Here is a 106458-nt window from a genome sequence, read left to right as displayed (position 1 = left end):
GGACTCTGCAGTTTTATGTGGTTAGACTCCAGCAGCATCTCAATGCACACTCTGGGGTCCCTTGCCCGGCTGCGTCTAATACTCTCTGGAATTAGGTAAATAGGATGCATCCCTCCATGGAGAGAGTTTGCATTCCATTCCAACAATCTATCTCTGGAACTTCCATGTATGACTGGGATGCATGGAACTCGGTTTGGTTTGGATACTCTTAAGCACGGTAATGGGTTTCCGCAACCTCCTGACAAAAAAGTATATCACACAAATGTTTTATGCCATACCAATCCCAAATTATAATGCTAGAGCCCTTTGTAAGTATTACTAGCTACTTTCCACATTAATCTGAAACATTTCTGTTGGTGCTTCACTGTCAGTAACTATGTGAAATCTTGTGGTACAGTGGCAACTAAATTTTAGTAAATGCCAAATCTTCCCACAGATGTAACAAGCTTGTATTTATGGTTTTCAGATACACTGTATATAATATATATATATAAAATAACACAATATAATGTTTGGATTTTATAATAATTGAATCCAGAGAAGGGTAAAATGCTGGGAGAGTTAGTGTGAGGGTTATTCTGGGAACTGCTTATTTCTCTTGCTTCTTGTTTGCGCTCCAGCCTGAGTCTTTTGAGAACAGTTCCACATTGCTCTTCTCTTCCTACTTGCATTTCTGTATGTGCTATCAGCGCCACTAAATTTAATACATTTTCTATTCAGTACCAGTGTTAAATCGCCAGCCAGAGATTCAATGCTTGTCAGATGAAGGGAACAGCTCCCTCTACACTGACCACATGATCCGTATGGCATTTCCAGCAAAACTGCAGAGTTAGTGCCAATTAATGCTAAATTATGGGTAGTTGCATTAATGTACTCATGCACACAAGGAAAGGATTAATAATGCATTTATATTTTATTAAGGATCCTTGCAACAACCTGGTTTATCCTAAACAAAATAATATTCTGTTACCATAATCTGGGCTGCAATTGAACCCAGCTCACAGAGGTTAAATGAGAGACTAGTAGCTCACTGTATCATCTTTCTCCCTTCTATTGCCTGCCATTCTAAATGGCCAATTTATTATTTCAAGAAACAAAGAACTTGCAATTTCATTGCATCCATCACATCTCAAAACACTGCATGATAATTATTGTCACGTTTAATGGCTGTTTAGTTTTTTGAAGGCAAGCGGGACAGGCATTTTGTATTAAGCAGAGTTAGCAATTAAGTAAAATAGAAATAAATCCTGAATTCATAATTCCTACAATTATATTTAGAGCTTGTGTCATATTAGGCCAATCTCATTCCTTCTTCCCCCAACCAAATAATAATAATCCTTGCATTTGATATAGCGCTATTCATGTCTTCTCGATGTCTTAAAGCGCTTCACAGAATAGACTGTAAAGTGAATTGACTGTATATTTGTGGGCGAAACGCGGCAGCCAATCGCGCACAGCAATGTCCCACAAACAGTCATGGATTGAAGTGACAAATTTATTATTGTTTTCGTTTTTGGAGGGATTATTATTATTATAGTTCTCCTTTCCAAGCATATTTGGAACATTCATGCACTGTCTCCAGTGCAGTGTATTCATGATAGTCTCACATAGCTCATATGTTTCCAGTCCGTTATTGGCTCTCTTCATTGGTTACATTCTTTGAACCATGACATTGTTTTGGATAGGAACCAGGCTTTCTTAACTTTATCATACTCAATGTGCTTATTAAAGCATTCATAAGCCCACAAACCTCCGTAGTGCAATTTCTTTTTCTTCATCAACATCTTCTACAAATCACTGACTCAACTTACGTATCAAAGTGAAGCAAGGATGAACTGAAGCTACATGTTCTCAAAGTTCAAGCAAATATGGTAAATTCCAGTTACATAATACATTTCTAAAAAAAAATTGCTTATTTCCTTAAGGCTTTTATTGCTCAAGATTCTACAGGAAATATTACTCAAAACAATTAGTGGGTTCTACAACTTCTACAAATCAGCCATTTACTCATGGAAAATCTGCATCACATTGAGTTTGGCTGGATGCATTTCCATACAACAATAAAGAACAAATTGCTTTGTATAGTGCCTTTCACGACATCCCAAAGCGCTGGACAGTCAAGGGTTTGCATCCAAGCTGCGGGATGGAATCATGGGAGGTGAGAGGGGAAGGGAAGACCAAAGGCATGTTCGAAGAGAAAGGTCTTGAAACCCATCTTGAAGGAGGCAAGGGAGGCAGCAAGGCAGAGGGGCTCCAGCATGGAGTTCCAGAGGGTGGGTGCAAAAGGATTGCAGGCACGACCTCTGAATGTAGAGCGGGTAGGGTAGGGGAAATGGAATGAGCCAGTACCTACCGAACACAGTGTAAGTTTCCCTGAGTTTACTATCCAGGTAAGCTCAGCCCAGAACTTTTCTTACCTGATGGTTTATTCAGGCATTAAGATGTAACATTAAAATATTTTTCTCGTACAGTTTTGCTTTGTTTTTATTGGACTGAAAAAGTCAACCATTAATTATAAGTGTGCCTTGGGGGTGCCAGGTCTATCTCATTTGTTGGAAGGGTGGTGATCATTTAGCTACAGCTGAGACAACCATTCCGTAGCTGAACAAACTTTTCTTTGAAAAGAGAAAAAATACAACATTTCTTGTAAGGAGATAGCTGATGTTCTCCTGAAATAATTTTTAACCCTTTTACTTTCAAAGTTCAGGCTTCGATCACCCAAACCATTAATTTAGTGCCTTTTTGGACTAGTTTATTAAATAGATTGTACGTGGGATTAATAGTCGGTTATGATCTTTTGCTGGACCAGTTCCGTATATGTCCATATAGTCTGGCTGACACTCCAATACAGTGCTGCACTATTGGAGGTGCCATTCTTTGGATGAGACATTAAACCGTGGTCCTGTCTGTCTGTGCTGATGAATGTTAAGCAATGAGATTCCCCCTCCCGTGTTCAGAATCTCTCAAAATCACTGTCCTATAATTGTCTTTAACAGAGCAATTACACTTCTGTTTGAAGCAGGTTTTAATCATTCAGATTACTAAGAAAAGTTAGCTAACTGATGAACCATCATAGATATTTGGCATTAACTTCAGAATACATTTACCAACAGTGCAGAAGTGACCAGTCAGACCTTAAAATCCCCCACAAATAACAGCTCTAAACTTAAGACTGCACCAAATAAGTAAGTTAAATCTACACCCACTCCTGAATTTTATCACAAAAATCTTTAAAAAAGCACTAGGATAAGCTCACGTGATAATGTAACAATACCGTATAGACTGTATCTTGGGCTGGATCTTGTGGATGCCAATTGTGCTGGATAAAAAAANCCTTGTCACACATCTGTGGAGTGCCTTGGGGCTGTGGCAGTTACCCGCTATTGGGTTAACAATGTGGTAAAAGATGTGATAAACTTGATATACTGCAGGTATTCTCCATGTGTGATAATGCCTCATTTGTGACGTTTATTTCTAAAATGAAAGAGCTGTATTGTATACAGTGGTGGTCTGGCTCACCGAAAGGGCTTGGATTGTAATTTAGCATGGGGCTGATTTGTGGGGGGGGGGGGGGGGAAGTATAAAAGATCTGTGCATTTAAAAACTTTGTTGGGGCTTAAATGGAACTTCTGAACTAGGCTGCACAGGGAGGGAGCCTTAAACAATCTTGTTATAGTGAAGTTTCTGGTATATCAGAAGCTATTATAGGATACAAGTCCTGCTTCATGCTGATAGACTTATCAAAGTCTTGTAACTTGGTATCAGACACTGGGAAAAACTATTGTGTCTTCTCTTGCCAAATACTGTTGTGCCATGGGAATATCCACCTAAACACAGAGAAGAGCTTGGTTTAATATCTCATCTGAAAGATAGCACCTCCAACAATGCAGCATTCCCCCAACATTGCAATGTCAGCCGAGACCATGAGCTCTTAGTCCTGACGTGATTTGAACCTACAAACCATGACCCAGAGGCAAGAGTGCCTTTCACCTGAGCCTGGTTGCCACCTTGTTGATCTGATCAAACCTTCAGCTTGCAATTAAGCTTTTGGTAACGTCAGCATGCTGGAGCAGGGAGAACGAGCAGCTTGACTCTTGATCTGCTCAATTCCTGATCTATGTCACTTCAGAAGGGAGGTTGTGATATCACTCAATCACAGGGAAGGGGTGGGTAGTTACACCTAGACAATGTCTGACAGGGATCACTAGGAGGAGGGCAAGGCTAAATAAAGGAGATTAAACAAGTCAAAAACTTTCTCAATATTAAAATGGGGAGAAAAACTCACATGGGATTTTAGCGATGGACAAGATCAATGACGCTTTTCTTTAGTGACGTCAGGAGATTATTCCATTTGTTCTCATGGTACAACTGGAATAATTAGTTTGTCATTCACCAATGTCTGTTTAATTCTTTCAACTGTGATGCGAGGCCCTCAGAATTTTAATCCTCTTTGCTAACCCCAATCTGAACAGGTGACCTTTTGATCCTATTCAACTAATTCCTCTGATTTTTGTCAAACTAACCTCCTGATTGTGATTAATTTCTCCCCGAACAAAATGATTAAAATCCACTTCCTGAATGACTGCTCACGCCAGCCCTGGCTCACTCACCAATGATTTACAGAAGCCTCCCGGGAGGAGCTGTGAGGCTGTTACTCAATTCAAAGGTTTTGATGATGTCAACAGAACCCAAGATTGAATTACTATTATTAACTGCCTCTCCAGTAGTCGGTAGTTTTCAGTGACCCCTGAAAGAGCTCACAACTAACTGAACCATTCAATAACAGTAATTATCACTGTGTCAAAAATAATGTCAAATATCTTACTTATTAAATTGGATTAGCATCGGTCTTGCTTCAGTGTAGCTATCGGAGTGGTTGTTGGACATTTGAACAGAAAAAGCACAGTAAAATGCTAACAACATATAGTGTGGTTCATCGTGATTCGATGTGTCCTTGCAACAATTGGCCGGACTAAAGCTTATCACTGACTGTGGAACTCTCAGTTAGAGTGCCCACAAAGGCCGGTGTTTCACCACAGAGACAAAGGGAGCATTCTCGACTCTTGCTGCTGAGGCTGCATTCTCCCTCAAAATTCACACGTGAATCCACGCCTTCATTATGTCCAGGCTTGACTACGCTAACTCCTTCCTCGCCAGACTTGCCAACTCTTCCCTCCACAAGCTGCATATTATTCAGAACTCTGCAGCTCATGTCCGCTTCCGCACTAAGCTCCGTGACCTGATGACCCCTATCTTCGCCCAGCTTCACTGGCTCCCTATTCCACAGAGGATCAGGTTCAAGATCCTCGGTCTCACCTTGGTCTTGCTCTTTGCTACCTCTGCAACCTATTAAACCTTTACCAACCTGTCTGCTCCCCCACTCTGCCTGTTCCATCATCAGTGGTCGGGCCTTCAGCCTTTCTGTCCCCACACTCTGCAACTCCATCCGAAATCCCCTCTGCCTCGCCCCTCTCTTTCCTCCTTCAAGGCCCGTCTCAAGATCTTCCTATTCGTCCATGCCTTCAGTCACCTCTAACCCCCCACCCCCTGCACTACACCCATCTTGATTCCAACCCCCAGCTTGGATGCAAACCCTTCACTCTCCAACGCTTTGGAATGTCCTCCCGATGTGAAAGGCTCTCTGTGAATGCTATTTGTTGTTGTTGAAAGTCAGCTCAAGAGATAGGAGAGCAGAAACCTAGAGCAACAGGAATGCGGAGCAGAGTGAGCTAGTGTCATTTTTTCTGAGACCTGAGCTTGAACACAGCCCAAATTGATGGGGTCACCGTTATCAGTTGCTGCTGTTGTGTGTGAAATGAACTTGGACAAGTCTCAGTCCACTTCCTGCTGGACTATGGGCACGAGTGGGAGTCAAGGCATAACAAGGTTGGTCTCAGCTGTGATCCAGTCAAAATACCTATCCAGCATCACCTCTCAAAGTTCACACATGAAGACTGACCACTTGAGTGAGGTACCAGAAGGTGCTTATGTAATCAGTGCCTTCCACAGAGGACAAGAGGAAAGAGAAGAGAATTGATGGCGAAAACATTGCAAACAAAAACGGAGCAAAATGTTATGATTGTATACAAATAGCACTATAGTGACAACAGTAATTCAGCTGTAATTACTGATGTGATGTTGGGAATGGTGAGTAAACATTCTACACATCTGGTGACCTGATGATACATAAGATGGACATTTATTTATGATTCTTAGCACAACAGTATTATGGCAGAAGGGGATGACTGAGCTAATGTATACAGGAAGCAGAGAGTGTTGGACTGCAATCATATCAACTAAAGAAAGTAATGTAAATGAAACTCACAGAGGGAGGCCTCATTATCAATTGGCACAAGTCCAGCCTGCTGCAATATATACTCAAGTTGTTGTTACCATAATATTTTTCAGTTGTTGAATCACCAATAATTTAAAGAGCCGTGGAATGCCTGGCCTTATATTATAGAGCTGGAAGGCACTCACACTCGCAAAGGGTCTGAATAAAATATTTTACAGCCTTGAGAGATTTATATTTCTGATGGTTTATTGTTTTTTGGGGGTGGGAGACAACTTCTTAAATTTTGATTCTACTTCTTGGGGGGGGGGGGGGGGCGGGGAGAGAGGGCTGTTACTGGTTGTCAGCTTTCTTTAGTATCAGTTTCTGTTGTTTATCACTGTTTGTGGATTCAGAAGTATGCCAAATATCAGAAAGGTATAATCATAACCCATTACTGCACATTTTATATCACCACACGATTCATGAAAGGACATTATTTATGTTATATTTTGCAAATCATCAATTTATCCACTTTGGGTATATATTAGAACACAGCAGATGGTATAGTGTGCACTACAGTGAGGCTAATGCAGGATTCTCAGTAAATTTCAGGGCTCTTGTCCAACAGAGGAGTTTGGGTGATGCCAAATCTCCGGAATCCGGAGATATCATGGACAATGTAATTATAACCATTTCTGACAGTAAACTTGCCTGAACTATCTGCTTTTAAAGTCTCTTGGATCATTCATTCAGCACATGAATATATTAAGACATAAAATTAAGGGTTTAATTTCAAACGTATTAAGATTGGGATCTCTGAATAAGTAGGGAACAGCAAATGCTGTTGGATGAGCTATAATCATGGTATCAATAATAATACGGTCACTCAATCCATGACTATTTGTGGAACACAACTGTGAACAATTGGCTGCCGCGTTTCGCACACAAAATATACCGTCAACTTCAACAACAATTTGCATTTATATAGCGCTCTTCACGGCGGGGCAGTGTACCGGAGCACCAGCACATATATAGGGATCAAATCATCCCCTTTTGCTATTTACAACAAGATTTGAATCTTGGAGCATTTTATTGAAACCGTACCAGACACCAAATAGGAGGTGAGGGAGGGGAGGAATTATCATGGTCACTCACTTTACAGTATATTCTGTGAAGTGCTTTGAGATGTCTGAACGACATGATAAGTTGCTATATAAAATCCAAGGATCATTATTATTAATAAAATGGGAGGTGACCATAGGCACGTTTGAAGAGGTAGGTTTTTAGCAGTGTTTTGTAGACAAATAAAGGAAGGTCAAGATGGGAATCTAAACCTAATCTCCTGCTCTTTCTCCATATCTCTTAATTCTCTTTTTCCCGATGTAATTATTCAGTCGCCTTTTAATTGATGTTATGGACTTGGCTTCATCAGCCATTTGTGGTAAAGCATTCCACAATTAATAATCTTCTAATCTTCTAACCTCCCCCCCACCCCACTCCTGCCTCTGTTTAGGTACTTTCTACGATACTAATGAGAGGAAATAGTTATGAGCAGTAATAAAAGGATATTGCCATAGAACACCACGTGCTTTTCCTGAAAGTTTTGCAAATATTTACATATTTTATAGATGTATATACATATATAGAAGGAAAACTATTAAGAGCTACTAGTGGTTTGTTGCAGAATTCCTAACAAAAACATAGTAGAACATCACAATATTTATTGTGTAGCTTAAATCATACATTTTACTGAAATTATACAATGTTAACAGCACAGCAATAGGCTGTTTGACTCATCAAGCCCGCACTGGGATTTTTCTGTACATTAGATTACCTAATCTAATCCCAGTCTATTGATTGGCCCCCACACCTTTTTCTATTCCTTCTCTTCAAGTACCTGTGTAATTCAAGTATCTATCTCCTTCGAGGCATGTCTCAAGACTTTCCTTTTCGACTATGCCTTTGGTCATCTTCCCTCTACCCCCCTTGCCCTTTGCCTCTCTCTGATCTCAACCCACAGCTCGGATGTAAACCCCTCATTGTCCAGTGCAGTGGGATGTCCTCCCAACCTGAAATGCGCTATATAAATGCTGTTGTTAATTCTGTTTTGAAAGAATTGTTGCTTCATCTGTGGTTCCACATTCCAGCCACTCTCTGGGCAAAATAAACATGGAGTCCTGTATCTTAATGGTTAGAGCACTCGCCTCCCAAGCAAGAGGACCTGGGTTCAATTCTCAGGCAGGATGAAATGTTGGGCAAATCTCCTGACTCCACATGTTTCTGTTTACCTAGTAGTAAGCAGTAAGGAACCCAGTTCATAGAATCATAGAATCATACAGCACAAAAAGAGGCCATTCGGCCTATCGAGCCTGTGCGGCTCTTAGAAAAGAGCAATATAATGTCAATCCCACTCCCCAGCCCTTTCCCCATAACCCTGCAAACCCGTCCTCCTCAAATACCCGTCCACCGCGTTTTTAAAAGTAGTTATCGAATCAGCCTCAACCGCCCTTTCAGGCAATGCGTTCCAGATTTGAACAACTCATTGCATGAAAAAATTTCTTCTCACCTCCCCTCTGATTCTTTTAGAGACTATTTTAAATCTGTGATCTCAAGTCACCAACACACCCACCAGTGAAAACAGTTTTTCCCTTTCTAACCTATCAAATCCCCTCAAGATTTTGAAGACCTCTATTAGGTCCTCGTAACCTTCTCTGCTCCAATGAGAATAATCCCGGCCTCTCCAGCCTTTCCTCATCATCAAGGTCCCTCATTCCTGGTACCATCCTCCTAAATCTCCTCTGCACCCTTTCCAATGTTAGCCAATTGGTGGATGGGTTTTTGAGGGTAATAACCCCTCAAATAAAAATTGGTAGCTCAATCCATTACTGTTTGTGGGACACTGCTGTGTGCAATTGGCTTAAACAGCAGGTCTGGATCTGGGCAATTTGCTATTGTAGCTGTCACTCATCAGGGAGGGCAGACTCTGGCTGATGATTGGCTGGTCCAAGCTGTCACTCATCCAGATGTGGGGCTTTGGGGGTGGTAAGTATTGGGAGCCAATTATTGAGGGGGTGGGGGGCTCAGGAAATATCCTGATTTTCCCACATAGTCAGTCCATCCTGCAGAGAATTCTACTTTCCCAACACTTGTTTATATTAATATGTATTGCTTATATTTAATGTAGTTAGTTGATAGAGCAATCAACGCAGCATGTTTGCGTTATTTGTATTTTCTCCTGTACATAGATATGGGTACCAATGCAAGTGGGTGTGAAAACATTATTACATCTACAGTTGATATGTAAAGCCAGGTGACAATATAACTAAATATTGACAATACAACTAATATACAATTCACTTTACAGTATATCCTGTGAAGCACTTTGAGATGCCTTGATGACATGAAAAGGCGCAACATCAAATGCAGGGATTATTATTATTATAAATAGGTGTTGCTGTAACTAAATAGGTGTTGGTGACATTGACAAAACATGTTCTGCTCTTTCAGGACTCTGCTTTGCAAAAGGCAATCTGTCTTATCCTTCAGCTGTACATGTGGTATGGATGTTTCCCAAATTAATAGAGTTTCATGTCATATTATTTTACCAGAAAATCTTAATTGCCCCCTTAACCCACTTACTTTAGCAAATAATAATAATTATTATAATAACAACCTTTGCATTTGGTGTAGCGCCTTATCACGTCTTCAAGATGCCTCAAAGTGCTTCACAGAATATACTGTAAAGTGAACTTGCTGAATACTTTGCGGGCAAAAGTAATACATACTGCACACTTTCCTTACCTCAAACAGGTGGATGTTTCGCCAGTGACTTTGGAACACTGGTATTCCACGGTGACAATATGGTTCTCCGAACACCATTCGCTAAGCCATATCAAATTTAAAAAAATAACAAAAAAAAACAAACACACAAAAATCAGCCACTGCAAATTAAACACAGTTGTGCAATAACCTATTGCACAAAACATTGCAAGTTAACCACTCGAAAGTATGTCATGCTTATGCTTTGCATAAAATGCCAACAATCAGTAATTGTCCTCCTAAGCACAGGGGAAGTGGTGTGGTGGGTTATGCAATAACAGAAACTCGAAAGAAAACTGACATCGTTTTTCATGTGAATTAAAGATTCCAGAGAACTCGCTGCAGCATTGCAACTTCGACCATGTAGGAGAAAGCTGCGCTAACGTGTCCAAAACCATAGGTCAGGATCTAAGGTGTTAATAAAATGCAGATCGTGTCGTGCAATGAGTTTAAGGTTTTCCCCGTTAAGTTAAGACGGGGTTGAAATGACAACCGTGTGTGTGACGGATTGCTGCTGTACAGTCCCATGAACTAACGCCTTACCTTTCCAAGTCTTCTCCACTTGCTTTGAAGATGAAAGCCAAGGAACATGTTGATGAGAGCAGAGTGAACACGAGGATGAGTGGGGCTCTCGCTTGGGGCTGCATTTTCCTCTCTCTCTCTCTCTTTCTCTTCTTCCTTCCTTCCCTTTCTTCCTCTCTCCAAAGGATTTGTCCAGTTGAAAGATAACAGTGGCCAATGCAGATTCCTTCCCAATGTTATCCCCTCTCCTCTCCTCTCCTCTCCCCTCAGCTCTGTGTGCTGCTGGAGTGAGACGTGTGTGAGAGCGACTGACTGAGTCGAGCTCAGTGCTCAGTGCTTTGCAGTCGTGTGTGTTCTTCCTCTCTACTGGGGTTTGCTCTGCAAGATGCTGTGCAAAGCCAGAGACTGACTGTCCTTGTTCACAGCCTCCCAGGAAATCCAGCATCGTCCTCAATCCATCCACACGTTATTTCCCAATCCAGGGCTCCAAGTCACAGAGCCCCGACCCACCACTTGGCCAATAATTCGACTCTATTTCCACCCCCCCACCCCACCCCCACCCCCAGGCACACGAAAAAAATACTTGGATCATTTCAAATAGATGAACAAAATAAAGGCAAAACAGTGAAAGGTTTAAATCTGTAGATTTCGACATACAGGGGTCAAAACCACCACTGCTGGGCAAGTCCTGAGTTGAAATGCTTCCCACAGAGTCACTTTCTTTTTTTCCCCCAAAGCAGTGATAGAGCGCCCCTTTCGCTTCGAAGTCTATCTCTGAGATCAGTGGCCATCCAGTATGAGGTGTGCGAAACCTTCCAAACTTCCAGTCGCTTTACCCTTCCAACATACACGTGTTGGACATAAGATGCGACACTACAGGTCAGTTGGAGAAAGCCTGTAAAACAGAACCAAATTCTGCCTTGAGATCAACTAGAAAACGACTCTTGCAACCACCTGGAACTCAAAGGTTGATGTTTTCATCTTTCTGGAGCAAGGCAAACAGAGGTGAAAGAGAGATGCAACTCAGTAGGTAGCAAAACACTTCTTTTATAGATGATTTTTCTCCCCCTGCTTCAGATTTTCTGTTGAATGATTTCTGTCTTCGGCTTGGATCATGCGATGGAGAGAGCAATCGAGGTTCTCTCACCTCCATCATCGCTCAGAGAAGCACTTAACGAGGAGGTCAGCGATTTGGGGGAAGAGCTGGTGAGATAAGATCAGTCCACTGAACACAGTTAATTCACTGGTTGTTCTGGTTAGAGGGACTTACACGTGTGTTAGCTGTAGGCGTTGTTCTTTGCAGTCTGTCAGGCCAGAGTAACTGCCCATAAAGGCTGAGATTGGGAGATCACAAGAGAGGAATAGAAGAAGAAAACCCTTCTGTGCATCTGACCTTATCCTCCCAAAACACCCACTCAGTCATTCCATTGCAATATCAAGCTGTTTCTTAAAATAATCCAGTATTCTGGCCTTGAATGCCTTGGGATGTCCTCGCAAAGTGAAAGGTGCTGTATAAATGCAATTTGTTTAATAATAATCATTTCATTTGATATAGCACCTTACAGAACATATTGTAAAGTGAATTGACTGTAAATTTTGTGGGTGAATTGCGGCACACAGGAGTGTTTCACAAATAGTCGGAGAATGAGTGACCACCTTTTATTGTGAAGGGGGAGAGATTATCACTCCTGGAAAGCGATGTGCCAATCATGTAACAACCAGATTCCTATTTACTGCTAGTTAAAGAGAGTAGTGTGGCGTAAGGAAATTTATGTAAGGTTTCGCCCGGCCAGCGAATCGAACTGGGGTCCTCTCGCTTCCAAGGCGAGTGCTCTGAACAATATCCTAAAGGACTCCACTTTATTTGTTGATGGTAAACCCTTCAAGCAGATAATTATATGGTGTAAAGAAATACCTGTACTACCTCATGTTTGACCTGAAATTGGTCTTCACAACCCTGAGTCCTTTCGCCTTGATGCCTTGTGGTGTCTGTGTGTAAGTTGTGGCTACATTGCTTGCTAAATAATCACTATACTTGACATAACTACTGTGAAGTGTTATGAGACATTGAAACATTATAGAGCCTATAAAAATGAAATTTTCTTTTTGCTTAGTATTCTGGGATTACTTTCTGCATCCTATTTAGAACCTTATATACCTCCCTGAGGTCTTTTAAATCCCAACAGACTGTTGGCAGTTAAATCTTTAAAAACATAAACTTACATCTCTCTGCATAGAACGTCTCACACACACACACACACTCCCTCTTCCTTAGAGGCTTGCAAGAGGCAGAAGGAACTGTAAAATAATATTGTGGAGTATAGGCTTAGCAGTTAGCAGATACAGTCAATTCACTTTACAGTATATTCTGTGAAGCACTTTGAGACGTCTTGAAGATGTGATAAGGGCTATATCAAATGCAAGGATTATTATTATTATTATTGCCAAGTGAAGTCTGAAGTGCTCTCAAGTTGTCTGTGTTAAGATCTATTCGTGAAAACTTACATTTTGCTAAATCAAACCATTTGGAGTTTAGATGCACTCATCTTCAAAATGATCCCTCTGTTTCCATCTAATTTACCTCCTCCCATTAGTTTCATGTTTGTCATGTCGTGGACAGTTACACTTATGCTGCACCCAGTAGCTAAATGGTTAAAATCAACATGCTAACTTTGTTTCTGCTTATTTGTTTTTCAGTTTGTTGTTGTGGCACGGAAAGATGTATGATCCAACTTTGGCAGTCCAGTGGCCAGTACGTGTCTTATCCTTACTAATGCACAGAGGAATCCTTCCCGCATTACTCTCAGTGGCTGCTTTGGCTACCGGCAAACTAGGCAGCTTGCCTGGGGTAGCAAATTTCTGGGGAGAAGCGATATTTTTTTCAAAGCTCGACTGGCGAAATTGACAAGGGCGGGGCTGCAGTGTGTGCGGTTAATTGAGTGCAGCCTCTTGGGGTTTTAAGATAAATTAATTTCTCTTAAATTAAAGCTAAAGCTATCGTACTTCTAAGGGGGTATTGGTGGGGGTGGGTGGGTGGGTGGGGAGGGGAGGTGTCACACTGAAGTTTTTCCCAGGGCGGCAGATTGTCTTGCGCAGGCTTCTGCATACTCTGATGGTTTTAATAATAAATTGGAAGAAACATAGCAAATGTGTGGAACAGACTGATCTGGAAGTTTACTGAGATTACTGGATCAGGCCAGCATCCTGTGCACTATTAGCAGGATTCTCCATTTTCAGTGTATTTTTAAAATTGTTTCCATGAAAATCTTACAGCCTACAGTATGACATTCGTATAAAGACAAAACATGAGATTAGGAGATAAAGAGCTTCCAATGTCTAATAAAATGGCAAAGTAGGCTTGATGTACTGAATTTCCTATTCATGTTCCTATCATTTTCAGTGTACAGTCGAGGCTAACACTCCAGTCCAGTGTTGGGGGAGCTCTGCATTGTCAGAGTTGCCATCTTTCACAGTAAGTCCGATGAAGTGCTTTGAGATGTCTCAACGACTTGATGAGACGCTATATGAAACATAATGATTATAATCATATTCACTGTAAGCTGTTTTAGTATCAAATGATATCAAACATAATCTAAATAACAACGCTCATTTAAAATAGTTCACAAAACATGAATCAAGTACTGTGAAATTCGGTTAATTGCATATTGGATAATCGAATAGTTAGGTTTGTTGAATAGAATTTAGAGCTCTGGGAGATGACTCTCCTATTATGTTTAATTCAGTTATATAAATAGTTTGGTTTATTGAATAATTTTCGCTGTCAAGTTGAGTTTTCAATTCACAGAATTTCACTTTATACTCATAGGTTCTCTTTGTTATGCTCAGGATGCTTTCAAATGCTTTAGGTTTTAAGGTTATAATTAGCTAATTACAGCATTCCACAACAATAATAATATAATAATAATCCTTGCATTTGATATAGCATCTTATCACTTCATTGAGACATTTCAAATCTCTTCGTAGAATGAATTATAAAGTGAATTGACTGTATTTCATGGAGTCAATGTTTTTTTTAGTAAGAACAGTTATGTAAACTTTCGACAACTTTCTAGCAAACACATTGTTGGCCACATTTTTATGTGGGCCTGAGCTGCTATTCTTCTTTTTTATCTGCAAAAAAATACATGTACCATTGAATGTTTAGATGTATTTAGAAAGAACAGTTTTCAAAAAGAGCTTAAAAGCTGAACCCTCTAAACTGGATTACGGTCGGTTCCTCTGATGGTCTTTGGGAAAGGCACCGCCTAGTGAGCACTAAGATATACAGACAGTAAAGTCACAGGTTCAAATCCCTGCATTTGCTGCATAAGCTGATCTTAACTGTGACGTTCAGTTGACCTCAGCACCTCTGAAGAGGTGGAACAATTAGACAGGGCTCTGCTCCTGTTCAGTAACTAGAGATCCCGGCCGGAAAGTACGCATGTATGGAGAGGAGTAAGGAGAATATTCGCTTAGTCTGCGATGTTCTGTGTGGTCACTCTTGTACTTCTCACAGCCACTTGGGTGCAGTATAGAAACGCAATTGGTGCCTGTGGAATTATAATAATCTGTGGAATTATATATCAGTCGAGGAAAAGAGAGTCATAAATTTGAAGGAGAAAAACAAATTTAGTCTTTTTAACAGTACTTTAGCCTTTCAAGGCAAATATATAATAATTGTCATTGTTTAGAACTTTGTTCAAAGTAAACCAGTGAGTTAAAAGTCCTGGATTTCACTATCCAGTCATTAAACATGTGTGGTTACTTCCTCACAACCACTGTTTGCTTTTAATAAACGGCTCCCGTTGGCTGCATGTTTCCGATTGGCTTTGTCTCTGTTTAATGCTATGGTGTTGGCCATGGATGTATATTAAATTGCATGTGGTTTCAAACTGCGGCCCCCCTTGGTCTGTCACAGGATTCCCATTGTCTTCTACTAAATAGGTTACACTAATCAGTGTAAACCAGCAATAAGACGAATGAATTGTGAATGAGTATCTGTGCAAGGCAGACGTTTTTAATCTTCATCTCCTTCCAGTTAAACCCAGCAAACAATAATGGAAAGTTGCAAGTTACCGCAGGAGGCATGACCTGCGGATATCATCCAGTTAAGATTTCCAAGAAAGACATGGAAATTAAAGCATTAATCTGTGCAAAGCACTGGGCCCTTTTCCCTTTATCTTTCTAAGCAGTCTGTTCACAAGGCAATTTTCCCCAAAGAATGTTGAACACTGGGGTGAAAACAGCTAGGAGCAAATAGACTTAAAATATCACTATCTGTCATCGGAAAGCAGGAATCATGCATTTTTATTGCATATTACCGGTAGTCTATCAAACTTTGAATGTCATCCAACCAACAGTAACTGTGCACGTACTTTATAGACCGGCTGAAGTTGTATCCTGCTAGATTAGAATTCTGTGGGGAAATGTGTGGTATGTGACAATTATCGCATCACATACTGCAAATTAACCCTTTCCTTTGTCTAAAATATTCTTCACGTAAAGAAATACAAAAGATTACAATGGAATAATGGTAGAAAAATCGCATGAGGCACAAGGCCTTATTTCTTTATGGTGGATTTCAATCAAGGTCCATGAGAAATGATTGCTTTGTTTTGGAAATAATAAAAACAATAATAATCCTTGCATTTAATGACATTTAAGTAGCATAGGGCTATCGGAATTACAATAATCCTTGAACTGGTCGATGATACAATGCAAAATGTATTTAAATAGCTCAGAACGGCAGTATTTGTGTTCATGTGATCACCCCTGGTGAATGCAACTGTGCTGAAATGAGTTTCTGTCTTCTCTCCAACTGAGACTTTAATTATTTGTAACAGAATCCCTCTACAGGTTCAGATCAACTCTCAACTTTCCCACCACCGTAAACTGCAGGACACTTTCCTAATGGAATTACTCTGAGGAAATGTTCGTTTGAGGGCCACCTACAAGGTCAACTTTTGTCCCTGTCTGGGCAACAGTGCCAAACGATTCATTAATTTTAGCGAAGATAAAGAAAACATCGGAAAATGCACAGAAAAGAGTGTTGCACCCTTTTGTTATTAAAGTAAAATATTAAAGTCAAGAATTGCTTAAACTTAGTAAATGTGGAAAATTATTAACTGCTTTCCCATAGATCTTAAAAAGAATCCAGCTTCATATTCAAAGATCGAATTTAAGATTTTTCACAAGTTTGCACTACTCTAAATGGCTAAGGCTGGATGGAATTTTGGGCCTTGCATTTGGTCCAAGCGCATAGTGTTCAATTCTAATATGGAGTTCATATCACACGTTCATATCAACGAGTTTGTTTAAATGATGATTTAATTCTTTCAGTAGCTGCTCACTGCTTCCTTGTATAACATTGTCATTCACAAACAGAAAATAAAACTAAAATGAATAGAACTCTCAGAACCAGCCCCACCTACCGGTAACACCTGATTTACGCTACTGTTTTCATAGCTTTTCATCATCAAGCGTTCTGAGACACTACCCCATTTGAAGGGCACTATATAAATTCAACTTGTTGTTGCCCAGCGCCTTGGGATGTCCTCCCGAGGCGAAAGGCACTATACAAATGCAATCTTGTTGTGAATAAAATTTTCAGTATTCACACTCTTTGAATCTCTACACTGTCATTCAGAAGGGAATTCAAGTCTGGAGGGAGTATTTGTTTAAAGTACTGCCACAAGAAATAGAGGACAGAAACATTGAGATCTAATTCGCAGTATTAATAGATTCCTTTATAAGGAATCTTGTTACAATTCCTATTGAGCTGTGGAAATTCTGCTGCAGGGTGTTTGTATGTTTGATTGATTGTCTTTCAATTGTTTTTCGGTATTGTGAAGAAAATGTACCTTTATTTTTGGTCTCTTTACATGAAAGAGCGGCTGAAAAGCGCAGGAAGAGATCATCTATTGTTTAAAGACCAGCACATGTTTGGTAAGTGTGCTCAAGCTCTAGTTTATTCCTGATGCTGTAACATAAAATTCATAAAACCACTTGAGCTTTGCTCAAGCACCTTACAATGCACCCAGAAAATTTCCTCAATTGTAGCGCTTACAAATCTGTAAGCTCAAAAGGTTGAACTCAACATAGGAACATAAGAATTGCTTAGACCAAAGACAAAAGGACCATCCTGGCAGTCGCTGGCACATCCCATGTCCCAAACTATACACTGTACCCCGAGATATTATTTCCTAACAGAAATCTCTCTAATTTGTTCTTGAAAGCACTTTTATTCCAATGGATGTTTCCCTAGTAACAGCATTGCTTTTGCTCCCCATGTTCTCAGTACTTGTGTTTTTATTTCAGATTTCGGATTTTCTTGCTTTTTTCTGTTTACTGCTCTTTACCGTTCACATCCGAAGCCTCTACACCTCTTAGTGTTGCCAAATCTTTCAGGTAACTTCAGTGAACCAAATGCAGTGTGGAATCCTCAAGGACTTAGCGCCACCTGTATTTAAACATGTGTAAAAACAGTCAGGGCCATAATTTTATCCATTGGGTTCTGTGATTGCTTTGACCGCAAAAACAGGGAGTTTTTTTTCATGGAATTATAATTATTATAAAGTAATGAAAAGGATTCTAGGTGAGCTTTAGCAGCAACAACAACAAAATTACGTTTGTATAGTGCCTTTCACATCGGGAGGACGTCCCAAGGGACTGGACAGTCAGTATTTCAGACCCAAGCTGGGGGTTGGGATTGGGGAGAGTTGAGGGCAGGGGGGAAGCAGGGTGATCGAAAGCACAGTCGAAGAGGAGGGTCTTGAGATGGGTCTTGAAGGAGGCAAGGGAGAGGATGAAGCGGAGGGAGGTCCACAGGATAGGTGCAGAGTTGCAGAAGGCCCGCCCGCCAATGGAGGAGCAGGCGAGGCAGGGGATGTGGAGCAGGCCGAAGCCCACTGAGCAGAGGGAATGGACAGGATGGTAGGGGGTTAGGCGATCACATGGTGGGCTTTGAAGGTGAGGACCCGGATCTTGAACTGTATATTCTGTGTGATGGGAAGCCAGTGGAGTCGAGCGAGGATGGGGGTGATAGGGTCACAGAGCCTGGTGTGGGAGAGGACAGAGTTCTGGATGATCTGCAGCCTTTGGAAGGAGGAGTTAGGGAGGCCGACGAGCAAGGAGTTTGCATAGTCAAGCCTTGATATTATGAATACGTGTATGAGGGCTTCGGTGGTCTGTGGTGTGAGACACTGGTGGAGCCGGGTGATATTGCAGAGGTGGAGGAAGGCAGAAACGGTAATGGCACAGATGTGGGGTAGAAAGGATAGTTGAGGGTCAAACAAGTTGCCAAGGTTAAAGACTGCCTTAATAAGGTGGAGTGTGCATTCATGGATGGTGATGCTGTCAGTGTCTGAGGTGTGGAGGCGCTGATGGAAGACAATCAGGAGAGCCTCGGTCTTGTTGATGTTCAACTGAAGAAAGTTAGCTCTCCTCCAGAACTTGATGTCTGACAGACATTCTGTCAGGACCACAGTGATCCTGGAGTCAAGGGTGGAGGCAGAGAGGTACAGTTGGGTGTCCTCCACATACAGAAGTTGGCTCCATGTCTGCAGATGATGTCACCAAGAGGGAGCATATGTTGAAGAGGAGGGGACCAAGGATAGAGCCCTGAGGAACCCTGCATGAGATGGTGCGGGAGCCAGAGGAGAAACTGTTTGTGGAGATGAAGTGGAGGCGGTGTGAGAGATACAATCTGAACTATTCAAGGACAGAACCGTAAAGGTTGAGGTGAGAGGAGAGGCGGTGGATGAGGATAGAGTGGTCAACGGTGTTGAAGGCAGCAGAGAGGTCAAGGAGGACGAGGAGGCAGAGGGAGCGCTGGTCACAGATGGACAAATATCATTTGTCACTTTGACCAGGGCTGTTTCTGTGCTGTGGGCGGCACAGAAACCCGATTGGAGGGGTTCGTGAAGAGAGTGGCGGGAGAGGAAGGAGCGAAGCTGGGAAGCAACAACTCGTTCCAGGACCTTGGAGAGGAAAGGGAGGTTGGAGATGGCATAGTTTGAGAGCAGGGATTTGGAACTAAGCAGAGGGTTGAAATCAGGAGGAGTGGAGGGCAGGGAGAGTAGGGGTAGGAGGGGCACCGAAGGTGCAGTCGAAGAGGAGGGTTTCGAGACGGGGCTTGAAGGAGGCAAGGGAGGGAATAGCAGTCGGCATATAACAGATTCCATTGTATTAGTGGTATTAAGCCAGGTGCTGTTCATTTGTCACACAGTAAATGTCTAAAACAGGCAAGTAAAGTGAATCTGTGCAGCAAGTTAGTGTTGACTGTGCTCCCAAAGAGGTTCGTACTGACAAAAAGGACACAATAATAATAATAATCCTTGCATTTGATATAGCGCTTTTCACATCGGGAGGACGTCCCAAAGCGCTTCACAGAACAAACTGTAAAGTGAATTGACTTTTTATTTGTGGGCGAACGCGGCAGCCAATTGCGCACAGCAATGTCCCACAAACAGTCGTGGATTGAAAATGACCAATTTATTATTATTTTTTGGTTTCGGAGGGATTATTATTAGGCTCTGTGTGGAGTAAGGAAACTTGCCCAAGGTTTCGCCCTCTGCCTGGGATTGAACTCAGGTCTCTCACTTGCAAAGCGAGTGCTCTAACCACTGAGCGACAGGACTCCAATATACTGAGTATCACATTTTGAGAAAAAAAGATGTGAATGATGGTATTAATAATATATTGAATTTATATTATCTCCTTTCATATAAAAATAAATGTCTCAAATATCAACCATAATTGATTTGAAATGAAATCTTACGTAGGCAAACTTGGCAGCTAATTGTCACCAACAACATTCCATAAACAACAATGGGAGGAGCAGCTAATTAATTGTTTGGGGAATACATATGGATTAGGAAGAGAATATAAACCAGGATAACTGGGAATACGACTCCATTTCTTTGCAATGGCAACAGATTTATTATTAATAATAATTCTTGCATTGGGTATAGTTTTTTCACAACACGAGGATGCTTGACGCTTCAAGGATTTATTGTAAAATGAGGTGACTCTGGATTTTGCAGCCTGAAATAGAAAAGATAACAACAATCATTGTGGCTACTGATTTTTAATTAAAATAAATCAGTGGTTGGACAGGTATACTGCATTAGCGTTTATCTTGATAACCGGTGTTTTTTCCCTGACAACCCCTCCAGCTCACAATGCTCTCTGAATCTGTGCCTGATTGGAAGGCTGATGCTCTGATTATGCCTTCAAGCAATCCAACCTGTCTACATCCCTCAAATATCGATTCATAATAAGAGGAGACATACATACTAAAGAACCCTGGGATAATCTGCGTTAGTCCATTTCACTCATGCTGTCAGAACAGGACAGCTAGTTTTCCTGAGTATGTCATCACTGCTCGTTCTTCAAATACATGATTTAAACAGAGGTGTGGAGGGGGTGGGGGAGGAAGAAAGTTTAAATTAATTTATTTCTTTACACTTCAGATTCCCACAGAGGATTCGTTTAAATTGATTTTTGTGGAAATGCCTTTGATATGTGTAATATTATAAAAGAATGTTCTAATATGCCTCCTAATGTGTACAGTATCATTTCTGCCCTGCTGAGATTGCATGCTGAGACTTCAACGAACATCCATTAGAGTGCATAAAATTTAAATCTGCAACTTCGGGCAATTGAAAACAATCAGATGCAATTTGTGTGCAATTGAAGTAAGAAATGAATTCTGACATTGCAATGTGATTGGTGAGCTCGTGGGATTCAGAATGTAAAAAATATAAATGAGAAATAATGATAAAACTAAAGAGATAACAGTTCCTTGAATTATGTATAACAATAAAAGTATTGTATTGTTTGGAAAACAGTGGTTTAAGCAGGGAGTTTCACAAATAAATAGGCTATGCATATGTTTGTGCCTACGTGTGTTTCTGTGGGGGAGGTGGATTATAAGTATTTGCAATTATTAAATTGTTTTTATTGAACGTTTTATTGAATTTTGTTGCTTGCTAGAGCACTTCTGTCTCTTGTGTTTGCTCTGGAAAAGTACTTTTCATTAACAAAAATTGGTTGCCTTTCTTTGATCCTGATATCTCCTGGGGAAATTAGCAGAATTGCTCTCATCAGTGGTGTAGATGGCAATAATAATACTCATTGCACTTGATATAGTGCCTCATTGAATCGTCTCAATGCATTTCACAGAATTTATTGTAAAATAGATTGACTGTATATTTTGTAGCCGAAATGGTGGATGTGAAGTCACCGCAAGAAAGGTTTGGAAAACAGTGGCTTAAGCAGGGTGTTTCACAAATAATGTGCCTCTTAAACGTCAAAGGACAGCTGTGCTTCATTTGAGGGATATGGCAAACCTTTTTGATGTGTGCGTATACCTAAAGATTTTGTAACGAGAGCAGTGGTGAAAAGGATCCAGTAGTTCCCACTGTTAGAAAACGTTATATGAACCAACAGGTGTCGCTGTAGCACTGATATTAGATCACAGTTACCACACTTGTGGAAGTAGCCTGGATTCACTGGAGCAATTTGTATATGTTTAGGGCTAGTTGTGAGAAGTGAGAGCAGTTCTGTGAACTTGTATAAAATGAGAACTAGATTCAAACACCCTACATTGCCCTTCCCCTCTCACCCCTCCCCCCAAGAGATATTAAAAGATTTCATGCCCTCCATCTGGAGTGAACTGAACTGAACCGAAAGAATAGTCCGAATCTTGAGGGATCTGGTTAGTGAGCCCACAATATTCTAATAGCTAATAGTATCTGTTAAAATATATATCACACTGTGACATTTACTGTTTAATTTCAAGTCATAACTCATATTGTGAATACAATGGGCCAAATGGCATTCATATGTGCTGCACATTTCTATGGTTCTATGATTCCAGTTTAATTTTGCTGTTTTCAAAAAAAAGGTACACAAATGTTTTTTGTCAGCAATAGCATACAGCAAGTGCAAGGTTGCACAGTCAATTATTACTCAAACAGCAGTAGAGTTACTACTGACTATATAGTATTTTCTTACATTTCCTTAGTGTTGAGCAGGAAGATATTGACAAATTTATATTTTTCAACTATAGATGAGAAAGTATTTTTTTGGATGCTATTTTCACCACAAGAACCTGTCATAGGGGAACTTAAAGCTACTTCCCCCTAGGATTAAACTACAGGGATATGGGGAAACAGAAGTAGTAAGAACCACACCAGTCCATGATAAGCTTTGTGGAGCCCATGGTGATACTTTGTCAGCAATTTCTCCAACTAAAGCTCAAGACTCAGAATTCTTTCTCAGTAGAGATTTCCATAACCACAACAGAATAGTGATGTAGATGAAGAAAAGTCTAAGGCTTTGTTGCCTTAAGTTCCCTTATGACAGAGGTTCAAGATTTGGTGAAGAGCTGAAAACAGTATAGGTGACTGTTAGGTCATCAAAATGCTCTGTATATATATATAGTGACTTTGCAGCCCTGCCAACAGTGATATCGGGTAAACAGCCAAGAGGCCCAGGGCCAGAACCTTCATTTTTACCGGGTTTATAGTGGATTCGGCGGAAAACCTGCGGCCTCACTTTTCTACTGGTCCCGGCCATGGCATGGGCAATGTCTAACAGTTTGGGCACATTTCAATTCATTAATTTATTAAGTATGTACAGTGTGTAATGGATGTTTTTGATAACACTTTGCCTGTGCGATCTCATGGATATGATGACACATAATTTTTTGTTCCAATGGTGTCCTCCCACCTTCGCCCACCACCACCACAATTTTCTTGGAAAAGCCTCTGTCCAGTATATTCTTTAATTTAGTGGGATTCCAAGGTGACTTTCCTTGGTACTTATACAAAATTACATTTGTATAGCACCGTTCACATCGAGAGGACGTCTCAAGGTTATGGTTGGTTGTGCTTAGTTTGAAGTTATCCCAAACCACATTGTGGTTTATTTATTCTGTGAGTAGCCAGTATAGATAATGTATATCCTTTGAGGTTTTTTTTGCACATGTCCATTTACGTTCACCAGACATCTTTTTCTGTCGTGGTTTTGTATCACCAACATACTCTAAACCACATTCACAACTATCCTCTGTCACTGGATATCCTGTTTTCAAGAATGAATATTTATCAGTGATTCTTCAAAGATTTTTATTCCAATCACCATCCAGATTTATTACACAAACTATGAAGTAAATGACTGAGCAACTCTGAAGGCTCACTTCATAAAGTCAGTGCTTACTTAGCGTGGCTTGTTCCATACTAAGATATTCCCAGTCACTGGTCTATGTGGCCGCGATATTGACAGCATGATGATTTAAGTGGTAGCGACAAGACAGGGTTGAATTTTCAGGAATTTACTGTGATTTCTGTGCTGGGTTTAGAGATGATGGATGTATTACCCTTTCCAATTGTGTTTTCATAGTCTCAAATTCAATTATGCTCATGGCAGTGCCGTTTGTGCTCCTACTGTGGTTAACCAGAACCGAGCAGAAAACACTTGAATTCAGTGAGAACGCTAGGACTATGAAGTTTCAATTGCCAGGGCCAGCTAAATGGGCCATCAGATGAGATGTCAAACCAAGGTCCCGTCTGCCTGTTTGAGTGAACGTTAAAGATCCCATGGGCACTCATAAAGACGTTTCTCCCGATGTCCTGGCCAACAATCCCCCAGATACAAGTGACTGTTCATTTCCTGGCTGCTCGTGGGACAATGGTGGGGGCAAACTGACGAATACAGTCACTTCACTTTACAATAAGATTCTTGCGATGTCCCCCTCCCGATGTGAAAGGTGCTGTCCAGTCAATTAATTTTACAGTGTATTCTGTAATCCTTACCCCTATCCTTACCTCCCAGCTCCTTGCCCCTCTACTCACTGACATCATAAATCTCTCCCTGTCCTCTGGTACTGTTCCCACTCCATTAAAAACCGCAGTCAACACCTATATCCTTAAAGAACCCTCTCTGAACCCATCTCTACTCCCAAATTACCGTCCCATCTCCAACCTCCCTTTCCTCTCCAAGGTCCTGGATCGAGTTGTTGCTTCTCAGTTTTGCTCCTTCCTCTCCCGCCACTTCCTTCACGAACACCTCCAATCAGGTTTCCGTGCCGCCCACAGCACAGAAACAATCCTAGTCAGTGACAAATGACTTTCTATCCCTCTGCCTCCTCATCCTCCTTGACTTCCCTGTTGTCTTCGACACTGTCGACCACTCTATCTCATCCACCGCCTCTCCCCTCACCTCAACCTTCACAGCTCTGTCCTTGACTGGTTCAAATCGTACCTCTCACACCGCCTCCACTTCATCTCCACAAATAGCTTCTCCTCTGGCCCACGGACCGTCTAGTGCGGCATTCCTCAGCGCTCTGTCCTTGGTCACCTCCTCTTCCTCTTGGTGACATCATCTGCAGACATGGGGTCAACTTCCACATGTATGCGGATGACACCCAACTCTACCTCTCTGCCTCCACCATTGACTCCAGGACCACTGCTGTCCTGACAGAATGTCTGTTGGACCTCAAGTCCTGGATGAGAGCTAACTTTCTTCAACTGAATGTCAACAAGACCATGGCCCTCCTAATTGGCTCCCGTCAGCACCTTCTCACCTCAGGCACTGACAATATCACCATCCATGGTTGCACACTCCATCTTGCTAAGCTAGTGCAGAACCTTGGGGTCTTGTTTGAGCCTCAACTATCCTTTCTATCCCACATTTGCATCATGACCCGCTCTGCTCTCCCCCACCTCCGCAACATTGCCCAGCTCTGCCACTGTCTCACACCGCAAGCCATTGAAACCCTCTTAAATGCTCACAGAACGCAACAGCGAAATGGCAGAAATATTAAATACTTACTTTGTCTCAGTATTCACCAGGAAGAAGGATCGGGTGGACATGACAGTAGAAGAAGAGATTGAAAATACTATAAATACATTTAAGATACAAAGGGGAGATATAATCGAAAAACTAACGAAACTCAGAGAGGATAAAACCCCTGGTCCAGATGGGTTGGATCCGTGTATATGAAAAGAATCGAGGGACGAGATAGCGGAGGCACTATTACGCATATATAACAAGGAAGGTAATGCATGACCAACCTCATTGAATTCTTTGAAGGGGTAGAAAGAATAGACAAAGGTAATGTGGTAGATGTAATATATTTAGATTTCCAAAAGGTGTTCGATAAGGTACCACATAATAGACTAATGAATAAGGTCAGAGCATGTGGAGTCAGGGGGAAAATAGCAGAATGGATAGCAAGCTGGCTACAAAACAGAAAACAAGAGAGTTGGGGTAAAGGGTAGGGTGGGCAGTGGTGTTTCACAAGCAACCGTATTGGGACCACTGTTGTTCACAATATACATTAATGATTTGGATTCGGGAATCAGCAGTACAAATTGGGGGAAGTAGTTAATACAGAGGGGGACTGCAACAAATTACAGCAAGACATTAATAAACTTGCTGAGTGGGCATTTAAATGGCAAATGCATTTCAATGCAGAAAAGTGTGACGTGGTACATTTTGGTAGAAGGAATAAGGAAGTCATATGCATCCTGGAAAATAAAAACCTAAATAGGGTAGAGGATCAAGGGGTACACATACACGATTCACTAAAAGTAGCAACGCAAGTTAATAAGGCTATAAAAAAAGGCAAACCAGGCATTGGGGTTCATTTCTAGAGGGATAGAGATGAAAAAAGATGAGAAGTTTTACCATAACTTCCCTATAGAACCTTGGTTAGACTACACTTAGAATACTGTGTGCAGTTCTGGTCCCCACATTATCAAAGGGATGTAGAGGCACTGGAGAGGGTGCAAAGAAGATTCACAAGGATGATCCCAGAACTGAGAGGTTATACCCATCAGGAAAGGCTGAACATGCTTGGACTCTTCTCTCTTGAAGAGAAGGGTAAGGGGTGACCTGATAGAGGTCTTCAATATGATGAAAGGTTTTGAGAGAGTAGACATAGGAAAGATGTTTCCACTTGTGGGGGAGATGAAAACCAGGGGCCATCAATATAAAATAGTCACAAATAGATTAAATAGTGAAGTTAGAAGAAATGTCTTCACAGAGAGTAGTGGGAATGTGGAACATGCTACAAGGAGTTGTTGAGGCAATAGCATAGATGTATTTAAGGAAAAGCTAGATAGTTAATTGAGGAAGAAAGGATTAGAAGGTTATGCTTGAAGGCTTAGTTGAGTAAGGGCAGAAGGAGGCTCATGTGGAGCATAAACACCGGCATAGACCAGATGGGCCAAATGGCCTTTTTCTGTGCTGTATATTCTAATGCATTCCAATGTATGCTTTCATTACATCGAGGCTTGACTATGCAAACTCATTGCTTGTCGACCTCCCCAAATCCTCCCTCCGTTAACTGTAGATCATCCAGAACTCTGTAGCCCGCGTCCCCTCCCGCACCAGGCTCCATGACCCTGTCACCCCCATCCTCGCCCGACCCCACTGGCTTCCCGTCACACAGAGGATTCACACAGTTCAAGATCCTGGACTTCACCTTCAAAGCCCTCCACGGTCTTACTCCCCCCCCCCGACCTCTTCCACCTCCTAACCCCCTCCCATCCTGCTCGTGCCCTGCGCTCAGCGGGCTCCGGGCTGCTTCACGTCCCCCCGCCTCGCTCGCCCCACTATTGGCGGGCGGGCCTTCCGCCACTCTGCCCCCACCCTCTGGGACTCCATCCCGCCTCACCCCCTGCAAGACCCTCCTCGGGGAAACCGTGCTTTCGACCTCCCTGCTTACCCCCCCCCATCCCCTCAGCTCGGGTCCGTGAATCTGTCTGTCCAGTGCCTTGGGACGTCCTCACCAATTACGCTCTACAAGTGTAATTTGGTGGTGGTGGTGGTTGTTGTTGTATTCTGCGAAGCGCTTGGAGACGTCTGGTAGAGCCGATACGGTGTTATATCAGAGGCGAGGCTCACGGTTATTGGGGAGAGCTGAGCCGGGGCCCCGCCCTGCCCGAGCGGCGCGGATACAAACCCAACGTGTCGTTTCGAAGGCCAGGACCGGTGTGTTGTGATGCTTCTCCCCACTCGATTGGCGCTGTCGGCCCGGAGCTGGGAGTCGGTTGGCGGAGCGCGAGCGACGGTTGGTTGGGCCCCGCCCCGATTGATTGACAGGCCCGATGGCGGACCGGAAACGGCCGGCCCCGGCAGGTCGCCGCCCACCTTGGCCCGTCGACGCTGCCGATTGGCCGTTGGTGCCGCCTGTTCGAACAGGCGGACCAATGAGCCGCGAAGGCTGCGTCGGTGGCGGCTGTGATTGGCGCTGGCGGTCAGTCCACACCCACTACACCACCGCCCTCCCCCCCCCCGCCACCCCCACCGCCACCCCCCGCCCGGCCCCGCCCCCTCATAGCAGCGGGAACGGGTGCGGAGCGCGAGCTTCACACCTGACAGTTGGTGGCGAAGAAAGCGCGAGAAAGGCCTCGGCCGCTCGATTCCACTTGACTGGACTGGGACGGTTTAAGCGGTAGGAGTCGGCGGCGGGTGGTTGGTTGGGTGGGTGGCGGAGGGAGGGAGGGAGGAGAAGGAGCCCGGCTTTGCGAGCAGGACCAGGGCAAGGGCGGCGCTGGTGTTACTGCTGCACCGGGGGTGTGGGTGTGGAGAGTAGCTGCGGCCTTGCTGGGCTGTAACTATGGCACTGCAGGAGGAAGTGTCCGGGCACTCGAGCCTCTGGGCGTTAGTACAGACCTGACTCAAGTCGGAGCTTCTCTCTCTCTCTCTCACCCCCCCCCCCCCCCCCCCCCCCCACACACACACCCCACACACCCCCGAAGGAGCGGTCACTGTGCCGGGGGTTGTGCTCTCTCTCTCTCAACGCAGTGCGTTCACAATCCTGTGCTCAAATACAGTATTTGCATTTCCTTTGCATTTGTTCCCGTCCCCGTCCCCCCACACCCTCTCCCTCCCCTCCTTTTCCCTTTGTTTCTCGCCTTTACTACCGTATCCGGAGACCGAGAACGTCACTTGACACCCACACTTTTATTTTGTTTTTTTTGAAAAGTTTTTTTGCTTCCTTTTCCCCCCCCTCTCTCTCCCCCCCCCCCCCCCCCCCCCTCCTTCACCTCCATCTCCTCAAAAAAAATAACGTTGTTCAGCCCTAAAGAGTTGTTTGGAATCAAACTACCGTCTGTCTCTGTCTCTCTGTCTGTTTGTTTGTTTGTTTGTTTCCCTTTTTGTTTCTCGACCAGAACTGAAAGAGTGGTGTGAGGGTGGGGGTGGGGTTGGTTTGTTTGCAATTTTTTGCTCTGGCACTCTCTCTCGTTTGCTGAACCCCCCCCCCCACCCCCAAACACTTTGCATTAGCAGTGAAGGATTTGGTATAGTGGAGTGCCCACATTGGGAGTTAACAGAGGGAGGGATTTGGGCTTTCATACACCATAAAATACACAGTCAATTCTCTTTACAGTATATCCGCGACTGTTTGTGGGATTCTGCTGTGCGCAATTGGCTGCCGTGTTGCGCACACAAAATACACAGTCACTGCACTTCACAGTATGTTCTGTTGAGACGTCTCAACGACATGATAAGGCGCTGTATCAAATGCAAGTATTATCATTTATATATAAATATATAAAAATCTGGCTCGGTCCCGGGATCCGTTACTGTGAAGCGCTCTGAGACGCTGTCTGGTGTGGAGGGCACTATATAAATCAAAGTTGTTGTTGTTATACTCTGAAGCTCTTTAAGATATTTCAGTGACATGATAGGGAGTTATATCAATTGCAAAGGTTATTTACCTCGGCACACACGTATTGGTTGTCTGTCACTGATGTTATAATAATAATAATAATCCTTGCATTTGATATAGCGCTTTTCACGTCTTCTAGATGTCCCAAAGCGCTTCACAGACTATACTGTAAAGTGAATTGACTGGGCAAACGCGGCAGCCAATTGCGCACAGCAACGTCCCACAAACAGTCGTAGATTGAAAATGACCAATTTATTATTGTTTTTTTTGTTTTGGAGGGATTATTATTAGGCTCTGTGTGGAGTAAGGAAACTTGCCCAAGGTTTCGCCCTCTGCCTAGAATTGAACTCGGGTCTCTCACTTGCAAAGCGATTGTTCTAACCACTGAGCTACAGGACTCCATGTTGATTAGCAACAGCAACACATTACATTTGTATAGCCCCTTTCACGTTGGGAGGACATCCCAAGGCGCTGGAGTTATCTTCCCATGACAGTAAAAAAAAATGCATTATATCCCCAGTGGTGGACAACCCATGGCCGTAACATCAAGAAGTAGCCAGTCGAACATTCGCCGCAGTCCAAGTGAGTCCATTCCAAATCAGTGCCTTGTTTCCAGTAGCTACCGAGCGGAGATGCCTACAGCTCGGCCATAAATCAAGAAATATTCAATCAAGAACATTTATTTGGTTGGCTGACCAAAAAGATTGACCCCCATTGCTGTAATCATAACTGACTTCCTATGACAGGTATGTGGAGTCCTATAGTTCAGTGGTTAGAGCACTCGCCTCGCAAGCGAGAGACCTGGGTTCGATTCCCGGCAGGGCGAAATGTTGGACAAGTTTCCTTACTCCATACAGCTCTTATCTAGCAATAAGTAGGAAACCGGTTGTTAGTCGATTGGTGCATCGCTTTTCCATGGGTAATAATTCCTTCAAAAAAATGATAAAAATTCAGTCACTTCAGACCATGACTGTTTGTTGGACACTGCTGTGCACAGTTGTCTGCTGCGTTTCGACCATAAAATATACAGTCAATTCACTTTACAGTACTGTGAAGTGCTTTGAGATGTCTCGAAGACGTGGTAAGAAGCTTTATAAAATGCAAGCATTATTAAGATGGATTAAATATTGTGTCATTGAATTGTATCCCTAATGCTTGTTTCTAAACTGAGCAAATTCAAGTTGTATTCTATGATTCCCTTTTAGCATTTTTTTAAAAACAATCTAATGCTTATAGGATTCAACATTTGATTTCATTAGAAGATGAGTTCCATTTGATTTAATCAATGGAAATTGAACACTTAACTGCCATATAATCAGTAAAGTAGGTTCTGAGGTCAAAATATGGTGAGATCAAAGCTTAAGAGTGTTGGATCAGTGTCATCTGGCAATTATTATAAAATTAACAAGCTGAAAAATACTGCGACCTGTGCTCTTGGAATGTTCTGATTCTCAACTAATATACAGTATCGGTCCAAAAAGGCTAGTAACATTACTGTGATTTTAGGAAATGTCTTCTGATTCCATTTGCAATGTAACTGATATTTCCAGTGGTGGTAAATTTCAGGGTTAAAACTACATTTTTCATGATTTGATTGAGTATTAGCTAACCTAACCTACGGATGTTTCCTCACAAATAAATTGAAACAAAGTTTATCATAATAAATAATAAATTATTATCTTAACAACAACTTGCGTTTACATAGTGCCCTTCACACGGGGTAGCGTCTTGGAGCACTTTAAATCAAAGGCAAAACATTTGGACCACTTTTATCCACTACACTTTTCCTTTAAAAAATCTAATATTGTACATTTACTCTAGAAATTCAGCCTGATAGTGTAATCATACACTCATTAATTATTTGATTTTAAGTTAGATTATGCTCTAATAACTGAGCAATATTTACTGTACTTATTAACAATATTCCTTGTCCCGAAGCAGAGAAATATTATCTGTTCTAGAAATAATTAAATGCATTTACTTTTTTCCCATCTATTTTATGGCAAGGATTTATGAATTAAAAAGGTTTATGAATTAAAAAGTAAATGCTCAAATGAACAGTTCTGTGCGAAAAATGTAAAATGCCGTTTGCATTTAGACGATTGTGCTGCCACGTTTGCTGACAAATATACAGTCACTCCATTTCACAGTAAATCCTACGAAGCGCTTTGAGAGATTTTCCCAACGTGATAAGGTGCAATACCAAATGCAAGGATTATTATTAAGACCATGGTTTTCACATAAAATAAATGGCTCAGTGCACTTTATAGATTTTTGTCCTGCCGACAGCTAGTTATTTATAATAAATTTGTATCTTACTAATGGCTTGCCCGTTTTACTTGTTCACAGTGAAGCCTTGCAGGCAGGAGAATATTCACCTGCATTTCATAGGTGAATGTTTAATTATTCTTGCCCGGAGCATACATTTGCTCACATTGTTTCTCTACTTGATGTCCATTCGGCTCAAGCTCTGGAGTTGTATTGTGTTGTCGTAAACACTGTCCTTCAGATGAGATGATAAACTGAGGTCCCATCTGCCTGTTCAGGTGGGCATTAAAGATCCCATGACGTTATTCGAAAAGAGATGAGAATTTCACCTGATATTCTGGCCAAAATTCTTCCAAATACAATTGGTCATTCACTTCATGGCTATTTGTGGGATATTGTTGTCATAAATTAGCTGCTGAATTTGGCCTACATTTTACAACAATTCCCTGTGTAATCCTTTGAGATGTTTTGACACTTTTGGCTCAAGGTTTATCAGTAGTAGTAATTAATACTAGTTTAAATTCCCTAAATAAGCTTCAGGAAAAATTTGACCAGTTTCCCCAGAGAAAATTGTACAGTTTCTTCCTGTGTGAGAGTACTACAGTTACTTTCCTTCTTAATCTAAGTTGTGTTTAGCAATATTGCTTTGATTGCAAACAGAAAAGCAAGTACTGTACTTTGAAAGATCCTTAAGTAGAGATAGTTTCTTATCTGGGTATCAGAGAAGCTTCGACTTAGCAAACTGCACTGCAAAATTTCGTATTGAGTTCAGAGAACGTTAGGCAAGAAGTGTCAGTTTGCACAAGCTAGATTTTTGATAATTCTGATAATGTCGAGACTGTTGTATCATTCCATCTGCACTTTGCTACTTTTTAAAGAGGCATTTCATTTCATGTCCTCCTGGTGATGTATTGGGTACAAATTATACATTCTAAAGTCTGGACGGCAGTTTTCTAAAGGTAGTTGAATAAGATGGGTGAGGTGATGAAAGGAAAGCAGTAGTGTTATTTAGTGTTGTTCAGGGGTGGGGGGGTGGTGGTTACAGCATTCTGAACATTTTAATGGCATAATTTTACATTTTTATATCTGCTCAACTTTGTTTTCTGTTTCCTGTAACCTTATGTAACAACTAATGGTTATCAAAATGCAACGACTCTTATTCACTGAAGATATATACTCATTCAAACAGAATTCGGGTCTGCACCGGCCTCCTGCTTGTCCTTTGCACCCTCTACTCCACCACTGGAAGTTGCACTTTCAGCCACTATGCCCTGAAACTGTGGAATCCTCTCCGCCTCCTTGCTCCCTCGATCCCCTTTTTCAAATCCTGCCTGAAAACCTTCCTTTTCGACAGTGCTTACGGTCACCCCTCCCCTCCCGGCTCGGAGTCATGCTCTGAGACACTACCCTGTGTGGAGAATGCTATATAAGTGCAAGTTGTTGTCGAATTAAAAGAAATTAATTATTTGATCCCGATCCGCAGCTCGGGTGCAAACCCTTCATAGTCCAGCATTTTGGCCATCTCCCCGACATGAAAGGCTCTATCTGAATGCAATTTGAGAAGGCAAAACTCATGTGAACATTTTTCAACAGTTGTTGATGTTGAAATGTTCACGTGAGATTTGCCTTTTTCATCTTTTGTGTTTTATTCCTTGGTGATATCTTTGTTCTTTAGGAGCGCATTTATTGTTTTGTGCTAGTTTATGACATTCTGTAAACATTTTATTGGGAGTGGGCATTTATTCTTACCTATGGTTAAATTTACAAAATTTGATATCAATAGACCTTAGGGTAAACTCATTTCCGAAGTTGAAAGTATAAAAGAAAGTATCAATGTTGAGAGTCATGGATACATCCAAGCTTTTTGTGTTTGGACAACTGTTACTAAAATTAACACCAGCAACAATTGGCATTTAGATAGCGCACTTCATGCAGGCAGTATTCTATTAAGGTTGAGACCAGACTATCTAACATTTAGGTCCTTTGATTTGAGTGCACATCCTTAGTTAGTGTTCTGTACTCCAGTCTTATGAATTCAAATACGAGGATTATTCTTTTATTCTGCAAATGTGTGTATGAGGGCTACTTGTGAACACTCTGCAATTTGACCTGCAAAATGCTCAGGTGATGTGCAAGTTGAATGCTCATTATATATTGAACAATACATCAAGATATTTTGGTGGCTTGAAATCTTCAGCAAGTGTTTTTGTGTCTGCCATGCATGTTGAACTCCAATCCACTTTATCCAGCACTTTGTAGAAGGTAAGTATCTGCACTACTTAACTAGTTCTTAAGTCGGACTGAAGTATATTTTAATTTTCATAAAGTAATGCAAACCAAAGTATTGAGTAATTTGAAAGTTGTAGGAAATATTTAAATATTTGCTGTGCTTCGGATTCCTTATAGCTGATATCTTAAGAGCCGATTTGGGACAAAATGCTGCCTATGTGTAACAATGCATTAATTGTGGATACCACAGTGGATCTGCTGTATTTTAGATGAAAACAAAACTGGATGTACATACATAGTCTTAATTGTGCAATTGCCTATTCTAGTGCAGTTCTATTTTACAAGTCTTAGTTCTGTTCAATGCATTAGGTCCTTAATCAAACTGTCACTAATGGCCTAATGTACATTATAATTTAAGAGCTTCCAGATTTTAAAAATAATGTACTAATCTGGTTTCCCATTAATTCTCTGTTAATTAATTAAACTGAGTAATTACTTTAGTTATCGGGAGTCATTTTGGGCATCATGCATGAGTAAACCAGCACACTGACTAGTGATGCCTGTTGTGACAATCGCTGACTGGAAAATGAAATAAAAGCAGCGCTTTAAACTTCACAGTGTACATTATAAAATTCTCAGGAGGCATTCACAAGGTTATAATCTTAACTAAAAATTCAGACGTTTCGGGGTTCAAAGCGGGGCTTTGGTTTACAGCTATAATATGCCATCAAAACCTTGAAATGACATTGTGGTCTTGAAATCTCCCAGAAGTATCCATTATTCCTTCTAAGCGCCTGTCACTGGAGTGACATTTGACTGCAGTAATGACAATCGCAATAGCCTTTGCCTCCACTGTAATTGAATTGCTATTTTTAACTCCTTACCATTATTTTTTTTTATTGATATTAGGTATGTATTAGAGAAAACGTGGTTCATCGCGTATCATAAGGTTGCAATTTATGTTCTAGCTGCGGAGGACAATGAAAACAATTCAAACCACTTTTTGTGAGGCTTAAAATGTCATCTGAATATTTACAGTAAATTATAGTTTTATTATTTCAACCATTTAATTATTTGCAGGAGTTATTCTGATTTATTACTCATGAAGGGAAAAGAAAATATATTTCATCCCCTCTTCCACAAAGAGTAATAGTTGCTTAAGGATTAATTTCATAAGATTTAGATTGTAGGAAAATTTACCTCCTTCAGATATTTATTGACCTCCTTGTTCACAGACATCTAACTTTTTTCAAAAAAAATGAGAGCTTCCACAGTGTCTGAGTGCAAAAATACACTATGTGGAGTGTCACACAGATCAAAAAGTTCCGTCTTGATTTTCAGGGTAGGGAGGAAAGATGGGGACAAAAAGTGTATCAAACCTACCTACAGTTATTATCCTAGATCCTGTTGGAATGTGTAAATGTAGGGATGACTGCAGTAGAGAGAGCTTGACTGAATTTAATGTTCTTTCTTTATTCCCCCTCTCTATGGCCCACAGCTGTCTATGGAACTGTATGCCATCCGAGGAGAGGAGACAATATTTCAGTTTAATTAGTGCTTCTCAAAGTTCAATGTTTGACAAAATTCAACTTTCTAGTTTCGATTTTGTAATGGAAATTCTGATTCTCTCCCACATTTGTTTGAACATGGCATGAACTTTGCTCTGAACTGTAGCTTCACTTGGTGTGTGGTTGCTGCTGGGTGGTTGGGTCACGTGTGTGTTGGTGTATTCATAATAGGTATATACACAGGAAGTGATGTCAACACCTCCTTTTTTCAGGCATACATGCACAGCACACATAATGTCAGCAGCGACTTTGCACTTTGTTTCTGAGATTTTGGACCCTGATGACCATGTTATAAGGAGGATTGGCCAACATTGGCCTAAAACAAACAAATCATCAAAACCCTCATACACGCATTCATAACATCCAGGCTTCACTATACAAATTCCTCGCTCGTCGGCCTCCCCACCTCCTCCCTCCATTGTCTGCAGATCATCCAGAACTCTGCAGCCCGTGTCCTCTCCAGCACCAGGCTCCACAACCCTATTACCCCTATCCTTGCCCGAAACCACTGGCTTCCCATCACACAGAGGTTACAGTTCAAGATCCTGGTCCGGGCCTTCAAAGCCCTCCAAAGGCCTCGCTCTCCCCTACCTCTGCCCCCTCCTAACTCCCATCTCAAGACCCTCCTCTTTGACCGTGCTTTCGATCACCTTTCTTCCCTCCACCCTCCCTGATCCCGACCCTCAGCTTGGGTCCGAAGCACTGACAGTGCAGCACCTTAGGACATCCTCCCGACGTGAAACGCATTTTACAAATGTAATTTGTTGTTTTTGTGAATGATACTGGATGACACCGATTTGTAAGAGGAAAACAAATCTACCAGAGAAATGAGGTCTACTTTTGAAATCTGCAAAGCTGCTTTTGAGCACAATATTACATCCCATTCCTAATGGGAAAATAATAAAAACATGCTCAGGTATTTTCAGATTATCTAGGTGCTCAGAGTGGCAAAGTTAGGCTTACGTTAAACATACCTTATAATGATGCCCTTAATGATGAAGGTACATCACAGATAGTGATTTTCTGTGTCTGGTTTGCTGTTTTTAGGCTAACCTTTTTCCCATGTAATTAAACTGCTATCTCAGGCAAGCATGTCAAGTGAAGCTTCAGAAATCTAGGTTTCTGTCAAAACATGTAAAACGCTGAAAGTAACAATTCGTCAACTCCAGCTGTACCAGCCAACCTTTTAAACACCAGTTAGAAACATGGATCATGCATTCCTCTTAATTTTCTCACCTTCCAGTGGGGAAAAAAGAGAGCCATAAGGAGGGAGTGAAGTATTGTATTTCAGGAAAAAATAGGCTGATGATGACAGCACTTAGAGTGTAAGAGCAGAAGGATCTATGGGTACCAATGCATAGATCAACAAAGTGATGGCAGGTGAAAAAAGCAAGGAGGAAGGCAAATTGGGTTCTGGGATTTATAAAGCTTGGATGCCCTCTATTCAAGTGGCTCGCTGACACTCATTGAAAGACTTGTATGTGAACAGTGGCTATTTGGGTGGGGTACTAGAGGGCAACCAGAGCCCATTGAATTGCACCCGCATATTGATGCCAGATCTGAAAATAGAAAAAAGCATAAGAGTAGCAGTGACATTTGAAAAATATAGAAAATTGAGCTAGCAGTGGCATAATCGTTTAATTTGCTTCTGTATATGTTGTAAATTTCTATGGTTCCTATATCTATCTTCCTTAAATTGTTCTATCTGAAATATCTAATGAACTGACTGATACAATTTTTTCCATAATAACTTATTACTGGTATACTGAGTGTTTCCATCCACCCTTGAGCATGTCAGTAGTGGTTTTATTACAGTCAGCTCACATTAGACAATTTGTTACTTCTGCAGCTGTTATACTGTAGATCAGAGGGATGCAAGAAGGTTAGTTGTATTCTGATTGGGTGGGTTCAGTTGACATCGCAACCAAATCCTGTGGGGTTTTGCTTTTCATTTTGCCCATTTGAATTTGTTGCACCCTTGTAACTCTTGAGCACCACTATTCTCTGCGTAGTAATTAGGCTTATTACTAGCTTTCTGATGTATTCTCTGTAGCAGAATGACTCAATGAGTTTGAACTCTCCTTTGGCATGAAAGACTACAGTTAAAATTAATTGTCTAGTTGTGTCAGGATGCAGTTTTTTTTCTTTCTAAGCCTTTGCTGCAAATGCAACTTTTTAAAAGTGTTCTAATTGAGAGCTTTTTGTCCCTATCTATCCTACCTAGTCTGGAAATCAAGACAGGAAACTTTCTGATCCATTTGACGCTCCTCATATTACATTTTTCCACTCAGACACTGTGGCAGCTCTCGTTATTTCTGTACAAGTGGAATATGGTGTTGCAAATGTAAAACATTTCAGTGTCGCATCAATTTTTTAAGAATATGCTGAAAATCCACAGCAGCTTCAATCAACCACTGAAAGAGAAAAGCAAATTAATATTTTGGATATGACCCTTCTTCAGAAGACATTTTGGACACTAGTAATATGTTTCTCATTGACCACCATTTTCTATTTTTATTCTCCATTGCATTTGCACTTTTCCTCATATTCTGAAATGTTTAAATTTTGTACACCATTTGTGGGAGGCTTTTTATCCAGAGGATCTTGTTTCATTTAGTACATTGTGCAATGTACTGTTCTCTATGAAAGGATTGCACTGTGGTTGTTCCTATTTTCATCTGCAGTCATTTCACTGTACTCCTGTATTGATTAATCAAAGGCCCCTTCTGTGATGCCTAATTTTCCTGAACCACATTTGCATCTGCTCTGCACTATGAACTATGAGTGTCCAGATGTCTTGCTTTCTGTTTGACTCATTTGTTGTCTGTCCTGTGGGAGCTGTGAAATGCGGCCTGTACTGCAGTGAAACGTGAGGAAGATGGATGGAGCCTTGAAACAAGTGAGCTAGTTCTTTGTATGGTAGATAACTTAATTTTTATTTTGTATGGGTAGTTTTGTCTGTGTTTCACTCTGAAATCCTTACACATGCTCACGTCCGTCTTTTGGGTGAGACGTTAAACCAAGATTCCATTTGCTGTTTTCGCTTTTAAGGTGAATGCTGCCCCCCCCCCCCCCCCCCCCCCCATGCTACTTTGAAGAGCAAACGAGAGGTCTCCTGATGTTTTGACCAGTAAATTCACCAAATACAGATTGATTGGGTATTGGGCAATACTATTTATTGGACCTCCTGATGCAGATTAGCTGCAATATTTACCTACATAACCAGTTGCTTCATTGTGTATAGCATTTTCAGATCCTTGACGTTATGCACAATATCAAGGTTGAGTATTTCCACTGGTGAATAAATATCTCTCCAGTGAGAGTGACAGAGAATAGGCTGACCTGGTAAACCAAAATAAAATTACTTTATTTTCTGAAAATTCTTTTCCTGGATCAAATGAAAGGAACACATCCATGATTAAATCTATTTTCTAGTGTTCCGAAATATAATTGCTTATTAACTGAGAAAAAGTGACTATATGAGGTATGAATCTAGAACTTATTTTATCTTCTGCGTTTAGGTAAGGATTTGGCTTGATATTCAGCCTTGCCGATGACTGAATGATGAATACTTAAAGAAAATATGCTGGTAACACGATTATCCCTCAACTGTTCCAACTATGTATACCATGGGAGTGAATAGGAAGTGATTTGGTTGGTTTGGAATTCTGGGCTGGGATCAGAATAATGCTTAGCTCAAGCAAATATTTATGTGGACTTTACTTTTGGAATCCTGCTCCAAATTCCTTTGTTTTTAAATGAAAGGTTAACCATTAACTTATTTCAGTCAGGCAGCAGTGGGGACACATCAGTCGGTAGTTCACATCCCAGACACAACCTTGACAATTGAGAAGTCGTTCCACTGGTTGGATGGAATGGCGCTTCAGCAGCAGTTGGTTACATCTATGCATACCAATCAAGGTAGATAACAAGCCCTGCAGATATGACATGTGTACATGAATTTGGACTCCAGATGATGCCTTCCAGCAATTGTTACCCTAAGACTCCGTTTCTTTATTGTCTATGTGGTGGGTGTCTGTCTTCAGAGTGCTGGAAAGCCAACTTGTGATGTGCCAGCTACCTTGATGTTCTAGGTCCTCCATGTATGTGTCCTTAGGCAAATGCCCAGTATGAAGCAGATTGTGAAACCTGTATGGTCTTGAGGGACAGGTCAGCAGTGCAGCCTGGAACCTTCTCTCCCTGTAGTTAGTTGCTTGTCCCTTTTTAAAACCACCTTGCAGCTAAGTCCTGTGCTCACAAGTGGAAACCACTGCATGCTCATGGGCTCTGAACCATGAAGGAAAACTGTTTAGGCCTATGTCCTAAATGTCGGAGGCCTAAATTGCATTTGATCTCGGCTCTTAATGAGGAGAGGAAATTGAGTTGCCACTTTCAAGAGAAGAGTAAGAGAAAATATTAAGATACTTTTGTTGTAGTTATGAAGCAAGGCACCGTATCCTGATTAGTCTCAACTTAATACATTAAACTCTCAATTTCCTGTCTAGCATTTGCACTCTTGATGCACTAATGTGTTACACACACTATACTTGCCAGAAATTGTACCTACAAGCTGCACAGACAGCAATTGTTTTTCTTTGCAAAATAAGTGACCTACTTATCATTTGCATTGGTACAAGATCATGAAAGAAGCAATCTGTCAATTCGGCTCAGTTGGTAGTGCTCTCATTTCTGGTTTCAAAGCATGCTTATTCAAGCCCCACTTTGGAAGTCAGCTCGTAGTCAAGATTAACATTCTAATGCAGTATTTTGGGTTGAGTGCTACATTGTTGAAGGTACTGCTTTTTGGATAAGATGTTAACCAAATCTCATTCTACCTGTTACAATCCTATCTTTCTCACCATCTGTACTTTGCGGCCACCAACGGCTTCACCTCTAGCCCTCACACTTGTGGTGTCCCTCAGGGCTCTGTCTTCGGTCCGCTCTTCATTTTATACATGCTCCTGCACAGTGACATCATCCGCAGTTGGTCAATTTCCAACTCTATCTCGCTGCCTCCACCTTTGACTCCAGGATCGTTGGTGTCCTGGCAAATTGTCTGCAGATATCAAGTCCTGGACGAGAGCTAACTTTCTCCAGCTCAATGTTGGCAAGACAGAGGCCCTCCTGCTTGGCTCCCGGCAGCGCCTCCTCCCTCAGCCCCTGACACTATCACCATTCATGACTACGTTCTTCACCTCACTGAGCCAATCCGAAACTTCAGTGTCCTTTTCAAATCTCAGCTATCCTTTAAACCCCACATTCATGAACCATTCCGCCTTTCCACATCTCCACAACGATGCCCGCCTCTGCAACATTGCTCGACTCAGCCACTGCCTCTCACCGCTGGCCGCCGAGACTCTGATCCACACTTTCATTACGTTCCCGACTTGACTTATGCCAACTGCCTGCTCACTTCCCGACTCTTCACTCCACAAGCTGCAGATTATTCAGAACTCTGCAGCTCGTGTCCTCTCCCGCACCAGGCTCCAGGTATTTATCACCCTCGTTCTTGACCAGCTTCACTGGTTCCCCATTCCTCAGAGAATCAAGTACAAAACCCTCGTTCTTACCTTTAAGTCCTCCATGGCCTTGCTCCCCCTCCTCTCTGACCTCATAACCCCATATCAGCCTGTCCGCTCCCTCTGCTCGGTGGATGCTGGCCTACTTCAGTACCCTGTACTTCCCACCCTACCATTAGCGATCAGGCATTCAGCATCTCTGCCCCCACACTCTGGTACTCTATCCCGCAGTCCCTCCGCCTCACCCTTGTTTGCCTCCTTCAATACAAAATACAATACAAAATTACATTTGTAAAACTGCTTTCACATCGGGAGGGTATCGCAAGGCGGTGGGACATTTCGTTCCGTCTGAAGACCTTACTCTTCGTCTGTGCCTTCTGCCACCCCCAGCTCCCCGGTCCTCCCCTTTTGACCTCAGCTCAGGTCCAAAACCCCTGATTGTCCAAGGCCCTGGGACGTCTTTCCAACATGAAGGCCGCTATACAAGTGCAATTTGTTGTTGTTCACATGGATGTGATGGTTAAAGGCTCCACAGTGCTGTTCAGAAAGAGGCAGGTTCTCACTAGGTCTGGGCAACAATTATCCAGATCAATTGATATTCCATCTTCTGGTTATTTCTGCTGCTACAAATACAATTGCTGCATTTGCGTACAATTAAACAGTCAATAGACACGACAGGAATTGCTGTGAAGAATTTGAAAATGTTTTAACATAGGCTCTATAAAAATGCAAATATTTTATTGTGTAGAACTCTACGCCTTTACTACTGGGATACGAGTGAATAATTACTGTAGTATTAGTATGCAGTAAGCAAATCCAATATTTTGCTCATCTTGAAATAACCTTCTAGACATATTGCAGTTACAAAATTTGTTAAAGTACCGTGCATCCTCTCCGGTTCAAATTTCAGGAAAAAAAGTTTTATTTTTTAATCTAAATTGAGACAGCACAGAGTCGTCTGCTTAAGCAGTTTTGCTAAATTGTACACTGGAGGAACAAAATTGAGTAAGATTTGCAGTGTTTGACTTTGGCTTCTACACTATTTTAATGCTCTGCTTATTCCTTCAATGTTTGTGGAATATTGGCGTGGGAAAGTTTGTGCTGCCAGATAAATTGAGACAAATGTTAAAATACTCATAATATTAACATTAATCACTTCCTTGTTGTCTTTATTCCCTTGAATACTTTTTCTCTTGGGTCTTTACAATATCTCAGTCAGTTGTTTTTGATAGGCTCATAGAGTTTGAAGTTTTGAACAGATCCTTTCCCCGTTATTGGCTTTCACTACTAACAATTTATTTCTGCCTTATTTTGTTTCTTTCCATTTTTATGCTTTTCCTTTTTTTCCCCATTTGGGATCCAGCTTACTGCAGCTTAGCTGTTAGTATCCTGAGTGGAGCACTTTGAGCCAGCAGCATAAAGTCCTTCTTCTGCTGCCTCCACAGTGCACTCTGCTTAATGTGTGTGGTGTGAGTGAAAGTGAGGCGTAGAGTTGACTCCTCAAATAGCATTAATGATCTGAAGGCAGTTGAGTAGACTATCGGGAATGACATGTAAAATGTTTACTTAGCACCCACTGAATTCATAACATCCAGTGTATTAGTTTTGGGATGCATTAGCATTCAGTCCAGCACAAGGATAAATCTATGATGACTTTTAACCGCTGTGTTTTCCAAGCCAATTGGCTTGAAAAATGTATTGGATAAGATTGTTTAAAGTTCACTCAGAGTTTGAGGATTTTGAAATTGATTTTTTTGGCATTGCTTTTGTTTTAGCAACAATTTATATTTATATAGTGTGTGTGGGGGGGGAACTGACTGACCACTCCCCAACCCCCACTTTTACTGTATTGCCATCCCCCATGATTAAATATCTACTAATAACCACTGTCCAAGCTCACACTCCTAAATTTCTTAGGTATCCTAACTGAGTCCAATCATGTCATACCCTGACAATGCACATAGCGACTGAATAATATCAGTGGAAACATTTTCTTCTCCCCCCACTCCTAATTCTGGGGTGACAGACTCTAATTATTGTGGTGCCACTAAAATGACATTTGCTTCATCTACTACTGGAGACTAATGTCATCTACTATTCTTGAACTGTAATTTCAAGCCAATAGTCTTTCATGGGCTTTGTTCGCAGCGTAATTTGTGAGTCAGCTTGCATTTCATAATTTGTTTTATTCAACAAAATTACATTTATAGAGCGCCTTTCACATTAGGACGTCCCAAAGCACTGAACAGTTAGGTGTCAGGGCTCGAACATGGGGGAGGGGTGGTGTAGGGGGAAGGGAAGAGAGAGAGGTGGGAGTGAGTCCAAAGGCACGGTCGAAGAGAAGGGTCTTGAGACCGGCCTTGAAGGAGGCAAGGGAGGAAGCGAGGCGAAGGGACCATGGGATAGAGTTCCAGAGTGTGGGGGCAGAGCGGCTGAAAGGCCGGCCACCAATGGTAGGGTGGGTCAGGCAGGGGACATGGAGCAGGCTGGAGCCCAATGAACAGAGGGAGAGGACAGGTTAGGGAGTCAGCAGGTCAGAGAGGTAGGAGGAGGCAAGACCATGGATGGCTTTAAAAGTGAGGACGAGATCTTGAACTCGATCCTCTGGGAGATGGGGAGTCAGTGGAGTTGGCCGCGGGTGGAAGTGATGGGGTCGTGGAGCCTGGTATGTGAGTTTTGGATGATCTGCAGCTTGTGAAGAGTCCGGAAGGCCAATGAAGAGGGAGTTTCCATAATTGAGCCTTGATGTGACTAATGCGTGGGTGAGGGTTTCGGCAGCCCGAGGGATGAGGCAGTGGATGTTTCCACGGATGTCATTGCTCCAATTAAAGTGCCCATGCATTCGATATTGTTAGTTCAATAATCCTACAGTAGCCATCTTATTAAATCAGTTTTCCTAATTTGGCCCTTGCGTGATAATTTGCATCCCATTTCATGTATTTATCCCTTGACATTTTAAATTACAGTTATTGTAAATGTGGGTTGCACAGTTGTGGCTTCAGTTCTAAAAATATGAACGTAATGTAAGTTTTGATGTGTGAAATAAATTTTTTTGCAAAAGTGCAGTAGATATTTCACTTCCTTTCTACAGAATGTTGCTCTGTTTGATGGACCAATTTTTTTAGAATCGGCATTCTTGCATCATTTTTGTATGTTTCGGAAAGAAGTGTTGAGATATTCTAAGTGTCTTTTTTGTCTCCATGTTCCCGCAAAGAAAATGAATAAATGGGAGTGATTCATACTGAAAATTTGTGTTTGTGCTCTTATTCTGTGGAGTGATTCTCAATAGAATTGTAAATGAGCCATTCAGCTGCAGCTGATCTGTCCTTGCCCTTTGTTGATGGACTGTGAAAAGTGGAGCTGTTTAATGGACAGATTTCTTGTTTCTGCAGTGTCAAGACGACTGCTGAACAGTGTCTGGACTGCAGCTGGGGCCTCGCAGTTCATTGCTTCCTCAATGGGAAGGCCTGTTGTACAGGTGCTGCATCGCTGCTTGCTCATCCCTTCCACTGTTGCCAAGGCTTTTTTTTCTTGTTCCTGTGATTTTTGGAGACATCCATTTGAAATTGAGGTAACCAGCACCACTGTGATTTGTGATTGAAGTTTATTCTAGGTATATGAGAGCTTGTTAGTTTTGTAACAGTGGATAAAACGCAAATGTTTGGCAGGTATGCTGCAAGGCAAATCTAAAGGGCTTGAACCTTATTATTTGACAGTCTTTCACGAATGGAGTGTACTATCAATTCATGTATTAAATGAGATCAAGGTATGTAGCACTGCTTGAAACTACATCTACAAAATAATCTTGTGTAGGACAGGAAAAGACTATTGTACTTCATCTGGTTATTCTGAAAGCAGTAAATTGCTGCTGTTATTAGTTTTCTTATACGTGCAAATGGAGATGATTAGTATTTGCCATTTTAGAATTTAGAATCTTATTGTAAAATGTTGTGAAACATTGACTTGCAGCTTTTTCATTCCATGCACTTACTGTATGGATAGTTGCTTTGTGTCTTCTGTTCTTTGTCTTCCTGGTGTCTTCACATAGTAATATGATTTGTAACTTTTAAACAAATTGTGCCTTACATTTCACAAAAAAGGAGGGACATCTGAGTGAGGTTTGCAGTGGTGGTGTGTGGGTGTAAGTCATAACATGATAAGGTGCTGTATCAAATGCAAACATTAATATTAAATTAATTTGTCAGGTTCTGCACAACTAGATAGGCTCTTCAGCATCAAACTCAATTTCAAACCATTTATTCAATTAACTCCTTATTGAGCAGGTGATTTTCAGAAAAACTCTTCTGCCATTCGTGGGCAGAAATAAAACCAGTAATCTGTCCTAGTGCTATCGTATGTCCATGCACACACGTTACCATTCTCGCTTATCTCTCATTTCTTAGTAAAAAAAATAATAAAATTGATCACTTCAATCCACGACTGTTTGTGGGACACTGCTTTGCGCAATTGGCTGCCATATTTCGCCTACAAATATGCATCAGAATATACAGCACAGAAAAAGGCCATTCGGCCCAACTGGTCTATGCCGGTGTTTATGCTCCACATGAGCCACCTTCTGCCCTTCCTCAACTAAGCCTTCAAGCATTACCTTCTATTTCGTTCTCCCTCATGTATCAATCTAGCCTTTCCCGTAAATACATCTAATCTATTTGCCTCAACAACTCCTTCTTTGGGTTAGCATGTTCCACATTTCCACTACTCTCTGTGTGAAGAAATTTCTTCTAACTTCCCTATTTGAATTATTTGTGACTATTTTATATTGATGGCCCCTGGTTTTGGTCTCCTCCACAAGTGGAAACATCTTCCCTATGTCTACTCTCTCAAAACCTTTCATCATTTTATCAGGTCAGCCCTTACCCTCTTTTCAAGAGAAAAGAGTCCAAGCACGTTCAGCCTTTCCTGATGGGTATAACCTCTCAGTTCTGGGATCATCCTTGTGAATCTTCTTTGCACTCTCTCCAGTGCCTGTACATCCCTTCTATAATGTGGGGACCAGAACTGCACATAATATTCTAAGTATGGTCTAACCAAGGTTCTATTAAAGGTTCACCATAACTTCCCTGCTTTTCATTTCTATCCTGGAGTCCTGTAGCTTAGTGTTTAGAGCACTCGCTTTGCAAGTGAGAGACCTGAGTTCAATTCCAGGCAGAGGGCGAAACCTTGGGCAAGTTTCCTTACTCCACACAGAGCCTAATAATAATCCCTCCAAAAACAATAATAAATTGGTCATTTTCAATCCATGACTGTTTGTGGGACATTGCTGTGCGCAATTGGCTGCCGCGTTCGCCCACAAATATGCAGTCAATTCACTTTACAATGTGTTCTGTGAAGCGCTTTGGGACGTCCTCCCGACGTGAAAAGCGCTATATCAAATGCAAGGATTATTATTATTATTATCCCTCTAGAAATGAACTCCAATGGCTGGTTTGCTTTTTTTGTGGCTTTATTAGCCTGTGTTGCTACTTTTAGCGAATTATGTATGTGTACCCCTAGGTCCCTTTGCTCCTCCATCCCATTTAGGTTTTTATTTTCCAGGATGCATATGACTTCCTTATTCCTTCTACCAAAATGTACCACCTGACACTTTTCTACATTGAAATACATTTGCCATTTAAATGCCCATTCAGCAAGTTTATTAAAGTCTTGCTGTAATTTGTTGCAGTACCCCTCTGTATTAACTACTCCCCCCAATTTGGTGTTGTCACAAATTTTGAAATTGTACTATAGCGCTATATCAAATGCAAGGATTATTATTTATTATAACCACACTGGACACTGACACTATCTCTTCCACTCTCATCTGCTGGGGTAGTCTATGCCTGACACTTAATTTTCACAATTTTGGATTCCCGAATCCAAATCATTAATGTGCATTGTGAACAATAGTAGTCCTAATACCGATCCTTGTGGAACACCACATGCTCTGACCTTATTCATTAGTCTATTATGTGGTACCTTATAGAATGCCTTTTGGATATCTAAATATATTACATCTACCATATATAGTCAATTCACTTTACAGTATATTCTGAGAAGCGCTTTGAGATATCTAGAAGATGTGAAAAGCGCTATATCAAATGCGAGGATTATTATTTATTATAACCATACTGGGCACTGATACTGTCTCTTCTCGGCTACTCTGTGCCTGACTCTTAATTTTCACAAGTTTCAGAAGCCCATTTCCCCTACTTGTTTTCCCTTCTCACCTTACCTGTAATCAATTGATGTCATAATTTGGAACTCTAGGCCAATAGCTTACTTAGTTTTTGTTAACTTTCCCGGAAGGTGTTCCTGTCTTTCTGCTCAGTTGATTACTTAGAGGTGTTGCAAATACCCTACTCCTTGTCTCCCATAACCAGTATTCTTTAAAGTAGGTAGGCTTTTCAGTCTCCCTGAGTCAAGGCCAGTTTTATAATCTGTTTGAGGAGGGAAATCTGAGTGAGATTTGTAGTGACATTAATTTCTCTAAATTAATCACCATTTCCACAATGACAAAATGGATGATTATAATAAAATTTTCCATCCTTGCCCTATAAGCTTTGAAGTTGTGTGCAAACCCCAAAATGCATCTGTAAGGTTCAGGCTGCTCACCTGATCTTTATTGTTCAACAGTAAGTTCATACCAGGAAGCATTTGGTCTTATGAACATAGTATAGGGGAATACATACAAAATAGAATTCAAAAGCCTTGATCTAATCTGGTAGTTTGGTCTCCCGTATTGCTTGTATGTTCATGAACCTCCTTTATTTCAGCTCTAATACATACTGAGATGGTTTATTATACCTGGCTGAGTTTAATTTTTTTTGCTCTTGCAGCTCTTGTTAAAGCTTGTTTGGATTTGGTTAAGCATTAGTAACTTTCTACACTGCTTTTCTACAAGAGGAGACTTGTGCTTTACATTTCTCAAAGGTGTAGTGTCTCTATTTGAGTCTGTGCATATTTTATGCTTCACAGGCAGACTTCAATTTTGTTTTATACTAACAGTTGAGTCTTGCCTGGAATCTACTTTGCAGTACTACACTTTGAAGTATGAACTGTGTTGAATTAGTGCTATCTTTTATCTTTTTTTAATGGTCTCTTTTGTCTTTCGTTACCTGGAGCTCTTATGTTTGTTCTTGAGAACTCATGATAGTGGTCTGTTCAGGCAGAATATTGACAACATCACCAAGTTAGATTTGTATAACAAATCTATATAACTGAACAGACTAAGAAACTGGCTAACAATGTGCCGGTAAATTTTATAGTTAGCCAAAAGGAGAATGTTGAGAGTATTAGATATCAGTTTGTAGCACTTTTCACTTCTGCATCAGAAGGTTGTGGGTTCAAGCCTGGATTTTGACCTGATGATCCAGGCTGACACTGGGGGATTCGTGCATTATCTGTGGTGTCATCTTTTGGATGAATTACTGAAGATTACATGACCAGATTCAAAAAGAGAAGGGAGTTTTTCCTGCTTGGGGACATTGCTGACACAATTGCTTGTAAAGTGCATTGAGGCATTTTGATGTTACGGGCACTGGATCAAATTATCTTCAAGGACTTTGGAACTAGAATCTGTAGGATTTTGTGCTGATCTTTGACCGAGTTCTGAAACAATTTTGATCACATTTTAAAGAAAGGTATCTTCACATTTTTGCTGACTTCAGTCAAACTAGCTCTTAAATTAATGAGAGATTCCAATAGAAAAATAAACTCTAATTTATCACAGTTTAAACTAATGCCTCGACATGGTTTTATCTACAGCGCTTCTTGTGCCGGTCAGGATTAATGATAGTGGCTTGCTTCAATAATGCAGCTGAATTTGAGCTTTGCATTACCATAAATATTGTAGACCTTGAACTTGTGCTTGAGTAACCTGCTATATGTTTTACAAATTAATTTTAATCATGCTACTACTGTTAAATCCCAGAGAAACTAGCAGATTCACAGTTTGACTGGGAAATATTGCATCTTCTTAATGCTTTTTGTTATAAAGGTCAAGTTCAGGAGAACAGAATATGAAGGTCTGCTGAATGGTAAATGGGTTCTTGGACTTTGGTTCATATCCAGCCCAGGCTAATATTTTTTGACCTCTTTTCATCCAGAACCTGACGAAGACGGCATAGCATAGATTGTAGCTACACTCTGCAACTGTGTGGAACTCCTCCAGGTCTCTTCATGGTCAACAGATGCATCTGCTGGATTAGTAGGAAATATTAACAGGTAGGAACATTTAATCATTTGCATACACCCACTGGATCAGTCACTGCAAATTTTATATTAGCAATAAGATCAAATGGTTTTTGTGGTTGCAATATTTTAATATGTTGCTTGGCAGTGGTAGAGGAGGGAAAGAAAGGTGGGCAGTCTTTGTGCAAAGCTTATGTTGTGTCTTTAGAGGTTGAAAAATGCAAACCAATTTACCATGACCAAATCAATCCAAGTATAAATAGGACTGTGCAATTAATTGTTTTCAGTACTCAAAAGAACATTTGATTTATAATAATCTGGAAAATGCATTGTGTTTGGATTTACGGTGAAGTGTAGTGACTGTGTATTTGTAGACAGACGTGCACTTCATTTGTGCACTGCAATGTTCCACAAAACAGCCATGAAATGAAAGGACAATTTCATTTGTGGGATTATTGGACGTCTCTTTTCAAGTAGTCCACGGGATCTTTAATGCCCACTTGAATAAGCAGATGTGACCTAGGTTTCATGTCTCATTTGAAGGACAGCATCTCCGATATTGCAGCATGTTTCCAGCATTATATTAGAGTGTCAATCTAGACTATGCGAGTTCAAAGTCCCGATATCAGACTTGAACCCACAACCTTCTGACTCCGAGGCTACAGTGCTACCAACTGAGTGAGACTGACACACCCAGCATTTTGTTGCTATTGATGTTTGTGATATTGAACATATTGGTGTAATAAAAAGTTCTTCCATTGATAAAGGCCCTTATTAAGTTGAAACGCAGCTGATTGCTTCAGATTTGTTTTTGTAAAGTTTAGACTGTATTTATCTGATTGTGCAGACAATTTGCATAGAGCAATATCTCGCAAAAGATTGTGAGATGATCAACTATTTATCTGAGTGACTGTTGCCAAGACACAACCTCATCTTTTTGAATAATGCCATGGATTCTGCTTGTCCAGCTAGGACCTCCCTACCCATTGGGGCTTTGGCTTACATGGTTAACAGGAGCTGAGTGGGGTCTACCCTTCCAGGTCCGTAACTGGAATATTATCTTAGACTGCAAGCTCAAAACTAATGAGGGACTTGAAACCAATGTTTTTCTCTTCCTGATGTGAGTTCTGCCAGTTAAGCCTGTTTTACTGATTAAAGGCTTACCAAGCCCTGACATATAGATTGTGATTGGCATTAAATTTATTTTTTGACAATATATCCACAGCATTTTACCAAAGTAGGTTGTCTTTGAAATGCGGGCATAAACCTGAAAAGGGTATTTCAGAAATCCACACATTTTCTGATTAGATCAAGCTTGTCTGTACTGAATGATTGGAATGCAATCACTGGCAAATGGAATGTGCCCAGGGCGTTTTCCAACTGTTGGAACCTTTCTCCAAACTAATTGGTCATTTCATCTCATGGCTATCTGTGAGATCTTGCTGTCATGTTTGCTTGCAAAACAGTCACTGTACTTGACTAATTTTTGGTGAAGTGGTTTGAGACATTGAATGTGCTGAACTACTATTTAAATGAAAGTTCTTCCTTACTGCCCAAACAGTTGATACAGGGACATTATCTCTTTAAATTGCATGTAAGTTTTAAGACCATAAGCCTAATTTTCAGCCTAATCCTGTCCTTGCCCAAAATCCACAGCTGCACCATCCAACAGTTGACTCGAGATAATGATCAGGAACAGTAATCCTAGTAATTCCCTCTCTCAGGGTTGCTGATCTTGTGTCAGATGAGTGGCTATTTCAGCTGAGATTGGCTAATTCATCTTAGACCTCTATAGACGTATAACCCTGTGTGTAAAACAGTTTGCTAATTGGTATATTTGCCCACAAGTCCATTGTGAGAACTTTTCTAGCATTCTTGCTGGACCTATAATGTTCTTTTTAATTCAGAATAGAGAATTATGTTTTGATAAACTTGGAGTTTGAAGAAGGCAGTTAGGTCCGATTCTTTTCTTATTGTTCATACCATCTTCGATTGGTAAATTTATGGTTTGTGATGTAATCGTCTTTCCTGCTGCCAATCAAAAATGTCAAATGATGGAGACATCATTGTGTCTAGAGATATTAGTGTCCTAATACATGTTGCAGTGGGGTTTTTTTAATTAATATTTCAAGGAGCAAATCTCACTGACAAACGGTGAAGATCTTGGTGAAAAGGTTGCATTAACAGTTTGAAGACCTTTAAAACTACAGAACAATTAGCATAGTTGAGATTCATACTTGTTCAAAAAATAAATGCTAAACTGAGCATACAGAATTAATTTTATCCCTATGTAAGCATAGTGCTCTTTGGTGACAAAATGCTTGATTCCACCACTCTAGTCAGTGCTCATTGCAGTGTGCTTGGGATAAGAGAAATGATTTTATCAAGGAATTTTATTTTTATCAAAGAACTTATGTCAGCAATTTGCAGTATGTACTGGGAGATCAGATTGATTGAGTTCCTCTTTTGTGTTTGACTGACCAGCGCCTTGTGATGTCATCCCTATGTAAAAGATGCTGTATAAATGCAATTTGTTGTTGTTTAATAAAGACCATTAAGATGTAGATCAGGGCAAAATGAATTGTGTTCTCTCTTTAGGTTTACACAAGTGATGAACTAGCCCTTCTATTGCTACTAAATCAACACATTGTTGAGATTGAGTTAGAAACTCCACCAAGAGTAGGAAGGTCAGTTTTTGTTTGCATTTATTATGAAGTTTAAATTCTCTGATAGTGGAACAAAGTAATTTTCCTGGTGTGTTTTGGCTGTTCACTGGTCTTCCAGTCTGAATCAAAATAATGCAACTATTTCCGTGAGTTTTCAGAAAGCACGCACGCACCTTTGTTTTGAACTTGCACTCGAGTGGGGTGCGGGAAATTCTTGCAAAGCCAGGATGGCCACTTTACCTTTGAAGCATATATGTGAAGTAACTTGCACATTTTCACAGATTTTTTTTCTACAGGTGTTTCAGTTGTACTCCCAGGATTTATCTCTCCAAGTTGGTTGATCCGTCAGAAATTTTAATTAACATCTAATTTTTTGTATTATACATTTTCTCGCCTTGCACTTTGACTCTGTTTAAATCGTAGGCACATCCCTAAATTAGGATAACATTGCAACAACTTACAGCGCTGGTTTAAATAATATCTTTTTGTGGCTATCCACAGATTAATATGGAATTTGCTTGCAGTTCAACCCTACTGTGCTGAATGGAAAGTATTGGGTATTGTGTCAGTTTATAAGCTTAATTAACACAAAGAGGGCACTGCATAGGAAATGGTTGAATGCTTTTAGTACCGAGTCTGATGTAACTGGTGCTAAAGTTGCAGTTAAGTTGCATAAAGGTCAGCTTCAGTAGTGCAGAAAGAAAAAGTATTTTTTTAACCTGAATTATCTGATTTTTTTTAAGCAATGTATAACTTTAAACTTATCAACTATACAAATGTTGGTTTTGTGTGAGTGCTTGATGTAGAGGTTGTGTAGTCTTGAAGTAAGGTCAGATGGTGGGACATGCTTAAATTCTGCAAAGCTATGTCTATTGACTGACTGGCAAATGAGCTTCATAGTTTATTTTCCAAACCCTAATTCCCATAAAGAGAGAACTTGTACTTTGTCAAAAATGAATATCATTCTGAGAAAACTACTCAAAGCACTTCACAGATAATTGCCATCAAGTGTGGCGACTGTTTTAATCATCAAACCTAGCAATCAGTTTTGCCATGAAGTGAATGAACAATTCATGTAGATTTGGAGATGCAGTGTTTTTAATTTCGAAAGAGGTTTTCTTTTATTCAGGCATGCACATTGCGTGGAGAGTTAATGGAGTCCCTTTTAAGTGCCATGTGTTCGGAAAGTCATGGTTTGTAGTTGCTTGGGCCTTCATCGTTTACATCTTGTAATACTACTTAGCCTAAAATTATATGCCATACAATTGTTCACTCCTGGAAGATTTTTATGTTTGTCTCCCACCAAGTGTACTCTCCTGGTATTGGTCACCCAGTTCTCTTCGGGAGGCAGCAATGGAAAAAGGACAATTTGAGGGTAATAATTATCCTCAAACTTCTTCCTGACTCCTGAAGGAGTCGAGCAAGCTTCACCAGACACTGAGAAGAGAAATGCTTTTTTGTGTGTGAATACACTAATACAGTACTGATCTATCTTTAAAATATATTTAGTAGGAAGTTTTGGTTGTTCAATATCATTTTAAGTATTTAGTTCTCTTTCCAGACAGTTTCAATATTTAAGCCTGGTGTTCTAAGTTTCCTTTCATTACTGTGACTGCCTTGTCACTTAAGGTTGCCAATTATTGATGTGGGAGATTACTTTGATGGAATTCACTGTGGTATATATTATTCATTGGAGAACGCAGATGCAGTCAATGAGACGGCTGAATTATTTTGGTTGGCTCATAGCTAATCAGCATTTCATATAGGCCACCTATCTCTTTGTTTTCTCTAACGGTTTCTCCTCCAGCCCCCGGACTGTCACATCTGGCATCCTCCAGGGCTCTGTCCTTGGCCCTCTCCTCTTTAATATACACATGCTCCCCCTTGGTGACATCATCCACAGACATGGGGTCAACTTCCATATGTATGCGGATGACACCCAACTCTATCTTTCTGCCTCCACCCTCAACTCCAGGACTACTGTTGTCCTGACAGACTGCCTGTTGGACATCAAGTCCTGGATGAGGGCAAATTTCTTACAGTTGAATGTGAACAAGACTGAGGCCCTCCTTCTTGGCTCGCGCCAGCGCCTCAGCACCTCAGGCTCTGGCAGCATCAACCTCCATGGTTGCACACTACAACTCACCAAGCCAGTCAGACCCTAGCTATCTTGTTCAACCCTCAACTGTCTTTTCTCCCCCACATTCAAACCATGACCCCCTCTGCCTTCCCTCACTTCCGTAACATCGCCGGACTCCACCACTACCTCACCCCCTCAGGCGCTGAAACTCTTGTTCATGCCTTCATCACCTCCAGGCTCGATTATGCAAACCCCCTGCTTGTCGGCCTTCCCAACTCCTCCCTTCACAGGCTGCAGATAATCCAGAATTCTGCAGCCCGTGTCCTCTCCCGCACCAAACTCCGTGACCCCATCTCCCCCACTCTCGCTCGACTCTACTGGCTCCCTATCCTTCGCTCTTTCCCTCCGCTCAGCCAGCTCCAAGTCCCCCTGACCCACCCGCCCCACCATTGGCGGAAGAGCCTTCAGCCACTCTGCCCCTAACCTCTGGAATTCCATCTCCCAGTCACTCCGTCTCACCCCATCCATAGCCTCCTTCATATCCCGCTTCAAGACACTCCTCCTCGACCATGCCATCGGCCAACCCCCCTCCCCTCCCTTACCCCCCCAGCTTAGGTCTGGGGTGCAGTACTCTGTCCAACACCTTGGGATGTCTTCCCAACGTGAAAGGCGCTATACAAATGTAATCTTGTTGTTGTTTAATCCTATACATTTAAGTAATCTAAGAGAGCTCAGAAAAGTGGATATAAATACTTGCAGCAAAATGTGGAGTTCCTCATTTAGGAGAGAAATTAATGCAAAACTTAAATTTATATTAATGCAAGGGCATGTATTATAGCTCCTTATTTAATTATTCATTTGGCAACTGAGACCCATTTTTCAGCTAAGTTGTGATTTACATGGCCGGCTATGACCAGAGGTCTTGTGGTGATTGGTTATTGTCATAGATTTTTCGGGCTACTGAAGGAAAATACTTAATGCACTTAAAATGTCTTGTGTAGCATTAAGATTGAACTGTTTTTTTAAGTTCATGTTCTGTTTTTGTCTCGCCTTTAGTCAGGGAGTTGGGATAGCGGACAGCTTCGCCTACTTTATAATGTTAAGGAAATATCTCATGGGTAACCTGCCTTTGTATAGAAATTTGATGAGGTTTTGTTTTTTGAAATTGCGGCTTTCATAAAAGACCTTAATTGTGTTCTGAAGATGAGATTGTAGTAGGTATTCAGCCTCTTGATGTTTTACCACTACAGTGAATCCTGAATAATTTAAGGTTCTTTACTGAAAGGGACTGGGCATTGCAATAATTGGCACACTTTTTAACCTGGGTTTAAATTCAACCATTGGTTGGATGAAACAATTATTTTTCCCTACTGGCAATAAAAATCCGTTTACACAGAATTCTTGTTTTCTACTGTGCAAAATTTACATTACTTTGTGTGAGTTGAAATCATAAGAGTCACTGGTAAGAGAAATATGGAAAGAAGGGGTGAATTTAGGATGGAATATTACAGAAAAACACAAGCTGGCATTGTCTCTTCACACTCCGCCGCCCGCTATTCAAGCAATGTTTGATCTGCGACTGCTTCTCTTGCTGTGGATCTGAGTGGTGAAATAATTTCCCAAGTGGTCCACCAATGCATTTGACTTACTGAATGATTTATTTTTGCACATTTATTTTTCTTATTGCTGATTAGTATTCAAATAAATTTCAGAACTGTGTGCTGAAATCCAAAGCATTGCCAATTTATTTATGTAGTATCTTTTATATCAAATGAAATCTCACAGTATAATAGTTTATATTTATGTACCTCTTTCATGTCAGGGGGATGTCTCAAAGAGCTTCGAAAGTACAGTTAGAGAGATTTTAAGATGGGTTTGAAGGTAGAGATGGGGGGCTGCAAGGTAGAGACACTCCAGGATCTGTACAAATATCTACATAAGAAGGTAAATGCATATGAGAAATAATTTCAAATTCAAGTTTAAGCTTTTAAGCTTTTTCTATGGCAGTTGACATGTAATGTTACTGTGCTTTGTTTAGTGGAACCAGCTTAATGTTGGAGATGGGTGCAAAAATGAGGGAGGGGGAGGAATCCAATAGAGATGCATGTTTAGGAGGATAGATTCTAAATCTACTGCAGTAATATTATTGTAACAATAGTGTTACTGATATTTTGACATTGGTATTTGCTGGCAGTCAGTCATTAATTGTTTCCATTGTGCTTAAAACCTTGAAAAGTGGTGTATCATCTCATCAGTGGTTGGTGAGTTAAAGTGAGAGGTTAGAAGAAACCTCATTCAGAGGTTATTTCTTTGTGAAGTGCTGTGCCATATGTGATTATTCAGATAACATTTAAATGTGAAATGGATAAATATTTGAGAGTGAAGAATGTCAAGTGTATGGAGGAAAAGCTGGAAATTGGGATTGGAGTGGCTTACATCAACATAGGCTCAATTGGCCACTTGTGCTATAATTTCAGTAATTTTGCATCGATTTGGAGAAAGTAATTTTTTTTAGTTTTAACAGGTGCTGCCAACCAAATTTACTAACACAGCAGTTATGAAACGAAACCTCAAATCTTAATTACCAGGTAATGCACAGGCTAATTTTAGCATCTGTCGTTATATTGCTAAGTTAAGGTGTAGGAGGAATTTAACAGTGGAGCATGCATACTCTGCTTAGGATGTGCACAATTTATGCAGATTATGAAATCTGCTGACAGAACTCGATGGCAAAGGGAAGTGCCACAGAGTATCTTTTCAGTTGATACAAAATGTTCTACAAATACATTCAACTTTGCATGGTTCTTGCTTGCTCATTTTATTGCTTTATTTTATATTGCTGGTACGTTCATTGAATTGAAAAATTAAATGCCACTAATGTGTTTTGCAAGTAGGTGTTGTGACACTTGAATGAGAATTGCAAAGCAGTACCAAAAGGCAATATAACTTGTTAAACTGGTGTTAGATTTTGATGTGCTTTTTATATTTGACAAGGCCTGTTTTTAATGCCTGTAGACATGACTTCTGCAAAGCAAACTGTTCTTGAAATAAAATTGAATAGATCTGTGATGCCATTAGTTATTCCAGTAACTTCTGCCAGACGAAATAAAGGATATGAGCTTCCATCCTCCTTCCCTACTTATATGCCACATGATTACTTCCTTGATCTTTGAATTATTACTCGGGAGATTTGGCAGGACTTTCCTATGAGGAAGGAAAGATTCGACTTCCATCCCATTGCTAGGCCATTCGCCTCCGGCAATAAGCTCAGCATCCGGGGAACAATTGCCAGGCAGCCTTCTTAGCCATAGAATGATGCATGGCATGATTGGGTTTGGGAGATGTGGAAATTAACTATACAGTATATTCTGTGAAGCGCTTTCAGACGGCTCGAAGACTTGAAAAGCTCTGTATCAAATGCAAGGATTAGTATTATTGTAAAGAAAATAGCAATCATTTAGAATTTGTCCCTTATCTGCCATCATTGCCAATTTCAAAATGATATTCAGTTGACCTCCCTGAAGAGTGTATTTCCTTCTCCCTTTGCTCCTCCCCCTTCTCTGCCCCCACATTTTGTTCCACAATGCTGCTCGGAGCATTAAAATCACCAGCGAAGTCGAGTGGCGAGGGAGCTGTAATTGAATCTTCATGTGGGCTCAGTAAATTAACATGGAGTCCTCTAGCTCAGTGGTTAGAGCACACGCCTCGCAAGCAAGAGATCTGGGTTCGATCCCTGGCAGGGTGAAACCTTGGGCAAGTTTCCTTACTCTGCACGCCTGATAATAATCCCTCAAGGAAATAAATAAAGTAACAATTTGGTCACTCAATCCATGACTGTTTGTGGGATACTGCTGTGCGCAAGTGGCTGCCGCATTTCGCCCACAAATAAACAGTCAATTCACTTTACAGTATATTCTGTGAAGCGCTTTGGTAAGTCTAGAAGACATGAAAAGCGCTATATCAAATGCAAGGATTATTGTTATTAAGATGGTTAATTGTGTTGAGGTAACCTGCAAACCACTCATTTTACTATATAAAATAGTAACCAGACTCAATTTGAACAATTTTGAGCTGCCACTCCCCATCTCGCTTTCAGTTCTTTCTCACTGCCGTCCTCATCGTCTCTTTCATGGACCCTCCCTCTGCTATCACCCATTTTCTCGAAGGCCTGCCTCTGAAATGTAACACCACTCTCCCCCACCACATCCTTCTCAACTCTCACCCCTCCTCGCCTCTCTGATCTGCTTACTCCCCACTCCACCATTCAACTCTTGCTTTGCGGCCTCCTGCTTGCCCCTAGTCTCATCCACTTCACCGTTAGCATCTGTGCTTTCCGTCACCACACCCCTGAAACTTTGGCACTCTCCCTCAATCCCTCTGGCCTGCCCCCGCCTTCTCCTTTTTCAGGTGATTCCTGAAGACTTTCCTCTTCGACCATGCTTATAGTCACCTTCCTCTGACTTGGTGTCAGATTTTGCCACTGTTAAGCACTCTGAGAAGCTACCACACTTGAAGTGCAAGTTGTTGTAACTAATCTGTTATTGCCACATCTGAACTGAAACTACTTGGAAGGCTGAAGGGATAGGGTGTGGGAGAATTAAAGAGATGTGCCTACTGAACACACTAGTGACACTGCTGTGTCTACAAAGTTGAAATGGTATTAAGTAAGGCATTGTTGCTACTTTTAATGGAATGCTTTCTGGATGGTGAGTGGATTGGAACAACCTCTTGGAGGATTGATTCAGATTCAATTGTACAGCAAAATAACATCACTTACGTTGTGGTTTGAGAGTCTCTTTTGCACTCTTTCTCTCATCTCTCCTCCCACCTCCAAGTTTGCTAAAAACAAACTACTTTATATGGACATGATTTTAACATTTGTGGTTGGTGATGACTGCTTGCAACCGGTCTCGGCCTGCTCTTAACTATGTTGTTCACAGAACTTGCCAAAAATCTCTTAACATCACTGTAAATGTAAAGGTTGTGGTACCTGCTGAAGTATGCAAAAGAAAAAAAATTGAGTAACTTGAAAAATATTTTTTAAATTTATGGCTTACTTTAATAACCAGATTTTAGATGACGTATATGATCACATCCTTTTTATCTCTGGAATTCTGGGTTAAATCCATTCCAAATGTAAAATAACTGGCTGTCAATCAAATGAGAAGCAGCCATTTGTAGCTAATTCAATCTCTGAAGCTAATTTTGAGCAGTTGCCAAACTACGTCCCAGTGGATTTGGGGCTAAAGCACAATTTAGAAGTTTCACTCAGAACCTGTGTGGGAAGCTACGTTGGTGATTGAGGATAATAAATGAGTGCATTCAATGAAATGCCTGAACCCATTCACACTTCAAAAGTGCATCACTCAATAAGCTACTTTTGTACTGTCATGACTGTTGCATAAGCAATTGTAGCACCTCAAACAGTCCTACAAATTGCAATGCAACTACTGACATTTAATGGGCATTAGATGAGAAATATTGGTCAGAGGATGGGAGAATGTTTTGCTTTTCAAAATAAGGCTTGCATTTGAGAATGCAACCCCTTTTAATTACTGTCAAATAACAAAAACTTGCACTTATATAGTGCCCTCCACGGAGGCTAGCATCTGAGAGCCCTTAACAGTGGCTGTCTCCGAGCCAGGGGGATGTAGGCACGGTCGAAGAGGAAAGTTTTCAAGTGGGACTTGAAAGAGGGATTTCTCAACTGTAGAGAGGCAGAGGGATTGAGGGAGAGTGTTCCAGAGTTTTAAGGCACAGTGGCTGAAAACACGACCTCCAATGGTGGGGCGAAGCGTGCGTTCTCTTTCTAAATCTTTGGATCTTCTTATGCATACTTTCTCAAGGTCCACAAAATGCACAATCAATTCACTTTACATTATGTCCTGTAAGCACTTGCGATGTCTTGAAGACATAAAGTGCTATATCACATGCAAGGATTATTATAAACCTGCTATGGGCCTTCAGGTATGCCCTAAAAGAGATCATCAGAGACTGAGTAAGTATGACTTAGTTGTGTTTCTGCCTTTTGGGATGTGTCTGCTCTCAGTTCAGTTTCTTTCCACAGTTGAGACTGGGAGCATTCAAATTGTAATATGAATGCTTGCATGTGCTCTTCACAGTAAGGGCAATGAGGAACTGTTTAGGTCGTTTCTGCAAGTGATGCATTGGTGTGACAATATATTTCCTACGAAGAACAATTTATGAATATTCAGCACTTTACGAATCAAATGAGAGGCAGCCATTTGTACCCAATTTATCTGAATAAAATCCTGTTTAGCATCAGCATGAGGATGGGTGGATGTCTGCTTAGCAGCACAGAAGCAGTGACTGTGGTCTAAAATGATAGATAGGCTGGTTTGTTTGAATCATGTAAATGACAAGTGCTTAATATATTAAATATAAAATGAATATACCAACTAGTGCTGTGATCAGTCAAAAGGGTTTATTAGTCCAATATTGCGCAACCCTTTTCAAGCTACTTCTGTCAGAATAATTATCATTCAGTGAACTTTTTTTTAAACAAGAAGTTTATAATTTAAACTATGTGTTTCATTAGGGAATCCATGCCTTATAGACTAAATAAATATAGGCTGATAAATAAAGTGGGATTTTTTTAGTCTTGTCAAAAGGAAATGCAAGCCAGTGAAGTGCGGTGGGCTGCCGATTTAAGACTTTCTGCTGAAAATGCAGAGATCCAATAAAGGTTTATAAAGTTTAATGCATTCCTTCATTAGATTTAGATTAGATAAGAACTTCCATGCACTTGCCCGTTATAGTGCAAAAAGCATGTGACATTATTTCCAGTGGTAGAGCAGACAATGAGACTTGCGCTGTCTGCTTCAAATCTCAGTGTCTTGGCTGAGAAATGTGTACTGCCTTGTCGCAAATGTTGGTTATTGTTTTTTTTATTATTTCTACAACCAGCTCTCCAAGAAGAAAAATCTTAGGGTGATGGCCTGAGGGGCACACCTTTCCAAACCAAGTTTAAAAGTTATTTAGGGACTGGCTTCAGGAAAATGAAGATTTATACTGCAGCTGACGACATCAATTTGGTTCTGAAAACACCACCTTGTTTCAGCAACAAGCCTCAAAATTGAATTAATGCCTCCAAAGCTGGATTTATGTTGCACTTTCAGTGGTGATTAATTGCCGAAACTATATTGAATAAACGCAAGGGAGCATTAAAGTGTCTATGTAATCCTAAACCGTTTTTGTGAAAAGCTTCACTGAGTTGCTTGATTTCACAACAAGAAATGAGGAAAAATAACCAATTACGTCAGACTCACAAAGAGCAAATCACAAGTTAAGCTAAATTTAGCCCCAACTTCAAAGAGTATCGAGGGCTCCTTTATTACAAAATAAATATAAATTTTTCGGTTCCTTGTCTGTAGGTATTTTTAGTGGAAGTGTACATTCATCAATTCCAATGGGTGTTGGTATTTATTTCAACTTAAATAGGTTTTCAATAGGCATAACATATGAGCAATTGACGTGATTAGAGTGTTGCTTCCAGCCCAAATCCAGGGTGAATGTTAAAGAAAAGTTAGAATGATTCCATTATAAGGTACCTCACTATAGTGTGAGTGTTCTGTGGATGCAACATGCTTTCAACATACAGATGTCTCGATAGTGACCTGCATTTGCACCTTTCTTCCAATTCAGCTAAACGGTCTGTAACTTTTATGCAATTTTCCATGTTATTCCACTGTTCCTAGAAGTGCAGTAGACTTCTAGTGAGGACCAGTTTGCTTCCACTGCATGTGAACAGCAGAAGCCAATGATTCCATAATGGAATTCTTTGTTTAAAATACAAATTTCTTATTTTAAAAAAAATGCAGTTGATGTAGTGATAATTATTCTGACAGAAGATATGTAGCCAGAAACGGGCTGTGCAGTATTGGACATTAAGCCGAGATTCCATCTGCCTGTTCAGGTGGATGTTAAAGATCCCATGGCACTATTCGAAAAGAAGAGCAAATTTCTCCTGATGTTCTGGCCAACGAATCCCCAAATAAAATTGGGTCACTCACTCCATGTGTGCAAATGACTGCCGTGTTTCGCCCACGAAATACAACCAATCCACTATACAGTGCACCACCTTGTTTCAGCAGCAAGCCTCAAGTGGAGTCCTGTAGCTCAGCGGTTAGAGCACTCGCTTTGCAAGCGAGAGACCTGAGTTCAATTCCAGGCAGAGGGCGAAACCTTGGGCAAGTTTCCTTACTCCACACACCTAATAATAATCCCTCCAAAACCAAAAACAATAATAAATTGGTCATTTTCAATCTACGACTGTTTGTGGGACATTGCTGTGTGCAATTGGCTGCCGCGTTCACCCACAAATATAGTCAATTCACTTTACTTTCCCGACGTGAAAAGCGCTATATCAAATGCAAGGATTATTATTATTACCTTTGAAGTGCTTTGAGATGTCTCAACAACATAAGGCGCTACATAAAATGCAAGGATTATTATATTATCAAGAGAAATAAGCAACCTGTTGAATAATTAGGGCTGTAATGAAACTGGTAAGCAAGCTTTGGATTTTTATTATGGAAACCTTTAAAATTAAACAGCCAGTGTGGGAGAGGCTACGTCTATGAATAGAGAGGAAGAAGAAAACAGAATTGAGCTCAGTGATGCTTGCATTTTTGGTTTCATAGCTTAACCAAATAAATGAAGTTTTTGAGTTTCATTCAACGACCTATAATGTATTCATGCTTTAAATATCAGTTTTATTGTATTATTTTTATTGAGGTTATCATATTGTGTAAGTATTATGATCATAGTTGCACCTCATTATAATTTTAAATTGGCCAATGTTTGTGCTTATTGAACAGAAAGCAAGTGGGTGGTTTTCCACTTTAGGCAAGTACAAGTACTAGATTAGTTTCAAGCACTCCTGCATGGTATGATTGGATGCAGAGTAAAGCTCTCTTAAGCTTTCTCATAACCCAGTCTCGGGAGAGCACACTCTGCTACTGTAGATGACGTTCATTTCCTACAACTGCTATCGCTGCTGTATTTCTAAGGGAGATTCCAGACTTGTGCCAAATTTAGGCTTTGTGGGAATGATTGAGATTTCTTCCCCTTCCTCCCGCTGGGACACTTGTAATTGCAGAGTGAGGAGACTTCCAGCATTTTGGGGGAGATTTGAATCGAACCAATAAGTGTGCCACCCAGCCAGCTGTATTATTCATTGGAATGCTACAAATTGGCAGCTGATCCAGTTGGCCTGAAAGGCAACATGAACTAATGAGTAAAGAGGATTATTTTAAAAATTGAACAATGTTGAGGTGAATACGGACTTCCAGAATGATGAGGCACAGAAAGTCACCAATGCTGAAATATTTTGCATCAGTTCAAGATGCTGCAATTCTGACCATTATCAGCTGTTCTTCAGTTAATCTTGTACCAGTTTACGGAATTTAAAAGCTGTGCTGTTCCTATTTGTGCAGATTTGGAAAAGAATTACATTTGAATGGTGACCAACATTTATTAGTGCAGTTTTACTTTGCTTCTCAAAGATGACATTTTGTATATGTCCAATGAGTGTTCTAAAGTGGAGAAAGTTCTGAACTCGCTGTGTTCTTGAGTATATCTTTGAAAATGTGTGTTTTATATACATATATATCCACACACGTATATAGGAATTTTATTAAGAGCAAAAATGATAAATCTAGCATTCAGAGTTTGATGGCTGTTATCTATTAACCTAATCTGAGAAAATCCACAATGAAGATTTATTGCTTATTTTTGAAATATTTGAGCCAGTGTTCAAAAATAGACAACTATTTTGGGCCTGTTTTGGCAGTAAACTTCTTTGGCAGCAGAACGATTTTAATTTATACAACACAGCTGTACACTTCCAAAATTGTGATCGTTTCCCTTTACTCCCGTCTCTTCTTCTTCCCCTCCTGATGGCTTATGGCAGGGTGACTTTCATAGAATCTCACTTTGATCCTACAAAGATAGGCTTGTATTTTACTAATATGCATATAGCTCCTTCTTTGACTATTCCTTTTGTATTATGCTCACAGCATACTTTTAATTGGTTTGTATGACGCAATAGCCTAATGGCCTTTTGATGCATTTTTAGAGTTGAAATGTTTGCTCCCGTTTCTAAAAGAGGGGAAAACTGTGGAATGAATAAAGAACAATGACAGAAGTGCAAAGCTAAGCTTTCTGATAATCTTGTAATTAGCAGAACATGATCAGAAGGTGGAGGCAAAATTATGCTGTAAATTAGTTGAAAATTAAATTACACTCATGCCTCCAGGCTGGCAAGATTGAGTAAAACAAAAGAAGCTCCTTACAAACAGAATATTATTCTAACATTTGTTGGACAACTGATTTTAAATGCTGTAAAATGTTATCCAGCCACCAGCCAGTTTCCTAACTATCAACAAATGTTGAATATTTTGCAGGAATAGAGCTGATCTTCCCAGGAACGGACTGTTGGACCTTGAAAGTGGCTCCACAAGTGGTCTGATACAGACGGAATTGCTGGACTATCGGGTACTGCTCCAGTTTTACAGAACAGAGTGCTTCCAAAATTCTACTTGTAGTGGGTTTGTTTTGGAGGAGGTAGATGGAATTAAATGGAATAAGTAATATACTCTTGTAATTACACTAATTATTCCCATTTAAAAAAAAACAGAAGTCATATGGAACACTCAGCAGGTCAGGGAACATCTATGGAGAGAGAAAAGTGAGTTAATGTTTCAGGTCGATGATGTATCGTCAGCCGGTTCTGTAGGATTGAGACTGGGACCTGTATAATAATACACAGCATGAATAGACAGCCATCGGTGACTGTAAAAGACTTACTTAAAGTGAGATTGAGAAAAACATGGGTAATTGTTACCAACGTAAGCTGTACAGCTTGTATGCCCAGTTTGGGGTCTTGTTCCCTGTTTGCGTCCACTTTTTTTAAAAAAACTGCCTTTTCAAACACACCAGAAATCTGAAATAAAACAAATGGTAGAAATCCCTCACAGACCCATCAGCAGCCATAAAAAAAAGGATTTATGTTTTCAGGCAAAACTCCCATTATATCTCCAGGACCTGGTGGAAGAAGGCGGTGCTGGTGAGGGACCGGATGTGGGGGAGGAAGGATAATTGGGCGTCGAACCTGACGTCTAGGTTGCGTACGGGTTCGGAGAGTTTTAGGGGGAGGTCGGGTAGGTGGAGGAGGTGAGAGCCGTGAGATTTTAGACGTTGAGGAGAGCCAAAGAATATGGCTTCCGTCTTGTCAACGTTCAGCTGAAGGAAGTTTGCGCTCATCGAGCGCCTGAGGTCTGACAGGTAGGCTGACAGAACATCAGGGGACTGGGGGGTGTCACAAAGAGAGGTGGAAAAATAGAGTTGGGTGTCATCTGCATACATGTGGAAATGTACCCCATATCTGTGGATGACATCCCCATGAGGGAGCATGTAGATCAGAAAGAGGAGGGGGCCAAGGATGGATCCTTGGGGTACCAGGCAGGTGACCAGGTGAGAGCGGGAGGAGAAGCCGTTTGTGCAGATGTACTGCTGGCGGTTTGTGAACCTCCCTCTTTCAGACACGTGCTCCTTATTTTGCTCCTTCCCACAGAGAACATTTGTTTTCTTTCTCAAGTTGTTAATTCCTCAATGATAGTTCATGTGTTTTTTATATAGCAGGGAATTGATTGACTGATTCAATTCAGCTTTTTTTCTGCCACTGGTGTGTTGCCATATACTTCGGTTTGCTTTGGAAAGTGTCCGATTAAACGCAGCTTTGTAACTTACATAAAAGTAAAATTTGACTGAGTAGACGTTGGGCCTACCTTCAGCTCATGCCTTGGTTGTGTCAACTGCATATACAAACTCCCATTAGTCCTGTTTTGCAGATTTTATTAAAATCTTGGAGCATCTTCCAAATTTGATAGGACGATGCTTGTGGAGGTGGCTTGTGCCTGGTTAATAACAATCTGCAAAATAAATGGACCTCAGTTTTTACAGCCAGCCACAGGCCATTTTTCAAAAACACTCATGGACCCCAAAACTGAAAGGGCAAATATGATTCATGTCCGTTTCCTTGAGGAAGTGCTAGTTGAGAAATATTATTATCTAGCTTGAAAAGCCAGAGGGTTGTAAAGGTGGGAGGGTGGCAAAGAGGAGAAGAATGCCTGAGGATCTTATTCTGTCATCCAAAATCCTTTCAGAATGTACATGCAGTCATTTTGAGACTAATTTCCTGCGTGCTAATGAGCCAATTTTTTTTGAAGTTGAGGTCAAGGTCCTGTTCAATCTGCAGGATTCTGGCATGGGTGGAATTAGATCAAACTTCTTAGATGTGCTGATGATGACATTGGCTAACTCTGTGACTGACCAGAATACGATGTGGACGTGATAGTGGTCACTATCATAATCTGCAGAGGTCAATCTGTTTAACACTTAGATCATGGTTTGTCTAGTGATATCTATGCAGCATATTGATCTGCAATCATTTCTGTTTACAGCAGACACTTGCTGATTTCCTGCAATCTTCCAGATCCCCTGTGCTAAAAGGTTTCAAATCTTACGGACTATTTAGGTACTGGTACTATAAATTCTGTCTGCAGCTGATGATGTATAAACTAGATTAGAGTTCATAACATTTTCCATCAGCAGCTAGTTTAATTTGAGTTGCTGTCAGTTTATGCTTTTCTTGTTTTACTTGTTTTTGTGCTGATCAGTAGCTTGCCAAGTGAGTTGGAACTAGTGTGGAACTTGTGGGTGTGATCTGCGTTCTGTTTCATAGTAGAATGAACCAATGTTCTTCATGATAGGATTGGTTTCTAATTCTGTTCTTGATTCTCTTGCAAAATATAGGTTTTAAATACAGAAATCCTTATCTTTATATTGGGAAGCACAGTCTATTCTATTAACTGAAGGCGCTGAACCGTCACTTTTTTTTGCTTTGCTTCAACATAATGTGCTAGGAAGTAGCAGATGGCTTGAGTTGTTCATGGTTTATAAACTTGAGGAAATTTGGATGATATAATTGTGTGTAAAGCTTCAATGTTTTCTAAGAGATTTTCATTTGAACAGGAAGTCTCCCAGTGTCCTGACCAACAATCCCCCAAATAAAATGCTCCATAGCTGTTTGTGGGACATTGCTATGCTCAACTGGCTGTCACATTTCATCCACGAAAATACAGTCAATCCACTTTGCAGTGTATCCTGTGCAGTGCTTTGAGGCATCTCAATGATGTGATAAGGCACTATATCAAATAGAACTATTATTATTAGATGGAGGGAGACAGCATTTTTATTTGTTTCCTGTACCCTCCACACACCATAGGATTAGATAAACCTAGATCTGAAGTGTTGCGAATTTCATGAGGACTTTCCCTTTAAAGAAATTCCATGACTCTCCAAGTTAAGCTATAAACTCCTCATGATTTAGTTTTCTTTTTCAGTGGCAATTTTCTGGAGATACACTTACTAAATTGTGTTGGATGCATTTAAAGGCACCGCAATAGACCAGTGCCGGCCAAATTACAGCTGGTTCTGGCCCATAGGGCCATCAAGCGTCTCTCTCTCCCCCCCCCCCCCTCGCCGCCAAACATAGTGCTAGCCTAGGTAAGTCCATGTTCAATTGGTTGGGTGTTTGTGAGTCTCTGTTGATTGAATTTTCTTGATAAATGCCATAAATAGAGAAATATTCAATCAAGAAAATGTATTTTGTTAGCTGACCAAAAAGATTGGCCACCAATGAATTAGACGCACTTAAAAAGAAAAATACATCCAAATGTTCAAAAATACCCTTTATGCCTAGGATAACCAGTACAACTATTTGCTAGCATTGTTTCTTGATGGAAAGATGAAAAACTTTTTGAAACCTTTCAAGATTTAGTACTGGTTTTGGTACAGTGACATTGCAAATATTGAATTTTTCATTACAACAGAATGCATTGACATTCAATTATTCCTGTTACTCACAACCTCTTGGCACTGTTTTTATATTTTCCTTTCTAGTACTTTATCACGCAGTGGCATACAATCTATTAGGAAATGACTTAGCTGAGAGATGCAGTCAATAATATGAAATATTTGCCTGCGTGTCATATTAGTTTTTTCTAAAAAAAACTTCCTTAATTAGAATACTGAAGTATACAAGATGTTTCTATGCATGAACGAGCATTGAGTGCTTGAAATACTGTCTTTTTTGTCTGCTGTTATCTTGTTGACCAGTGAGGGAAGAGTATAGTGAAATGTTATAGGTATGATATCAAATTGCTTGCAGGTGATTCCTGTTGAGTTGTGACTGTATTTGTCCGCAAACACAGCAACCATTTTGCACAAGGCACAGTCCAACAAGCAACCATGAGAGTGACCAATTCATGTAGAGGATTGTTGGCTAGTCCAATGAGAGTTGCTCCCTTTTTCTTTAGCAATAACGTCATGGAATCTTTAACATCCACCTGAAGTTAGGCTCTTGCACTTTTAATAAGGAGAGAAGGGAAGTTTACTACACCTACATGTTATAACACTCTGGTACACCAACAAAGCCCTGTTGGAGTCTTGAACGTTTCCTCAGAAAAGACCTGAGTCATCTTTCCGACGTGAAGTGTAATCTGTTGTTGTTTTCATTTGTCGCCAGTTGCTGGAGCAAACTCGGAAGGTTAGCGACTGCTTTAGTGTTTCAATTCCAATGAAATGTACATTCTGCAAGTGTCAGTCACCTAGCTGATCAAACAACTTCTTGGAAAATCTACTGTGGTCAAACATTGTCAGAATTATACAGGAATTCCCACAAGTGGTTGCTTTTTATTTCCTGCAGAAGACCCAGTGCATGCAGCCATGTGTGTTCTGTTAGTGAACCGAATCTTTTGGCTTTCACTGGTCTAAGTCCAAATCTCAATTGACTCATCATTATGTATCTCCTGGCTGTTAAGAGTTTCCTGCCAAATCCTGTCAGCCTTGCTGCCTTAGTTTTGTTTTCCTTTTTTTTTACTGATTTTTGCCTACTAGAAATCAAATCTTGACCTGAAAGTAAATCATTTTTCATCAGCAAAACCAGACTGTAACTAAATAATTTTAAATTTTTTGTTTGTAGATGTAGCACCTTCTCTCTGTTTAACAAAAATTCTTGCATTTGATATAACCTTTCAGTCAAGAATAAGTCTCAAAAGAGTTTCACAGAATACACTAAAATGTAGTAACTGCGTATTTTGTGGCCGAACGTGTCAGCTAGTTTACACATAACAAACCGCCATGAAGTGAATGTTAACCTTATTTCTACATTTAAGTTGCTTTTATCATTTTAGTGAGAAATTCAAGTGTGTTGGGTAATTGTTATTCTAGCTAATGAAGTAGTTGCTAATGTTGCTTAGATTAGGAAAGCTCTAAACATAACAGAAATGTCCAACTGAATGATTTGTTGTTCTTTGCACAGTAATGTCGCTGAGGTTGAAAACAAGCTTTTTTTTTAAACTAAATATTGTGCAATTATCTAAAACACAAAATGGCATTTTTTAAAATTCCCTGTAAACCTTTTGACTGTAGTCCTTTGCAGGGATCTGATTGCAATGTACATGTCTTAGTTGATTATTGTATATTTTTGTTTCTGCAGAACTTGACTGAAGTGACTTGAGTTTCATAAACCCTTGTGGTGGATTGTTTGCAGCCAAATTTTACAAAAAAAAATCAGAATACTAGTATTTACCAGCTTTATTAATAATCATAATAATAATTCTTGCATTTTATCATGTCTCAAAGCGCTTCAAAATATCTGTAAAATGAATTGACTGTTTATTTTGTAGGCAAAACACACCAGACAATTAGGCAAGCAGTGTCCCACAAACAGTCATGGATTAGGTGACCAAATTGCTTTTTTTATATTTATTTTGTATACTGCAATATTGCAAATACAGGATGCATTCAGGATTCCAGGTTTACAGACCTGAATGACTCATAACCTCATCAATTTGTAATAAGCCAGATCTACAGTATAGGTTTATTTATCAAGATCAATCACCTCCTTTTATCTCTCCCCCCCTTGTGTTTTCGTTAGTATGGGAATAATTTGCACAGTGGCTGACTAATGTGTTTTTACTTGAAAATAATGTAGTTTGTCATTTGCATTCTAATTCCAGGCTGCTACATCTTTACTGTAGTTTTTCAGTTTCACGAATCTCAAACATTAGAAGGAATCAAACTGACTTTTGATTGGGCAATTTTAGTAGGGGGGTAGGTTGCGAGGAAGATGCTCGGTAATGAATCGGTCTCGAAACCCAGATCGAAATATTAATGGTTCCAGTGAAGGTTTGTTTTCATTGGCTAAATGGCTATCAGTTGTGGGGGGAACTGGCCTGTGGTTGGTTTGGGAGTTGTTGACTGGAAGATTGAGTGCTTTGGTGACTGCATCAGAATCTGACCACTGATCGACTATGCACAGAATCTGCATTGCACTTTCCTCACAGTGCTTGTGCTGGTGAAAGTATCACACAGGGCAGACAATACATACAAAATGTGTAGCAGCTAAAGATGTTGATGTAAAATGCTGCCAACTTGTGGATCTGGTAAAATTGCATTAAGAAACGGAGGTTCGGTGGTTTGGTCCTATTGTGATATTCCTTTGTGACAGCTGAAGCACAGTGACAGGACTTGGCTGTGACCGGCAGCAAGCCACATCCATTTGCAGGCAAGTGTTGTCTCTGGGGGAAAAACTGCGCAAGGTGTGCTTTCTGCTGACTTGCTCCATGTCCTTTATGGCATTACTGTCGGAGAAAGAGAAAGAAGCGAGGGGGTTGCTGTGAATTTTTTAACCATGTAAGTGCTCAGTATTCCTCTGTAGCTCACAAGCTAGATGCATGTCATGAATTATTCAGTGGCTATGATAGTTGCAAAGCGATATGGAGCTCTTTTATGCAACGTTTTTTCGAATTTGAATTCAGCATGCAGTGCTTTTCTTAACATTTATTGATTAATGGATACCTTTATAATTTATGTTGAGGGGGAAGAGGCCAGGACATTTAGCTACTTTCGTAGGTACTTTTGTTATTTTTGTACAGCAAGAAATATGAAGAACGCATTTTGATATTTTTTTAAAAATCCCTGCTTGTTTGTATTCAATAATGGTTAAGAAACTGCAGTCATGACTGGAAGGCCTTAGAGGATTCAGTTCAGACAAGCTATGCAAGATTAAACCATGCAAAAGCTTGTGCTTTTTTAGAAAAATATTGAATAGGAAACATTAACCCCTCCTATGTTCTGACTGCAGAATAATGCTGCTATTTCTGAAGGTACTGGTGCATGCCCATAGTCCTGCGTCAGTCTGTAAAATAAGCCATCCAACTGTAGTTAAATTTTGCAATGAAGCAAGTTAAGGCAATCAGTATCTGTCATTTTTGCACTGGTGAATTTTTACTATTTGATATTTAACATTGTTGTGTACTTCTCTAAATGCTGTGAAGTTTTTATTTGAGCCATTCCATGTGAGATTTTAAAAATGCTTTGAATGGCAGCTTTTAATGTACTGTTCCTCTTTTGAACATGCAAATCTGATTATATTATTGTGGAAATGATTATATAAATTGTGCGTTGCTCCCTGATTATCCCATATCTTCGGGCATTGCAAAGAGCTTGTCTCGCATAGCTTACCCTATTTCAGGAAATTTGACGCTAGTATTTTTCCTGTATTGATTGTATTCTTAGCATTTGAAGTGTGCAATCTTCTTTCTTTCCTTCTCTCCCTTTTTGTGCGCAGGTATTTTGGTATCATTTACTGCTCCCTGCAGCCAAGTAGGTACCCTGCTGTCAGATCACTTGCAAAGCTGTTCTTTCTTGGTTGCTGACACCGACACTAATACAGTGGATTGAATGGCCTCCCACTAGCTCGTAGATTTCTATGGAGTACGAGGAGTGTTTGGGAATTATCGTTTTAGTCCCATCCACCCTCTTGTGGGAAGGTGTGCTTATCTTTTTGCTCTGCTGTCCTGATGCCTTAATAGTGTGGGAGTTGACATTCCCTCTCCTTCGCGCTATGATTGGGTGCTCCAGTGTACTGCTGCGTTGCTTCACAGCTGGTGCCTTTTGCGCTAGATCTGAGCGAGAAGAAGGGTAAGTATAGCTCTAGCATTCTAAAAGGATTGTTACTGTGCATGTACACAACGTACAAACTAGATACTTGGGAATTGGTGCTTGGTTTATATTAAAGCTGTGTTTCTTGGCATCCTCATGTCAGGATGAACACAACTTGTGGTGTCCTTGTGGACAATCCTCCAGCATGCTCATACCCATAGTTTACCAGAGGGTATCTTTCAGATCTCAGCTACCTACAGTCATTCATGCCTTCAAGTCTAGACTTGGACTTTCCGTAAGTGTTCCTCACTTGCCTCCTGAGCTCTACCGTACACAAGCTCCAGCTCATCTAAAACTCAGCTGCTCGCTTCGTTACTTGCATGGTTTTGCATGCTCATCACCCTATTTCTCATTTGGCTCCTAGTTTTCTCACGGTTCAACATCAAGATCTCACTTTTACAAATCTCTTCAACCTTGCATCTTCTGATTTTCTTCACCCTCACACTTCTGCTTGTGAGGCAAATCTGGGCTTGCTGCATGCTCCTTGCCCGACCACAGGTGGCCAAACCTTCAGCCACTATGAAGCCATGCTCCAAAACTCCCTCCCTCAACTTCTCTGTCTTTCCCTCTATTTACCTATCTTGAAAATGCACTTAAAAAACTATCCTTCAACTATGCCTTTGAACAACTCCCCACCTTCCTAGAACTCTCTCAACTTCACCCCTCTCTCATTCTATCTGTCTTTAAAAGCCGGCTAAAAATCAATTTCTTCGACCACACCTATGGTCGCCTTCCTGCAGGGTATCTGGCACTATTTTGGTAAAGAATTCTGAGATGTCACTGTACAAGAGTGACAACAACTTGCATATCTAGTATATAGCACTCTTTTCAGGTAGGTAGTGTCTCGGAGAGCTTAAAGCTACTTGAAGCTTCAGTTGTTGGAAGGGAATGAATGTGGGAGAGAGGCTTTTCCCACTGACAACTGTGGAAAAAGTGAGGATGGCAGTATTGAGCCGCTTTCATGCAATTTTAGCATTAGTCTTGGAGCAGGTCATGCCTTGTTTGTTAACTCATTTTGAGATCTTCAAGTGTTTCAGCACTGGTACCTTTTCAGTACATGTTAGAAGTGATTTTTTTTCTTGAGTCTGGTCTAGCAGAGTGGGGAGTGCTGTATTGTTCAATGTGCTATCTTTCAGATTTGATGTGAAACTGAGGTCCAATTCTGCCTGTTCAGGGTGGATTTTAAAGATTCCATCGTACTATTCCAAAAGAGGAAGAAGTTTCTCCCATTGTCCTGGCCAACAGATAAAATTGATATTTCATGGATGTTTGTGGGACATTGCTGTGCGCAAATTGCCTTCCAATATTCACCCACAAATTGTCTATCCATTATAAATAAAATAATCCTGTTGTTATTCATTATAATAATATCAGTGCTTACATTTGATATAGAACCTTATCACATCCTCGAAGCCGTGATGAGGCACTATGCCAAATGTAAGGATTGTTATTATTCATATGTTTTGTAGGCAATTGCGACAGGCAATCTGTGCACGGCAATGTCCCACAAACAGCCACGGTAACTGTCCACTGTGCCCTCATACCTTTCACCCACAAAGTATACAGTCGATTCACTTTACAGTATATTCTGTGAAGCGCTTTGAGATGTCTAGAAGACATGAAAATCGCTATATCAAATGCAAGGATTATTATTTTTATAAGCAGTATTTGTTTATCAGATGTTAGCCTGGCTCAGTTGGTCAAAACTTCCTTCTTTTTTCGAATATTACCATTGGATCTTTAAACAGTCTAATATTCTACAGTATATTTTGAAGTACTTTGAGATGTTTTGACTACATAAGTAACATCAATTGCAAGGATTACTATTACCTTTTGTATTTTATATTATTTTATATTGTAGTTTGTATTTTAGATCAGGTATATTGGACTCATCATTCCACCGAATTGCTCCAATAATATGGATCTTTATGACCTATCAGCACCATTGCCTAAAAGATTAATTCATCATTCTTTTTCTTCAGAGATGGAATATTTTGTTTAAAAACAAGGTCTTTCCTCCTAACTGCTATAGACAAATTTGGATTCTTAACCTTGAGCGTCATTTGATCCCAGGGTGTCATGGGTGGTTGAGTATACTGCTAAAATCTCTCTAATCCCATACAATGTTGGAATGAAGCTAAATTACATGGTTTTGCAGAGTCATTTTGGAGTCTCATAACTCTTTCTGTCACTGTTGAAGTGTTTTAGCGTGGAATCATGAAGCAAATTTTTGACTGTTCTGTTTCAGTTCATATTATTATTAATTTGAGTGGCCTGACCATGCTTGAATTAAGTTAATTGTTAACTAACCAGAATTGTTTGCATTGCAGTTAGTCAATTTTTATTGCAGTGACTGATTTTGCACCATTTTAGTGGACTGTATGGCTGCAGTAGTAGAAACAGTGCTTCAATGACTGAGTCATTAGTGACTTGTTAACCCACTGTTAATTCGAGTTCCTTTACTCTGCTACCACCCCAAACATTTTGCTATTCTTGGAGTTTAGATTTTACATAATTATTGTAATCAATTGGAACATAATGGTACATGATGGGAAAGAGTGAGAGAAATGCATCAGTGAATAATCAATGGCTTGTGAATATTGTAAGAAAATTAACAGATGGCTGGAGTTGTGCGGAGCTGTGCTACACTGACAAGGGATGAGGTGGGAAGCTTGTTGGTTTTGTCATCCATAGCCAAAGTATTAAGCTTTAAATTCACATCCATTTTGTTTTTATTCTGAGTTTTCCCCTTTGTTTGTTGCTGTTGAAGTTTACCATTTCCTTTATTCCTGCTAGTTTTTCTTACTGACACCGATAACAGTGGTTGAGCGCGGTTGGCGGATGCCTAGAGCACTCAGTGGGTGGAGATTACAGGATTAGCACTCGACCAAATGACTTCACTTGAACATCACAGGTTTTGATGAGATTATTTTACTAAAACAATATGGACACTATCACTAGCTTACACTGCTACAATTTATTACTAGTATTCATTTCAACATTGTAGTTTCCATGATTGTGTTTGCCTCATGGAAGGTTCCTTGCTGTAACATGCCGTCTCTGTAATAAATTACATTAGCAGCAGAATTGACTGTGTCTGGCAACCCACACTCCTCTGCAGGAGGTGACAGACTAATTTTGAAGTGCAAATCTTTTACAGATAGGTTACAGTTTTTTATGTTGTCTAAAAGGAAGGGGAATGGCTCATTTTGTGAGTACCCCAACCAATTGCTACCTTTGTTTTTTTTGGTCCATTTTACAATATTTCACCTTGTTTTTCCACCTCCCTATCCAATTTCCTTGATGTCTGTTTGGTCAAATTTTTACAGGATTAATTTCAAATCTGAGCATGGCTTTAACTCTTACGATCTGGAATGACAAGTCAGTGAAGGCCATTTTTCCCCTTTTTAACCCGAAATTCACCTCAGAACTTGGTCCGGGACAAATGGGCCGAGGGAAACATTTCCGTTGCTTGCCCAAGATCTCCAGAGTATGAAGAAGAACTGTTCAGGGATGGCCTTTCGACCTGAAAGACGCTATACAAATGTAGTTTTGTTATTGGTGTTCAGAGATGTGTCCTATTCACCATTATTTTAACCTGCATTGGGTTTCTTGAGTATTTTTTTAAAAAAAGAGTTGATGATCCTTATTCCAAGCTGAAAAAGTGGAGCATGTTTTTGAAAGCTGAGAATGTCGTGGACGAGTTGCGACCCAGGCACACAATGTTGCTAAATGTGCCATATGGTGTCGCTCGATCAGTTCTCCAGTTATGTATTAATGAGCTTTTAACACTCGGTGTGTATTGAGAAATCAATTTTTACACTTTATAAACAGTTCATTGCCATTTCATGCTTTTTCTTTTAGGATCTGTTTCATCACTGAGTGCCTTTGTGGGTTGGAGTGAAGCAGGGTGGGGTCATTCCTTTGGTAACGAGGAAACAAATGTTTTTTGCTACCCATTTTGAAGAATTGTACTGTATTGGTCATTCTTCTTCAGCAACCATCTCCTTGGGATATCGTTTTCTCCCAGCATGCACAAATAGCTCCCTGATATTTTATCCTTCCCACGACCAGTAATAACATTGCCTTTTACAGCTACATGTATAGGAAAAGCTATTGGAAATGGGTTTTTCCCTTCATCCTCGTTACTCACCCTTATTTGGCTGCCGGGAAAAACACAGATCATGGAAACCGCATTCTCTTTTGTAGCAATAATAATAATAATAATCCTTGCATTTGATATAGTGCTTTTTCAGGTCTTTGAGACATCTCGAATCGCTTCACAGAATATATTGTGAAGCGAATTGATTGTTTATTTTGTGGGTGAAACGCAATGAAAATGGAAATGCAATAGAACCATCCTTAATGAATTCAGTTCCATTCATTAATGCTAAGATATTCAGGTATTTCTCTAATCCTGACTGAGGGATCAATGTTAATTGGTGGTTTTCTGGCCCTAAATTGGAAATTGATTGTACTCTTTGTGACACATTATTTCAGATTTGAATAATATTAAAAAATCACAAAATATCAGTTATCAAATTGATATATATTATATCAAATTGATATATATTATATATGATATAATATTTAAAATAATCACTTACAAACTTAAATGAATTTCAATTATCTTCACAATATTAAGGCAGCCATCCAAGCACAGCCCCATTTGAGCTTTGACCTAATGATTTTTGGTCAGATCCTTGATTGGATAACTTCTGAGTACTGTGCAGTAGTTTCTGGCATTCTGTAATTTATTAGACACTTTCGCGATTGCTGCACTTACAGCAAGTTGATTTAAGTTGCAGAGCAATATCCCTCCCTCCTAATTAATGCTGTGTCATAATGTTACTGCACAACATTTTCCAAAATTTAAATCAGGAAAAAATTATTTTAGTTTGCATTTCATCTTATCATAATCTATTACTTGCATTTAATGTCTAAAAATTCTTTAATGTTCCAATGTTTCTCAGCAATTTATGACATTTTTATTGGGAGCAGAGCTTGAATGTTTTTTCAGATAATTTTAAGCTCAAATTAACTCATTTTCTCACTTCCTAATTGATTCACAGAATCATCTTGCAGTGCTCAACTTTGCTCTTGCTGAGTTTGGACTTATTTAGAGCTGTGTTCTTTTGCACTCAAGTTGAAGCATGTTTACTGTTAGGGAATGAAATACTTAGATTTCAAGAGAGTCTAAATTAGGTCCACAGAGACTCTTTGCCCTCCAGTATGATGACACCAAAGTGGAAGAGCATAGAGTAATGCATTATTAATGTATTCTCATCTATTTGTACAAACTAAGTGTGCACCTTTGTGAGCATAGCTAGGCTGTGCACATGGGGAAGTTGTTTGAGACTGCTCAGTTGTACTCTGCTAGGACCCTGTAATAGAGAGAGAATATATTATTTTTGTTCTTTATCTATGATTTTGAGTTCAGGATCCAACAACAACAACAAGTTCCATTTATTGAGCGCCTTTCACGTCGGGAGGACGTCCCAAGGCGCTGTACAGTTGGGTCAGGACCCGAGCAGGGGGAAATGGTCAGGGGAGGGGAGGGAAGGGAGGGAGCGAGGGAGGGGGGTAGAGAGTCGAGAGGGGAGCTGAAGGCACGGTCAAAGAGAAAGGTCTTGAGACCGGCCTTGAAGGAGGAAAGGGAGGAGGCGGCGAAGGCACTGGGGGATAGAGTTCCAGAGCCTTGGGGCTGAGAGGCTGAAGGCCCGGCCACCGATAGTAGGGCGGTTGGGGCGGGGGATGTGGAGCAGACCGGAGCCAGAGGAACGGAGGGTACGGGCAGGTTCCCATAGGAATCTATTTTCCTCCCCATTCTCTCCCCACATCTACTATCAAGTTAAGAATTGTGTGAAAGCCACAAAACTCATTAAATATCTTAAGAATTTGTTTGTGTCAGCCTGGTTTAGTTGTTTGCCCCCTCGCCTCTAAGAGAGGTTGTTGATTCATGCCCCACATCTAGACTGACTCCAATACAGTTCTAAGGGTATGCTGCATTGTCTTAAGTGCTGTCCTTTAGATGAGACATGAAACTGATGTCGTGACTGCCTATTTGGGTGGACATTCCATGACATTTCATGGTACTTTGAGATGTCCTAACGTTAAATGTTAAATTGATATTTTGATATTTTCATATGATTTTTTTTCTTTTGGTGTTTAGAAAATGTCTGCTTCCTCCTCTTCCAAGTTTTACCTGGATTTTTCATCTGCTTCAATAAACTAGTTGAAGATCCTGAGTCTAACAAAATTTGAATTTTGAACAATAATTATTTTTGTGCAAATAAGATGGTGTTTCCTTTCTTTTCTTGTGGGGACGACGACAGGAGTACAACTTAATTCACAAAATATATCAAAACTGAAATAGGTGCTGTAAACCTATTAGCTAAATATATTTAATAAAGGATACAAAATGCGCATTGCGAAATATACATATTGAGGTATTGAAAGGCCTTGGCAAAACAAAACCTTAAAGTAGGTTCTTCAGTTTCTTAACTCATTAAATATGTTTTATGTCATGAGAAACACTCTTCAGTTGCTGAGGAAGGACACTTTGCTGTCTTGTATTGCTAATTGAATTAGTCAATAACACCCAAACTCAACAGTTATTCTAAAATGAGAGTACCAGCAATAGTGCTTTTATTTCGTTAAGTCAATTTATTTATTTCGTTTAGCAATTATTCACCATGTCCAAAATAAAAGATCATAATCATTTTCTTCCATCGTGTGAAGTATATGTAGACATGACCAGTTAGTGCTTCTCTGCTTGTGGACTATTTACTTTTGCAGATATTTTTCAGTGGGAGGTAGAGTAATCAGTAAATGAAACCCGCTTTCGCAATGAGAGTTTTTTTTAATGTCATTCGGTCCTTAAGGCTCTGCTGTTTATTAAATGCAAACATTTAGATCATTTAGGTTTGTTGCAGAATGTTTCCTGAATGTCACTAAAATGACATTTCAAGTTATACCTTGGGGTTTTTGGAGAGGGGTTGAAAGAACAAAAAAGATGTACTTTAAATGCTGATAGGAAAGTGTAAAAGTACCTTAGAATCGACACAGAGCTTGCATGCCCTAACGGAAATCAATTTACGCCTTAAAAAGATTTCTGAGCTTAGTGCCCAAGATTTACTGTTTAAGGAATGTTTCAACATATAATTGAGATCGGAAATTCGCAGAGTTCGCTTGGGATGGTAGATGAACAGGATATTAAAACTAAAAGGCCCTCGAATTTCAAATAGTCCAGCGGGATTTTTTTTATGTTCCAGAATTTGCACTTAAATATTCGGTAGTTGACAGTTGAAATATGATTGCATCCACTGACTTAAATAGTACTAGCTGATAGTTAGCAACTCATTATAGTATTTATTTCAGCAACCCACCCAAGTGGTGGTTTTCAGTCGCAAGGGCTGAACTGTGTTCAATTCTTATCTCCATTGACTGTGTCCTACTCTTAACATGTTCTTTCCCTGAATCCTTCTCACCACCCTCAGTCTACCCTCCCTCATACAATCTACAGGCTTTTAAAACCCAAGCTTGGAGTCGGTGCTTTTTTGACTGAGCTTGCTTTTCTTTTCAACCAAAGTGTCTTGCAATATAACCTGTGGCCTCTCATCTAGGTTCTGGATAAGGCTGCATGTGCACCAAGTATTTGTCCAACTGTTTTAAATTGATTTTTTTAAGCAGGTGATACTTTTAAGTATTTTAGAAGCTTGAAATTTACAGTTTGATGAAGTGAAATTGGAATAAGCAGCATCCTAAATAAGTGGTGCCATCGTAATGTTCATTGCACTCCATGTTTGTTAATCTGTCTGTCTGCTTGGTGATGAAGCTTGAAATTTGATATATGAAGTGAGTGCAAAACTGCATAAAGTAAGTGTAAAACATTCTGAATGCAATATAAAATCATTGTGTGTAAACTATTCTCATGCATTTGTGGTGCAGGTCTGATGGTACCAGGCAATCATTGAACCGTTGTGAGGCTTCCCACCCACATCCGCATTTACAAGAGTGCAAGATGTCTGAATCGCAGGTAAATCCATGCTTCATTATACAATACTTAGATTCTAACAACAAGATTCATGTTTATAATGTCTTTAAAAGCAAGTACGCTCTCACTCTACAAGGGTGAAAGCAAGGATACACGTTTATTGCATATTTATTTTTCTGAATCATGCACAGTAAAGCTCTGCTTAAGGGAAATATATCTGTATTTTTAGTTCAGGTGGGTGTCCATCTGGAAACCCATCACTATGCTTAAGAGTATCCAAACCAAAAGAGTTTTGTGCATGCCACCTATACATGGAAATTCCAGAGATGTTTATTGGAATGGAATGTGCACTCTATCCCTGGAGGGACTTATTTCGCTTACCTAATACTGGAACATATTGGGTGCAGGTTAGCAAGAGCCACAGCTTGTGGACCTCAGAGTGTGCATTGGGGTACTGCTAGAGTCTTAAATTATCTAATATCAGCAGGCTTTCAATGGCACGTTATGGCACGGCCCCTTGACTAAATTTAGAACTATCCCGCGAAGAAGGAAAACTGATTTTTTTTCAGTGTAGGAATAGGAATTCCATTGATAGTGCAGTCATGATTTTAAAGCATGCAGGTATAAAGGTATTATAAAAATGTGATGTATTGAACGAAACACGTTCCAGATAGGGGCAATCGTAAGCCTACCTTTTACTCTGAGATCAATTTGAATAATCTGATTACAGCAAAACATTTGACTTTTTGTTTAGGTGTTTCTGCACACTTATTCTTCTCCCGCAACAAAACAAATGTTTTACTGAGATTTTGAATCAATTTATGCATCAAATCAATTGGCCACATTCAGAATTTTTTTTTGCTTTTAACCGGGTAATTGAATAAGCCATTTTATAGATGTATCTGATGAAATGCTCAAGATATTTTAGTGGCAACGGGTCCAATGTTGAGTGGATTGCTGCAAAGGCAACTGGAATGTGTTTGCAGCTGAAATATTATCATGTTAAAGAGGGCCGACCCACTTGTAGTTGATTCTGCATTAAACCCTGTTTTATCTGTATGTTACAACTTCCAAGCTAATGATTGAAAGGTATTCACTTCTAATTGCTGAAATAATATAGATCGCTTTCTTATTTTTCTAAAGACTTCGACAGGTGGTATTAATTTTTAATAGAATATGCATGAACAAAAATATTCAAAACTTTGCCTTATTTGATGTCTTCACACTAATTGGGAGAAATGCAACAAGATCCGATTGAATCTTCAGTGTCCTTTTTTCACCCAATGTGATACTTACAAAATCATATTTAGCCACTGCAGTACAAAGCCTTATGCAGTGAAGTAATTTCTTGTGCAACTATTTAAAAAAACGGAAAAAGACATTTTGTAATTCTTTATTTTTAAATGTTTTTGGTGACCTCATTACAGGCTTAATATGCAATGCTGTTTCCGAAAACATTGAATGCTTGAAATATTTGCAAATGAGTCTCTCTGTAAAGTTTCTAATAAACAGTGTCCTTCCTCATTGTTCTAACCAATGGATTTTTCCACATTGCAGACAATATGGACTTCAGGCACAGAATGTATAGCCAAATACAACTTCAATGGCAGTGCAGAACAGGATCTCCCCTTCAATAAGGGAGATGTTCTTACTATTATTTCAGTCACCAAGGTAATGCAGCATTTCTCAGTATAAATGTTGAAACATTGATTTTTTTTGAGAAGTAACTATTGATCTTGTGTTTCGAAAAACAGATCATTGGGAAGTTACATTGCCTATTGTATTACATAGCCTTTTAGCTCATGACAATCTAGTTCAGTGCTGGAGGCAGCACTGCATTGTCAGAGGTGCTGTGAGAAAATTCACAGGCAAAGAATTTATTGTATAAGAAATTAAGCAAGGTTATTCACTGAAGTTGGTTTTAATTGAACAGAACCACATCAATTTTGGTTTTAACCAATCTAAATTTCCTTTGCATGCTACATTAGCTTCTCAGAGCTCGACTCTTGTCTTCTTTCTACACTTTACCTTTGAAAGTTCCAGATCTTCATCACCACCTTCTTTAATCCCAGTATAACGGAAGCCATATAATAGCAACCAAATAATTCCAATTGTTCCATTATCCATAGGCTGATGCAGTAACCAATTTAAATTTGAATCGAGGACAGAACCTGACTCCACTGTCAATGCTCCCAACCACTACCATTGACAAATGTTCTCTCTTAATTTTAAATCAAATGACATTCACTGGAGCATTATTTTGGGTGAATAAGTTGCTAAAGAAATCAAAAATACACAAATTAGGTTGAGCTGGGACTAGAGACAACCTGAATACAGCAGATGCAGCTATTCCAATACTAAAAGTTTTGTTAACAGAATAACCAACTTGTTTTGTGCATTTCTGGGGAAGTGGCTAACCTCAGTTTGCTGTGGCCCAGATTGAGCTATTCATATCCGTGAAGGTATATTGCAACACCAGCCCATTTTCCTGTTTTTCTCTCCTTTTACTAACTCTTTTCCACATTTCCATCTCTAGTTCTTAAGTTTGTTTTTTAAAAATAAGTGCAATAAGAAATATCTGTAACAAAGACAGACTTCTCCTAAATTTGACTTGCTGGTTGTTGAGGTATGGAAATTAGAGGACATTGTACTCTTTATTAGGCAAGCCACATCTTTCTTAAGATCTCTTAAGATCTTGTTTGAACTTTTCATTTGACCTTCTGCATACAAGGGGCAAATTGACAACACTGTCTCCAAGGGAGTTTATCAAGCGTGTGAAACTTTGATGATGATTTATGTCGATATAGGGATTACTCCAGCTCTCTTCCTTTGCACAATGTCACTGAATCTTTTCTATCCAGAAATCTAGACCAGGTACTGACAGCATCACTATTCAAGTTTTCAAGTTTGTCTTCTATATAATAAAACTCATGTAAGTTGTTTTCAAGTTGCAAGTGGAGATATTGGCTTACATTTTACCTGCAAATATACAGTCAATTCACTTTACAGTATATTCTAGAAGACGTCTCAAAGCACTTTACAGAATATACTGTATCAAATGCAAGGATTATTATTATTATTACATCTAGCAAAAATAAGCTCCTGACCTCGCTTTATTGTTTTCTCTCCAAATTCTGCTTTCTCATTCTTAGGATCCAAACTGGTACAAAGCAAAGAAGGAAGGTCAAGAAGGAATAATCCCTGCTAACTATGTCCAGAAGAGAGAAGGGGTCAAATCTGGTGCAAAGCTTAGTCTTATGCCGTAAGTACAAGAGGTTTGGCCTCCGGAGGTTTGGTCGCATCCGACCATATCTTACCCCAAATGCAGCCGAAACCCTAATACCTGCGTTTGTCACTTCCCGCCTGGATTACTCAAACGCACTCCTCGCCAGTCTCCCCAGTTCCACTATTCAAAAATCCAGCTCATTCAGAACTCTGCTGCCCTTGTATTTACCTGGACCAAACTCCGTACCCTCATCTCACCAATTCTCGCCAGGCTCCACTGGCTCTCCATCACCGAACCGATTGACTTCAGGATCCTCACACTCGTATTCAAATCTATTCGCCCCCTGGCACCTCCCTCCCTCTCCGACCTCCTCACTCCCCAATCCACCACCTGGCAACAATGCTCGTCTGGCATCGACCTCCTGCTTGCCCCTCACACCCTCCGCTCCTCCATTGGAGGTTGCACTTTCATCCACTACACCCCAAAACTCTGGAACATTCTCCCTCAACCCCTCCGCTTGCCCCCTCCCCCTTTTCAAGTCCCGCCAAAAATCTTCCTTTTCGACTGTGCTTACGGTGACCTCTTCTCCCCCCCTCCCCCAGCTCGGAGTCAGGCTCCGTCACTGTTAAGCACTCTGAGACACCACCCTGCAAGTTGTTGGTAATTGGTGAATTCAGAAAACAAAATTGTTATTATGAAATGAAAATTAACTCAACACAATTAACCATCTTAATAATAATAATACTTGCATATGATATAGCGCTTTTCATGTCTTCCAGACGTTTCAAAGCGCTTCACAGCATCTAACTGTAAAGTGAATTGACTGTGTATTTGTGGGCGAAATGCGGCAGCTAATTGCGCACAGCAGTATCCCACAAACAGCCATGGATCGAGTGACCAAAGTTTTACTTTTATTTCCTTGAGGGATTATTATCAGGCGTGTGGAGTAAGGAAACGTGCCCAAGGTTTCGCCCTGCCGGAAATCGAACCCAGGTCTCTCGCTTGCGAGGCGAGTGCTCTAACCACTGAGCTACAGGAGGCCTGTGGCTCGTCTTGACCTACAATTTAAGGCAGAAAACATTTGGAATCTTTTTGGATAAATCGTTTTTACTTGCACTTTAAAAATTGCCCAAGTTTTAGAAATGTATTGCTTTTGGGCAGTCTGCTATGAAAGTCAAGTTATTTTTCATTTGATAAATATAATGGTCAAAAGTAAATACTAGTTCCATGCTTTCTCTTTTTACTCGGCTCCCTTCCAATTCTGCTACTTACCTAGACATTTGATGCCTTTCTTTGAAAACTTGTGGGGAATTCTAGAGGTAAATTAGTGTCTTAGGGCTCTCACCCAGAAGGTGCATGCATCAATGCACTGTGCTGCACTTTTGTCTGATTCTAAATTAGAGGGTTGTAATTGTAAGTATTGGTACTCAAAGGTTAATACTGTATGTGTTGAGAGGAATTCAATGTAAAAATAATCAACTCCATAAGTTTATATCTGGAAAGCTCTGTGACTTTCAATTGTTTCTGTAACCAGGAATAATTTATTGAACATAATTTCATATTGCCATAAGGTGTGGCCCAGATTGACGATTGGTTCTCAGTTAAACACCGCTCTAAGAACATTACTTTGGTCCGCATTTTGCTAGTACCAGAATAATCTGAGATACTGAGGTGTAATATTTTGAGTCTGCTTTGTTGATATTCTCTACAGCTGGAATAGGGAACGTCAGAGCAGGTTGAGATTCTCAGATCATCAGTTTCACTAAACAACTTGTTTTCGTTGTACTGATTTAAATTTGTTTCCATTAGTAGATTTGCCTAAAAATTGACATTCATTTAATGAGTGTAAAATATTGCGTTGGGTAATGATTTGGAGAAGCAAGTTTGCCAGAGCAGCCGTGGAGAAAAAAATGTAGCAGGAAGGGCGATTATGGTGTTAGTGATCTGGCAGGTTGTAAATGATGAAGTGGCGAGAAAGCAAGTCAGGCTTTAATTTGCTTGCATTTTGCTGTGGTGTATGCTGAGTCATCCATTATAGCTGTAAGACGGCGCTAGTTAATGTAGATCACATTTCCTCATTTTCTATTGATTCTAATTTTGAATGTAAATTTTTTTCAGTTCGTTCATCTGATATTGTCCATCAGATTCTTAGAACTTACTTGATGTACTATACTACTGTTTATTCAAAATAGCTTTGCCTCATAAGTTTATTAGGTTTACATGTGAGAAGCAGTAATGTGATAAAGTTGATACTAGATGGTAAGTTAGTATTACCACTAATACAGAGTTGATTACTCAGGGAGAAAGGGAGAGAAGGAAATTAACAAAGGGAGAACTAGTCTCTTCTCACTTTTGGAATCTGCTAGGTTGTTGCCCCTCGTTTACCATCAAGCCATTCAGGTCCAATCTTTATGATATTACAGTCACTTCACGCAGGGTTTTGTCTTTGAATGTTTTTGCGGTTGACTTTAAATCTGCATTGACCTGTGATGTCAGCGGACCTCTTTGGTTTAATATTTCAAAATCAATTGGGGGCTTGTTTGATGTTTCACTTTTGATTTTCTGGTGAGCTATTCTTTTTTATTCTCTCTCCTCCACCCACTCAATACTGATTCATTACAGAGGTCGAGAAGACCTGACTGATGGTCAATTGAAATTCTCCTGCACACTCTGGTGAAAGCCGCTGATCTCAGATTGTCTTCATTTCTGTGTTGACTGACAGATATAACATTTCCACTAATTAGTGTTTGGCAATGGATGCTGTGGTTCACACAACCAGCAGCTGCAGTCATTTCACCGTATTAACTGGACTGGAAATGAGCCTGATAGACAGTGCTATGCAGGAAAATCATGAAGGGAATAATACTTTCAATAAAGTGTTTGTAATACAGTTCTTAGTGGAATAATGCAATGAAAAAAATCTTAAGAATACTGTCTTGAGAAGAGTGCAAAACTGCTATGCTCTATGGTTTATGCCCAGTGTATATTGTGCCTTTGTATATTTATTGGTAGGAAAATATTATTAAATCAATAACCAGCTTTAAGGTATGCAGTCGCAATGTGATTCAGAATAGAACTCTTCCTTTGAGGTGGTTTTGCTCGCACCATCTATTCACTTGTAATATAAATACACACAGTGTGAACTATGAGTTCATCAGGGTGTGAGGAACAAAGCAGAGGACAGATTTTTGATGGCCTGTAATAACCAGCTATACCTTCAGCATTGGCTGGGATTGCAGTATTTCGGATCTGAGGAATTAGCTTGAGCACTTTGTCACTCGGCTTAGGTTGGGCTTGCCCGGTCGGAGAGGTAATCCGGTCACCTGACTTGCTGGGATGGTTGTTTAAACAGGTAGTAGGTCTGTATTTTCCTTTGATTTTGAGGAGAAAAAGGTTTGTCTGTGGGGATAACTCTCATTCCCTTGAGGAACGCGTTTTGGTTCAATTTGTCCTCGAGGAGGTGACCAAGATTATGAGCTGAGATCAGGCACCACTTCTCTTTTTTTNGCCCAAACTGAAATAAGGGAGACACACTTGCCTCAAACCCCAAAAAATGAGGAAATCTGGAAAGGATGACGGAACATCTTGCCCCTTGCTGTGTCCTCTCAGGCTTTCAAGTCATGTAGCTAGCATTGGCAGACAGTGTAGAACAGATTGGATGTTGCTTCAGGGAATGAATGACTTATTACAGAAGGGAATTAAAAATCAATGTGGCAATAATTTTATATTTTTCCCCTTTAATTTGAGAGATTATTCTTGAACAGTTTGTCACATTTGTGCCCACTGTCATCCTGTTTCATTTTGTCAAAGCTTCCAGTTAATAGGCATGTTATCAATATTTCATTGTCAATTCAAAATGCAGTTTGAATAGGCCAATTAAAAGTGCTCTCCTCTTGAAAATATAATTTTTCTATTTAATGAGACTATCTTTCACTGTAATGTTGCTAAATAAAGCAGCTGTTTGAAGTTTTCAGCCGAAGTGGCTCCTTAATATCCTGGCTTGTGTTTCTTTCAGATTTGCGCAATTTATGTCACTGCTCTAAAGTTTGGGCTGCTGCTGGAATACCAGTTAAATACCACTTGATCTAAAGTCCAGAATATGCCAATATAAGTGGCTGGAATGGAATGCACACTCTCTCCCTGAAGAGACGCACCTTGTTGACCTAATTTCAGAGTGTTTTAGGCATATGTAGACAAGGGTTGGGGACCCCAGAGTGCACATGGGGTACTGCTGGAGTTTTAATCTGATAAACCATACAGCTTGTCAATGAGAGTACTATCTGGCAAGCCTCCCTCTGCCTGTCCATCCAGGACCATCCTACTACCCATTAGGACTTTGGCTTATAGGATTTACAGGAGCTGAATGGAAAGCTGTCTGTCATCAGTTCTGCTCCAGAAAATGGACTGCTGATAGCTGGCGTACCTGTCTGGCAGGTTTAAAGCCTGTGATGTTGGTTTTATAGGGAGGGAAGTCCACCTTCAATTTAATTTTGTACAAACATGTGTAACTTTAATTTTACTCAAGGGGTTCTTAAGCTTTAAAGAGGAAATATTGAATGGTTTATGGATATAAGCAGACCTCAAAATGGAACGAGACTTGAAACGTGAATGTTTTAGTAATTAGGAAGCTAGAATGATTCCAATAATTCTAAACTAAAAGAGTTTCAATTATTTCATGAACTCAATTTGAGTTTTAAGTGTTTTTCCATAGAACTTGCCTTTGTAATTAATTATATTCTAAGACGTTCTTTTGGGGAAAGAAATTTGCAGTAAATTTAGATTTTATTTAAAGCAAAGATTCCTGGTGAAACTTGTACTATAGCTATCCACTGCTGAAGTCTCTCAAAAACAATTTGAGATGATTTGTCGTATACAGGTGCATAACATATGACATTGCGTGTGATGGTCATGGGTGTGAGGTGAGATTAGTGGTTGATATACCCTCAATAATAATGGTGTTGGCTGCTTATAGTTCCATGACAGATAGTTTACCCAGTGATGATGCTATCTTGTAAATTCTACTTTTTACACAGACCCGTTCTTGCGAAGGTTGTCAAGCTGGAACAACCTTTGGTTTTAGATTTCTGTGATATAATATTGCTCCTTTTAATAATCTCTATGCCCCATTTCTCTTGCCCCCCCCACACCCCCATTGCCTAGTAATTGCTGTCTCACATTGTATTTCTCTATTACAGCTGGTTCCATGGGAAAATCACTCGTGAGCAAGCTGAACAGTTGCTGCATCCGCATGAAGATGGATTATACTTGGTACGAGAAAGTACCAACTACCCTGGGGACTACACACTGTGTGTGAGTTGCACCGGGAAGGTGGAACATTACAGGATCACTTATGCAGCAAGCAAACTCAGTATTGATGACGAGGTCTATTTTGATAACTTGATGCAGTTGGTAGAGGTGAGCTTGATTTCTCAATTGTCTTTCACATTTAACACATTTACTTGATCATCACCTTGAAGCCATAGGCCGTGAAGGCACCCACACAATGTATAGTCAACTCACTTTACAGCAACTCATCTATTTAATTCACTTTACAGCATTTTATGTAAAGCGCTTTAAGATGTCTCAGTCATGATAAGGCACTATATCAAATGCAAGAATTATTATTACAATGACAGTAAAATTACATTTATAGCGCACCTTTCATGTGGGGAGGATGTCCCAAAGCACTGGAACAGTCAGATGTCGGGGCTTCAGCATGGGAAAGGGGTGGTTTAGGGATAGGGGAAGGCAGAGAGGTGGGAGGGCGACCAAAGGCACGATCGAAGAGAAGGGTCTTGAGACCGGCCTTGAAGGAGGCAAGGGAGGAAGCGAGGTGAAGGGACTGTGGGATGGAGTTCCAGAGTGTGGGGGCAGAGACGCTGAAAGCCCGATGGTAGGGCGGGTCGGGCAGGAGACATGGAGCAGGCTGGAGCCCGCTGAACAGAGGAAGCGGACAGGTTGGTAGGGTCAGAGAGGTAGGAGGTATTAAGACCTTTTTAGGGGGTAGGGAAACCACTCTACGGATTGAACTATTTAAGTATAAATTCTTGTCATCACTTGAGTACTCACTTTCTTAGGTAACTATTAAATACTGAACTGTGCTAAGTTGTTCATTATTTGAAATGGATGGTTTGGTTAACCTTTGCAGTTTGACTTTTTATCAGATATCCTGATCAAATTGTTTCAGGCTTCTAATGTTTGCAGTTTTTATATCTTGCTTTTGTACTGCATCGATGCAACGGATGTTGCATAGAATTACATAGAACGTTGTGGCATGGAATCAGGCCATTCAGCACCATTATTGCACCCAGTGTTTTATACTCCACACGAACCTCCAGCCCTCATTTCCGTCCTCCTTTACCCTCTGTTCCCTTCTCTCTCTTGCATGCATCAAGCTATCTCTTAATTACATGGATGGTCTAATTCTTTGAAGCTCTCCAAAACGCTACCCCACATGAAGGGTGTTATATAAATGCAAGTTGTGCTTGTTTTTTGTTGTTAAAAAACATTCAGAGAGGGGAAAAAATTTGGAGTACACAAGCAATGTTGTAATTTTTTCCAAGTGAATGATCCAGTACAAACTATTTTCTGTGGTCTGATAACCCATGGGTCCAGTCTACTGTATCCCGGTCTGTTTTATCATTACATTATCATGTATCCGCACCTGAAATAATAATAATAATAATCCCTGCATTTGATATAGCGCCTTATCACATCTTCGCGATGTCTCAAAGCACTTCACAGAATATACTGTAAAGTAAATTGGCTGTATATTTTGTGGATGAATGCGGCAGCCAATTGCACACAGCAGTCTCCCACAAACAATCATGGATTGAGTGACTATCAATTTTTTTCTTAAGGCATTATTACGCCCGGAGAAACAATCCGCTGATTGACTAGCAACCGTGTTCCTATTTATTGCTAGGTACACAGGCGGGTAGAGTAAGGAAACTTGCCCAAAGTTTCGCCCTGCCCGGGAATCGAACCCAGGTCCTCTTAATTGCGAGGCGAGTTCTCTTACCACTAAGCTGCAGAACTCTAATCATTAAGACCATTTTTGCAAATTGAAGTGGCAAGATTATGTTTTTTGGGAAATTTATCAATTGTATGTGTGGACAAACAGAACTAAATGTTCTTACTGGCTCTATCTCTCACTGCTCCGAATGCTACATTGCTTATCAAGTGGCTCTTAACACTTTAACACTTCAATAGTTGGAGTTCTAAACTGATGGGGTGCCATGCTCACCATCCAGCAGTTTAAGTGTTATGGTACTGCTATGCTACAGATTGTGGCTTTGTACTCATTTGGACTGATTTATTTATTATTATTATTAAAAAATTATTATTATTATTTATCAAGTAATAGTAATTACTTGCAGTAATGAGCAAGATTAGTTTCTATTCTGCATTATCACTGATCTGCTTCCTAGGGCTAGTTAGTCTCAGATTGAGACCTTGTGAATACAGGGTGGGAAGAAGAGCACCTGACCAAGACTGCTCCACAACTTACATAGCTCATAAAGATAGTGTGACCAAGTTGTATCCTTTTTCTCTCCTCCCTCTGTGCGATCATAAAATATTATTGTGTCTATGGACTTTGTCCTACCATCAAGAAAATTAGGAAGTCACAAAGTCGAGCCCCTGCTGAGAAATGTATTGCCTGATTACACTGCTAAGAATGAGAGATATTGTCTGATTTGGTTGAATGACAATCGAATAAGGAGCTGGCAGTTTTGTATTGGCTTTCCATGCACCCCAGACTGCTCAGGTGTGAGTGAAGCTGAAAATCAGCTTACAAGGATATTTGAAATGGTATGATTTGTTTGCAAAATGTTTCCTGTTTCATTGATGGTGAAGCTGCCATTGTCAAGGAGGCAGGCAGTCTCCCACCCACTGGTAGAGACGAATGTTGCCATGTAATTGACTATAGTGTGTATCTCAAGTGATCTGCTGTTTTCTCTTCAGAAAGAGCTTCTTAACACCCTTCTCCCTCTTTTCCAGGTCCCAAATTTAGAGCCCATCTGAATTGGGATTATAACCCTTTCCAAAAATTTTTGTAAATTCTTATGAAATGCAGATTTTTAATGATAAAAAGGATTTTAAGCTACACAGCACTTTATGAAAGAGTTAGTATATGTGAGATGTGTAGGATCTGAAGCATGTGGCCCTACATTGTTTGTTTCCAAAAGTGAGAGGATTTATTGCCATAGGGTCAGGGAATTGCAAGTTTCCCCATTGTATGTTTAGCAGTAGTGCGTCAAGGCCACAAATATTCGCACAGGCTGCAAATATTTTGCTGTCAGGAGTTGTGCTTCCACCTAACAAGACTCCTATTTTTACAGTGCAAGGTGCAGTTTAACAATGGCTGATAAAAATAGCTCAATAATCAGGAAGGTGGTGTACGAAAAGGAAGCTTATACCAATTGCAGCAGTGATAAGACCTGAACTCGGTGTGTTTTTTAGAATGCAAACCATAGCCACTTCCCACATAGAAGTAAAAAAAATCATGCAAATATTGATGCCACCTCAATCAAACTTTCAGATCAGCAGAACAGCAAGTTTCCACATACTGTATTTGGGTGGGTGCCATAGTTAGAACTCGATTTCATTTGAACTGTATGTTGAATTATCCATATTGCAAATTGATAGCTAATGGGACCAAGTTTTTTTAAAAAGTGTGAATTAAATTCAGCAGTATAACAGGTGTACATTTGTAGTCAGGAAGTAGTCTTGTCTAATCAGAGGAAATGGTTTTTAAAAAAAANTGTTTTTCTTACTCAAACTGCAACTAGAATGGTTGCTTTTTCTTCTTTCTGGTGCTATAAAAAGTGTGGTATCTGTCGTGATATTAGTGGTTTCCGGGTGAACTCTTTAAATTTTCCATTGTACAGGATGCTGATGCTTGCATTCTAAATGCTGCAGAAACAAAGGAGGTATTAAACTGTAAATTAATTGGGTGTAATAGGTGCAGGAAATTGGTATGAAATGCAGAGATAGGCAAGTGATTTTTCTTATAAACAAAGTATGGAAGTATCAACTAATTTTCCTAATTCGCATAATGTGTGTTTTCTGTAGTGTGTTTCACTGATCAATGCAAACCTATGAACATTGTGTGCATTAGCCTGCTGTGTGGTTAACAGCTTGGTATAAATGTCCAGTTCCTGATTCTGAAGTTTCTGGTCAGCATAGATTATGGGGGAAGAAAAAGTTTAGATGTATCTTAACATAGTTGCAGTATTCACTTAATATGGTTATTGGTGGTAAGGTCATGTATTGCCAGAATCCCTCTGCTGTACCAAGGTAAAGCAGGTTTTCTGAAAGGTTAACTACTCAGGGCAGTTGCTTTGCACAGTAAGTTTAATTTTTACCAACACTGTATGGAAACTGAGAAAATATACTTGCATTGACATGAATTAAATGCATTCCGTCTTCCCTTCCCCCTCTGATACCACCCAAAAAATCTCATTCATGTTCCGAAATAATGGAATATAGTAAATATTGCAAATGTGTCCCTTCTGCAAAATGTTCTCGATCATCCCATCCCTCCATTGGCTAAAATAGATTTTTTTTCAAATTTAAGATCGCAAATCAAAAAGTACATCTGATTCTGTGTCTGTTAAACTGATAATTTTAGCTTGATTTGCATAATCAATACCGCCCATTCTTCATGTTGCATGTACAAACTGAGCAGATTCAAAATGTAGTTTCTTGATTTCAACTCAAAGTAATGTTCATACATGCAACTTGCTTTGTTATATTAACTAATTTTCAATTAACTTTGAAAACACATAATTGATTGATGCAGTGTTTGCAGAAAAATACATCTGTAGTTTTATTGGGTGTTAATAATAATAATAATCCTTGCATTTGATGTAGCGCCTTATATCTTCGAGACATCTCAAAGTGCTTCACAGGATATACTGTAAAGTGAATTGACTGTATATTTTGTGGGCAAAAGGGTTGAAACAACTGGCAAAATTTGATTTTTGAAACCACTGGCAAAATTAGATTCTTGAACAATGTATGTTAAATGAGAACCTTATAATGGCAGTCTAACTTGTGAGTTAAATGAAGAGCTATATCAGTTCCTGAATGAAGGAAACTTAGCTTTGAATCTAAAAGTGCACCACAATATCTGCAAAGTTGGGTTTCCGTTTTGAGAAACGATTATCAAATTATAGGAGTTGCAGATTTAAAATGCTGTACACTTAAGCATTGTTAGCAATAAAGGAGACTAGAGTTTGGGATTATTTATAAATTTACATAAGGGAATGAAACTTCATGGCAAACTAGGTCAGGCTGGCTGCATGTGCTCTGAGTGCTTACCCCTGTTGTGTGTAATGTGGTTGCATTGATGGAATGGTGGGTGTACTGCTCCCTGTGCTTTTAATTGGTTCAGAAGTATTTGAAATTGCAATGCGAGCATGATTTCTCAATGGGAATTCCAGAGCCTGCAAATAGCTACATGAACGCTATGGGACTTGCCTTACATGCAATCAATTGCTTTAAATTCTAATATGCTGTTTCACCACTTTGCCTCTAGAGTGAGTTAGTGAATGCATTTGGCCAGTTCACTGAGATGTCTCAATGGTCATAAGCCTGGTTTTGCAGCAGTTTTTGAGTCAGACGAATATTTTGACAAGTCCTGAATCAGTAATCTTCTATACTTCAGAAACTGCACGATCATGAGTTTCAGATTCTTATAAGAATAAGAATCTTTGCATTTGGTGTGATGCCTCATCAAGTCGTTGAGACGCCTCAAAGCGCTTCACAGGATATATGGTGAAGTGGTACCGTAAAGTCCCATTTAGGAGGACAGAGCATTTAGGACATGAATATGGTGCACCTGGGCAGCTGTTTTGCTATGGAAGCTGTTGCTACAGCCACATACTTCGTCATAGGAGAGAAATTGCAGTTAAAAATTGCTATTACATTCCTGAAGACATCTTAAGTGCTTTGAAGAGAGTCAGCCTCACCATGAAACTTGCATAGGTCAGAAATGAGAAGAGCAGCAAATCATCAATAACTTGGTAGTGGAAGATGCAATGTTTGCATGTTGAGCGTGCACTTTGTATTAACTGTCTACGGGTTTCCGTTTTTTATTTAGCATTACACCACAGACGCTGATGGACTATGTACACGACTAATCACACCCAAACTTATGGAAGGCACTGTGGCGGCTCGGGATGAATTCTCTAGAAGTGAGTAATAAATCAAAATGTTGCTAACTTAGACTGTGTTTTCAAGAATGGGTGTTGCTTATTCCGTAACACAGATTGTGTGTATATGTGTGTGTGTCGAGATGTTTGTTCGTGTTCTGTTCCTGTTGGTCAATTAGAACCTCTCATACAACACATGACATGGAGCTTGCATTTTCTATTCTATGAGACAAACATTTTTGACAGGCACAACCCTTGCTTCCCTGGAGTAAGGGTGGCCCTGGATGTTTGTTGTGGAGGTAAGCCTCAGTTGCAATATAGTCATAGAATCCCTCAGCACAGAAGAAGGCCAGACATTTAAAATGTGTCCAGCTCTTTGAAAGAGCTATCGAATTGGTCCCACTCTTTTCCCACAGCCTTGCAAATGTTTTTTTTTCAAGCAAATATTTTCAAAATCAAATATTTTGAAGTTATTAATGAATCTTTAAGGGAGTGTATTCCAATTAGATTTGAGTGAGAAGCTAAATTTAGTTGACCAGAAGTTATAAAAGTGTTTTGCTGTTTGAACACTTTATATTCTTTTCATTGTGAAGCATGCATTTGACCAATCAGTTGATGCATTTCTAAGCACTTGCCTGGTTGACCCTTAAATCCCTGTTGACCAAGAACTCTGCACACCAGACCCATCAGAACTGCTCAAATGTAATTCAGCTGCAGCACCAATTTTCAAGTTTTTTTCCTGCTTTCATAAAACGTATTCATGTGATAATTTTATATTTGCTTCTGAGCCATTTTACTGCAATACTGAGCTGTATTGGCATATTTCTGCAATGTTGTATTATGATTGACTGACCAAATGAGGCAGTTTTTGTTTCTGTAACCGATTTGGAGACCATTCAAAACCAGATGGATTGGAACCATGCTGCACCTTGAGTTAAGTTTCTGTGTCTGTTTTCCAGGTGGCTGGGCACTAAACATGAAAGATCTCAAAATATTGCAAACAATAGGAAAAGGAGAATTCGGAGGTACGTGAATCCACCTTTGATGTCCGATAGCTGTGCATGATGAGTCTCGAGCTGATTGAGCTGCATTTTTCCATCTAATGTGCACCAACCGATTGGTTCTTCTCACAGCTCAGTTTTTCAATTAAAAACAATCTTCCCAATAGCCTGAAGGCCTAGCGGGTAAAATGCTAGCCAGCAGAGCATTAAGCAATACAGTCCAGAAGTTCACAGATTTTAATGTGCTAAATTAGCTGAATTTAGCTTGGCAGCACTTGAACTAGGTGCTATTAGGCGTGGGGGGAATAATCAGCTCCTAATTAATATCCCGTGATCTTGAAAGTGTGTGTGCATCCGATGAAGATAATAATAAAACCTAGCATCGAATTGTGCATGGCAATGTCTGACAAACATTTTTACAGGAAAACTGACATGCTTTGAGCCATTTCGGCATAAGGCCCTGTATCAAATTATTTTACATTGTAAATCAATTCTCAAAAAAAATCATTGCCTTAATCAGGGTTCAATATCTGATCCTTACAAGCAAATCCCAGATTTTCCCAGTGAAATCTTAGACACTGACATGTTCATTTTGTGTAGCGCACAGACCCTTGATCTGTCGTCGTTCTTTCTCCAGATGTGACGTTGGGTGAACATAGAGGCAACAAAGTAGCTGTCAAATGCATTAAACACGATGCGACTGCACAGGCGTTTGTTGCTGAGGCATCTGTAATGACGTAAGTTCTACCAGCACTGTCTGGTGCATCTGAGCCTGCTTTCTAATAATAGCTTTGAAAATCCTTCTGTCTATTAAGAAGCACTGTCGATTCAATTCTTTCTGCCCACTAAGAATCAATGATTGGTTTCTTTCACTTGGAGTGTAAGTTGGTTTTGATTTCAAAATTTAAAATGTGTCGAAATCTTTAAGATGGTACTGGCACAATTTCAATAAATGCTTAATACTTTAAGAATAATTTTTCAGAAATCTAATGTAGAAATGGAATCAAAATTTAAATACTCCGGCAGAGTGATGACTGCTGCTTTCTATTCTCCAATGCTTTTAAAGTGGTTCTTTGATTAATTGGAACGTCAATCAAATTGTTGCCTTAATTTACAAGAGCTGAGGAAGAGATGCAAACAATAAAGCAGTAAGAAAGTGAATGAGTAGCTTTTCGGGACGAGTGGTAGGGGTAGAGGAAGAGGAACATTGTGTGACGTGGAAAACTAGTTGTGAGGGGAGAAGAAACTATGCTTGAAAAATAGCAAAACAAATGAAGGAATGATCATTCATCACATCTGACCCATTTGACTATTGTCGCTCTTTTATCCATGGGATGAAAATGGGAAAAGGAATGAAATTAGCCAAGTCTGGGGATATTACTGAATCATTAGCAAGGAAAGCGCAACAACTTACATAACACCCTTCATTGGGGTAGCATCTCAGAGTGCTGAGTAAATCTGGGAGAGGGACAAGAGTATTTAGCAATTAAGCTAATTGAGGAAAATGCACATCACTATTTTTCTTCACTGTCATGAGTTAAAGGTTACAAATTGGGTTGGTTTGGGGTTAATGTGGACTAAATGCAGCTGCTGCTCTTGCAATTTGTTACTGCTCAGATGTTCGGGCGTGGCTAGCTTGTAGTCCTCAGCATTGTGGGTGCAACAAAAAATTAAACATGATCCTCCCTCACATAGTCTGAGTCAGATTTCACAACCTTTGCTTTCTGTTTTAATTCATCAGCTTTACCAGTTGATTGCCCTTACCCAGTGTTAGGAATTGTTTTGTCATAGTTTACGTGCCATTTACGTGTCAGTTATCTTCCCATCTTTGCGTATTGTTTAAGATCATAAATTTAACCTCAGTACCCAACACTGTTATGTGACAATTTTTAATGGAGCTCTAAATTTATTCTGTTCTCTGGAGCAAGTCAGCTTTAATAAGATCTGATTAGTTACATCCATAGTTTTGTAATTGTTTCGATAACAATGGCAGGCTTCAGAACTAATGAATATGTGTTTTATATTGCAGGCAACTCCGTCACAATAACTTAGTTCAGCTTTTGGGTGTCATTGTGGAAGAAACAGGGTCTCTGTACATTGTAACAGAATACATGGCAAAAGTAAGTTTAATTATTTTTAAATGTATGAGGAACCCCAATACTGGTATACAATACTGAGAGGTTAAATGAAGTAAATAAGCAGAAATTGTTTCCACTGTATGTCAGTTACTAGAGGGTATAATTTTACGATTATCGCTTTAAAAATATTCTAACACTTCCAATTTTTAACAGGCGTTTAATGAAAACATGGAATGCTTAGCAAACATTGGATGAAGCATAAACACCTTTAAAAGGGGAAAGAAACTCAATAGATGGCACTTTCAAAGAGGCTACATAGACAGGATATGCTTTGCTATGATGTACCAATTTACATCTGAACCAAAAAGTAGCACGGAAAGCAAATCTGGATCTGTATGGGCTTCTTGAGTGCATGTACATAGTCTTTACCAATAAAAGACCCATATCTGGAGTTTTGTTAAACTTGAATCTAAAATTCATTCACTGAATCGTGGTCATAATTTTTACTGTGATATAATTCATTATACAACTAACTGTTGTCTTCCCTTTTAATCCCTTCTCCCCCCAAAAACAAATCCTGTTTGGTTATTTTCATTGCTTTTATCTATAATCTGACTAATCTAGTTTAAATAATTCCTATGGAACTGTGCAGAAGTAGGTGGAAGGGTGTGTTTTTATAGAAATTCTGCTTTTTGTACAGAAATGTTATACAGTGGTGTGGTAACTTCCCCTCTTGATATTAATACTAAGTCCAGTGCATTCTATAGCGTTGTCGGAACAACTTGAATGTGGTTCACAAGAACTCATCGCTTGCCTTTTTCTATGGTATAATGTGACAACTTTTCATGGTAATAATGTGGTGGTTTCCTTCGGGCTGTTGGAATCCCCCACCTAGTGCCAAATTAACTTGGGATTTTACACTTCTAACTCAGATTTTTGTGCCTTTTTAAAAACAAGCTCCATAACTCTTGGGTTGATCTGTAGACTTCTGCCTGACCATTATTAAGATAAAATAATGTTGTGATAATTTCAGAATAACTAAGACTTGTGCTGCAAAATTAATCTATTCTTACCCCAATATTATTCTTTCAACCTTCATATCAGTCTATTTGTGACTTGTCTTTCTACTTCCCCCTCCACCAAGATTTTAAATGGTAGTTCCTCTAAATGGTAAACTGAAAATAATTATGTGGATACCTTTGATCATTACCAGGGCAGTTTGGTGGATTATCTGAGATCAAGAGGAAGGTCTGTTCTAGGTGGAGAATGTTTACTGAAGTTTTCCATGTGAGTATGTTAATGAGGATTGTATTTGTTCAGAACATGCTTGTCTGGTGCTGCAATGAACCTTTGGGTCATTGGAGCAGTTCGCTACGTCAGTGCACAAAATTATTTGATTCTCTTGTATAATTGAGACAATTACTATCCAGGTAAATATTTCCTTCTCTTGTACCATGCTTCAATCCCTATGATTTAAGACTGGTAAGTGACCTATTCTTAGGCCATTGTAATTCAGTAATAGATTGCCAGGCCAAACCAAAGTAGATTAGTGTAACTTGTTTGTCCCTTCTCGTCTCTTCAAGATTACATTTTATTGTTTGACAGTTGAATGTAAAACCGGCTTGAGGGATTTATCATTGTAATTGAAATAACTTTAAAGGGTTAGCGGGTATATGGGAAAACTTACACGTGGGGGAAATGAGCATCAGAGAAAGTAGTAAAGGTCTTGCAAAGAGTTTTAGGGGATACGCACATGGGCTGATGCTGCATATAGGCAGTAAAAATGTGAGACACCTGTACTCCATGAGTGGTTTGCCAGGAGAGAAGATGAGAACGACTTTGGTGCAAGGGAGATTTTATAGTAGCCACGTACTGGGAAGACCATAGTCATTCTCCCTCTAGCTTTCTCCCTGTGAGGAAACTCCTTGGTTCAAAGTTCATGTTCTATGCAACAAGATCAGACATTGTGTTGAGTGAATCATTAGCACACCTCTTAGTGTTACAGAGCTGTCTTGGCTTTTACTGATTAAATTGAAGTGTCCTTTAAAATGGTCTCCAAATCAGCTCTTAATTTGTTTTGTATTTCAGCGATGTCTGTGAAGCAATGGAATACCTGGAAGCAAATAATTTTGTACATAGAGATTTAGCTGCTCGAAATGTCCTGGTCTCCGAAGATAACATAGCTAAAGTTAGTGATTTTGGTCTAACAAAAGAAGCCTCATCAACACAAGACACAGGGAAGCTCCCAGTGAAATGGACTGCACCTGAAGCTCTTAAAGAAAAGGTAAAAGCATCTTACAAGTATAACAGATTTTTCACACATACATCTGTATTATTTGGCACAGAGACGTGCTTAAATATTGCATGAAAGGTTCTCCCCCTCTGACCCTTCAAATGACAACAACAAATTACATTACATTTGTAAAGCGACTTTCCCGTCGGGAGGAATGATGGTGAGTAGTAGTATAAGTAAGCTATTATTCTCCCCAGAAAAAAAATATTTTTGCTCCAGCTAATGATAGCATATTTTAGCCCTGTGAGCTACGTAAAACGCATCTCTTGTTCCTGTGCTTGGTACAGTCTAAATGCGCGTAGTCGTGTTAGCCTACTTTAGTCACTGCTATTATACCTTACAACATTGAAACACCGTGGCTCGAGTGACGTTTTTCTACGAGGAGCAATTACGGGTGTAATACGGGTTATTATGCTAAGATCACAAGCTGCTCTGGTTGCAAGTGAATATTCTGGAACAAATTCAATAGAAACCTTTTTGTAGGGCTCCCCAGTGGCAAAGCTTCAAGCACCCCTTCTTCCTGTGGTACTTTCTCCCATTGTACACACGTTTAAATGCAGATTTGGCCATCTCTTGCTGACCTGAAATAATTAGTTTTCCTTCGGCTTGGGAGAGCTCTGGATTGTCTTGTGGTCCTGGAGTGCAGTTTTTTAACATCTCCCAGCAAGGACCAGAGTCATTCAAGAGACATCTGTCCTCAATTAGTTAAGTCTAGCTAAACCATTTTATCTATTTGGCACAATTTGAAATTTTATGTGATTTCTAAACTGTAAGAGTAAAATAATCTTGGATGTTACAGTTCTATTCTTTTTATTATAGAAATTTTCTACTAAATCAGATGTATGGAGTTTTGGGATTCTTCTATGGGAAATCTACTCCTTTGGGCGAGTGCCTTATCCCAGAATGGTAAGAGGCGATGCATTGCTTTATTGTTGTGGCCACTGTCTGTACAGAAATAGCACCTTTTGGGTCTTAATTTGTGATATTCCTTACCTGGATTCCTTAATAAGGAACCTGTAAGCAAATTAACCTCATGGAATTCCGTATTCAGGAATCCTGATTTAAAAAGAAATTGCATTAGATCCTCACATGGACCTTTATGATGTTGAAGGTTTGTGCCACAAAATATAACCTGATGCTAGAACACAGTTCAAACCAATGTGAATGCAAATGTTCCAAATGTATGAAATGAGAACAGCAAGGGAAATGAAACTGATTTTTTTATCTAGTTTGGATGCACAAAGAAAGTAGGACACTGACAAACTTGAGCAACAGCAATGTGTAGTAATTGGAATCCTCTTCAATATAATCGAGCAAATTAATCATTCCGGCAGTGTCCCAGGCTACTGTCAATTTGAGTTGACAGTGGGTCTTATTCCACAGGAGGCAATTGATAATGTCGCAATAACAAAACAAATGTCTGTTTGGCCTCCGGTTCATTTGCTGTATAGCTGATCTGTGCTCATTGGCTTAAAAAATGTGATCTAAGCCAGCAAGGGTTCATGCAGAGAAACATTAACACATTACTGTACTAACACTGAAAGTTCATATCAGGAAGTTACACCAGGAACAAATGTTATACAACCTTCTGGTGAAAGTGCAGGAAATATATCTCCAATATAAATTATATTGATATATAATGCAAAGAAAAAATTAACTTCTTATTTGGCACATAATATATATTTTTAAAATTGATATGGTGGGAATTCATTTTCACATTCAAAGACCCTTCATGATACTTTAGGCAACAAATGCCATTACCAATAAATACAGGGAAACCTCATTGTAAGCTGAGTCCCAATATCCCAGGCACCATGTTGTAAACAAGACATGAATAAATGACCAAGCTCAGAGTTGCTGACATCAATCGTGCATATAATCCTTGCTTTTTGATATAGCGCTTTTCACGTCTTCTAGACGTCTCAAAACACTTCACAGAATATACTGTAAAGTGAATTGATTGTATATTTGTGGGCGAAACTCGGGGGCCAATTACGCACAGCAGTGTCCCACAGACAGTCGTAGATTGAAGTGACCAATTTATTACTTTTTTTTTCTTGAGGGATTATTATTAGGGGTGTGGAGTAAGGAAACTTGCCCAAGGTTTCACCCCCCCTGCCGGGAATCAAACCCAGGTCTCTCGCTTGTGAGGCGAGTGCTCTAACCACTGAGCTACAGGACTCCACTGCACATATTGCGTGTGTGCAGAGTGCAGGAAGTGACATAAACTGGGATCTGATGGCCTAGAAGTTGGCCATTTTAGCGTGGGAAGCAGACTCGTCAGCACCAGAAGCTAGTGGTAAAGTGTTTCCAATTAGCACAGGTGCACAGCTGAAGTAAAAATAGCAGAAACCGAGAAGTAACATCTCGGTGCATTGACTTTAGAACAAAATGTTGTAAAGTTAACTTGTACTTGTGTTGTACTTTTGGGATGTACTGTTTTTCACTCATTTCTTCTGATAGTATTTTCAATGCTATGTAGTTTTCTCTGCCTGCTCTGTTTTCAGTACGAGGAGTGTATTTGGAGCTTGCATTTCTGGTTTGTGCTGTTCTGTCAAATTAAATCGCTTCTTTGTTTGCTGAGCACAGGAGTACACCCTTGTGGAAGAAATGTGCATTGCACTCCAATTAATTATAGTAATCTATTCTAATTGTGAATAAATGAACAAATGTACGTTTTGGGAGATGAGGAATGCACTTGTGATGTATTCTGTTTTGATGATTTTGCTCATTGTATACTTCACTGGCTGACCTACCAGCTACTGGAGATTTAATTTACCTTCCCCCTTCATCCCTTTCCCCTCCAATGTTGTGTAATCTAGTACACATAAACTGGACTAATTCCTAAAAGCGATTAGAAAACAATGCTGCAGTATCATACTTTCTATTGTGCCTTTTCCAATTGTGCTTATAAATTGTGTATCAAATAAATAACTATATGTGTTCCAAAGATACAGAAGTGTGGATCTTGCAACAAGTTGTCAAAATATTTGAATACAATATTGCGAAAATAACTTAAATAATGGATGTCATCGTTCTGTTATATCCATCCTGGCACAGAAGTGGCTTTACTGGAGCATTGATTGCATTTGCTGTCAAACCTTTCAGAACCTTGAGATAATGGAACCTAAAACTCTGCAATTTCATGCCCAGATTTCTCAATAAAGACTTTTGAGTCGAAATTGGAGATTGCTTCTGGCAACCGGAACAACCCAGTGGGAACTACTTTCAGAACAGGATACCACTTGACAATTACCAGACAGAATCCCCATTTTCAACTAGGAGGTGGTTATTAAGAAATCCAGTTTAGTAATGCTCAGTAGGATTTAGGGCAGTGGCAGCCCAACCTTTAGGGTTGAGTTAGGAGGTACATTGATGAAACTGCTAGGTGGCTTGCCTGACCATGGGTTATTGGCATCCATGGATTCACACATGGATTCAAGGTTGGTAATTAAGGTGGAGACGGGGAGGTGGGAATAATACTGAGTAAGAAGCAAAGAATTAACTTTCATTTATTTTTTCAGCCTCTGAAAGATGTTGTTCCTCGTGTTGAGAAGGGATACAAAATGGACCCGCCTGATGGTTGTTCTCCTGCTGTTTATGATCTGATGAAAATATGCTGGGAGCTTGACCCTGATCGGAGACCAACTTTCAAGCAATTACAAGAAAGGCTACACCATGTCAAAACAAAAGAACTTTATCTGTGACACCAGAAATGCCGTCGAACTTTAAAACAAAAACTGCTCGACATTAAACCAAGAGTGCTGAGACTTTTACAAGGCGGTCTTCTTAAACATATGAACCCAGCATATCATGGCCTCGTGACTTGTTTCCCTCTATGTGTACTGTGATGCAGTGTCCCTCAATCCCCCATTAAAGAAGCATGCTTAAACACGTCTGTCAAGTTCAGTCCTTGTGGTATTTGTTCTGTGCCAAGTGCCTCCAGCCACAAAGACGGTGCTTATTTGCTTATCTGTACTTCGCAAAACATTGTTTCTACCAAATGCATTTCATGATGACAAGGTTTGGTAATAAAAAAAATTCTTTAACTAGAATAACACAATTTCATGTTTGCTTTTCCCCATCTGAATTTGCTTAGCCGGGTTTTTAATACTTAAAAGGTAGTGATCTTTTTTTAAAAAAATGATTTTTTTATGTTCTGTAATGTTTACTCATTTGATGTAAACTCATTGATGCATGTAGTGTGGGAAGCATTCATTCCTGTCGGTGCATTACATTCATCTTAGCTGCCAAGGATGAGATTATAATAATGAAATAAACCATTCCATGTGATCATTTCTTAAGGTGGTTATGTTTTGATTTGGATAATATTTGGTCAGTATTGATGCCTTTATGGGCCATTCTTCCAGGACTGGAATTTAGAGGATGGGTAATCTTCAACTGAGATATGCCAATAGACACAAGAGGAATGAATCGAAATGCCACCAAGCAAGATTTCCAACCTTTTGCTGGACTGACTTCAATAATTTGGACTTGGCTAAGAGGAAGGCAGAGTTGGGACCACCATGGATGTAGCTACAGAAAACAACTACGTTTTGTAGCATTTTGTACATCATTTCAAAGCACTTTACACCAATTGTCAGTTGACTGTTTCATTACAAACAATGTGGCAGTCATTTTGAACCTCATAATGAGGTGAACAATCACTTCATCTGAAGGATTGGTGGCCAAAACACCAGGAGAAGCTCCCTTCTCTTTTCTAACGTCAGAATTGTTACTCTACTCAAGGACAGGCGATGATCTGATCAGCTTTGGCTGGATCCAAAGTTGATGGGATGTTGTACTTAATTCCTGGTCAACAATTCTCCAATTATTCCTTTCTGTTTTTCAGTCACTGACCTCTGAAATTTGGGGTTCAGTTTGATTTGCGATCTTACAAAGTTTTACACTGTTAACATTTAACAGTGATCTGGGACAGGAAAATTTTAACTTTCTTTCAACTATTTCTGTATAGTATAGTAATGGTTAAAATCTTGGTTCATTACCTTAATTCTTGTGAGTGATTGTCATTGAGGTTGCATCATCCCCAAACTCTAACTGGAACCTCTTGCATCTAAATCCTTTGAGTGAGCCTTGGGACCAGGTGTTTGCATCTGCCCTCTCAATTCTACATGAGTACAGTGATAAACCTTTTAAATTACTGAACAGAAAGTCTGCTGGGATGCAAGTGCATGATTAGGTTTATACCTCGTCAGAGAAATTCTTATCTGGATTCTTCACAATCTCTATCAGCAATTTCATTTACACTTATGTTTTCCCTGAGAGAGACGCGTTTTAATTAGATTAATCAAGAGCTGGAAGGTGTTCGTAATGCGTGGGTCTTGGGGAAGGGGTTAAGGAAGAGGGAAGATTATCTTCAAACACTTTAAATATTTTTCAGTGTACAGAACCACGTTAATGGAGACAGCTGCCCTTGAGGAATGCCCAACTGAAAAAGTTTTTAGGTTGCCATGGGAAACTGAAGAGAAATATTGGGGAAAATAATCTCCCAACTCTCTCACACAAAAATGATTGGCCTTGATGTGAGTTGCATTTCCCCAGAATATGCTCCTCCTTGTGAATGATTGGCAGAAGGTAAGATGACTGAGAAGCTATTGGCAAGCTGTATGCAACATATGTTGACCAGATTAGTCAAACATTTTTTTATTCATTGGCTCTAATAGGCTTTACTCTGTGAGTGCCTGTTGTGCAAATCTCATTTGCACAGTTGCGTACGGTGTAAGGCATCCTGTTTATGTAAGAAAGTTGTCTATTTAATAACTGCTGAACTACCTTTTGGATATATAATAATGGAAATATTTTGTTGATAAACTTAAACCAGGGTTTCCAATCCCACCACTATTACAGTATACGGCCAAAGCCAAGCCATAGCTGGAGCAGAGGGAAAGAATTTAGTGAATACTTCAGTCTGGCTGTAGAACTATATCCAACTGATTAAACACAGAGGAGTATTGGTACAGACCTGAGAGCAAAATCCCTCCCTGCATCCAAAGGACTGTTTGCAAAAATAAATACGGGTGAAATTAGGATTTTGTTTACACTAAGTTGTTACTTTTTTGTTACAAGTAACTTGAGGCTGGATGAATAGAATTATTTATTGATAATTTTGTGGGTTTCGCCCACAAAATACAGTCAATCCACAATATATCCTGTCAAGCGCTTTGAGACGTCTCAACATGATAAATTGCTATGTCAAATGCAAGGATTATTATTATCTGAAAAAGAAAATGGATAAGCAGTTTATCTAAGCAGGAAAAACACGAAGGGTTATCGGGAAAGAGCTGGGAAACAAGATTAATGAGAAAGGTGATTTAGAAAAATGGGGAGAGGTGACACACACAGGAGGAGGTAGTGGACAACTGTTGAAAAAAAAGTTTCTATCTCAGCTGACGAACAAAACAGTGGAGACATAGAAAAATAAATTAAAAAATGCAAAATTCTGTTACCCATTAACAACATACTAACCTGTCCACTCCTTCCCCGCAGCGGGCACTGGCTTGCTTCATGTCCCCTGCTCTGCCTGCGCCCTATCATTGGCGGGCAGACTTTCAGCATTTCTTCCCCCACTACCCTGGAATCCCTTCATCTCACCCTCTCCTTTGCCTCCTTCAAGGCCCACCTCAAGACTTTCCTCTTTGATCGTGCTTTTAGCCACCCTCTTGATTCCAACCCCCAGTTTGGTTGCAAACCCTTAACTGTCCAGTGCCATGGGATGTCCTTCCGACATGCAAAAGCCTTTGTAAATGTAATTTTGTTGTGAATACGTAA

The 106458-nt window shown here is 40.0% G+C and overlaps 1 protein-coding gene across 7 annotated transcripts; it reads left to right on the top strand.

The window, feature by feature from the left end:
• Positions 1-27962: 27962 nt before the first annotated feature.
• On the top strand, positions 27963-103968 carry csk (C-terminal Src kinase). 7 transcript variants are annotated; one of them, XM_042342924.1, is made up of 15 exons: positions 27963-28082; positions 48993-49110; positions 64251-64341; positions 79867-79954; positions 81470-81583; positions 83065-83174; positions 88334-88553; positions 94246-94339; positions 95257-95322; positions 95936-96035; positions 97328-97418; positions 98590-98663; positions 99465-99660; positions 100489-100575; positions 103194-103968. In XM_042342924.1, the coding sequence occupies exons 4-15, from the start codon at positions 79940-79942 to the stop codon at positions 103374-103376; spliced, it is 1350 nt and encodes a 449-aa protein (XP_042198858.1). In that variant the 5' UTR covers positions 27963-28082; positions 48993-49110; positions 64251-64341; positions 79867-79939; the 3' UTR covers positions 103377-103968. The 7 variants fall into 7 exon arrangements, with proteins under 7 accessions (XP_042198858.1, XP_042198860.1, XP_042198859.1 ...); XM_042342926.1 differs by lacking the exon at positions 48993-49110; XM_042342925.1 differs by lacking the exon at positions 64251-64341.
• The last annotated feature ends 2490 nt before the right edge of the window (positions 103969-106458 follow it).

This window comes from Callorhinchus milii, unplaced genomic scaffold, assembly GCF_018977255.1.
Source record: "Callorhinchus milii isolate IMCB2004 unplaced genomic scaffold, IMCB_Cmil_1.0 Scaffold22, whole genome shotgun sequence".
Taxonomy (NCBI): Eukaryota; Metazoa; Chordata; class Chondrichthyes; order Chimaeriformes; family Callorhinchidae; genus Callorhinchus; species Callorhinchus milii.
The sequence above is the reverse complement of the archived record's forward strand: the minus strand, read 5'-3'. Positions and strand labels throughout refer to the sequence as shown.

Coding starts and splice junctions, on each gene's coding strand:
- csk (XM_007909087.2), top strand. CDS start 71,819: ATGATTGGGTGCTCCAGTGTACTGCTGCGTTGCTTCACAGCTGGTGCC. Junction 83,175..88,333: donor GCAAAGCTTAGTCTTATGCC/GTAAGTACAAGA, acceptor TCTCTATTACAG/CTGGTTCCATGGGAAAATCA. Junction 96,036..97,327: donor GCTGAGGCATCTGTAATGAC/GTAAGTTCTACC, acceptor TTTATATTGCAG/GCAACTCCGTCACAATAACT.